General features: G+C 55.6%; 2 protein-coding genes and 1 long non-coding RNA gene across 23 annotated transcripts; 1 reads left to right on the top strand and 2 right to left on the bottom strand.

The window, feature by feature from the left end:
- Positions 1-5,570: 5,570 nt before the first annotated feature.
- Positions 5,571-106,287, top strand: CRTC1 (CREB regulated transcription coactivator 1). 21 transcript variants are annotated; one of them, XM_045380582.3, is made up of 15 exons: positions 5,571-5,755; positions 65,729-65,845; positions 66,930-66,977; positions 68,635-68,772; positions 69,877-69,938; positions 72,890-72,984; positions 76,131-76,216; positions 83,068-83,108; positions 83,522-83,742; positions 89,214-89,338; positions 92,663-92,971; positions 95,433-95,537; positions 98,897-98,983; positions 99,638-99,818; positions 101,171-106,287. In XM_045380582.3, the coding sequence occupies exons 1-15, from the start codon at positions 5,630-5,632 to the stop codon at positions 101,380-101,382; spliced, it is 1,953 nt and encodes a 650-aa protein (XP_045236517.1). In that variant the 5' UTR covers positions 5,571-5,629; the 3' UTR covers positions 101,383-106,287. The 21 variants fall into 21 exon arrangements, with proteins under 21 accessions (XP_045236517.1, XP_045236519.1, XP_045236520.1 ...); XM_045380588.2 differs by lacking the exon at positions 5,571-5,755 and adding an exon at positions 32,963-33,115; XM_045380584.3 differs by lacking the exon at positions 98,897-98,983.
- On the bottom strand, positions 60,764-64,777 carry LOC135968450 (uncharacterized). Its single transcript, XR_010583255.2, has 2 exons — positions 64,584-64,777; positions 60,764-63,111 (listed from the first exon to the last, which is right to left on the bottom strand). It is a non-coding gene; the product is annotated as an uncharacterized lncRNA (long non-coding RNA).
- Positions 106,288-106,694: 407 nt separating the features above from the next.
- Positions 106,695-115,824, bottom strand: COMP (cartilage oligomeric matrix protein). The gene is made up of 19 exons (XM_005588480.4): positions 115,710-115,824; positions 115,363-115,448; positions 115,075-115,126; positions 114,463-114,635; positions 113,657-113,794; positions 113,318-113,392; positions 113,075-113,233; positions 112,893-112,997; positions 112,695-112,802; positions 112,031-112,190; positions 111,079-111,197; positions 110,787-110,839; positions 110,510-110,691; positions 110,218-110,396; positions 110,043-110,091; positions 109,443-109,639; positions 108,434-108,606; positions 106,979-107,118; positions 106,695-106,886 (listed from the first exon to the last, which is right to left on the bottom strand). Exons 1-19 carry the CDS (start codon positions 115,786-115,788, stop codon positions 106,840-106,842), a joined length of 2,274 nt encoding a protein of 757 aa, XP_005588537.3. The 5' UTR covers positions 115,789-115,824; the 3' UTR covers positions 106,695-106,839.
- Between the last annotated feature and the right edge of the window lie 23,683 nt (positions 115,825-139,507).

Here is a 139,507-nt window from a genome sequence, read left to right on the forward strand (position 1 = left end):
ATTCTCCTGCCTCAGCCTCCCGAGTAGCTGGGATTACAGACACCCGCCATCATGCCCAGCTAATTTTTGTATTTTTTTTTTTTTTTTTTAGAGACGGGGTTTCACCATGTTGGTCAGATTGGTCTTGAACTCCTGACCTCAGGTGATCTACCACCTCTGCCTCCCAATGTGCTGGGATTACAGGCATGAGCCACTGTGCCAAGCCATGGGAGTGTGGTATCTGCCTTGCTTTGCAAAGCCCGCAGGGCTGCTGTGAGGAGCAGTGTTGGACCACACTGGGTGGCAGCAAGTTCCTTTGATGAAGGAAGAAAGTGAAAACCTCAGGGTTGGATTCTGCCCGGGTCACTGGACACTGATGCCTCGCCCTTCTCAGGGCTGGGGGGTCAATGGAGCAAGAAGGGGGGCTTGGGCTGCTGTCTGGCCATTGCACAATGAGCGGGCTGGCTGCTTCCTCTGACTCATCACCAGGGTTTAGGATGGATCAAGTTTCACGCCAGGCAGGCGCGGGGTGAATGGGGGTGAGTAGGAAGAGCAGCAGACTTACTTCTGCACATGCCCAGGATGGCTCCTTGCTGTAACCCCTGCTAGCCCCCGAATTCTTTTCTCCTCCATCTTCCTGTGTCTGGAAACTGGCTTAGTGCAGATATATGTAAGTGATCAGGGTAAGTGGCATTTATGGAGCACCTCTTGGGAGCGAGACACATATTAACATGTTAACATACTAACATATTAACATATGTTGACACATATTAATTTCATTTAAAGTCTATAGGGCCAGGAGCGGTGGCTCATGCCTGTAATCCCAGCACTTCGCGAAGCTGAGCCAGGAGGATCACTTGAGGTCAGGAGTTCGAAATCAACCTGGCCAGCATGGCGAAATCCCGTCTCTACTAAAAAAATAAAAATTAGCCAGGTGTGGTGGCCTACACCTGTAGTCACAGCTACTTAGGAGGCTGAGGCAGGAAAATCACTTGAGCCTAGAAGGTGGAGGCTGCAGTAAGCCGAGATCTCGCCACTGCACTCCAGCCTGAGCAACAGAGTGAAACTCCATCTCAAAAAAAAAAAAAAAAAAAAAAAAGAAAAAATTAGCTAGGCGTCGTGGTAACACCTGTAATCTCAGCTACTGGGGAGGCTGAAGTAGGAGGAGAATTGCTTGAACCTGGGAGGTGGAGGTTGCAGTGAGCCGAGATTGCAACACTGCACTCCAGCTTGGGTAACAGAGCGAAACTGTGTCTCAAAAAAGAAAAAAAAAAAAAGATATATATAATTGATCAGGGTAAGTGGCATCAATTACGGAGCACTTCTTAGGAGTAAGGCAGTTGATGCTTATTAACTTCATTTAAAGCCCACAAAACTCAGTTTGTGGAAGCAGCTGAGGTCGGCTGTGAGGCATGAATTTTGGTGCATAAGTTCCTAGGGCAGCTGCTGTCCCTGCTCTTTGTCTTTGTTTCTTCTCTGACCTCACAGGATGCTGTCAAGAACTAGAAGCCAGTCAGGCGTGGTGGCTCACGCCTATAATCCCAGCACTTTGGGATGCCAAAGCAGGAGGATCATCTGAGGTCAGGAGTTCGAGACCAGCCTGGCCAACAAGGTGAAACCCCATCTCTACTAAAAATACAAAAATTAGCTGGGCTTGGTGACGCATGCTTGTAGTCCCAGCTATTCTGGAGGCTGACGCAGAAGAATTGCTTCAACCTGGGAGGCAGAGGTTGCAGTGAGCCGATATCGTACCACTGCACTCCAGCCTGGGAGACCTAGTAAGACTGTTTCAAAAAAAAAAAAAACCTTGAAGCCACATATGTAGCAGGCCCAGTCTTGCATCGGACTCACAGAAGCTGCAGTCTCAGTCAGAACCAGGAACAGAAAAAGGACTTGAAATAGATTTCGGCAGGCCAGGCGTGGTGGTGCACACCTGTAATCTCAGCACTTTGGGAGGCTGAGGGGAGTGGATCACTTGAGCCCAGGAGTTTGAGACCAGCCTGGGCAATAGGGTGAATCCCTGTCTCTACAAAAACCACAAGACATTAGCCACGCATGATGGTGCACACCTGTCACAGCTACCTGGAAGGCTGAGGTGGGGGGATCACCTAAGCCTAAGGGTTGGGGCTTCAGTGAGCATGATCATGCCACTGCACTTCAGCCTGGGCGACAAAGTGAGACCCTGTCTGAAAAAACAAGCAAACAAACAAACAAACAAGAAAACAAATAGACAAGCACAAAAGGGAATAAATTTTTGGCTCACGTAACTGAAAAGGCAGGTGAGTCTAGCTTCAGGAATGGCTGGATCCAGAAGCTCAGGCTGGAGTACAGTAGTGCGATCTCGGCTCACTGCGACCTCTGCCTCCTGTGTTCCAGCCGTTCTCCTGCCTCAGCCTCCCAAGTAGCTTGGATTACAGGCATGTGCCACCATGCCTGGCTAATTTTGTATTAGAGATGGGGTTTCACTATGTTGGTCAGGCTGGTCTCAAGCTCCTGAGCTCAAGTGATCCACCCACCTTGGCCTCCCAAAGTGCTGGGATTATAGTTGTGAGCCACCATGTCGGCCTGGCTCTGTTTTCCTTTGTGTGGGTCCACTCTTTTGGCCCAGCTGAACTAATCTTTTGTGTTTATTTTGAGACAGTCTCCCTCTGTTGCCCAGGCTAGAGTGAAATGGCGCTATCTTGGCTCACTGCAACCTCCATTTCCCGGGTTCAAGTGATTTTCCTCCCTCAGCCTCCCCAGTAGCTGGGATTACAGATGTGTGCCACTATACCTGGCTAACTTTTTTTGTATTTTTAGTCGAGACGGGGTTTCACCATGTTGGCCAGGCTGGTCTCAAACTCCTGACCTCAGATGATCTGCCCGCCTCTGCTTCTGAAACTGTAGGGATTACAGTCATGAGCCAGCACCCAGCATTTTTTTTTTTTTTTTTTGAGACAGGGTCTTGCTCTGTCACCCAGGCTGGAGTGCAGTGGCATTATCATAGCTCACTGAAGCCTCCATCTATCAGGCTCAAGCAATCCTCCTGCCTCAGTCTCCTGAGTAGGTAGGATTATAAGCAGGCACCACCACGCCCAGGTAATTTTTAAATTTTTGGTAGAGATTAAATCTCACTATGTTGCCCAGGCTGGTCTCAAGCTCCTAGACTCAAATGATCCTCCTGCCTTGGCCTCCCAAGTGCTGGAATTACAGGCATGAGCCACAACACCCAGCCTGGTCTGAACCAATCTTGATGGCCAGCGCAATGGGCTATGCTGATTGACCAAGACTTCCACCTTAGGGAGGGGTGTTTGTGTAGTGGGAGAGTGGTGAGACCAGGCCATTCACATCTCACAGACTGAAAGTCAGAACCAGTGTTCCCCAAATGCAGGTTGTTGACACTAAAAAGTTGAGGGAGTGGGGTGGTGGAAGGAATATGCTTGTTAGGCAAAAAGTATAGGAGGTTACCAAAGTGCGCAAAATCATATCAAGAAGCAAGATGGCTGGGCACGGTGGCTCACGTCTGTAATCCCAGCACTTTGGGAGTCCAAGGCAGGCAGATCACCTGAGGTCAGAAGTTCAAGACCAGCCTGGCCAACATGGTGAAACCCTGTCTCTACTAAAAATACAAAAATTAGCCGGGTGTGGTGGCAGGTGCCTGTAATTCCAGCTACTTGGGAGGCTGAGGCAGGAGAATCACTTGAACCCCGGAGGCAGAGGTTGCAGTGAGCTGAATCCGTGCCACTGTACTCCAGCCTGGGCCACAGAGACTCCGTCTCAAAAAAAAAAACAACAAAAAAACAAAAAAACCCTAAAAATTAGCTGGGCATCGTGGTGCATGCCTGTAATCCCAGCTACTCAGGAGGCTGAGGTAGGAGAATCGCTTGAACCTGAGAGGCGGAGATTGCAGTGAGCCAAGGTCGCGCCACTGCACTCCAGCCTGGGCGACAGAGTGAGACTCTGTGTCAAAACAAAGATAAAGTAGGGCAGTGGCAATGTCCAAGGCATTCCAAATGAAAATTGATGTATATATCTATATATCTATCTATATCTATATATTTAACATGGGCATTTTATTACCTGTTGTAAAGCGTGAATCAAATAATGTTTGGAAAATGTCAGCATCCCCTCCAGCCATCCTCAGTCCAATAAAATGTGTGCTTGTTGTGCAGTTAGAGCTACCGTGAATTCCCCCAGCTGACCTTCCTAGCTTCCACCCAGCGCGGAGCTCTGAAATCCCTGCAGCCTCCTGAATATAAACTTTCAATATTGGTGGCTGGGGGTCCCTCTCTTGAGGGAGGGAGGGTCAGAGTCCCTCCTGCTCCCCTGGCTCACCACTCTGCCATCAGGGAGTCTCTGCTCATTCTTTCACTGCTGAGTCTTGACGGGATTTATGGACCCTTCTGTTAGCACCTTTTTGCAAAATAGAGATCCTTGAATAAGACTGGACTGGAGAAGTACGCAGAGGGAAGGCTGAAGCTCTGTAACTCCCGTTCTTTGGGCTCAGGTATCCAGAGAACAGCAACATGCCCATTGCAAGGGAATGGGAAAAGACCGTCGTTGGCTGGGCGTGGTGGCTCACTCCTGTAATCCCAGCACTTAGGGAGGGCGAGGCGGGTGGATCACCTAAGATCAGGAGTTAAAGACTAGCCTGGCCAACATGGTCGTTAGTCTCTACTAAAAATACAAAAATTCGCTGGGCGTGGTGGCGCATGCCCGTAATCCTAGCTACTGGAGAGGCTGAGGCAGGAGAATGGCTTGAACCTGGGAGGAGGAGGTTGCAGTGAGCCGAGATTGAGCCCCTGCACTCCAGTCTGGGCGACAAGGGCAAAACTCGGTCTCGAGAAAAAAAAAAAAAAAGAAAGTCGTTAAGGACAACCGCTAGGTTTATGGACTGAGGGGGCCGATTGCAGGGTTCAGGTCTTAGCTAAGATAACTTCCTGCCTCCCTGTCTGTGGTGGCTGCAGGAGCCCCCCTCCCGAATGTTCTGTGGCTGGCCACTGGTGTTATTTACCGCATCACATTTATCTCCATCTGAAAAGTTCTTGGTTATTTGTGTGCTATGTCTGCCCCCTCTCTGACTGTACACTCCATAAGGGCAGGATCACCTCTGCTTGTTCACGCCTGTACCCCAGTTTGCCTGGCACATAGTAGGTGCTCAGTAAATATTCCTTGAATGAATGAATGCATGAGTGACCAACGCCCTAGTCTGTTTTCAGAGCTCTTAGTCCAAACCCAGGTTCAACCTTGGGGTGCTACCAATCCTTGGGGGGGTGCCTGGCCCCACCCTTGTGAATTGGGAGGATCTGGGTCAGGCCGTCTCCCTTTTGGGGGCTCCAGTGCCCCAGCCGGTTCGCCGTCCTTGTCCAACAGCCAGGCGGCCGCTGTCCAGCGGGCCAGGCGGCGGATCACTGCGCCGGCGCTGAAATTTCCACTCGCGCCCCACTGTACTTCCCGCGGGCCCCGAGCGCGCCGCCGGGGCGCGCGCATGCGCCTTCGCCCCCGCGCCGCGCGCCGCTCCCGTGCGCCTGCGCCGCGCTCACGACCGCCGGCGCGCCTGCGCACAGCTCGCCGCCCGTGGGCCCAGCCGGCGCTTGCGCGGTGGCACGGGCGAGTGGGGGGGCGAGGAGGTGGAGGAGGAGGAGGAGGAGGAGGAGGCGGCGGCGAGAAGATGGCGACTTCGAACAATCCGCGGAAATTCAGCGAGAAGATCGCGCTGCACAATCAGAAGCAGGCGGAGGAGACGGCGGCCTTCGAGGAGGTCATGAAGGACCTGAGCCTGACGCGGGCCGCGCGGGTAAGGGGGCTGCCCGCGCCGACCCTTCAGGGCCGGCGGAGGGAGGGAGGGGGCGCGTGTCCGGCGCGTGCACGGGGCGGGGGGGGGCGCGGCGGGGGCGGGGCGCGCGCGACGGGGGCGGGGCTTGGCACGGCCCAAGGGGGACAGGTGTCCCCACGCCCCGGGCGTCGTGGGCGGGACAGGTGACCCCACATCATCCATACCTGATGGGGTACAGGTGCCCCCACATCACTGCTCCCCGGAGGAGATAGGGGCCTCTACATCATTACTACTAGGAGGGAACAGGTGCCAGTACCTTGTCGTTACCTGACAGGGGACAGGTGTCCCTACATCATTGTTACCCGAGGGGGACAGGTGCCCCACATTATTACTACCTGGAAGGGACAGGTGCCCCCGCATCATTGCTACCTGGGGGGCAAGATGACACAGGTGTATGAGCTGGGTGCTGCTTGCAAGCACCATTGGTAGCTGGGGGTGAGGGTGCAAGTGCCCCCGCATCCTTGCTACCTGGGAGGGACAGATGCCCTTCCATCCTTGCTACCTGAGGGGGACCGGTGTCTCTACGTCATTGTTACCTGTGCCTTTACTCCCTGGGTGTTGGAGGAGGAACAAATGTCCCCACTTGCAGAGCTGAGGTGGGACAGGGATCTCTCCCTCTTGGACAGCTGAGGGAATGGTCAGATCCTGTCCCCCAGGGGATCCAGAGGGGGGCCAAGAAAGCAGATTGTGCTCGGTCCTGGAACTTGGAGTAGAGACAGCTGCCCCTTCTCCATGTAGCCCATATGGTGGGGACCAGGTGATGTTCCTCCTAGTGGAACAGGGGACGCCGACCACGGATGGCCCCTGCCCTCTCAGGACCAGGGCAGAGGGCCAGGTCTGCCTCAGGTGGCTGGGTGCATTTGGTGTGCAGGAAAAGGCCAGGTTCTGCCAGGCTGGCAGAGCAGATACCCTGCAAATCTCACCTGGGAAGTTGTTGTGGGCCGGGAGTAGGGGCTTGATTGGGGCTGGTGTCTGAGCACGGCAAGACACCTGAGTTCCTCAGGCCTCAGTTTCTTCCCTTGTCAGGCATTCTGGCAAGACCTTCCTCCTGGGCCAGGGCGGTGAGCACACTTTGCAAAGGTGATGCTGAATCTCCACTTTGTTCTTGCAGTGTGGTGAGACCTCTCTCCTGCATCCTGGGGCCTTGGGGAGGGTTTGGGTGGGGGCTTTGCAGATGCTCATATCCCTGGTTTCTGGATTCGGCCACTGATGTGACTGGCTCAGGTGGACTTAACCTCAGTCTCCCATTCCTTAGGTAGCACTTTCAGGTTGTGTTACTTTGTAACTAGTTGTTTGTTTCTCTGAGAGATTGTGACCTTATAGACCTTATAGGATTTGTGTCTTCATTTCCGTGTTAGTAATGATTGGGAGCTTGCTGTCAGCCAGGTACTGCTTTAGGCATGCTAGGTGAGCGTGCCACATCTGTCCCTCCAGCTCCAAGCAGCTACATTCTTGCTCAGGATGTAGAGAAAGAGATGGCTGGTGAATGAATGAATGAATGGAAAAAAAAAAAAAGATGGCCAGGCGCAGTGGTTCACGCCTGTAATCCCAGCACTTTGGAAGGCTGAGGCGGCAGATCACCTGAGGTCAGGAGTTCGAGACCAGCCTGGCCAACGTGGTGAAACCCCATGTCTACTAAAAATATAAAAATTAGCCGGGCGTGGTGGTAGGCACCTGTAATCCCAGCTACTCAGGAGGTTGAGGCAGGAGAATCACTTGAACCTGTGAGGTGGAGGTTTCTGTGAGCTGAGATCACGCCACTGCACTCCAGCTTGGGTGACAAGAGTGAAACTCCATGTCAAAATAAATAAATAAATAAATAAATAAGAAGAAAGTGTGCGACTTGAGCATCCTTCCACATGAGTGTTCCCCACATATCAGGGCTTCTGAGGTAGGAGTGGCCACTTCTTATCTCTAGCACATGGTGTGTGCTGGTATTCAGTTGGTGTCAAATGTTTGCAGTGTGACCAGAAGAAAGGGGTCACAGTAGGTTCATGGGTGTCATTCTGATTAGAAGTCCAGTTTCTGCGTGGGATTGGAAATAGATCATTGTTGTTGAAAACATCTCTTTAAAATAATAGCTTTATTGAGATAGGATTCACGCATCATACAATTTACTTGTTTAAAGTGTACAGTTTGGTGGTTTTTAGTATATTCACAGAGTTGTGCAACCACCGCTATTTTGTAATTCCAGAACATTTTTTTATCCACCCAGAAAGAAACCCCATCCTCATTAACAGTCACTCCCCATTCCCCCTCCCCCAGCACCTGGCAAGCACTAAGCTGTCTTCTGTCTCTGTGGGTTTGCCTATTCTGGGCATTTTATATAAACGGAATCACACAACACGTGGCCTTTTGTGACTGGCATCTTTCACTCAGCATCATGTTTTCAAGGTTCATCTTTGTAGTATCATGGATCAGTGCTTTGTTCCTTTTTACGGTCAAGTAATATTCCATTGTATGGATATGTTGTATTTGTTTATCCATTCATTGATCAATGAATTTGGAAAAATTCTGAGGCCGGGTGCAGTGGCTCACACCTGTAATCGCAGCACTTTGAGAGGCTGAGGTGAGTGGATGACCTGAGGTCAGGAGTTTGAGACCAGCCTGACCAACATGGTGAAACCCATCTCTACTAAAAATACAAAAATTAGTTGGACATGGTGGCACGTGCCTGTAATCCCAGCTACTCAGGAGGCTGAGGCAGAAGAATCCCTTGAACCTGGGAGGTGGAGGTTGCCGTGAGCTGAGATTGTGCCACTGTACTCCAGCCTGGGCAACAGAGTGAGACTCTGTCTCAAAAAAAAAAAAAAAGAAAGAAAAGATTCTGAACATATGCAGGTAGCAGTTCTTTCAGCTCTGGAAATCATTTCCCATCTTCTTCACCACGTGGGGTCAGAGGAGTGTGGGGTCTGGGCAGAGGTGAGCTTGTACTAGGTTTTTAAACACAAAGCATTGTTCTCTTTCTGGGGCAGGGGATGATTCTGCCCTCCAGGGGACACTTGGTGATGTCTGGAGACATTTTGGGTCATCATGATTAGGGGGTGCTCCTAGCATCTGGTGGGTGGAGGCTGGGGATGCTGCCCAACCCCGTATAGTACACAGGATGGCACCATCGTGTGGTATAATCAGGCCCCAGATGTTAGCAGTGCCAAGGCTGAGAAACTTTTTTTTTTTTTTGAGACAGACTCTTGCTCTGTTGCCCAGGCTGGAGTGCGGTGGTGCAATCTTGGCTCACTGCAACCTCCGCCTCCCGGGTTCAAGTGATTCTCCTGCCTCAGCCTCCTGAGTAGCTGGGATTACAGGCACCTGCCACTATGCCCGGCTAATTTTTGTATTTGTAGTAGAGACCATGTTGGCCAGGCTGGTCTTGAACTCCTGATCTTAGGTGATTCGGCCACCTCGGCCTCCCAAATTGCTGGGATTACAGGTGTGATCCACTGCGCCCAGCCAAGACTGAGAAACTTTTGATTAGAGGTGTAACAGTGAGGTGGGCCTGGGTGTGAACTTTGCACCTGGTCAGGTAGAGTTCCATCCTTTGCACCCACCTGTATGGCTGTGCCATCTCTGGCAGGCTGCAACCAGGGTGGGCAAGCTTATACCCAGATTGACTGGCCACTGCACAGTCCAAGTGGCATGTCCACAGTGCCCGGAGCAGGTGACTGAACCTATATGATGCGGGCTTCCCTCCTGCAGCCGTGGCGTGCTGCCTCCCATACTGTAGACAGCAGGGGTTTGGCCATTCCTGCAGCCAGGTGAGGCGTGGTCCAGTCATCACCTGCTTCTCTCCTGTGAATTCCAAAGGACAGCAGTCACTCATGCGTGTCTGTTCACAGTTGCCGGTGGTGATGGCACCTGAGGTGTCTTGCTGCCGTGGAAGGCCAGTCAGCAGATGTTTGGCTGGAAGAAGACAGGGACCTCACCAGGGCACAAGCACCGAAGGGCTGCGTCAGGTAGGGGGACAGGGCGTAAAGTTGGGAGACTGTTTGCAGGTCTTAGGGCGGAGGGGTGGGTGTGCGGGCGTTCCCTCCCATTCTTAGGCTTGGGTCAGCGTGACAGGCAGGGAAAACTATGGCACTCTGCTGTGTGACATTAGGCGGGTTTCTCAACCCCTCTAGGCCGTAGAATCCTGACTTGTAAAGTTGGGGCAGCACGTTCATTCCATCAAGCGACAATTTTCATTGTCTGGCAGGTCTCAGGAGACCGTGGGGTGCGGGGGATCCTGCAATGTACAGGACATACTGGGGCTGTGTTCTTGGGGAGCCAGCATGGTTTTAGGGGGGACAGGAGAGCATCGCTGCACCCAAATGAAGCAGACGCCCTCAGAAGGTGGCACATGCTGGGAGAGAAGTGGCACAGCCATGTGCTAGGAGTGGCTAGGACAGGGGTGACATGGCGTCCCCAGAGAGCAGGGAAGAGCATTTCAGATCAGGGACAGGCACAGTCAGAGCGCTTTGGTGGGAAGGACTTGGCGAGTTTGAGAATGGGTGCAAAGCAGGGAGGAGGGCAGGTGAGGCTGCAGGAGCTTGCATCTCCCTTGAGGCAGGGGCCTGGGAAGCTTCCCTGCTTATTTGTTTGTTTGTTTTTTGAGAAGGAGTCTCGCCCTGTCGCCCAGGCTGGAGTGCAGTGGCGTGATCTTTGCTCACTGCAACCTCCACCTCCTGGGTTCAAGTGATTCTCCTGCCTCAGCCTCCCAAGTAGCTAGGATTACAGACATGCACCACCACATCTGAGTAAATTTGTATTTTTAGTAGAGACGGGGTTTATCCATGTTGGTCAGGCTGGTCTCGAACTCCCGACCTCAGGTGATCCTCCAGCCTCGGCTTACCAGAATGCTGGGATTATAGACATGAGCCACCACGCCTAGCCCTGCTTGTTTTTGTAACAGCTTTATTGGGATGTCATTTCCATGGCATTCCACCACTCAGTGGCTTTTAGTATATTCACATTTGCACAGCCAACACCAGTCAACTTGAGAACATTTCGTACCCCCAGAAGGAGACCCTGCCCTCGTCAGCAGTTACTTCCGACTCCCCCTTGCCCAGCCCCTGGCAGCCACGAATCTGCTTTGCTTTCTTTGTTTCTTTTTCTTTTTTTTTGGAGACAGAGTCTCAACTCTGTCACCCAGTCTGGAGTGCAGTGGCACGAACTCAGCTTACTGCAACCTCTGCCTCCCGGGTTCAAGAGATTCTCCTGCCTCAGCCTCCTGAGTAGCTGGGATTATAAACAGGTGCCACCACACCCAACTAATTTTTATATTTTTTAGTAGAGACAGGGTTTTGCCATGTTGGGCATGCTGGTCTCGAACTCCTGACCTCAAGTGATTCACCTGCCTCAGCCTCCCAAAGTGCTGCGATTGCAGGCACGAGCCACCGCACCTGGTCTACTAATCTGCTCTCTGTCTCTATGGATTTGCTTGTTCTGGACATTTCATATCAATAGAATCCTACACTGTGAGGTGAATCCTACACCACGAAGCCTTTTGTGTCTGTCTTCTTTTACTTAGCATAATATCTTCAAGCCTCCAACTTGGATCAGTGCTTCATTTCTTTCTTTCTTTCTTTTCTTTTTTTTTTTTTTTTTGAGACAGAGTCTTGCTGTGTCTCCCAGGCTGGAGCGTAGTAGCACAATGATGGCTCACTGCAACCTCTGCCTCCCGAATTCAAGTGATCTTCTGCCTCGGGCTCCTGAGGGATCAAAGGCACCCACCACCACACCCTGCTAATTTTTGTATTTTTAGTAGAGACGGGGTTTCTCCATGTTGGCCAGGCTGATCTTGAACTCCTGACCTCAGGTGATCTGCCTGCCTCGGCCTGCCAAAATGCTGAGATTACAGGCGTGAACCACTGAACCTGGCCTTCATTTATTTCTTAAAATTGGTGGCATGGACAGACGCAGTGGCTCATGCCTATAACCCCAGCACTTTGGAGGCCAAGGAGGTGGGCAAATCACCTGAGGATGGGAGTTCGAGACCATCCTGGCCAACATAGTGAAACCCCGTCTCTACCAAAAATACAAAAATTAGCTGGGCACGGTGGCGCACACCTGTAATCCCAGCTACTTAGGAGGCTGAGACAGGAGAAATGCTTGATCCCAGGAGGCAGAGGTTGCAGTGAGCCAAGATTATGCCACTGCACTCCAGCCTGGGCGACAGAGTGAGACTCTGTCTCAAAAAAAAAAAAAAAAACTGATGGCAATATATGTATGTAACATAACATTTACTATTCCGACCTTTTTTAAGCATAAAATTCAGTGTCGTTGAGTTTATTCCTAGTGTTGTGCACCATCACCGGCATGGCTAAGTAATAGTTCATGTCATACACCATGGTGCGGATCTACCCCATTTTGTCCATTCATCCGGCCATGAACACGGGTTTCCACCTTTGGCTGTCGTGAATCATGCTGCTGTGGGCATCTGTGTCCATGTTTTTGGGTGGATGTATGTCTTCATTTCTTTTTCTTTTTTTTTTTTTTTGAGACAGAGTCTCGCTCTGTCGCCCAGGCTGGAGTGCAGTGGCCGGATCTCAGCTCACTGCAAGCTCCGCCTCCCGGCTTCCCACCATTCTCCTGCCTCAGCCTCCCGAGTAGCTGGGACTACAGGCGCCCGCCACCACGCCCGGCTAATTTTTTGTATTTTTAGTAGAGACGGGGTTTCACCGTGTTAGCCAGGATGGTCTCGATCTCCTGACCTCGTGATCCACCCGTCTCGGCCTCCCAAAGTGCTGGGATTACAGGCTTGAGCCACCGCGCCCGGCCGTATGTCTTCATTTCTCAGAGCATGTGCTGGGGTGGAGTTGCCAGGTCTTCTGGTAACTCTCCATTTATCCATTTGAGAACACCGTGTGGTTTAGGAGGATGGCTGTGGCTGTGAGTGGGCTGGGTGTGGTGTGAGCAGCTGCTGCAGATGTCCAGATCAGGGGGAGTGATGGCTGGAGCAAGGGGGTGACCGGGAGCGGTGGATTTGGTGGCATTTCTGCGGCAGAGCCACCCAGATGTGCTGGAGTATTGGTTGTTGGGGATGAGGGGAAGGGAGGAGGGGCGTGTCGTCTGCTTGTCAGGGGCTCAGGACATTGGGGATTCCTCCTATGACTGATCACTGAGGACCTCAGGCAGAAGCACCTGGGCCAGAAAAAGTAACCAGGCAAAACAGTCATGGTGGCACGGACGGGGCTGAAGGAGGGCACTCTCCTGCTCTTACCTACCCTGTGAAGCTGGTGGCTTTGCAGAGGCTGGAGTAAAACGGGCCCCTGGGCTGCAGACACAGCGCAGCGGTGGCTCAGTTAGCTGAGTGTGGAGCCCGCCCTCCAGTCCTGGCTTTGGCGCCGTTTGTTTCTGTGCCGGCTGCTTCAGCTGTCTGCTGCCATCCACAGCCTCCGTATACAGGCAGGACTCCCTGAGCTGCTCCCCGAGCAGCAGGTGGGGTGAGCTGCCCTCATCTTCATCACTCCCCTGGCCCCTCCAAAAAGCCCAGCTGTCTCAGTACTCCCCAGGTTGTGAGCTGCATGCCCTGCAGCAGGCTGAATGGTGGCCCCTAAAAAACATCTGCTCACCTCCTAGCCCTGTAACCTGTGAATTGGGCCTTAATTGGAAAAAAACGTCTCTGTAGATATCATTAAGGTAAGGATCTAGAGACGAGATCATCCTGGGGGGTGGCCCTGAATCCAGTGACTCGTGTCCTTATGAAGAGTGGGCCATGGCCGGGCGCAGTGGCTCACGCCTATAATCCCAGCACTTTGGGAGGCTGAGGCGGGCGGATCACGAGGTCAGGAGATCGAGACCATCCTGGCTAACATGGTGAAACCCCGTCTCTACTAAAAATACGAAAAAATTAGCCGGGCATGGTGGCAAGCACCTGTAGTCCCAGCTACTCCGGAGGCTGAGGCAGGAGAATGGCGTGAACCCGGGAGGCGGAGCTTGCAGTGAGCCAAGATCACGCCACTGCACTCGAGCCTGGGTGACAGAGTGAGACTCCGTCTCAAAAAAAAAAAAAAAAAAAACAAAAAAAAACTGAAGAGTGGACTGGGAGTGGTGGTGCATTCCTCTAATCCTAGAGTTTTCGGAGGCCGAGGCAGGAGGATTGTTTGATCCCAGGAATTTGAGGTTACAGTAAATTATGATCACATCACTGCACTCCAGCCTGGGTGACAAAGTGAGATCCTGTCTCAAAAAAAAAGAAAAGAAAAAGTTGGAGGGGGACCGGGCACAGCGGCTCACGCCTGTAATCTCAACATTTTGAGAGGCTGAGATGGGATGATAACTTGAAGCCAGGAGTTTGAGACCAGCCTGGGCCACAAAGTGAGAACTCATCTCTATGAAAAAAAATTTTTTTAATTAACGAGGTGTGGTGGCGTGCACCTGTAGTCCTAGCCACTTGGGAGGGTGAAGCGGGAGTATCACTTGAGCCCAAGAGTTAAGGCTGTGGTGAGCCATGATTGTACCACTGCACTCCAGCTGGGGCGAAAGAGTGAGACCCTTTTCTCCAAAAAAAAAAAAAAGACAAGAAAGGACACAGAGACACAGGGGAGAGGACCATGTGACAACGGAGGCAAAGATTGGAGCGATGTGGTCACAAGCCAAGAAACGCCCGGAGCCCCCAGAAGCTGGAAAGGATAGGAAGGGTCTTCCCCTAGAGTCTCTGGAGGAAGCATAGCCCTGCCAGTGCCTTTTTTTGTTTGTTTGTTTTTGAGATAGAGTCTTACTCTGTTGCCCAGGTTGGAGTGCAGTGGCGTGATCTCGGCTCACTGCAACCTCCTCCTCCCGTGTTCAGGCGATCCTGCCTCAGCCTCCCAAGTAACTGGGATTATAGGCTCCTGCCACCACACCTGGGTAATTTTTCTTTTTTTTTTTTTTTTTTTTTTTTTTTTTTTTTGAGACGGAGTCTCGCTGTGTCTCCCAGGCTGGAGTGCAGTGGCGTGATCTCGGCTCACTGCAAGCTCCGCCTCCCGTGTTCAGGCGATCCTGCCTCAGCCTCCCGAGTAACTGGGATTATAGGCTCCTGCCACCACACCTGGGTAATTTTTCTTTTTTTTTTTTTTTTTTGAGACGGAGTCTCGCTGTGTCTCCCAGGCTGGAGTGCAGTGGCGTGATCTCGGCTCACTGCAAGCTCCGCCTCCCGTGTTCAGGCGATCCTGCCTCAGCCTCCCGAGTAACTGGGATTATAGGCTCCTGCCACCACACCTGGGTAATTTTTCTTTTTTTTTTTTTTTTTTGAGACGGAGTCTCGCTGTGTCTCCCAGGCTGGAGTGCAGTGGCGTGATCTCGGCTCACTGCAAGCTCCGCCTCCCGTGTTCAGGCGATCCTGCCTCAGCCTCCCGAGTAACTGGGATTATAGGCTCCTGCCACCACACCTGGGTAATTTTTCTTTTTTTTTTTTTTTTTTGAGACGGAGTCTCGCTGTGTCTCCCAGGCTGGAGTGCAGTGGCGTGATCTCGGCTCACTGCAAGCTCCGCCTCCCGTGTTCAGGCGATCCTGCCTCAGCCTCCCGAGTAACTGGGATTATAGGCTCCTGCCACCACACCTGGGTAATTTTTCTTTTTTTTTTTTTTTTTTGAGACGGAGTCTCGCTGTGTCTCCCAGGCTGGAGTGCAGTGGCGTGATCTCGGCTCACTGCAAGCTCCGCCTCCCGGGTTCACGCCATTCTCCCGCCTCAGCCTCCCAAGTAGCTGAGACTACAGGCGCCCGCCACCACGCCCGGCTAGTTTTTTGTATTTTTAGTAGAGACGGGGTTTCACCATGTTAGCCAGGATAGTCTCGATCTCCTGACCTCGTGATCCACCCGCCTTGGCCTCCCAAAGTGCTGGGATTACAGGCTTGAGCCACCGCGCCCGGCCAATTTTTCTATTTTCAGTCGAGATGGGTTTCACCCTGTTGGCCAGGCTGGCCTCAAATGATCCACCTGCCTCGGCCTCCCAATGTGCTGGGATTACAGGTGTGAACCACCGTGCCCGGCCCATTCCCTTGACTTCTGGCCTGCTGAATGGTGAGGGAATTAATTTCTGTTTTTCATGCCCCCCACTTTGTGGTCATTTGTGACTTCAGCCAGTGGCAAGGACCCCCAGGCCTGACAGAGCCTGCAGCACCAGGTAACCTTGTGGACTTCGCATCAGGACAGGGCTGCGGCCGATTGCAGATGCGTAAGTCCAGCCGGCTCCAGCAGGCTCCACAGGTTCTGTGTGGGGTTTCCACCGAGGCCCAGGGTGACCCCTACCTTCAGCCCTTTTTAGGAGCAGGGGCCCTTGCTCTACACTGGATGAGACAGAGGGAGACAGCAGGAGCAGGGCCTGGGGTGGAGGATCAGGACCACAGGGTCGGGGTTGGAGTTCAGGAGCTCAGTGTTTGGGTTTGGATTGTGTCCTAAGAGTGGGGGCGGGGAAGGCTGGGCGTGGTGGCTGCCACCTGTAATCCCAGCACTTTGGGAGGCCGAGGCAGGTGGATCACCTGAGGTCAGGAGTTCGAGACCAGCCTGACCAATATGATGAAACCCCATCTCTACTAAAAATACAAAAATTAGCTGGGCGTGGTGGCATGTGCCTGTAATCCCAGCTACTCGAGAGGCTGAGACAGGAGAATCGCTTGAACTCGGGAGATGGAGGTTGCTGTGAACCGAGATCGTGCCATTGCATTCCAGCCTGGGCAACAAGAGTGAAACTCTGTCTAAAACAAAAAAAGAAGTGGTTAGGGTGTGCAGCAACCAGGCCCATCTGCTCTGGGGAATCTGGGAAGGCTTCCTCGACCCTCAGGGTGTGTGAAGCCAGGGGCTGCAGGTCTGGGTGAGGGGCAGGTGTCCCTGGCTCAGGGACAGGCATGGCACTTGTGGCTCTGCAGTTAGAAATTCATTTTTCTGGTCTGGGCACAGTGGCTCACGCCTGTAATCCCAGCACTTTGGGAGGCTGACTCTGGCGGATTGCAAAGTCAGGAGATCAAGACCATCCTGGCTGACATGGTGAAATCCTGTCTCTACTAAAAATACAAAAAATTAGCCGGGCATGGTGGCACATGCCTGTAGTCCCAGCTACTCGGGAGGCTGAGAAAAGAGAATCCCTTGAACCTGGGAGGTGGAGGTTTCAGTGAGCCAAGATTGTGCTGCTGCACTCCAGCCTGGGCGACTGAGTGAGACTCTGTCTCAAAAAAAAAAAAAAAAGAACTTCACTTTTTGGCCGGGCACTGTGGCTCATGCCTGAAATCCTACTACTTTGGGAGGCCGAGGTGGGCGGATCATGAGGTCAAGAGATCGAGACCACCCTGGGCAACATAGTGAAACCCCGTCTTTATTAAAAATACAAAAATTAGCCAGGTGTAGTGGTATGCGCCTGTAGTCCCAGCTACTTGGGAGGCTGAGGCAGGAGAATCGCTTGAACCGGGGTGGCGGAGGTTGTAGTGAGCCGAGATCGCGCCACTGCACTCCAGCCTGGGTGACAGAGTGAGACTCTGTCTTGGAAAAAAAATAAAAAAAAGAAATTCATTTTCATGGCTTGCCAGCACCTACCACCAAATGTGCAATCAAGACGGGTTTTACCAAGGAGGTTAACTCTTACTGTTTGCAGGCACACTGATGTACTCTGTTTTGTTCTAATAAGAGAATTAGCCTGGGCCGGGTGGGCATAGTGGCTCACACCTGTCATCCCAGCGCTTCAGGAGGCCAAGGCAGGCAGACCACCTGAGGTCAGGAGTTCAAGACCAGCCTGGCCAACATGGTAAAACCCCATCTCTACTAAAATACAAAAATTAGCTGGGCATGGTGGTGGGCACCTGTAACCCCAGCTGTTCTGGAGGCTGAGGCAGGAAAATCGCTTGAACCTGAAAAGCGGAGTTTGCAGTGAGGTGAGATTGCACCACTGCACTTCCCAGCCTGGGCTCCGTCTCAGAAAAAAAAAAAAATTAGCCTGGCATGGTGGCTTATGTCTGTGGTCCCAGCTGCTTGGGAGGCTGAGGCGAGAGGTTCTCTTGAGCCTAGGAGCTTGCGGCTGCAGTGAACTATGATCGCACCACTGCACTCCAGCCTGGCCGACGGAGAGACTCTATCTCAAAAAAAAAAAAAAAAGTAGAAGAAACAAAGAAGAAAAAATTAAAAAGTGCCAGTTGGGACCCACTGAACTGATAATTTACTAATCCAGAGCTCTGTAAACTACGTCTCTTTATTTTATTAGAGCAGGGGCACAACCATTTATTCGTTTTCTGTGGCTGCTTTTGTGGGACAACAGCATAGTCCCACACAACAGAGATCATGCGGTCCACTGTGGCTTTGACCTCCTGGGCTCTAGTGATCCTCCCACCTCAGTCCCCTGAGTAGCTGGTACCACAGGTGTGAGCCCCCATGCCCGGCTAATTTTTTTATTTTTGGTAGAGAGATGGTCTTCTCACTGTGTTGTCCAGGCTGGTCTCAAACTCCTGTGCTCAAGCAGTTCTCCCATCTTGGCCTCCCAGAGTGCCGGGATTACAGGTGTGAGTCGCTGCGCCGGGCGCATCTGGCCCTTCACAGAAGGGATTGGCCGACCTCTGGGACTCCCACACCGTTTAAGGCCCGCTGACCTCAAGTGTTATAGGGGCTGGGGGTGGTCAGCAAGGAGAGTGAGGTTGCCGGCAGTTCTCCCACTTTCAGGGACTTCTTTTCTTTCTTTTTTTTTTTTTTTTTTGAGAGAGGGAGTATAGCTCTGTCGCCCAGGCTGGAGTGCAGTGGCAAGATCTTGGCTCACTACAACCTCTGCCTCCTGGGTTCAAGCGATTCTCCTGCCTCAGCCTCCCAAGTAGCTGGGATTATAGGCACCCGCCACCACACCCTGCTAATTTTTGTATTTTTAGTAGAGACGGGGTTTCTCCATGTTGGCCAGGCTGCTCTTCAACTCCTGACATCAAGTGATCCGCCTGCCTCGGCCTCCTAAAGTGCTGGGATCACAGGTATGAGCCATCGCGCCCAGCTAATTTTTGTATTTTTGGTGGAGACGGGGGTTTCACCATGTTTGGCACACTGGTCTCGAACTCCTGGTCTCGAGATCCACCCGCCTCGGCCTCCCAAAGTGCTGGGATTACAGATGTGAGCCACTGCGCCCAGCCTGGGGATTTCTTTTTTTAAATGGGACTCTGTAAAATGCCATATGGACAGCACGAGTGGGGTCTTCCCTGGGGAGAGTAGAGACACTGGCCTGAACCCAGGGTCAGAGAAACATCAAAATCCACAGGTTATTCCGTGCAGAGTGGAGGGCTCACCTGGGTCCGATTCTGCCCCTGGGGGCATTTGGCAACTTTTGGGGACATTTGTGGTTGTCACGACGGGGGATGGGGGTGCTACTGGCATCCAGTGGGCAGAGACTGAGGATACTGCTCAACACTACAGTACGTAGGACAGCCCCACCGTGGGGAATTATCCAACCCTAAGTGTCAGCAGTGTCACAATCCAGAAGCCCTGGTGTCAGGCCCTGTGTGTGCCGGGAGCGTGCAGGTTCAGAGGGATGGGCAGAGGCTGCTGGCTACATGAGATGCAAACCTGGATCCTGCAGTACGTGACTGCCCCAGGCAGCCAGTGGCATCCTCCTGAGTTTACAGAGGGAGAGGCAGGCCTGGAGAGGGAATGTCACAGAGCGCTGGAGTGGAGAGGCTGCCATCTGGCCCAGGTCAGACTAACCCCGCAGCCTGTGTGTTTCTGCCGGGTCACGGAGTTCTGGGTGTTAGCCGGCTGGTCAGGGTGGGGCAGGGCGGTTCAGGCTGCTGGAAGTCTGTGTGCCGAGGAAGTGGCCCTCAGAGGAGGTATGACAGTGGCTGGAGGGCCCGGAGCCAGGCCCTGCCACGTGGAGCCATGGAAGGTTCTAGTGGGATAGCAATGTGAGTGACAGTGGCAGGAACTGGTCTTGCTAGAATCCATGTATTTGTGCACAGTGGATTGTTGCAGTAACTCATGAGAAAGGGCCTGTTGCCTGCCCCCATGGCACAGATGAGAAATTGAGGCACAGGAGGTCACATGGCTGACGGTGGGAGAAGGAGCTGGGATTGAACCCGTGTCTGACTCCAAGGCCCTTGTGGAGGACCTTGTTGTACGCTGAGCCTCAGTTCATATTCATCTGTTGAGAAGTATAGAGGTCGTCCCTGGTTTTTTTCAACCTAAACATTCCTTGTGTTTGTCCCAGTGCGTGTACTGGGGGAGTGGGGGCCTCTCCAAGGTGCCTGCCTGGGAATGGCCCCACCTGTGTGTCCCTGAGCCCCCTGCAGTAGGGAGGAGGGTGAGCAGCTGGAAGTGTGCCACTCACGGAGGAAGACTTGGCATTTGGGAGGTGATGGTGACAGGGATTATTGGGAGAGTGGGTGGGGGACTCCCAGGCTGCAGTGTGGGAACCAGAATCACAGGGGAGGGGTGGGGGGTAAGAGAGTCCTGCTTTGCCTTTGAGCTCATGGGATGGAACAAACCCCCACTTTATTTCTGGTTGGGGCATGTCTCTGACCTTCAACAGGTCCTGCGTGGCCCCTGGGTGGAGGTGGGTGCTCTGTTCTTCTGAGTGTGGCTGTGGTGCCAGCAACTGGATGGGGGTCCAGGTGTGTAAATAAGGAAGTGCCACATGCGTTGAGGGCCAGGGATGCCTGAGAGCCAATGTTTATTATTTGCCAACTAGAAACGAAGCGTGGCCGGGGCCTCCTCCTTGGGGTTCTTGCACGGAGGGATTCAGAAGCACTTGGCACCGGGGGAAGCAGCCCCATCGGTGCCCAGCCAGGGCCACACAGTCAGCCTCAGCCCCCACCTCACTTCCTTCTGGGCGAGTTTAGACCTGGGAAGCTTTTTTTTTTTTTTTTTTTTTTGGAGTGCTGTGGTGCTCACTGCACCCTCTGCCTCTCGTGTTCAAGCAATTCTCCTGCCTCAGCCTCCTGAATAGCTGGGATTGCAAGCGTGCACCACCACACCTGGCTAATTTTTGCATTTTTGATAGAGATGGGGTTTCACCATGTTGGTCAGGCTGGTCTCCAACTCCAGACCTCAAGTAATTTTCCCTCCTTGGCCTCCCAAAATGCTGGGATTATAGGCATGAGCCAATGCACTTAGCCCAACCCGGGAGGCCCTGCTGTCTTTGGTGAAGTAGGGGTCACAGTGGTCTCTGCCTCATTGGATCATGGTGAGACGTGAATGCCTATGTGGTGTATCTGGAATGGGGCCTGGCATAGATACTCACTAGGTGCTCACTACTGCTGAGATGCTGGAGGTGTGGCCACTGTGGACACATGGTGTACCCAGTTGGCACTAGGCAGGCATTTGGCAGGCATCCAGCAGGTGCTTGACGGGGCACAGCAGGCCTGCAAGAGGCACTTGGTGCCCACACAAGGAAATGTTTAGCAGATGTTCAGTAGGTGCTCACTAGATGCTCAGCAGGCACACAGTGTGTACTCAGCTGGTGTTCAACAGGCTAATGGTATGTATTCAGCTGGTACTCAGCAGGCGCACAGTGTGTGTTCTGCAGGCGCTCAGCAGGCCCATGGTGTGTTCTGCAGTGTGTACTCAGCAGGTGCTCAGCAGGTGCACAGTTTGTGTTCTGCAGGAGCTCAGCAGGCGCAGTGTGTACTCAGCAGGCACTCAGCAGGCACACAATGTATACTCAGCAAGTGCTTAGCAGGTGTAGTGTGTACGCAGCTCATCAGGCACATTGTGTACTCAGCAGGTGCTCAGCAGGCAGTGTGTACTCAGCAGGCGCTCAGCAGGTGCAGTGTGTACTCATCAGGTGCTCAGCAGATGCGCAGTGTGTACTCATCAGGTGCTCAGCACATGCACAGTGTGTGCTAAGCAGGTGCTCAGCAGGTGCAGTGTGTACTTAGCAGGCACTTGGCAGGCACACAGTGTGTATTCTGCAGGTGTACAATGTGTATACGGGTGCTCAGCAGGCACACAGTGTTCAGCAGGTGTGCACAGCGTATATTCAGCAGGTGCACAGTGTGTATTCAGGTGCTCAGCAGGTGCACACTGTGTACTCAGCAGGCGCAGTGTGTGCTCTCTTGGCACTCCGTGGGTACACAGTGTGTATTTAGCAGGCACTCAGCAGGTGCATAGTGTGTATTTAGCAGGTACTCAGCAGGCATACCATGTGTGCTCTGCAGGCGCTAAGCAGGTGCACAGTGTGTGTTCTGCAGGTGCTCAGCAGGCCCATGGTGTGTTCTGCAGTGTGTACTCAGCAGGTGCTCAGCAGGTGCACGGTTTGTGTTCTGCAGGAGCTCAGCAGGCGCAGTGTGTACTCAGCAGGCACACAGTGTATACTCAGCAAGTGCTTAGCAGGTGCACAGTGTGTACTCATCAGGTGCACAATGTGTACTCAGCAGGTGCTCAGCAGGCACAGTGTGTACTCAGCAGGCGCTCAGCAGGCACAGTGTGTACTCAGCAAGCGCTCAGCAGGTGCAGTGTGTACTCATCAGGTGCTCAGCAGATGCGCAGTGTGTACTCAGGTGCTCAGCAGATGCGCAGTGTGTACTCATCAGGTGCTCAGCAGATGCGCAGTGTGCACTCATCAGGTGCTCAGCACATGCACAGTGTGTGCTAAGCAGGTGCTCAGCAGGTGCAGTGTGTACTTAGCAGGCACTTGGCAGGCACACAGTGTGTATTCTGCAGGTGCACAATGTGTATACAGGTGCTCAGCAGGCGCACAGTGTTCAGCAGGTGTGCACAGCGTATATTCAGCAGGTGCACAGTGTGTATTCAGGTGCTCAGCAGGTGCACACTGTGTACTCAGCAGGCACAGTGTGTGCTCTCTTGGCAGTCCGTGGGTACACAGTGTGTATTTAGCAGGCGCTCAGCAGGTGCACAGTGTGTATTTAGCAGGCGCTCAGCAGGCGTACCATGTGTGCTCTGCAGGCGCTCAGCAGGTGCACAGTGTGTATTTAGCAGGCACTCAGCTGGCACACAGTGTGTGTTTAGCAGGCGCTCAGCAGGTGCACAGTGTGTATGTAGCAGGTACTCAGCAGGCGTACCATGTGTGCTCTGCAGGCGCTCAGCAGGTGCACAGTGTGTATGTAGCAGGCACTCAGCCGGCACACAGTGTGTGTTTAGCAGGTGCTCAGCAGGTGCAGTGTGAACTCAGCAGGTGCTCAGCTGGTATCAGCAGGCTCTGGAATCTGACCTCCCTGTGGGCAGGCCTGTCTCCAGTTCATTCTGGAATCTCCTAGAAGCAGGTGCTCTCTAAGAGGGCCAGTACCTCACCACATGGTCCAACGTCCCCCCTTCAGTCCTGGGAGGGCTGTGTGGGGTCTTCTTCTCAATCCCTCCATCCAGGAACACGTACCAGCTGTTGAGGGGCCCTGAAGTGGGAGAGTAGTTTGTGGTCTTCCTGGAGCTCAGATTTTTCTAAGCAAATCCCAAGCCTGTATACCTGTACGGAACACAGTGTGTTCCAGGGTCAAATCCTTGGGGTGCGATGGCCCTGAGGCTGCATGGTGATGCCCACCCAGCCCTCTGAGTGCCTGAATAAGAAGCACCAGGGTGGCCCGGCGAGTTCTCCCCACAGCAGTGCGGGTTTGGACAGGAAAGTCCATTCCTCGAGTCAGTTTGTATTTCCTGAGCATCTCCTGTGAGCTGGCCCTGGGGACGCCTTGGAGAGCAGGTCAGCTGGAGACCCTGCCCTAGGGAGTGACAGGAAGCCACACCTGTGCCAGCTGGCCCTGGCCCTGAGGTTGTGGCTCTGAGCCAAGGCGAAGAGCCTGGCCTGGCCTGGCTCTGGGGGTGATGCCTCGTGGGCCGGGCTGAGGGGTTGAGATCTGGTCCTCGGGTCGGAGGGTTTTGAGCAAGGATCCCATTGGCTGCCACGTGGGGACAGGCCTGGGAGGAACGAGGAGGGAGCAGCAGGAGGCTTAGGAGGGGCCAGGGCAGGTGTCCTTGGAGATAGTGGGTGCTGGGGCTCCATGATGACCTGGGGCTTGGCAAAGGCGGGCTTGTGGCAGACTTGAACCTCACCTCTGCAGCTCTCACACCTACGGACCCTGAGCCTGATTCCCCAGGAGGGTTGGCGACAGAAGGGTTATGTTAAGTGGCTGTGTCTTCCATCTCAGGGAGCCCCATACTGGAGAAAGTCACCACTATAGCAGCTGAGAGGCTTCAGGTCCTCATTTACTACATAAAATTCTCCCTTCTCTGTACTTGGGTCCTGACACCTCTGCTGGTCCCAGGAGTTTCACCCCGTGGGGTGGGGTTGAAGGTTGGGGTGAGGCCCAGAGGGGCTGAGTCTACTTGGAAGGGTGGGCCTTCTCCCACTGAGTGTGCTAATACCCTGTGCCCATATCCTGGCCACCCTGTCCATTATCCGTACACCCCACTCTGGTATTTGAACAGCCCAGAGACCACCACAATGCTCGAGGGGTCCCGGCAAGGGGGCGAAGCCTCCCTGAGAACTTCTGCAGGCTTCCCTTCTCTTCCCTTTCCTGCCAGGGTTCTTGCTGCCAGAAGCTGTCTGCCACACTTTTTTTTTTTTGTAATAAAAAAAATGAAAATAAAGAAATCATTTATGTTTCAAAACTTCGATTAAAATTGAAAACAGAAACACCACAGCACTTCCCGTTTCCTCTGCATCTGGCACCACTCACCTGGGTGCAGAGGGTGGGTGGGTGCATGCCAGCTGGTCATTCGCCCGGAAATCTCTGGGAGGAAGTATCAGCACAGCCAGGCAGGGCGCCCGGGACTGGCTCTGTGGGGCTGGCCGTCCCTCTGGCTGGGGACTCGGGGAGGCCGAGCGTGTCCTCAAAGACACGCGAGCTGTCCGCCTCCCTGGGCTGCAGGGACCTGCGGAATCTCGGAACCTCGGAGGGGCTCTGTGTCTGCTTCAGCGTCTCTTTCTCAAGTGACTGAAGGCAGAGGCTCCCTGCTGCGTTACACCATTGAGTCCTTTCGCATCTGTGCGCATCCCGCTTCCGTCGCTGCGGGGATCCCCTCTGTCCTTCCAGGCAGGTGGGATTGGTGGCTGTAGTTAGGACAGGAGTGGCTCATTAAATCATCACGGAATAAATGCACAGACCCCGGGGATGATTTATGGTCCCAACAGCCTATCTTTGCGCCCAGGCGGCCTTGGCCTCTGTTCGGCAAGGAGCCTGCTAATCTCTTCACTGCCGGCTCAGCCAGGGCAGAGGGAGGAGCCTGAAGGTCCACCGTGGGGTGGAGGCTGCCTGCTGGGGGGCTCCCCGGCACTGAGTCCCAGAGCTCATCACGCTGCTCTGTGCACCTCTGTTGGCTCCTGCCAAACAGTCCGTCCCTTCTGTGCCTGAGTTTCCTGGCTATAAAAAGGGGGTGCTCACAGAGCCCCCTTGAGGAGTCGTCACATGGATTTTAGATGATGCATCCACGCGAAGTGCCTGGCCCCGTGCCCGGCAGTGGTGGGTGCACACCTTGAAAGATGCCTGCTTGGCCGAGACCAGCTGTTGAGCTGCTACTCGGGGCAACAGTGAGAGCAGGATTGCACCTTGTTCACCTCCGTGCCTTGGCCCAGAGTGTGACAGCTGCCACTCTGTGGCTTACGGGTCATCTGTTTAGTTTCACCTGGGGGAGTATTCATTGCTGTTAACTGTTTCTTATGAGATAGGATTTTTTGGTTTTTGTTTTTGAGACAGAGTCTCACTCTGTCACCCAGGCTGGAGTGCAATGGCACCATCTTGGCTCACTGCAACCTCTACCTCCTGGGTTCAATCGATTCTCCTGCCTCAGCCTCCTGAGTAGCTGAGATTACAGGTGTGCACCACCACGCCCGGCTAATTTTTTTTTGTTTGTTTTGTATTTTTAGTAGAGATGGGGTTTCACCATTTTGGTCAGGCAGGTCTCCAACTCCTGATCTCAAATGATCCACCAGCCTTGGCCTCCCAAAATGCTGGGATTATAGGCGTAAGCCACCGCGCCCGGTGGTTTTGTTTTTTTGTTTTTTGTTTTTTTTTTTTTGAGACAGAGTTTCACTCTTGTTACCCAGGCTGGAATACAGTGGCGTGATCTTGCCTCACCACAACCTCCTCCTCCAGGATTCAAGGAATTCTCCTGCCTCAGCCTCCCGAGTAGCTGGGATTACAGGCATGTGCCACCACGCCCAGTTAATTTTGTATTGTTAGTAGAGATGGAGTTTCTGCATGTTGGTCAGGCTGGTCTTGAACTCCCGACCTCAGGTGATCTGCCCGCCTCAGCCTCCCAAGGTGCTGGGATTACAGGCATGAGCCACCCTGCCCGGCCTTTTTTTTTTGAGACAAGATCTGGCTCTGTCGCCCAGGCTGGACTACAGTGGTGCGATCTCGGCTCACTGTAGCCTCAACTTCCTGGGCTCAGGCAGTCCTCTTGCCTCAGCCTCCTGAGTAGCTGAGACCACAGGCATGTACCACCACATCTGGCTAATTTTTAATATTTTTTTTTTGTAGAGACAGGAGTCTCCTTGTGTTGGCCACGCTGGTCTCAAACTCCTGGGCTCAAGTGATTCTCCTCCTGCCTGGGCCTTCCAAAGTGCTGGCTTGAGCCACCATACCCGGCCTCTTAGGAGATAGTCTTTTTTTTTTTTTTAGATGGATTTTCACTGTTGCTGCTCAGGCTGGAGTGCAATGGTGCAATCTCGCCTCACCACAACCTCCGCCTCCTGGGTTCAAGCGATTCTCCTGCCTCAGCCTCCCGAGTAGCTGGGATTACAGGCATGCACCACCACACTTAGCTAATTTTGTATTTTTAGTAGAGATGGGGTTTCGCCATGTTGACCAGGCTGGTCTTGAACTCCTGACCTCAGGTGATTCGCTTGCCTTGGCCTCCCAAAGTGCTGGGATTACAGGCTTGAGCTACAGTGCCTGGCTAATTTTTGCATTTTTAGTAGAGATGAGGTTTTCCTATGTTGGCCAGGGTGGTCTCGAACTCCTGACCCCAGGTAATCTGCCTACCTCAGCCTCCTGAAATGCTGGGATTGCAGGCGTGAGCCACCGCGCCTGGTGATGTGTTGCGTTTAGTCAAAGCATCTCCTTTGACCCCTCCAATCTGTGACGGTTCCTCAGTGTCTCCTCATCATCCATGACCTTCACCCTCTTGAGGAGAGCTGGTCAGGTGTTTTGTGGAATGTCCTTATTGTGGTCTTGTGGAGATTTTCTGGCAATTGGACTGAGGTTGTGGGATTTTGGTGGGGATCCCACAGAAGTGAAGTGCTCGTTTTCTTTTTGTATTTTTTCTTTTTTTATATTTAAGATAGGGTTCTCCCTCTGTTGCGCAGGTTGGAGTGCAGTGCTCACTGCAGCCAGGAATTCCTGGGCTCAAGCAATCCTTCCACCTCAATCTCCCAAGTAGCTGGGACTACAGGCACACACCATCACGCCTGGCTAAATTTTAAAATTTTTTTGTAGAGACGGGGGTCTTGCGATGTTGCCCAGGCTCCAGTGATCCACCCTCCTCGGTCTCCCAAAGTACTAGGATTATAGGCGTGAGTCACCACGCCCAGCCGTTTTCTTTTTTTGAAATTTAGTAAAATACACATAACACATGGCCCGATGTGGTAGCTCATGCCTGTAAGCCCAGCACTTTGGGAGGCCGAAGCAGGTGGATCACCTGAGGTGCAAGGAGTTTGAGACCAGCCTGGTCAACATGTTGAAACCCCGTCTCTACTAAAAATACAAAAATAGCCGGGTGTGGTGGTGGGTGCCTGTAATCCCAGCTACTCGGGATGCTGAGGCAGGAGAATTGCTTGAACCCTGGAGGCAGAGGTTGTAGTGAGCCGAGATCGCGCCACTGCACTGCAGCCTGGGCAGCAGAACAAGACGCTGTCTCAAAAACAAACCAAAAACAAAACAAATACATATAACGTGTAAGTTACTATCTTAACCTTGTTAAGTGTGCAGTTTAGTGGCGTTTAGTAAGTACCCTCACATTGTTTTGCAGTCATCACCACCATTTGTGTTCAGAGCTTTTGCATCTTCCCACACTGAAACTGTCCCCATTAAACACCCACCCATCCCCCACCCACCACCCACCCTCCATCCCCTCCCAGCTCCTGGCAACCACCATCCTACTTTCCACCTCTATGAGTTTGACAACTCTAGGGACCTCATGTAAGTGGAATCATCCAGGATCTGTCCTTTTGTGTCTGGCTTATTTCACTGAGCATAATATTCTCAAGGTTCATCCACATTGTAACATGTGTCAGAACGTCCTTCTCCTCTAAGGCTGTTATTCCACTGTATGGATGGGACACATTTTGTTTATCCATTTATCTGTTGACGGACACTTGGCTGGTTTCCACCATTTGGCTGTTGTGCATAGTGCTGCTGTGAACATTGGTGTACATCTCTTTGAGTCCCTACTCAGAATTTGTTTGGGTATATTCCCAGACGTGGCATTGCTGGATCATGTGTAATTGTATGTGTAATTTTTTTTTGAGACGTAGTTTTGCTCTACCGCCCATGCTGGAGTGCAGTGGTGCGATCTCGGCTCACTGCATCCTCCGCCTCCCGGGTTCAATCAATTCTGCCTCAGCCTCCTGAGTGGCTGGGATTACAGGCGCGCGCCACCACACTTGGCTAACCTTTGTGTTTTTAATGAAGATGGGGTTTCACCGTGTTCAGCAGGATGGTCTCGAACTCCTGACCTCAGGTGATCTGCCTGCCTTGGCCTCCCAAAGTGCTGAGATTACAGGCATGAGCCACCACGCCCAGCCAGCATGTTTAATTTTTTGTGGAACTGCCACGCTGTTCTCTGTAGTAGCTATTCCATTTTAGGTTCCTACCAATGGTGCATAAGGATTTTAATTTCTCCGTATCCTCAACAGCACTTGTTATTTTCTGACTTTTCGATAGTAGCCCATCCTAATGTCTACTAATATCTACTAATCCTAATACCATTTTTTTTCCTGCAAAAAATGATATTTTGATAGGGATTGTGGTTTTGGTTTGCATTTCCCTAATGATTAGTGATGCTGAGCATCTTTTCATGTGCTTCTTGGCCATTTGTCTGTCTTTGGAGAAATGTGTATTCAAATCCTGTGCCCTTTTCCTGCTCCTCTCTCTTTTTTTTTTTTTTTTGGTGCTTTTTAGTATATTCATACTTTATCTATTTTTAAATTAGGTTGTTTTTCTTTTTGCACGTGGAGATCTTGTTTTCCCAGAGCTATTTGTTGAAAAGACCATCCTTTCCCCATTGAATAGTTTAACACTCTTCTTGAAAATCACTTGACCATATATGTGACAGTTTATTTCTGGGCTTTCTATTCTATTCCATTGGTGTTTTTTTTTTTTTTTTTGAGACAGAGTCTTGTTCTGTCTCCCAGGCTGGGGTACAGTAGTGCTGGGATTACAGGTGCCTATCACCACACCCAGCTGATTTTTGTATTTTTAGTAGAGACGGGGTTTCACCATGTTGACCAGGCTGGTCTCGAACTCCTGACCTCAGAGTATCCCCACGCCTTGGCCTCCCAAAGTGCTGGGATTATAGGCATGAGCCACTGTGTCTGGCCCCATTGGTCTTTATGTTTCTCTTTATGCCGGGATCACACTCTTTTGATTACTGTAACTTTGTAGTTAAGTTTTTTTTTTGTTTTTGTTTTTTGTTTTTTTTTGTTTTTTTTTTTTGAGACGGAGTCTCGCTGTGTCGCCCAGGCTGGAGTGCAGTGGCGCGATCTCTGCTCACTTGCAAGCTCCGCCTCCCGGGTTTATGCCATTCTCCTGCCTCAGCCTCCCGAGGAGCTGGGACTACAGGCGCCCGCCACCTCGCCCGGCTAGTTTTTTGTATTTTTAGTAGAGATGGGGTTTCACCATGTTAGCCAGGATGGTCTCGATCTCCTGACCTCGCGATCCGCCCGTCTCGGCCTCCCAAAGTGCTGGGATTACAGGCTTGAGCCACCGCACCCGGCCTGTAGTTAAGTTTTGAAATCAAGAAGTGTGAGTCTTCCAATTTCATTATTCTTTTTCAATATTGTCTTGGCTATTTGAGGTTTTTTGAGATTCCGTATCGATTTTAGGGTGGATTTTTTTCTATTTCTGCAAAAAAGGATATTTTGATAGGGATTGTGGTTTTGGTTTGCATTTCCCTAATGATTAGTGCTGTTGAGCATCTTTTTATGTGCTTATTGGCCATTTGTGTGTCTTTGGAGAAATGTTTATTCAAGTCCTTTGCCATTGTTTTTTAGGGCTTTTTAGTATATTCACATTTTGACTATTTTTAAATTGGGTCGTTTTTCTTTTTGTTGGTGGGTTGTAAGAGTTCTTTATATAGTTTAGATATTGATCTCTTATCAACTATATGATTCGCAAATATTTTCTCTCGTTCCGTGGGAATGAGGCCTTTCATTCTGTTGATTACGTCCTTTGATGCACAAGTGTTTTTAATTTTGGCAGCATCCAATTTATGTATTTTTTCTTTTGTTGCTTGTGCTTTTGGTGTCAGATCCAAGAAATTATTGCCAAATCCAGTGTTATGAAGCTTTTCCTCTGTTTTCTTCCAAGAGTTTTATAGTTTTAGCATATATAGTTTTAGCTTTTATGGTTTTAGTTATAGAGTTACAGTTTTAGTTTTTTACTTTTATAGTTTTAGCTTTAGATCTTTGATCCGTCTTAAGTTAATTTTTGTATATGGTGTTAGGTCAGGGCACAGCTTCATTCTTTCGCATGTGGAGATCTTGTTTTCCCAGAGCCGTTTTGTTGAAAAGACCGTCCCTTGCCCGTTGAATGGTTTGGCACCCTTGTTGAAAATCACTTGACCATATATGTAAGGGTTTATTTCTGGGCTTTCTATTCTATTCCATTGGTCTTGATGTCTGTCTTTATGTCAGTACCACACTGTTTTGAATACTGTAGCTTTGTAGTTAAGTTTTGAAGTCATGAAGTATGAGTCCTCCAATTTGGTTCTTTTTCAAGATTGTCTTGTCTTTTTCACATTCCTTGAGATTCCATGTGGATTTTAGGGTGGATTTTTTTCGATTTCTTCAAAAAATGGTATTTTGGTAGGGATTCCATTGAATCTAGACTGCTTTGGGTAGTATTACCACCTCTAAAATATTAAGTTGTGGCCAGGCGCAGTGGTTCATGCCTGTAATCCCACCACTCCTGGGAGGCCAAGGCAGGAGGATCACTTGAGCCCAGGAGTTCAAGACCAGCCCGGGCAACGTAGTCAGATCTGTCTCTATTTAAAACAACAGCAACAAAAAGAAGTCACGCTCTCCTCCTCCCAGCGATGTGACCCCGGGCAAGCCCATAGTTGGCCCATGCCTCAGTTTCCCTGTCTGTAAGATGTGCCGTGAAGGGGGTTAACTCTGTCAATGCATGAACAGTCCTCAGGACTGTAGCTCACACAGATAGTGCTCCGTGAAGGGAGCCATGTTTGCTGAGAGGGCTGCCTGGAGGAGGAGAGCTCTGTAGTGGGACATTAGGGGTTTCTGGCTTCTACATCAGCATCAGGAAGATCGTAGCTCTGTCTGCCAGGGCCAGGTGCATTGGGCACATGGGATGGGGGAATTGGGGCCACGACGAGCCTGGCAAGGGGCTGCTGGGCTGGAGGAGTCTCCTGGGGCATCTCAGGGAATATTCTGGAAGCAGGGCTGGGGTGGCACTTGGGAGTTAGTTGACAATAAGGAGTGACGTGAGAAGCACAGAGGCCGAATCCTCTGGGAGCCAAGTTTGAGGGGCAGACAGAGCGTGGGGACTGAAGTCAGGGCTCCTGCGGCGCCGGCCCTTCCTGTCCCACCGCTGTTCGGGACCCTGTGGTATCTTCCATGGATGCTGGCCCTGCCCCCAGCTGAGCGGTGCCCAGAAGCAGGAGAACCCTGGTTTCCCGCCCCTACTTGGCCACCCTGCCCTCATACCAGCGTCCCACACCGTGGCAAGCCCAGAGCTGTGCTCAGTTCAGGCAGCCATGTGGCCACCCTGGCAACTCCTCCCTTCTGATCCCTGCTGCCCTGTCCTCCATGGGGTGCTGTCTCTAGGCCCGGGAGGAAGGCCGAGGGGAAGGCGTCATGGGTGCAGTGGGTAAATGTCCGCCCAGTACCTCCTTTGAGCCCGCATGGCGCCCGGAGGTGCAGGGTCCCGGGGCTGTTCCTGGAGCAGCAGGTGCCAGGCATGGCATGGGAGGAGCCCCGTGGAGCCCAGAGACACAGGTGCACCTGGCAGTGGGCACAGCAACTGCAGAGGCTTGGTCTTGGCAGGGTGCACATGAGGAGGTGGTAGCCGAGGGGACAGGGCCTCCCAGTCTGGTGCTCACAGCCTCCCTCACACAGGGACCACCTTTCCCCTCACCTGGCCCCTCATCCTCTGTCCTGATGTCCCCTCATGTGCCTTTTTATGCACACCTTGCCCCCACACCTAACCCTCAGGCAGCGGGAGAAGGGCTGCAGCAGTGGGGTGTGGCTCCTGGCGCAAGGAACAGGCCAGGTGGCAGGAGCCAGGACAGCTTCAGTGGGAGAAGCCTCCAGGCCCAAGTTGGGGCCTGAACAGAAAGGAGGGAGACAGCAGGGTAAGAAGGGCAGTATCTGCCTGGGGCTGAGAGGGAGCAGAGAGGGCGTCTGAGGGTGGCTGGGGGCTGTGTCTGAGCAAGGCCTTGGGTGGGAGTTGGGATGAGCCTCTGCACCTGCGGACACCGCTCCTGAGGTCCTCTGGGAAGCTGGCAGTGCACCTAGGACTCCACCTGGGGGAGATGGGTCCCGTCTGCCCTGGGCGGGCTTCCTCATGCTGGGACCCCCAGCCTGGAATGCAGCCAGGATCAGGAGCCCTGAAGTTAGGACCTGAGGGCTCCCAGGGCCGAGGCCTGGGACAGGCCTGGGACAGGCCTGGGACAGGCCTGGGACGTCCCCCGCCATGGATGGGCTGCTGCTCCTATGTTGCCTGCCCTGCCCTGGCCCCTTGGTCCTGCCTCCTCCAGCAGCAGTGACTCTGCCGCAGGGAGGGCAGCTCAGGTCACTCCTGGTTAAATCCTTCCGGTGGCTTCTTGTCCCACCCAGGGTGGGGTCCCACAAGGCTCAGCTCTCTTGAGGCTCTGAGCCCGCCAGGCCCCACCCCAACTTCTTTGCCCACCCTGGCTTCCTTGGCAGGCCCCTGTCATGGTCACTGTGTGACACCAGGGCCTTTGTGCTCACGGGGCCTCCTGCCTGGAGTGCTCTTCCCAGGTCCAGCGTCACCTCCTTGGCCACCTTCCCGCCACTCCATTTCCGGCTTGCTTTCTGCATAGCCCCACTCACTCGGAAATCCCCCACTTCCTTCCTCCATCTACCCACCCAGCTGCCCGGCCCATGCCTATCTGAGCCAGCACAGCTTGTCCTGGACCATCAAGGACTTGTGGCTTCCCCTGCTATGGACTCCCTGTGCCTCGACATCCCTCCCTGGCCTCTCGTCCTACTGCCTGGGGGCACTGCCTGGCCAGCAGATCCTTCTTGAAAGGGACCATCCCTCCGGGTGAGCTGGACTTGCAGGGTTTTCTGGGGCTGCTGGAGGGGGTGGGAGCCAGGAGCCAGTGTGAGTGGGCGGCTGGCTGGGCTCCTGGCCGTGTTTAGCTGTTCGCTCCCATGGGGGCTTTGGGTCAGAGGGTAGAGAGGGTCACACCCTCAAGCACCCTGGACTGTTTATTTTTTACATTTATTTTTATTTTTTATTTTTATTTTTTTGAGACAGTCTCACTCTGTCGCCCAAGCTGGAGTGTAGTGGCTCGATCTTGGCTCACTGCAACCTCCGCCTTCAGGGTTCAAGTGATTCTCCTACCTCAGCCACCCCAGTAGCTGGGATTACAGGCACCCACCACTGTGCCCAGCTAATTTTTGTATTTTACTAGAGACGGGATTTGAGTTTCGCCGTGTTGCCCAGGCTGGTCTCGAACTCCTGACCTCAGGCGATCCACTGCCTTGGCCTCCCAGAGTGCTGGGATTGCAGGTGTGAGCCACCGTACCTGGCCTCATCCTTGACTGTTTAGAAAGCCCATGCCCAGGCTTGGCCAGTCACCCCTCTTTCTTCTCCCTGTCCCACGCCATAGTGCCCCCTCCCCAGGGCTTTGTAGGCCTCCAGCTGATGGGGAGTCCACTGTGGCCAGGGCTGCTAACAGTTAACTGCTGGATGAGCTGCAGTGAATTTCCTTGGGGTTTTGGCTCAGGGTGAGACCCGCATTCCCAGCTTTGCTTGGCCACATGCGGCATCCTAGCGCTGAACCTTCCCGTCCCAGGTGGCCCACTTCTCAGGGAGGGGCTTGGGAGGACTTCTTGTTTGGGGGCTGGTGGGGGTGTCCTTCCCTCCAGGCCTTGGGTCAGCCCACGCAGCTGCCGACCCGAGTGAGGGGCAGTGGGACGTGTTGGCCTTGGCGGCCCCAGGGCCGCCTTGGAGGGGAGCATGAGGGCACCGATCCTGCGCCTCCATGCCTGGGCTGGGCGGGAGCTGGGGATGCATCCATCGCCTGCCAGGAATCCGGGCCCTGAGTTGTCGGCACTTCCAGTGTTTCAGGAGAAGCCAAGCAATTCTGATGTTTAAGTTAACTTAAAAAAAAAAGTAACAGTTGGCCACCAGTTTGCATTTTTATAAAAATGCTTCTCAGACCTCAGGAAGGCCACAGCTGCGGCCGGCCACGCTCCTGCTCCTGCCTGCCAGGTTACAGGCTCTGACGTGGGCCCAAGAGCCTCTGGGCTGTAGTGGGTGGGGCAGCCGCGCTGGTCCTGGGGTGGGTGCCGGGCAGTTCTGCCCATTCCCGGCTGCCTTGGGAGGGGGTGAATGATGGCTGAGAAGCTTATGGCCAAGGGTCTTGGATCAGCAGCTGACGTCCTCTTCCTTAAACACATGTGGGGCCGGGGTGGCTTCCTGGTTAGAAGGCACTAGGGTGGTCTACTTTGGGCCCCTCCACCCACCCCCACACTGCCAGAACCTTGGGTATACTTTTTATTTCTCCTTTATACTTTTTTCACTGATATAAAATACATATAACATAAAAATTAGCCTTTATTTAATTTTTTGAGACAGGGTTTTGCTCTGTTGCCCAGGCTGGAGTACAGTAGTTCTATCCCAGCACCCTCGATATCCAGACTGAAGTGATCCTGTCACCTCAGCCTCCCAAGTAGCTGGGATTACAGGAGTGTACCACCATGGCCAGCTAATTTTTAAAAGTTTTTGTGGAGATGGGTCTCACTATATTGCCCAGGCTGGTCTGAAACTCCTTCCTGGGCTCAAGCCATCCTCCTGCCTCAGCCTCCCAAAGTGCTGGAATTACAAGCATGAGCCACTGTGCCTGGCCCCGTTAGACGTCTGTTTGGTTGTTTGTTTTTGAGACAGGAGCTCACTCTGTCGCCCAGGCTGGAGTTCAGTGGCGTGATATTGGTTCACTGCAGCCTTTGCCTCCCAGGTTTAAGTGATTCTCCCACCTCAGCCTTCCTGGTAGGGAGATTACAGGCACCCACCACCACACCCAGCTAATTTTTTTTGTATTTTTAATAGAGATAGGGTTTCACCATGTTGGGCAGGCTGATCTAGAACTCCTGACCTCAGGTGATCTGCCTGCCTTGGCCTCCCAAAGTGCTGGGATTGTAGGCATAAGCCACCATGCCCAGCCCTGATTAGCCATGTTAAAGTATGCAATTTAGTGGCATTTAGTACCTTCTCAATATTGTGCAGTGATCACCTCTACCCAGCTCCAGAACATTTCATCCCCCCAAAAAGAGACCCGTCTTAGCTGGACGCAGTTGCTCATTCCTGTAATCCCAGCACTTTGGGAGGCCAAGGCGAGCAGATCGCTTGAGGTCAGGAGTTTGAGACCAGCCTGGCCAACATGGCAAAACTCTGTCTCTACTAAAAATACAAAAATTAGCCTGGCGTGGTGGCATATGCCTGTAATCCCAGCTACCTGGGAGGCTGAGGCAGGAGAATGGCTTGTACCTGGGAGGTGGAGGCTGCAGTGAGCCGAGATCGTGCCACTGCATTCCAGGCTGCGTGATGGAGCAAGACTCTGTCTCAAAAAAAAAAAAAAAAAGACAAAAAAAAAAACCACTATCTATCAGCAGTTACTCCCCGTTCCCCTCCCCCGCCCCGGCAGCCAGCAGTCTGCTTCCTGTCTCTATGGATTTGCCTGTTCTGGACATTTCAGATCAATGGACTCTGACACTGTGTGGAGTTTTGTGTCTGGCCTCTCTCAGTCAGCATCGTATCTTCAGGCTTCTTCCACGTCGTAGCGTGCATGAGATGAGTGCTTCATTCCTCTCCATGGCGGAATAGCATTCTGCTGTATGGATGGAGCACATCTGGCTGAAGCGCATTCTGCTGTATGGATGGAACGCGTTCTGTTCATCCACTTGTCTGTTGATGGGCATTTGGCCTGTTTCCACATTTTGGCTGTTACGAACAGAGCTGCGTGGACATGTGTGTTGCAGGGTTTGTGTGGACGCTATCTTCAGTTCTCTTGGGTCTATACTGAGGACTGGAATTGCGGGATCATGCAGAGACTCTGGGTTTAACTGTTTGAGTAGTGGCCGGGCTGTCTTCCCGGAGTAGACCGGTTTTGTAGGCTCGTCTTCCATGTTCTCTGCTGTGACCCTTCTGTGGGAGCTGAGGCCCTGCACTCTTAGGCATCCTCCTCATGCCCCTCCTCCCTCCAATGTTACTGGGCCTGTTGTTGGGGTTTGTGGTGTTTCTGTACAGATCTGCAGAGGCCAGGCTCACCGCCGGTTGGCCTTAGCTCAGGATACGGGTTCGTGTTGGCTGGGATTCCTGCCCAGGTCCATTTGGAATATTCCACTTGTGCGTGAAGCAAAGGCCCAAGGATATTAAGTGGCGTGTCCAGGCACAGAGCCCCTTTCTGCACACCCAGCTGCACATGAGGGGAGGAGCTGACATCCCGAAAGGCCGCGCAGAGGTGGGAGCTTGAGGACACAGCCCTGCAGTGTCTGCTGGGGTGAGCCCTGCACCACTGGCAGCCCTCTCCCCAGCCTGGTGGGTAGAGCTGTGTTGGGAGGGCCTGCAAGTGTGGAAACCTACGCTAAAAATAGCAGCCACATGCCTCCTGTGGGCGGCCCACGCTCACCTCTCCTGGCACCCTAGTTTGCCCGGAAGCAGCAGGGTGGGAGGGCACGCTGGGCCCCACGCAAGCCCATACTGTCCTTTCACGTATGCATGAGGCTGGGTGAGCCACGCACACCCAAGGCCACCCTCCACAGCACTGTATCCCAAGCTAGGGTTTGGGGTGCCCCAGAAATCAGCAGGAATCAGAATAGCTCCGTTTGCAGGAAGACATGATAGTGCACATTGCAGCCGTGACACGGTATCCCCAGTGGGTCCTGGGAGGTGCACTCCATCCTCCTGCTATTCGCTTTGCAACAAAACTAACACTCTTTTTTTTTTTTTTAAAAGACGGAGTCCTGCTCTGTCACCTAGGCTGAAGTACAGTGGCATGATCTTCGCTCACTGCAACCTCTGCCTTCTGGGTTCAAGCAATTCTCCTGCCTCAGCCTCCTGAGTAGCTGGGATTATAGGCATGTGCCACAACGCCCAGCTAATTTTTGTATTTTTAGTAGAGAGGGGGTTTCACCATGTTGGCCAGACTGGTCTCCAACTCCTGACCTCGTGATCCGCCCGCCTTGGCCTCCCAAAGTGCTGGGATTACAGGTGTGAGCCACCGCACTCGGCCTAAAACTAATGCTCATTAAACAGACAAGAGCAGCTTCCCGTCCACCGGTCAGATGTGGCTACTGGCCAGCTTGTGCTCTGATTGCCAGAACGCTCTCTCCAGAACGTTCTCATTTCAGCATGGCAGCATTCAGGATTGAGGTGTCATTCTCACCCCCAAATGTTGATGACCCCCAGGGAACCTCCAACCTCCTGGCCACATCCTGTTGTCTGCACCCTGAGTATTGGGGCCTGTATACTCCCTTGCCCTCCCTCAGCCCTTTGAGGGGCCTCTCCTGCCCGCACTGGGCTCTGGGGCCTGCAGCTCCCAGCCTGGGCTTCGGGAAGGGTTTGTGTGCCTGTTCAGGGGCCTTTCAAGCACAGTTTTTGTTGGTGTCCTGGGGCTGCCGCTACAAATGACCACAAAATCTGGTGGCTTAAGAAACAGAAATGTACACTCCCCTAGTTCTGGAGGCCAGAAGTCCAAGATCAAGGTGTGGGCAAGGTTGACTCTATCTGTAGAAGGCTCTAGGGGCGGATCCCTCCTGCCTCTGGGGGCTCCAGGCGCTCCTTGGCTTGTGGCCGCATCACTCCAGTCTCTGACTCTGTCTTCACTTGGCCTGTGTGTCTATGTCTCTTTCCCCTTCTCCTCTCTCTCTCTCTTTTTTTTTTTTTTCTTTTTTTGAGGCAGAGACTCGCTCTGCCACCCAGGCTGGGGTGCAATGGTGCGATCTTGTCTGACTGCAACCTCCAACTTCCGGGTTCAGGCAGTTCTGCTGCCTTAGTCTCCCGAGTAGCTGGGATTACAGGTGCACGCCACCACGCCCGGCTAATACCCCTTCTCCTTTCTTTTTTTTTTTTTTTTTTTTTGAGACGGAGTCTCACGCTGTCGCCCAGGCTGGAGTGCAGTGGCGCGATCTCGGCTCACTGCAAGCTCCGCCTCCCGGGTTCCCGCCATTCTCCTGCCTCAGCCTCCTGAGTAGCTGGGACTACAGGCGCCCGCCACCGCGCCCGGCTAATTTTTTGTATTTTTAGTAGAGACGGGGTTTCACTGTGGTCTCGATCTCCTGAACTTGTGATCCGCCCGCCTCGGCCTCCCAAAGTGCTGGGATTACAGGCTTGAGCCACCGCGCCCGGCCCCTTCTCCTTTCTTGTAAAGACCCTTGCCATTGGATTAGGGCCCACCCTACTCCAACATGACCTTAACTCAAGTATAGCTGCGAACACCTTATTTCCAAGTAAGTTCCCATTCCAGGTGCCGGGAGTCAGGACTTGGACATACCTTTCTAGGAGTACGTCCCACAACAGAAAGTAAGTACTGTGGTGCAGGCCCCATGCCCAGCAGGGAGCTGCAGCCTCCCTTCAGCCGCCTGTGGCCCCAGGGACCGGCCTGTCCTCCCCTCTTCCTCTGCTTCTCAGTGTGTGGACATCATGATGCTTTTGCTTTCATCATTTGTGTGATCACGTCTTGGAACCAAGTGCTATTTGCATGTGCAGGTGGGCTCCCAGGCCCGGGGTCTCTCTGAGTTGGCCTGTTTGGAGGTTTGTCCCAGCCAAGGGGCCCGTCTGGCTGAACCTACCCTTCTCAGGGCCGCATCCCATTTCCCTGTTGACTTTGCTGCAGTCCATGCTCCTTCCTGCCGCTGCTTGCGGTTGGCTGCTGTTTGGAGCTGCCTCCAGCATTCCTGCACCCAAAGCCTGGGACAGGTGTACGTTTATGTGCTGGCAACTGGGGGGTGGAGGGTGTCGCCAAAGAACGGGGGTGCTGAGAATGGGCCCCATGCTGGGCTGCAGGTGGGGAGGGATGCCTCCAGGACTCCCAGAGTCACTGGTGGCATGTACTCCCTGCTGCCCAGTGCCCCGCTGTGGGGACCCCGTAGTGAGTGCAGCAGCCACAGCCCATCCGTGGTGGGGGGTGTGGTCTTAGGATGGGGACATGAGCCTGAGGTTCACTGTTGGAGGTGGGGCAAGAATGTGGCTCCCGCATGACTTCTTTTTTTTGAGATGGAGTCTTGCTCTGTCGCCCAGGCTGGAGTGCAGTGGCACGATCTCAGCTCACTGCAATCTCTGCCTCCCAGGTTCAAGCAGTTCTCTGCCTCAGCCTCCCGAGTAGCTGGGATTACAGGCGTCTGCCACCACGCCTGGCTAATTTTTGGAATTTTAGTAGATACGGGGTTTCACCATGTTGGCCAGGCTGGTCTCAAACTCCTGACCTCATGATCCACCCACCTTGGCCTCCCAAAGTGCTGGGATTACAGGTGTGAGCAACTGCGCCTGGCCGGCTCCCACATGACTCTTAGCCCAGGCGTAGCCCAGCAGGCATTAGTGTGTGGAGAGGGCGCGGCCAGGATAGGGGCCGGCGAGTAGAGTGTGCTGTGGGGTCTTTCCTTTAGAGCTGGAGTGACCTGCTCAGGTGGGAAGTTTGGAGAGACTCCAGCTGAGTGGTTTGGGGGCCACAGGGTTAATTTGAGACCCCAGTAGGAGGCTTCTGTATTTGTCCAGGCAAGAGACGATGTGGCTTGGGCCAGAGTGAGGACAGAAGAGGTGAGAGGGCAGAAGAGGCGCTGGGGCACGGGGGAGCCAGGTGGGGCATGGGGGGTTCCTAAGAAAGGGCCAGGTTTGGGCAGGTGTGAATGTGCTCGTGTGCACGCAAGTGAGTGGGAGGTGGCACACACATTATGTGTGAGCGTGCATGGACGTGTGTATGGTGTGGTGTGCATGCACACATATAAACAGGCATGCAGGCGGGACAGGATCGTGAGCCTGTGTGTGTGCATGTGAGCATGTGTGCATGCACATGCATGAATGTGTTGATAGATACAATGTGACTACGTGTATGGCTGTGAATGTGCACACATGTGACTGGGTGCATGTGTGTGAACACCTGTGATGTCTGTATAGCCTCCCTCGGAGGGTGACTGGCGCTGGGCTGGAGACATGAGTTCGGGGAGCCTTGATTGAGGGGTGATGGTGGCACTCCCAGGGTGGGGCTGAGAGGGGGTTGCTGGGCTTGGGAGTGGAGGGCCCAGGAGAAGGCTTTCCCCCAGCCCCCTCTCCCAGGGTCTTCAGGCTGTGTGAGAGCCAGGACTGGGTCTGTCTCCTTGTGGCCTCTGTCCCTGGTGCAGTAATGACCACTGGGTGATGGCCCTTGGGGTCCAGGGCAGCCCTGGAGCCCTTGCCATAGATGCTGAGCTGGAGCGGGGCTGCCACGTCATACTGTTCAGGGGCCAGTCCCTCCCCTCCGGAGCCAATTGCCTCAAACACTGTGCCCACAGAAGGGTCGTAGTGCTCACAGGAGCCTGTGTTTCTGCCTGTGTGTGGGGCACTGAGGCCCAGAGAGGTGGCCACCAGCTTGGATGCAGGACCCCTGGGCTCAAACACTGCCCTCCAGCCTCAGCCTACAGTAAGTGGGGGCAGGACTGGAGGATGCAGCTCAGAGAGGAGGGTGCAGGGTTCCGGGGTGGGCTGAATGCCAGGCGGGAGCAGAGCAGGGCCTCTCGCAGGACGGTTTCTCTTGCCAGCCCTGGTCAAGGCAGCAGTGGTTTCCAGACACGGGGCTGTGTGTGTGAGGCAGGAACAGCATAGGCAGGGGCCCCCTGGGGAGAGGGCCTTGGACAGCAGGAAGAAGACCTGGCAGTGGGGACAGGAGTGAGGGAGAAGAAAAAGACAGCAGGGCCTGGGCAGCCCTGTCATGGGGCCGGCTTTGAATCTTACTTATCTATTGTTGAGGTGAACGCCACGTAAGATCCACCATCTGAAAGTGAACAGTTCCGTGGCGTTCAGCGCATTCACAGTATTGTGCAGGCATCACAGCTATCTAGTTCCAGAACATTCTCACCATCAAAAGGAGACCTTGTCCCCATTAGCAGTCCCTCCCCTCCTCTCCTCCCCAGTCCCTGGCAGTTACTAATCTGCTTCCTGTCTCTGTGGATTTGCCTGTTCTGAGCATTTCAGATCAATGGAATCTCATACTCTGTGGCCGTCTGTACTTGGCTTCTCTCACTCAGCGTTGCGTGTTCAGGTTTATCCACGTTGTAGCATGGGTCAGTGCTTCTTTCCTTTTTTGTTGTTCCTCTTGAGACAGGGTCTCACTCTGTTACCCAGGCTGGAGTGCAGTGGTGCGATCACAGCTCATTGCAGCCTCCACCTCCTGGGCTCTATCCAACCTCACACCTCAGCCTCCCGAATAGCTGAGATTATAGGTGTGCACCACCATGTATGCCTGGCTAATTTTTTTTCTTTTTTTTTTTTAGAAATGGGGTTTTGCCATGTTGGCCAGGCCGCTCTCAAACTCCTGGCCTCAAGTGATCTTCCCGCCTCCACCTCCCAAAGCGCTGGGATTACAAGCATGAGCCACTGTGCCCAGCCTTCATTCCTTTTCATGGCTGAATCCTATTGCATTGTATGGACAGACCACAGTCTTATTCATTCATCCCTTGGCACACACTTGGATTTTCCCACCTTTTGGCTATTGTCCATTGTGCTGGTACACACACTCACATATGATTGTCTTCATTTCATGGGGGCGTCTGCCCAGGAGCGGGATTGCTTGGTCAGACAGCAGCTCAGCATGTCACTTGTTGAGGAACCGCTACACGGATTGGGGGTTTATTTTAAATAGGATGAAAGCCTACTGGTGTATTTAAAACAGGAGCATGACACGATTTGAACTGAATTAATAAAGAGAAGAAAATGAAGGAGTCTCGGCGGCCACTTGCAGAGGGAGCAGGGAGGCCGGGGAGGAAGTCACACAGGTGTCTGGGTGCGAGATGACACGGGCTATTTCTAGGGAGGGGACTGACGACAGGCCCTGGAGGTCTAGCTGCTGGGAAGTGATCGTGGGAGTGACGAGGCAGGCAGAGGAAAGGGACACCTCCATCGTCTGTCCCTGCTTCCTCTACCCTGGTGGGTGCAGCCCCCAACTAGTAACCCCTCCTCTGGGCCTGGTCCTTCCCTGCATCATTGCACCCTCGGGGCAGTCCGAGTTGGTACCTGGCCCCGCTGGCCCAGAATGTGGCCTGAAGATGGTGAGACAGGCAAGGGCCGACCCCACCGGGTCCCTAGGGCCTACAGCAGGTGCCACTTGGGACCCGACTAGGAGTTCGGGGGCCTGGGTGAAGCCTTTGGGACAGGGCCGTGAGGGCACTCGAGGGGTACCAGGTGGGCGCTGGCAGGCCCAGGATCTGGCCTCCCAAATCACAAAATGACTTTTGGTGTTATGTAACTCCATAGTCAAGCTATGTCTAAAAAATGGAGCATAAAAACTATTTTGGGCCCATGGTAATGAGGGCATGTCGCCTTTGTCTTAGCCGTCCTGGGGGGAGGCAGCGTCGAAAGAGCTGCTCAGAGAGGCGGGTTCAGCCCAGACCCCAAGCAAGCCCTGTGTCAGCAGGCAGACGCCGTTTTCAAAAATCATTTGTTCCGCCTCGACCGGAGGTGGCTCCTGGCAGATCGCCCTGCAGTGCTCAGAATCCCAGAGGCCTGCGGGCGGCTGACCCTGGGCGAGCAGGGCCGGGCCTCCTCCGCCGCATCTGGGATCTGACTTCCCTGAGGTTAGGTCCGGCACCTGTCAGAAACCAGGCCTGACATTTTCAAGACGGGCACAGGCCGGCTCCGGGGAGGCCCTAGGCACGTCCATGTGGGCGGCGTCGGCGTCGGGCTTCTTGCCCGGGACTGAGGGGCCGCTCCCAGGGAGGGAGACCCTGTTTCAAGCGGCCAGAATCCCCCGCCAGTGGTTTGTGTTATTCAGTTGGTGATAAGGTTTTAAATTAAACTGCAAAGGATCTGTTCCCCCAGCTACAAATAGAGATGTGTGCTCGCACATTCCAGAAGCCAAGTGTGCACCGAGACGTGTGTTTTGAGTCAAGGTGGAGAAAAAGTGAGTTGGTTTTTTTTTGGTTTTGTTTTGTTTTTGAGATGGAGTCTCATTCTGTCTCCCAGGCTAATGTGTAGTGCCGCGATCTCGGCTCACTGCAGCCTCTGCCTCCCGGGTTCAAGCAGTTATCCTGCCTCAGCCTCCCGAGTAGCTGGGATTACAGATGTGTGCCACCACCCCCGGCTAACTTTTGTATTTTCAGTAGAGACAGGGTTTCACCATGTTGGCCAGGCTGGTCTCGAACTCCTGACCTCAAGACATCCACCTACCTTGGCCTCCCAAAGTGCTGGGATTGCAGGTGTGAGCCACCGCGCCCGGCCAAGTTTTGGAATTCCATTTCTCTCTCTGCTCATGTACACTATGTGCACGCATGCATGGGGCGGTCTCTCTCTAATTATATATGCTACATGCACGCATGCATGGGGCCCTTTCTCTCTGCCCATGTACACTGCGTAGACACATGCATGGGGCCTCAGTCCTTCCTTTCTTGTTGGCTGCTGTGACAAATGACCACAAACTGGGTGTCTTAAAACAATAGAAATGTATTCAGTGCAGGTGTCAGCAGGGTTGGTGCCTGCAGGAGGCTCTAGAGGAGGATCCTTCCTGCCTCCTCCAGCTTCAGTGGCTCCAGGCCCTCTTTACATCACTCCAGTCTCTGCCTTCATTGTCGTGTGGACACCTCCTTCCTCTCCCTGTGCCTGTCTTTGTGGCTTTTCTGAGGATACTAGTCGTTGGATTTAGGGCGTATCCTACTTCAGTTCAACCTCATTTTTTTTTTTTTTTTCTTGAGATGGAGTCTTGCACTGTTGCCCAGGCTGGAGTGCAGTGGCGTGATCTCGACTCACTGCAAGCTCTGCCTCCTGGGTTCACGCCATTCTCCTGCCTCAACCTCCTGAGTAGCTGGGACTACAGGTACCCGCCACCATGCCCGGCTAATTTTTTGTGCTTTTAGTAGAGATGGGGTTTCACTGTGTTAGCCAGGATGGTCTCGATCTCCTGACCTTGTGATCTGCCCACCTTGGCCTCCCAAAGTGCTGGGATTACAGGTGTGAGCCACTGCACCCGGCCTTTTTTTTTTCTTTTTAAGACAAGGTCTCACTCTGTTGCCCAGGCTGGAGTGCAGTGGCACAATCAGCTCATTGCAACCTCTGCCTCCTGCAGTCCACCTGCCTTGGACTCCCAAAGTGCTGGGATTACAGGTGTGAGCCACTGCACCTGGCCTCGACCTCATCTTAACTGATGACATCTGCAAAGACCCTCTCTCCAAATATGGTCATATTCACAGATCGGGGGGTTAGGACATGGCTATGTGTTTCCAGGGTACCCAGCAACCACAGCAGACATTCTGCCATGTCCATAGTCACTGGCCCTTACTGAGGTCCCCCAGCCTCTTCTGGTCTGCCCAGGAGGTGCCGTGACGTACTCCACCCCATGATCCAGCACATGGGAGTACCCGGGTCACCGTGCAGCCGGGGTCTCAGCAGTGGCCAGAGTCTGCCGTGATTCGTCAGGGGCTGTGGGTTTTGGGGACATGCACCGGAGATCCCCACACCTATGCATCCGCTGACTAAGTCCCAGACGAGATTCATCCCAGCCCTGCTGCCATCCTACCAGGGAGAGCTTGCAACCCTGAGTGTGAGACGAGAAAACGCGCCAAGCAGTTACCAAGGTGTCCGGGGCCCCTTGGCCGGGGAGAGGACACCTGGGGTGTGGACACAGGCCATAGGCATGCCAGGTGCCTCCCAGCCAGCTTCAGAGATGCTGGTGGAGTGGATTGGAGAGTGTCCCCCAGACATACGCGCCCATGTCCTAAGTCCTGGAACTTGTGACTGTGGCCTTCTGTGGAAAAAATATCTTTGGGGGTGTGATGAAGTGAAAGACCTTGAGATGAGATCATCTTGGATTTAGGATCGGCCCCGAATCCCATGACCGGTGTCCTTATTTAAAGAGAAGAAGACACAGGCATACAGCCAGAAGGCCACGTAATGAAGGAGGCAGAGGCCAGAGTGATGCAGCCACAAGCCAAGGAGGCCAAGGACAGCCACCAGTGTTTGAATGGACGTGACGTTCACGTAACATAAAATTAATCATTTTAGAGTATGCTGTGGTGGCATGTAGCACAGTCCCAGTGCTGTGCAGCTTTCACTTCTGTCTGCGCCCAGAACATTTCCATCGCCCTGCAGGCAGTCACTCCCCATTTCCACCCCCAGCCCCTGGCAACCACTAATCTGTCTCTGTGACTGCCTGTTCTCGACATTTCGTATCAATGGAAATCTCACACTATGTGGACTTTTGTGTCTGGCCTCTGTCACTCAGCATCATGTCTTCGAGGTTTGTCCACGCTGTAGGATGAATCAATACTACAATCTTTTTTTTTTTTTTTTTTTTTGAGACAGGGTTTGCTCTGTTGCCCAGGCTGGAATGCAGAGGCACGATCTCAGCTCACTGCATCCTCTGCCTCCCGGGTTCAAGCGATTCTCCTGCCTCAACCTCCCAAGTAGCTGGGATTACAGGCATGGGGTACCACTCCTGGCTAATTTTTGTATTTTTGGTAGAGATGGGGTTTCACCATGTTGGCCAGGCTGGTCTCGAACTCCTGACCTCAGGTGATCCACCTGCCACAGCCTCCCAAAGTGCTGGGATGACAGGCCTGAGCCACTGTAATTACCCGGCCTACACTCATATTTTGTTGTATGGATGGGCCACATTTTGTTTATCCATTTATTTGGTGGGTTTTGTCTTTTGGGTGTTGTTAACCGTCTACCTGCAGTGTGTAAGTCTGTTGACATCTCATCTCCAATCTCCCCATGGGGAGAGACAGAGACCTGTCTTCCCGTCTGCCTTAGCATCCTTGCTTCTGAAGACAGCTCTCAGGAAGTAGCAGGGCGTGAGGAAGGGATGAAGGGTGGGTGTCTGTGTCGCCACGGCCCAGAGGTGCGGAGCCACGTGGCATCTCCATGCTGTGGCTTAAAGCATTGGAAGTTTGTGGCCAAGGCTGGTTCACGGGGGACCCCAGGTCCATGACGGGTTTCCTCATGGTGGGCTTGCATCACATTAGATAAAGGACCTCAGAGAGAACTCTGGAGGGTGAGAGGGCATCTGGTTGGTATTTCTGCCTAGTTGCCATTTGTTTGGGGGCTGGAGAGGGAGCCTTAGCTGTGTGTTTCGATGTGGTCACATGGCCTGTGGACAACAGGGCAGTGGCCCTGCAGGGATACTGGTCCTAGATGGAGTGAGACAGCTCCTGCATCGACCCACCTTGCCCGTGCCAGGCCCATAGCAGCCTCATCAGTGTAGGGCACATTGCACACATCACCGTCCTCTCAGTTGTCCCCGTGCTCCAGGAGCCCCCAGGAGGGAGGATGCATGTTGGTGTGTTAATGGTGATGGCATTCCACCATCACCCCAGGCAGAAGCAGACACCGTGTGCTGCACTTATGAGACGTGTGAAACCTCCCCGCACAGAACAGAGCATCCCACGTATGTGGTCATGGGAGTCGAGAGAGCGACACCGTGTCCCGAGGGCATCCCCTGGGCTCCAGGTGGGAACCGGTGGGGCAGATGGGCTCCTTGGCAGCATCGACACGGCTCCCTCGTCCCCTCTGTAGATGGCGAGGTCCCAGGAGGGAGCAGTGACAGCTGATCAGTCTGTGGGGTGGGATGTGTGGGTGCGTGGGGTGTTGTTCTCTGCACTCACTAGGAGTCAATTTCATTTTCATTTTAAAAGAAAGAGAGGTAACGGGTTGTTGCTGTGCGTGGGGGGATTCCGTGATGAGCCGGCTCTAGGATCGAGGGACCTGGGGTTTTCGGGTTCTCAGCCCTGCCCTAGAAGGGGAGACAGCAGCACCTATTGGGACTGGGGGGCCATGTGTGTTTCTGGTGGCTGCTGTAACATATTAAAGTACTACACCTGGGCTGCTTAGAACAAGAATGTCTTCTCTTGTGGTTCTAGAGCCCGGAAGTCTAAAATCCAGGTGTCGGCAGGGCTGAGCTTCCTCTGGAGACTCTGGGGAGGAATCTTTCCTGCCTCTTCCAGCTTTCAGTGGCTCCAGCCGTTCCTTGGCTTGTGGCCGCATCGCCCCAATCCCGGCTGTCCCGCTCTGCATCTGTGTCTCATCTTTTGTCTCTTAAAAGGACAGAGCAGCCACCCGATGTAGGGTCATCCCGGCTAATCCAGGATGATTTCTTCATCCCACGATCCTTCCCTTCATTATGTCTGAAAAGACTCTTTTTTCAAATAAGGTGATACTCTCAGGTTCCAGGGATGAGGAGGTGGATATGACCTTTTGGGGACACCAGGAACTCACTCCCCAGTACCTGAACTGACCCGCATCAAGCGCTTGGGATCTGTCTCTCACGCTCTTGCTTGCCTTGGCGGTTCCCTAAGGCCTCTGACCCTGTCACCCCCTTCCCACCTTCCCTCAGCACACTGGCCCCACCTGGGAGCACTCCTGCTGGTCCGTCCTTTGGACCCGCCTGGAGCTGGGGAGTGTCCCCTTTGTCCTGAGTACGCCCAGGAGAACCCTGTATGCTTCACCCTGGGGAGCTCAGTGTCTTTTCTTCCTAGTGCTCTAGGCCATTGTCCCTGTGTGAGACCCCCCTTGCTACCTAGTGCCCCCGCCTGTCCCCTCGTGGCAATGCTGAGGGGGAGGCCTCCTGTGACCTCTGACCTCTGCAGGCCTCTGCACCTCTCGCCGCTTCTCTCCCCCAGCTCGGGCCTGAGGCTTAGGCGGCTTGATCCATCTTGGTTGACCCTCCCTGTGGCCTCCAGGGGGCCCCCGTCCAGCTCCCAGAATCCTTGCTCTCTGTCACTGCTGGGTTTCTGGGTTCCTGCCTGTCTCTATCCTGGAGAGGAGGAGCGGGAGTCTTTAGTCCCCACCCAGAGCCTAGGAGGCCTCGGGCACCCTTCTGGAGCAGAGGTCAGGGCAGCCTGGCCAGCCGTCCGCACACACGGGCCCCTGGGTCAGCGTTGGAGAAGACATCAGTGCCAGACCTGTGGCTATGCGTGCTCACAGGGGCACCGGGCTGCCGGCTGGACCCATCTTGGCCACTTGCATCCCTGGGGAGGCCTGGCCATCCTTGGCACCAGCCCCTCCTCCCTCTTCCTGAGCCTTCCACCTCTCTGGCCTGGGTCAGGGGCTTCTCCTTGCTCTCCTGGGTCTAATTCTCTCTCTCTCTCACGTGGCTCAGGTGTTCCGCCACCTTCCCCCAACACAGCCTGGCTTACGGGATCTGCCTCTGCCCTCCCGTGTTCTGGAGAATTCCTCTCTCCCCGTGTGTGGAGCTTCCAGGGCTGCTGGTCACCCTGGCCGCTCCTGCTGCCCAGACCCCCTTGGGGACATCCCAGGGACGGGGGCCACCCGGCCTCAGCCCAGGTCTGCCTGTGCCCGTGCAGATCTGCAGTAAAGATGTTCTAGAAAGTACTTCCTCCCGACTCATGTACCACGCCCTCTATCTTCTCTGGAGTTGAGTCTGGGCCCTGGAACAGGCTCCAGCTCCTTGCTCTCCCAGCTGGTGACGCAGGAACATCTTCGCGCATAAATCTGCGTTCTGGACGATTTCCCTCAGGAGAGCTTCCCAGAAGTGGGATTACCGGGTCAGAGGGCAGGAACGTTTCTCAGGCACTTGGTGGACGCTGCCAAATGACTCGGCCGGCACTCCCAGCCACCTGCCTCTCAGAGCCCCACGCATTTCCAGCACCGCTGACGTGTGCCGGCCTCGCTTCACCCCTCGGTCCCCGGGGGACAGCAGAGGAGGCCCAGGCCCAGGAGGGGAGCTGGCTGCCCCAGAGGAGCCCTCAGGTGGCCGGCTACAGGGATGAGGTGAGAGCCATGTCATCTGCTTCCCTGGGATGGTTCTTAGTGTGGGCTGGAGGTGACATGGGGTTTAGTGAGTGTAGAGGGTTGAACAGTGTCCCCTCAAAAGTTCACGTTCATCCAGAACCTGTGAGTGAGCTCATTTGGAAATAGGGATTTTACAGATGGAATTAAGTCATGATGAGGTCATTATGGAATAGGGTGGGCCCTAAATCCAGTGACTGGTGTCCTTATAAAGAAGGCAGAGGCCGGGCGCGGTGTCTCACTCCTGTAATCCCTGTACTTTGGGAGATCGAGGCGGGCGGATCTTGAGGTCAGGAGTTTGAGACCAGCCTGGCCAACATGGTAAAACCCCGTCTTTACTAAAAATACAAAAATCAACCGGGTGTGGTGGTGGGTGCCTGTAATCCCAGCTTCTTGGGAGGCTAAGGCAGGAGAATTGCTTGAATCCAGGAGGCAGCGTTTGTAGCGAGCCGAGATTGTGCCACTGCATTCCAGCCTAGGTGACAGAGCGAGATTCCATCTTGGAAAAAGGAAAAAGAGGCCGGGCGCGGTGGCTCAAGCCTGTAATCCCAGCACTTTGGGAGGCCGAGACGGGCGGATCACGAGGTCAGGAGATCGAGACCATCCTGGCTAACCCGGTGAAACCCCGTCTCTACTAAAAAAATACAAAAAAATAGCCGGGCGAGGTGGCGAGCGTCTGTAGTCCCAGCTACTCGGGAGGCTGAGGCAGGAGAATGGCGTAAACCCGGGAGGCGGAGCTTGCAGTGAGCCGAGATCCGGCCACTGCACTCCAGGCTGGGCGACAGAGCGAGACTCCGTCTCAAAAAAAAAAAAAAAAAAAAAAAAAAAGGAAAAAGAGAAAAGAAGGCAAAACAGGCCAGGCACAGTGGCTGAGGCCTGTAATCCCAGCACTTTAGGAGGCCAAGGTGGGAGGAGTCCAGGTGTAGCCTGGACAACATAGCCAGACCCCATCTCTGCAAAAAATTAAAAAATAATTGGCCAGGCATGGTGGCGTGCGCCTGTAGTCCCAACTACTCAGGAGGCTGAGGCAAGAGAATCGCTTGAGCCCAGGAGTTCGAGGCTATGAGCTATGATTCTGAGCTATGATTCTGCCACTGCACTCCGGTCTGGGTGACAGATTGGGACCCTGTCTCAAACAAACAAACAAGGCAAAACAGAGGCACAGGGACAGAAAGGGAAAAGGACAAGGCCAGGCGCAGTGGCTCACGCCTGTAATCCCCAGCACTCTGGTAGGCTGAGGCAGGCGGGTCATGAGGTCAGGATATCGAGACCATCCTGGCTAACACGGTGAAACTCTGTCTGTACTAAAAATAAAAAAACTTAGTCGAGTGTGGTGGCACGCATCCGTAGTCCCAGCTATGTGGGAGGCTGAGGCAGGAGAATCGCTTGAACCTGGAGGCAGAGGTTGCAGTGAGCTGAGATCATGCAACTGCACTCCAGCCTAAAAAAGAAGACAGGGAAAGGACACAAGCAGGAAGAAGCAAAGAGTGAGGCGATCCATCTACAAGCCAAGAAGCGCTGAGGACAGCCAGCAGCCACCACAGCTGGGAGAGAGGCCACCTTGCTTTTATTTTATTTTATTTTTTTTGAGATAGAGTCTCACTCTGTTGCCCAGGTGAAGTGCAGTGGCGCGATCTCGGCTCGCTGCAACCGCTGCCTCCTGGATTCAAGCAATTCTCCTGTCTCAGCCTCCCAAGTAGCTGGGATTACAGGCGCCTGTCACCATGCCTGGATAATTTTCTTTTGTAATTTTAGTAGAGATGGGGTTTCACCATGTTGGCGAGGCTGAACTCAAACTCATGACTTCAGGTGATCCACCCACCTCAGCCTTCCAAAGTGTTGGGATTACAGGCATGAGCCACCGTGCCTGGCCTCCACCTTACTTTGAGATCCTGCAGAGCTGTGTGGGGACACGTCTCTGTTGTGTCAGCCACTTGGTTTGTGCTCATTTCTTACTGCAGCCCCAGGAGACGATCATGCCCAAGAGTTGGGGATGGACCAAGGGGAACTCTGGGGTCAGGACAAGTGCCCCCTCCCCTGGTGTCCTGGCCCTCCCCGTGAGGTTGCCCAGAGGTTGGGGGAGTGTCCCATCCTGGCCCATCTCTGCCTCTCCACCCCCCTTTGTTACTAGGTGAAGAACTGTACGTTAGCCTCATTTGAAACTTTATTCCCAGGCCTCTTCGGCTTCAATCGCTGCCCGGGATGCATTGCGGGTAAGCAAAACCAGGACAATGGGCTTGGGCTTAAAAGTATCAGAGATCCCGATTTCATTCATTCCTGACACCAAGTCACTTGAAAAAGCAGTCGTAACATCACAGAGCAGCTCCGGGGAACTTCTCCGTGCCTTATCTTCTTCTTCCTTTTTTTTTTTTTTTTCCGAGACGGAGTTTCTCTCTTGTGGCCCAGGCTGGAGTGCAATAGTGCGATCTTGGCTCACTGCAACCTCCGCCTCCTGGTTTCAAGTGATTCTCCCACTTCCGCCTCCTGAGTAGCTGGGATTACAGGCATGTGCCACCACACCTGACTAATTTTGTATTTTTAGTGGAGATGGAGTTTCACTATGTTGGCCAGGCTGGTCTCAAACTCCTGACCTCAAGTGATCTGCCCACCTTGACCTCCCAAAGACCTCCCAAAGTTCTGGGATTACAGGTGTGAGCCACCTCGCCTGGCCTTTTTTTTTTTTTTTTTTGAGACAGAGTCTTGCTCTGTCACCCAGGCTGGAGTGCAGTAGCACGATCTCAGCTTACTGCAACCTCCGCCTCCTGAGTTCAAGCAATTCTCCTGCCTCAGCCTCCCAAGTACCTGCATTACAGGTGCCTGCCATCATGTCTGGCTAATTTTTGTATTTTTAGTAGAGATGGGGTTCCACCATGTTGGCCAGCTGGTCTCGAACTCCTGACGTCAGATGATCCACCTCCCTTGGCCTCCCAAAGTGCTGGGATTATAGGCGTGAGCCACCGCACCTGCCTGCCTTATTTTCTTTCTTTTTTTTTTTTTTTTTGAGACAGAGTCTCACTCTGTCGCCCGGGCTGGAGTACAGTGGCTGGATCTCAGCTCACTGCAAGCTCCGCCTCCCGGGTTCACGCCATTCTCCTGCCTCAGCCTCCCGAGTAGCTGGGACTACAGGCGCCCGCCACCTCGCCCGGCTAGTTTTTTGTATTTTTTTAGTAGAGACGGGGTTTCACCGCGTTAGCCAGGATGGTCTCGATCTCCTGGCCTCGTGATCCGCCCGTCTCGGCCTCCCAAAGTGCTGGGATTACAGGCTTGAGCCACCGCGCCCGGCCTATTTTCTTTAGAAGTTGGTTCAGGCTGGGTGTGGTAGCTCACACCTGTAATCCTAGCACTGTGGGAGGCCGAGGCAGGAGGATTGTTGGAGCTCAGGAGTTTGAGACCAGCCTGAGGAGACCACATCTCTACTAAAAATAAACTAGCTAAGCGTGTTGGCCTGCAGCTGTAGTCCCAGCTACTGGGGAGGTTGAGGTGGGAAGATTGCTTGAGCCTGGAAGGTTGAGGCTGCAGTGAGCCATGATTGCACCACTGCACTCCAGCCTGGGTGACAGAGCAAGACCCCATCTTTAAAAGAATAATAATAAGAAGAAGAATATGCTGGTTCTGTTTCATTTGCTTGGAAGCCTCTTCAGTTCCCAGCCCTGCAGCCCTGTGGCCTTCCCCAGAGGTGGTATCCACACTCCTTATCCTTCTGCTTGGCCCCGCTGGAGCCTGTGGCAGATTCCTGTGGCTGCAGGTGAAACCAGGTGCTGTGACTCCTACCTGGCCCTCAGTGATTATGATGGGGTCACGTACTGGGTGCCAGGGTCTGCCACACTCCGCCCAGGGGCCACTGCCCAGCAGCAAGTGTGCTTAACCATGCAGCTCCCCACACAGATTGAGGTGGGACGGTGCTCCATCCTGTGCCTATATCCTGTCCGGGGCTGGCCACGGCCTTTGCTGGCTCACTCTGGGAAGGTGGCCTGCATCTCCAGCTGGTCCTGCTGGTGGCGTTGGTGGGGATGGGCTCTCCCGGGGGCCTCAGCAGCCCTTAAACAATGTAAGGGCTTTTTGCCGTGTGTGGACCCAACGAAGCACATTGCCAGCTCCTCACTCGGGGTCCCTCTTGCCTCCCCTGGATCTGCTGGGGCATGTCCCAGTCAGGGGGTGCCTAGTGAACACTGAGCCCGCCTGCTTCACGCGCTACCTGGTACAGCCCCTGGACTTTGGGGTGGAGTCGGGGTCACACCCACAGGGCCTTCCGGGGAGTCGTGTATTCGGGAGGGGCGCTTCTCCCAGTGTACTGGGGCCCCCCTACTCCCCACAGGCCTGCCATAGAGTCACTGGCTGGGCATTCGCCACCCCTTGTGCTATCCTGGTTTGAACTTCATCTACACCCTCCCCGTCCCTCTGCAGTGACCACCATGAGTGCTGGCCTGGCCTGATCTCTGCTTCCTGTGTCCAGCCTCCACTCCTACCCCGGCAGTTCCTGCCGCCCGACCCGCTGCCTACCTCATCCTTCACCCTGGATGGTTCCTGTAACCACCCCTCCCTACTCCCTAGTCTCAGGATTCCTGCCCCCTCTGGGCCCTTATTGACCCTACTCTGCAGCCAGTGGTGCCCCCCTTGGTCCCCCTACTCTTGGGGACCAGCCCAGAGGCCGCCAGTGGTCCCCGTGGCCGTCTCCTCCTAATGTGCCCCCAGTTGTGGCCTTAGTTGAGTACCGTGTCCAGAGGGAGCTTGGAGAGGAAAGGGTTTGTCCCAGGCCCTCCACAGTTCAGGGGCTGGGTTTGCTTCCTTCTTTCCTCCTTCCTTTCCTCTCTCTCTCCTTCTTTCTTCCTTCCTTTTATTTTGAAGAGACAGTGTCTCGCTCTGTTGCCCAGGTTGGAGTGCAGTGGTACAATCTTGGCTTACGGTAGCCTCCACCTCCTGGACTCAAGCAGTCCTGCCTCTGCCTCCCGTGTTGCTGGCACTGCAGGTGTGTGCCAGTGTGCTCAGCCTGGGCTAATTTTCTTAGGCTGCTGTAGCGAGGCACCATGAATCAGGTGGCTTAAGACAATAGAAATGTATTGTCGCTCATCTCCGGAGGCCAGAAGTCTAAGATCAAGGAGTCAGCATGGTTGGTTCCTCCTGAGGCCATGAGGGAGAGCCAGTCTCAGGCCTCTTTCCAGCTCCTGGTGGCCCCAGCAATCCTCGGCAGGTCCTTGGCTTGTAGACGCAGCACCCCGATCTCTGCCTCTGTTGGTGCTTGGCCCACTTTCCTCAGTGTCTCTGTCCTCCCCTCTCATGGGGGCACCAGTCATTGGATGCAGGGACCTCCTTAATTCCAGGATGATCTCATTTCAAGATCCCACACTAATTACATCTGCAGAAACTCTCTATTTTCAAATAAGGTCACATTCCGAGGTTCTGGTGGACATGAGTTTCGGGGGGGCCGTGAGTCCATCTAGCACAGGACCCTATTCATCCCGGGCTGCCTGGCCTTGAACTCTGGGCCGCTCCTGCTACCTTGTGCTGCCTCCAAGTGGTCGGCAGGCCCCCTGCCAGCCCCCATGCGTCCCCAGCCCGTAAACCCCACCGAGTAGGCACATTGCTTATCTTTGGGAGACTCGTTCCCGAAACACCGCCCACAGCTTCCTGCTTGTCACATCTCAGCTGCCTGGCTGCCCTGGGGGGTGGGGGGCAGGCACTGCTGGTCACCCTTGTATCACAGACACTTGGCCCTTCAGGGCTAGGGCACACTGGAGCCCGGCCCAGAAACCCCCTCTCCTCACCCACCCTGCGCCCCACGGGCTCCTGCAGAGAGAATCCGGGGCTCCCTGGGCTTCGCCTGGGTTTGGCTGCCTGTGGTTGCCCCCTGATGACTTGGGATGTGGGGCGGTTCTGAGCTGCCCAGTTGCAGATACACCTGTTTATGGACAGTGCCTGGGGCTGGTGCCGGGCCCCGGGGCAGGGCATGTTGGCCTGCGGAAAGACACGGGAGGCTTATTTGTGAGCAGGTGCCGCAGACTGAGTTCTGTCTCCCCCAAACTCACATGTTGACGCCTTCACCCCCAGCGGGGCTGTCTTTGGAGGTGGGCTGTTAGGAGGTAGTTAAAGTTAAATCAGGCCATAAGGGGGTTCCTGATCTCTAGGATTGGAGGCCTCGTAAGAAGAGGAAGGGAGATCTCTAAGCACACACAGCTGGGAGAGGCCATGCGAGGACTCAGAAGGCGGCCCCCTCCTGGGCCAGGAAAGGCGCTATACCTGGAACCTGGTCTGGGTACTGCTGGGCCCTGATCTTGTACTTCCAGCCGCCAGAAGGAAGGCATTCTGTCCAGAGGAAGACATTTCTGTCATTTAAGCTGCTTGGTCTTTGGTATTTTCTTGTGGCAGCCTGGGCTGCTAAGACAGAGGGTTATTTTGGATGCAGGGGCTAGGGGTCCGGCAGGGCTTGCTGGGGAGGTAGTGCTTGAACTGAGTCCCAGATGATGAATGGGAACTGTTGTGGAAGGTTCCAGACAAGGGCTTGGTGGGTACAGGGCCCAGAGGCAAAAGGCGGGGGGTGGGGGAAGGCCCTGAGTGCCGCCAGTGGGGAGTTGGGGTTTGCCTCTGGGGGAAGGAAAAGAGAGCTTTAAGCCTGGGGATACTCCAGAGGCCCTTCAGAATAACAACAGGAAGCCGGGTGTGGTGGCTCACGCCTGTAATTCCAGCACTTTGGGAAACCAGGTGGGAGGATCACTTGAGGCCAGGAGTTCAAGACCAGCCTGGGCAACACAGGAAAACCCCATCTCTGAAAATAAAAAACTTAGCTGAGTGTGGTGGCGTGCACCTATAGTCCCAACTACTTGGGAGGCTGAGGCAGTAGGATCATTTGAACCCAGAAGGTCAAGGCTACAGTGAGTCGTGTTCACTCCACTGCACTCCAGCCTGGGCAATAGGGCAAGACTCTTAAAAAAAACAAACAACAAAAAAATGATGACAAGAGACAGCCCTCCCAGCTGGGGAAAGAGCCTGGATTGTAACTGAGGCCCCTCCTGTAGTCCCTTAGTGCCTCAGTTTACCAGCTTGCAAAATAAGGGTACAGCTGTGTCTCCCCCCTCTTAGGACTGCTGCAAGGCCCACCCAGGGTGGGCGCTTGGCCAGCTGGCAGGGCTGGAGTCTCCTTTGTGGGGAGGGAGGCCCCTGTGAGCCAGCTGTGTGTACTCAGCCCCCAAGGGAACCTTCACACATCCCAGCCACCACCTACAAGAGAAACAAAACGTGCTCACGGCGGACCCTCTGTTCAGCTGGGTCTGGAAATTTGGCAGCAGCAACCATGCCTGATAAAAGGCATTCCGAGGCAGCCCTGGTGTTTGTGTATGTGGTTCTGTATTTACACGATTGGAGGGAGGGAGGAGGCAGCAGGGAAGTGTCTCCAGGGCCCAGGAGACTCGGCCTGGAATCCACGTGCCCGTGATGCTCTCATCATCATTCCTTATCGCTTCCCAAGCTCAGCAGATGTTTACTGAGGAACTCTGGTGGACCAGGCATGCAGCGAGGGGTCAGCTCGGCTCTTCTCACTGGGCCCTCAGTGAACGTGGGTGGGGATCCACAGCGTGGAGGGACTGAGGCAAAAACAAAGTTGACAGCCAGAATGAACTCAGAATGGACCAAAGACCTAAATGCAAGAACTAGAAGTGTAAAACTCCTGTAAGAAAACAGAGGGGCTGGCCAAGCATGGTGGCTCCTGCCTATAATCCCAGCACTTTGGGAGGCCTAGGTGAGCAGATCACTTGAGGTCAGGAGTTCAAGACCAACCTGGCCAACATGGTGAAACCCATCTCTACTAAAAATACAAAAATCCACCAGGCTTGGTGGCGCGCGCCTGTAATCCCAGCTACTCAGGTGGCTGAGGCAGGAGAATCTCTTGACCCCAGGAGGTGGAGGTTACAGTGAGTCAAGATTGCGCCACTGCACTCCAGCCTGGGCAACAAGAGCGAGACTCCATCTCAAAAAAAAAGTCAGGAACAGATAAATCCACAGAGACAGGAAGCGGATTAGTGGCTGCTAGGGGCTGGGGGATGGGGAATGGGGAGTGACTGCTGATGCGTACGGGGTTTCTTTAGGGAGTGATTGAAATATTCCAGAACCAGACAGAGGTGATGGTTGACAGTGTACTAAACGCCTCTGAATCATTCACTTTCAAACAAGATCATGGTAAATTTTTTATGTGGATTTTATTGCAGCTTTTTTGAAAGCATATTTTTCACGTAAAAGATTTTTAAAAAATAAAAAGGAACAGGCCACAAAGAGAAACCAATGGTGGGCCGGGCGCAGTGACTTACACTTGTCATCATCCCAGCACTTTGGGGGCCAACGTGGGAGGATTGCTTGAGGCCAGCCTGGACAACCTAGGGTTTTGTCTCAACAGACAAAAAAAAAAAAAGAAAAAAAAAAAAATAGCCATGGTGGTGTACACCACTACTCCCAGCTACTTAGGAGGCTGAGGTGGGAGGATTGTTTGAGCCTGGGAGGTTGAGGCTTCAGTGAGCCCTGATCGTGCTGCTGCACTCCGGCCTGGGGCCATAGACCACAACCCTGTCGCAAATAAAAAGAGAGAGAAAGAAAACAGACGCGGGACATCACAGGCTGTGGCCTTGCCGCTGTGAGCTGTGTTCCCACACACACAGTCTCCAGAGGTGGGCAGTGGCAGCTCCCTGGGGAGCATCTGTCAGGGCTGGCAGCTCCTGCTACACAGCTGGGGATCCCCTCAGTCACCAGCCTGTTCGCCTGGGACCCAGCGCCTGGAGGTGGGCAGCAGCTTCCACATTCCCTGTGTACCCGGCAGCCATTACCCAACCCTGGCCTCTGGGAGAATGAATCGATCAGGGGATGCCGGGCATGCATCCCTTACCCCTACAGCGAGGTGTCCGGGCAGAAGATCCTCCCCCACAACACGCACAGGCGATTGGCGATGGGCATCCGAGCAAAATGCGTGAGATCTGGGGCTCTTTGCTGGGCCCTTGGAGGAGCGCAGGAGGAGGCTTGAGGGTCAGACATGGGAAGTTCTGTGTCCACAAGTCAGAGACAGAAGGCTTTGCTGCAGCCTCCGACATCACTCGGAGCTTTGGGGGTGCCTGTCAGAGACTTGGACGCCCCAGGGCAGGGCAGAGGCCCGAGGGCTTTCGTCCTTGTCTCCCTTCTCACACTGGCATTGGCCCCTCCTGGCATTGGGGATGCCGTCCCTGCTAGTGCGTCTGGTTAAAAGCCGGCCCGGAGGGTGTTCACCTCCTTGGTTTTGCTTGATTCAGGGCAGTGACAAGGGGAACCCCTGGGGAGCGGGGGATCCTGAGTGTGGCGCTGGATCAAGGCGCATGCCAGCTCCTGCAGGCCTCATTTTGAAGCCGAGGTCTCAACTGCAGGGAGCAGATGGCATGTCCCCCGGGAGTGCTGGGGCGGGGGCGGTGACAGGGCTGTGGGGCTGGCTCCTTCACCATGAGCCTGGGCAGCAGGCAGGTGAGGCCTCACGGTGGAGGCCTGGAGCCTTTAAGAGAAGAGTCCTGCTCTGTCTGTTGATGCTGAATGGCTTCAGAAGCTTCTGTTCCGTCGGTGACCGTATTTCACCCCTGGTGGCCCATCTCAGACCCTATGAGCTCCCAGTCCTGGGCCTCTGCATCTGCTGTTCCTCCTCCCCTTCAAGACTCCCCCATGCTGTGTCTCTGCCAGGCCACCACCGCACAGTGGCTCAGGCTGAAGCTCCAGCATTCACCACTTGCCTGGAGATCTAATGCTTGCTGCCTGCTCTGGGCTACGGGCTTGTGTGAGCAGTGCCCGTCTGGCTGGCTGGCAGCCACGTCCACTGAACCTAGAACCATGCCCAGTGCTGGGCAGACTCTCGCCTTGAGTCTGGGAGGGGAGGTGGGGACGCTGCTGTGGTGGGGCGGGAGCCGGACTGGCTGAGCGGGTGGGTGCCTGAGCCTCAGTTGGTTCTCAGCTATTGGCCCAGCTGGGCTTCGTGCCAGCAGCAGAGGTACCAGCCAGCGTGGACATGGGAGGATGAAGGCTCCTGCCCTGTGGGGGTGTCCTTCAAGTCACCACACATCCCTGCCTGTGGCTGCTGGGACGCTTGGAGAGCCCTCCAAGGCCCAGGCCTCCTTCCCCATTCCAGGGTCCCTCTGCCCTCATCAGCCTTCCCAGAACTCTGTTTTGGAAAGCCCTGAGTTATGGGGCTGCAGGGTCAAGGGGTGCGAATCCCCGGGGTCCTGGTCAGCTCCCAGGATCCAGGATCCAGGTGCGTCCTGTGCATTCACTGGGCTGAAGAAAGTGTTTGCTCCCCCCCTTCCTCTTGTAGGGCCACGCCCTAGGCTGAGGTGCATGCTGCCTCTGCACTCAGGCAGTCCCTGTGCTTTCTTGAGCCTCAGTTTCCCCATCTGGACTGTCGGGGAGGGGCCATGCAGAGGGTGGCCCCTTGGGGGAGGCTTAGTGCTGGGCAGCGGTGGGCCCAGGGGGAAGAGCCTTCTGGTGCAGGCAGCGCCAGTGCAAAGGCCCAGAGGTAGCGACTGGTGGCTCCGGGAGGAAGCATGTGAGCTGGAGCTTAGTGGTCAGGGAGAGTGGAGACTAGACCTTGAAGCCTAGAGGTGGGGAGGGGGGGAAACTGAGGACTGCTTGGCACAGACAGCGCCTCCCTCTCTGGCCCCCCACAGGGAGGACCTGGCCTGCCACGGCTTTGCAGGGCCAAGCTCAGCCATCAGCCCGTCTGCTTCCCTCAATCTCATTAGAAGGTTGGCCAGTTGCCATGGCAATTGCTTCTGGGCCTGACCAAGGCTGGCCCCGTCTGCAGAGCGAGCCCCAGGGAGGGCCAGCAGGTTGGGGTGTCTCTGTGTCCCGTGCAGGGTTCTCGGGAGACTGGGTGCTGCCCGAACATCTCTCCACGTCCTGGAGAAGTAGCCACAGCCGTATTACACCGGGGCCACCCCAGGGCCACCCGGCCCCCATTCCCCCACCTCACAGCCCCTGCTCCATCCAGCCCTGTGGATGCCGCCTGGACAGGGCAGGGGATGTAGACTCAGCAGGATCGTGGACGTGGGCACAGACAGAGGCAGAGGTGGGCGTTCTCCAGGGCGAGGGTCCTGTCAGCAAGGGGCGAGGGTCAGCGGAGGCCTGAGAAGCCACCTTTACACAGGGCTCTGTAGAGGGGTCAGGTGCGGAGGTAGGACTTTGTGTGAGGGAGTCCCGGTGCAGGCTGTATCAGGAGCAGGGGTCCCTGCGGTAAGCTTGTAGCATCAGAGCTGGGCCCACATCTGCCTCCCACGTGCCTCCATTGATGCTGGCGAGTTCTCATCTGAGATCAGGTGGCTTCAGTAACACTTGTCCCAGGAGGGGCCATGTGACTTCAGTCATGCTGGTCATGCAGGGGTTAAGTTCCAGGTGTGTGGGGGCCTCAGTTTTCCCATCTGGAGAGTGGCAGGTACTGATAGCCCCTCAAAAGCCCTGTAGAGGGGTGAATCATGTCCCACAAAAAGGTAGTCCACACCCCTACTCCTGGAACCTGGGAAGGTGGCCTTACAGTTGACTCTTGGATCAGTGGTTTTGAGCCACACATATCTACTCATACGTGGATTCTCTCCTGCCTCATGCGTGAGACAGCAAGACCAAGCTGCCGCCCTCCTCCTGCTGCTGCTGTTCCTCCTCCTCCTTTTCCTCCTCTTCCTCCTCAACCAGCTCTGCATGAAGGACAGTGAGGAGTGAGGACAAAGACCTTTGGGATAATCCCCTTCCACTTCACAAATAGCAAACATTTTCTCTTCCTTAATGATTTTCTTTAGCTTTATTGTAATACAGTAAGTAATACACAGAACATACCAAATCTGTGTTAATTGACCATATTATCAGTGAGGCTTCTAGTCAACAGTAAGCTATTAGTTAAGTGTTGGAGGAGTCAGAAGTTATACTGGCGTGGGGCACGGTGGCTCATGCCTCTAATCTCAGCACTTTGGGAAGCTGAGGTGGGAGGACTGCTTGAAGCCAGGAGTTGGAGACCAGCTGGTCAACATAGTGAGACTCCATCTCTACAAAAAATTAAAAATTAGCCAGGCACGGTGGTTCGTGCCTGTGGCTCCAGATACTCAGGAGGCCAAAGCGGGAGGATCACCTGATCCTGGGAGGCCAAGGCCGCAGTGAGGTGTGACTGTGCCACTGCCCTCCAGCCTGGGCGACAGAGTGAGAGCCTGTCTCAAAAAAAAGAAATGAAGAAATAAATAGAAGTAAAAAGTATAAAAAGAAAAAAAATTATACTTGGATTTTTGACTGCATGAGGGTGGGCTCCCCAATCCCTGTGTTGTCTCAGGGTCAACTGTAGTTGGAAATAGGGGCTCCAGATGAGACCGTCCTGGATTAGGGTGGGCCTTTCTCTTTAATTGTAAGAGAAAGGAGAGCTGAGCCAGGCCCAGTGGCTCACTCCTGTAATCCCAGCGCTTTGGGAGGCTAAGGTAGGCGGATCACCTGAGGTCAGGGGTTTGAGACTAGCCTGGCCAACATGACAAAACCCCGTCTCTACTAAAACTACAAAAATTGGCCGAGTGTGGTGGTGTGCCTGCAATTCCAGCTACTCAGGAGCCTGAGGCAGGAGAATCGCTTGAACCCAGGAGGCGGAGGTTGCAGTGAGCCGAGATCACTCCATTGCACTCCAGCCTGGGCACCAAGAGCGAGACTCCATCTCAAAACAACAACAACAAAGCCAGAGTCTGCTGCGATTGTGACTTGGGGGGCTGCTTCTTGGGCAGGGGTGTTGGAGATGCCCCTCTAAGTTAAAGCAGGGGCTGTCAGGCCCTGCATGGGGGTCAGCGGGGAAAGGACAAGCTGGGGGCACTTTGAGGCTTGGGCAGCTGGAGGGAGTGAGGCTGGGGAGGCTGGAGGCAAAGCGTGGTTAGCGGGGCACCCACCCGTCCTCAGCAGGGCCCTCCAAATCGCCAGTGGGGTCTACTATCACAGCTGGGGAGCTGGGACCAGATACCCATCTATCTGGCCCACAGGCCACGAATGAGGGGTGCTCTGGGAGCTGCAGCTTTCCCGACTCCTATGAGATGCCTTCTCCAGGCCTCAGCTGTTTCACCTGTGGCCCCGCTTGTTGACAGCCATGGGGATGGTGTGGAGACAGGACACCTGAGTCCCAGGTCAGCCCCGAGCCTCTGTGTAGGGCAGGCTGGAGCTGCTGTGGCATCCTAGCCGCTGGCTCCAAGTGAGGGTTACACCTTGAGGTGGCTTGTGTTGCCTGGGCCAGCTGTGGAAGGGCGTGGCCAAGCTGCCGCCTGAGGCCTCCTGGGTTCTAATCTTAAGTGCTTGTACAGTCTCCAGACGGGCCTGTCACCTGGCTTGTGAAGTCAGCTGTGGAGGGGGCGCAGCAGCGTTTGTTCATTCATTCACCCCCTCACATCTTTGTTTACTTGTGGATTCCGCCGGCAGGCGCTGCTGAGCAGCGGGCCCTGGGCTGGCTGCTGGGTTCATGGAGCTCATCCTCAGGGTCTCAGTGGTTTGGGGAGCACAACGGGAGGGGGAGGGCAGGGGACTGTGATGTGGCAGTGAGAAAAGCTGTGATGTTGCCTGCAGTGCCGTGACATCTGGCAGTTCTTCCATCTGAGGCCAGAGGTCCGTGGGGGCAGAGCCCAGGCTGGCGTCCCACCACCCTGGGACCCCAGAGAAAGGAGGACCCTGCTCCCAGGGGTTCCAGCTAGGTCGGGGAGGACAGTCAGCTCCTGCAGACTCAGGAGTCCCTGTGCCCACCCTCTGGCTAGAAAATTCACTGGAGGGACTCCCCAGAAGCCGTTTTGTTCATGCTTACGGTTTATTTGCAGCGAAAGGACACATTAAAATTACCCAAGGGAGGCTGGGTGTGGTGGCTAACACCTGTAATCCCAGCATTTTGGGAGGCTGAGGTGGGCGAATTTCTTGGGGTCAGGGGTTCAAGACCAGCCTGGCCAACGTGGTGAAACTCCATCTCTACTAAAAATACAAAAATTAGCTGGGTGTGGTGTTGCACATCTGTAATCCCAGCTACTCAGGAAGCTGAGGTGAGAGAATTACTTGAACCCTGGAAGCAGAGGTTGCAGTGAGCCGAGATGGCGCCACTGCACTCCAGCCTGGATGACAGAGCTAGACTCCATCTAAAAAAAAAAAAAAAAATTCATCCAAGGGAAGAGGCAGATGTGAACACTGCACAATTCTCCCAGCATGGAGCACTGCCAGCTGCAGAAGCTCCCCTGGCCTGCATGTCCAGGGTCTGTACTGGGGGCTGGTCCTATAGATGTGGCTGAGCACCCTCATGGCCAACCTGTCTCTAGTCCCTCCAGATGTCAAGCTGATGTGCCCAAACCCCCACCCTAAAACCACAGTGTGAACAGACTCTGCCATAGCCCAAGGCGTCAGGCACACAATGACACTCTTATCAGGCACGATATTCTCCTGCAGGTCACCTACCAGGAGCTGGGGACAAATGCCAGACCTCTCTTTGGGCCAGGTTAACCCTTTACTCTACAACTCATGCAAAACCAAGAATGAGCATGGGCTTCCCCAAAAGAAGAGCAGAGGCCAGGCATGATGGCTCACTCCTGTAATCCCAATACTTTGGGAGGCCGAGGCGGGTGGATCACTTGAAGTCAGGAGTTCAAGACCAGCCTGAGCAACATGGTGAAAAACCCCGTCTCTATTAGAAAAAAAAAAAAAAAAATTAGCCAGGCATAGTAACTTGTGCCTGTAATCCCAGCTACTTGGGAGGCTGAGGCAGGAGAATCATTTGAGCCTGGGAGGTGGAGATTGTAGTGAGCCAAGATGGCACCACTGCACTCCAGCCTGGGCAACAGAGTGAAAACTACATCTCAAAACACAAAAACAAACAGCGTCAACAAAAAAAGAAGAGCAGAGTCCCTGCTCAGTGTCCACTCCTGGCCCGGGGGCTATGCTCCGAAGTCTGAGTGCCTACAGCAAAGTGGGCAGGAGCTGGATATTGTGGGCAAGGTTTGGACAGAGATAGGGCTTGGGAACCATGAGAGTTCTGTGTGTCCCCAGTCCTGTAGATTGTCCCTGCATCGCAGGTTTCCTGTGGCCCGGGGACATAGTGCAAATAAAGCTGCTTCAGGGAGTTCTTGCCCCTGATGTCTGGCCTCCTGGGAGCTGGCGGCTCAGCCCGTGTAGAAAACGCATGTGGCATGAGTACCTGCTGTGTCACACATCGTGTGTCCCTCTCACACCCGCCTGTAGCACTCACTCTAGGTGGGGAACACAGGTACAGGAGGGGTCACGCCTCTGGGGCCATGCAGTCAGTGAGAGGTGAACGTAGCACAGGTTTCTGTCATGCTACTTGGACACAGAAGAGGGTGGAGAAGGTCACGGGAGGCCACAGGCGACCTATGCCCAGGTAGGCGTGGGGTGGGAGCTGAGGGACCCCTACCCTGCACCCCATCCCCTTGCTGCAGCCTGGAGCTGGCCTGTTTCATCTGGTGTGACTGCTGGGAAGGACACTTTGGGTGTTCGTCGTGTATGTGTCCGGCCACCGGCCACCAAGGGTTCCCAGCACAGACCTTGGGCCGGACCCCCAGACCCTCGAGAGCCACCCAATAACACACAAGGTTAATCTTACCATCGGCTCCACTGCAGCTCACAGGAAACAGCTGTTTACCTGGGCGAGGTGCTCAGCCGGGCAGGTGGCCAGTTCCCGGGCTTTACTTCCGCCTCCGGTGTCCAGGGCCCCCCAGGAAGTTGGGGCGGTGGGGCGGCCAGCTCTCCACACACTGCCAGGAGCTGTTTGTAAGGAACGAGTCGGCCTTGTTGTGTACACAGTATCCACCCTAGCAACCGCCCCTGCTGGGCCAGAGTGGACAACCACCCCTCCCTCCTGCCTACCCAGTCCCCGCCTCTCCTCACGGTGGCTGCCTCCCCTGGTTGCATGGCAGGCATCATGGACCAGCATCCCCAAGGGCCTCGGGTCATGCCACGTGGGTCAGGGGCCTCTGTTACTGGCAAATCAGCGTCAGCCACATGAGGGGGAGGAGGCCAGATTCCAGCCCTGCTCAGAGTCAGCGTGACCAGTCAGGGAGCTCCTGGCCCCTGGTTCTGTGCCCCGATGCAATCAGGGAGTGGGAAGCAGGGATGCAGCCGAGATGAAGGCACTCAGCAGGGCCCAGTCCCCAAGAGGCTGGGAGGTACCATGAGGAAGGAACATGGAGCTCAGGACCCCCTAGAACTCAAGCTGGGTCTGGGGGACTGACTTGGCTGCCCTGGCCCTGTGCGGGCTGCCATCAGGATCACAAGTCCCACCCTTTGAAGGCCATCACCACACTTCTGAGACAGCTCCCTCTGATTGAGGCCAGTGGAAAGCCGCCTGGCCTGCCAAGTCACAGCCTCTGGCCGTGATAAGAAATGGCTCCCCTGGGCTGGTGAGGGGCCTTCTTGGCAAGCTGCAGGCCCGCCAGTGCCTCTCTTGCTCATTCATTGATTGGCCAAGTCAGCAGCAAGGCAGCCAGCTCCCTAGGTTCGCAGCCATGGGTTTCCGCACGGTGCATTGCCCTGCCTGGGGAGCCGTTCCGGCACCTCGGGTTTCCGATTCTGCCATTTTTGGTGGAGGGACACCTGGTTTCCTTAAGCATCTGGGTCATGAGGTCCTGCAAACTTCTGCACTTATGCTGTCAATCCTACCACTTGGGTCTTTTTGTGCCTTTGGGGCTGGCACTCCGGGGTGAGCCTGGGAGGTGACGCCCCCTGCAGCTGCTGGCTTCTGTCTCGCAGCTCCAGCTCCAGAAATCCCAGTACCTGCAACTGGGCCCCAGCCGCGGCCAGTACTACGGCGGGTCCCTGCCCAACGTGAACCAGATTGGGAGTGGTACCATGGACCTGCCCTTCCAGGTGAGTGCCCCACCCCCTGGCCCTGCCCCCATGGTGGGGAGCTTCCCCCAGCTTCCCACCAGGGGCCAGACATTGAGGACAGCTGGGGTCACCAGACAGTTGCTGGAGCCCACCCAACCCCTGCCTTCTCCTTGTCTGCCCTGGGAACCGGAGGAAGCAGAGTGGCCCCGCAAGGGTGCACCAGGATCCCCCCCAACCCACTCCCCATCAGCAGACCCCGAGGCGAGCCCTCCATCTGGCTTCCAGCATTTCGGCAGCCGCTACACCTGTTGGCCGGCTGTGCGGCAGCGGGAACCGCTCGGGGCCGCTGGGGCTTGGCTCTGTCCTGCCTCACTAATCCACAAGCCCAGCAATTCTCAGAAGGAGGCCCGGCGGCCTGACCCCACTTGTCTGCAAACGTTTCTTGGCAGAGGCCCACACAGCGCGGCTCCCGCAGGCCGCACAGCCGCCGTGCACAGCCTTATCGTAAACAGGAGATAAGGCCCACAGCGGCCCTCTTCCCTGTCCCTGGTCTGCAGGTGGAAATGGGGATGGGGTGGGGCTGAGGGAGCTGGCTTGTGAATCAGGGCCACCCCTAGGATGGTGTATGGGCTCTGCATGGACAGGTCCCCCTGGGGGTCACACCTACTCTGTGGCTGAGAAAACCACCTCGGACACAGCCATGGCCACTGACAGGCCAGATGGAGCCGGGGCCCCTCCCGAGTCACCCAGCAGCTCCACCCCCACCTGCACCGCTGCTGGACAGGGCAGGGATCCTTGGGCTGACCCCACGGTGCACTTCCCCTGGCACACTGAGTGCGGGCCGTCACTGATGCTGGGCCTGTTCGTTGTCACAGCCCTTCCTGGCTGGGTTTTCTCCCCTCTTGCCCGTCTCTCCCCTTCCTGTTTCTCCTGTCCCCTCTTCCCTGGAAGACAGTCTCTCTCTGGGCACCTCCCAAGCTCAGCCTGAGTGGGGCCGAGGGGCACAGGACCCTGTTGGGTGTTTGTTGCCCGAGGCCCACAGCCTAGGGGGGTCCCACGCATCCCGCCTTCGGGGCCAGGCAAGGCAGCAGCGTCTCAAAGTCTCGGTTCTTTGCATTTTCAGCCCAGCGGATTTCTGGGGGAGGCCCTGGCAGCGGCTCCTGTCTCTCTGGTAAATGAGCCCCCAGGCTGAGGCCGCGGCGTCCCCGGCGCCAGCCTGCAAGACCCCGACCCGTGTGCGGGCGCTGGGGATCCCTGAGCTCCCCAAGCGGCCGCCCCCGCGGCTCCCAGGGAGGTGGAGGTGTCCCGTCCGCCAAATGGAAACGGATCCACTCCGCACCCCCATCTCGGGAAGTGCGTATGGTCGCGTCGAGAGGCCCTGGGGACTCTTGGGGTCCATCTGGGGCAGATGCCACAGCCGCGTATCCCCATCTGGGGTCCAGCAGAGCAGAATCCAAGCATGTGCCCCAAAGCTGCATGGTCTGTCCGTGTATACATACACAAATACAAACACAAACACACACACAGACGTGTGCACGCATTTCCCAAACCAGGCCAGCAGGCGGGACGTGGCGAGCCAGGGCGTGGCCAGCCCCCGCTTCATTATGCCTCTGACTCTGCTTCGGCTGCCTCAGTTTCCCCTCTGGGTTTCAAGGCATCTCTGGAAGGAGATGAATGGCCCCTGTCCTCGGGAGCCTGTGCACTGGACGGCATAGTTCCCACCCTCATCGTCACAGGCCCACGTCTCCCATGCCCATAGCCTTTTGGGGGCAAGAGCCACAGAAAGACCCAAACCAGCAAAGTTCATGCTGGATCAAAGACAAACTTGGGGGTCCCCAGGGCTAGGGACAGCAGTCAGCCCTGAACTCTGGCCGAGACTGGGACAAAGCAGCGATCCCAGCCATGGACAGGCTTCTGGAGGGGAGACTCACTTTAGTATCAGAGTCTCATTTTGCCTGGCTGCCCAGAGAAGGCATAAGGGCTCAGGGGCCAGATGGCCGGACCGGGGGATTGGCTGCATCCAGAGCTGGCAGGGCCTGCTGATCTCACCCCGGTCAGATGGCAAGTGGGGAACACAGGGTCAGGGCGGGCTCCTGGCAGCCCCGGGGGCATGAGGCCGGGCATGTAGCAGGGCCTGGGGAGGGCCGGTCCGGTGCCAGCCCCAGGTGCTGGGAGAAAGCCCCGTCCAGTCAAGCAGTGGGCCATGGCTCCGGAAAGTGCCTGTACTTGGCTCCGGTGGTGCCTGGAGTGCCTGGAGAAGGCTGCAGGGGAGGGCGTGTGGGGGCCGTGTCTCAATCAAGAGCAGCCCTGGGCTCCACAAGGAAGCCTCCCGGGAACTCGCGCTTGGCCAGGTGGGCCCCGAAACAGTGCTGGGCTGGAAGCCCCTGGGCCGTCTCTTGGCAGGCCCCTCCAGGGATGACGTAGGTGGGGGTAGGAGGCCGGCCAGGCCCGGAGAGAGAGGGTGGAGGCCTGTCTGCACCTGGTGAGGCTGGGGAGGAGGGCTGCCCAGGCCGGCTACACCCCTGGCACCCGGCGGGCGCTGGCCCCGAGCTTGTGCCGCTCTGCCTGGCCTGTGCATGCCAGCTGCACTGCACGCCCCTGCCACCCTGGCTCCCGGGACCCCGGCTCACACCCCCTCCCTGCCCCCCAGTGCTTGGAGAGCCGGGGAGCTGGGGCTGAAGGAAGAAGGCCATCCCAGACTGTGGAGCGCTGGCCGAGGGTGCTCCGGAGTGGGGGGCCCTGCGATCAGACTCTGGGGCCAGCGCTGGGGCCACAGCTGGTAACCATTGTTTGGGTTTCTCTCTCTCTGTTTCCATCTCCTCCCCCAGACCCCCTTCCAATCCTCGGGCCTGGACACCAGCCGGACCACCCGGCACCATGGGCTGGTGGACAGGGTGTACCGGGAGCGCGGCCGGCTCGGCTCCCCGCACCGCCGGCCCCTGTCAGTGGACAAACACGGACGGCAGATATCCTTTTCCCCAGAGGATGAGGGTGGGGGGCCAGGCCCTGTCGGTGCTGGCAGGACCCCAAGTTTACCCAGCAGGTTCTGACAGGGCTGCCTGCTTCCAGCTCTGGCGACAGAATCAGGGCAGCACCAACTGGGAGGCTTGATCTCAGGGCAGCCTGGGGGACTTCCTGGAGGAGGCTGTGCCACAAGCCCTAGAGCCTTTGGCCAGACTTGGGGGCTCAGGGGGCACAGAGAACAGCTCCCAAGGCAGGAGTTGAGGAAGGTGATACCTGACCACAGAGGGCTTAGACACCTGGCGGTGCAGTGGGGCCAGGAAGGCCGTGAGCAGGGAGCCCACAGTCAGAGCTGTGAGCTGATGAGACCTCTCCCGTGCGCTGCACGGAGGGCAGCCCAGCCAAGGCAGTGGGGCTGAGGGGGTTTGTGTGAGATCTGGACGCATCCAAGGGAGGCTCCATCTCTATAAGACAGGAGTAAAATTTGCCTCTGCAACTCGGTCAAGCAGAGATCAGCCAGAGTCCCCCTCCCCCCACAACTCAGCCGCCCCTTGGTGCTCAGCCAGCCGGGCCCCGCAACACCAGAGTCTGAGCGGCCTCGGGTTGCTCCCGGGATCCCCCGGCTCTCCAGAAGAGAGAAGCTTGTTCTCCGGTTCTCATTTCCGTGGGCTGGGGGAGCTCGACCAGCTGGGCCCCAGACCGAGCCCTTGGGCCTCGGGAGCCACCCCGTCAGCCCAGGATGGAGAGTCCAGACCGGGGTCAGCTGAACTCAGACTCCCCAGCGCCCCCACGGGCCCCACTTTCATGGCCCAGAATCCCCTCCCTTGGAAGGGGTGCAGCCCGCACGTGTGCTCACGGAGCAGAGTGCTGAGTGCTAGGTGGACAGGGCCATACCCCTGGGGAGCCCCTGGAACGGGGGCTGCTTGTAGCCAGGCAGGAAAGGCCGCAGGAAACGCCCCCCGCCCCCCTCCCCGCCCTACTGGTCCCAGCTGTTTGCAGGCTCCAGGCTGAGCCCAACCAGCCAGCCCGGGGCAGGAAGCCCTGGCTGAGAGTGTGTTGATGGAGGCGGGGTCTCAGCCAGCGGCACTGCCCCCTTAACTCACGCTCACGCCGACAGCTGCCCCTACGGCACTGTGTACCTCTCGCCACCCGCGGACACCAGCTGGAGAAGGTCAGTGGCTGGAGCCCCCCCCGCCCCCTTCTCATTGGAAACAAAACCAAACTGTCATCATGGTTACACGTGGAAAAGCAGGACAGTCACTTATAAAAATGACCAAACTAAGATGCATCCGGAAGTTCTAGAAATTAGCCCTCACCCTGAAAGACAGGAGTTCCAGCTTTGGGAGGGTCTTCTAACATTTCCCTTCCCCCCATTTAGACTTTAAAAAATAACAAAAGTAGGACCGGGCGTGGTGGCTCAGGCCTGTAATCCCAGCACTTTGGGAGGCCGAGGCAGGCGGATCACTTGAGGTCAGGAGTTCAAGCCCAGCCTGGCCAACATGGTGAAACCCCATCTCTAATAAAAATACAAAAATTCGCCAGCGTGGTGGCGTGTGCCTGTAATCTCAGCCACTCAGGAGGCTGAGGCAGGACAATCGCTTAAACCCGGGAGGTGGAGGTTGTACTGAGCTGAGATCGAGCCACTGCACTCCAGCCTGGGTGACAGAGTGAGACTCCATCGCAAGAAAAAAAGTGGGACGATACCACATATTCAGCACTGTAGCTTGCTCTTTCCTACTTAATGCTGTATTCAGAGAAGGTACCCATGTTACTCAACAGCCGCTGAAAATGTGATGTAAATTTTTTTTTTTTTTTTTTTTTGAGATAGGGTCTCACTCTGTACCCCAGGCTGGAGTGCAGTGGCGGGATCTCGGCTCATTGCAAGCTCCACCTCCCGGGTTCATGCCATTCTCCCACCTCAGCCTCCTGAGTAGCTGGGACTACAAGCGCCCACCACCACGCCTGGCTAATTTTGTTTTTGTATTTTTAGTAGAGACGAGGTTTTACCGTGTTAGCCAGGATGGTCTCGATCTCCTGACCTCGTGATCCGCCCACCTCGGCCTCCCAAAATGCTGGGATTATAGGCGTAAGCCACCGCGCCAGGCCGATAAAATTATATTAATACATTTAGGATGGAAGATTAGGAAAATACAGGCCAGGCACAGTGGCTGACATGTGCCTGTAATCCCAGCACTTTTGGAGACCAACGCAGGAGTCACTTGAGCCCACAAGTTCAAGACCAGCCTGATTCCATCTCTACGAAAAATGAGAGAATTAGCCAGATGTATGTGTGCCTGTATTCCCAGCTACTTGGGAGGCTGAGGTGGGAGAATCGCTTGAGCTCAGGAGGTCAAGGCTGCAGTGAGCTGTGATCATGCCACTGCAGTCCAGCCTGGGCCACAGAGCGAGACCCTGTCTCAAAAGCCTAAAATAACAATAATATAGTTAATATAAAAACATACAATAATATAGATTATGGTTGCACATGAATTTACTTAATGTCACAGAACTGTACACTCAAAAACAGTTAAAACTATACATATATACACACATATACATACGTACACAAACGTGTGTGTGTGTATGTATATATAATTTTTTTTTGAGACATAGTCACACTCTATTACTGAGGCTGGAGTGCAATGACGTGATCACAGCTGAGCGCATCCTTGACTTCCCAGACTCAATCATCCCACCGCTGCTTCTAGCTAATTTTTTTTTTTTTGCAGAGACAAGGTCACGCCACATTACCCAGGCTGGTCTCAAACTCGTGGGCCCAAGTGATCCACCCACCTCGGCCTCCCAAAGTGCTGGGATTACAGGACATGAGCCACTGTGCCTGGCTGTTATATATATTTTACTACAATAGAAAAAATATAGAGCCAGGCACAGTGGCTCATGCCTGTAATGCCAGCACTTTGGGAGGCCGAGGCGGGTGGATCACTAGAGCTCGGGAGGTTGAGGCTGCAGTGAGCCATGATGGTGCCACTGTCCTCCAGCCTGGGGGGCAGAGTGAGACCCTGTCTCAAAAAAAAAAACCATATACATACATACACACACGCGCACACCACACATACACACACATACATACGCAGGTTAAGTAACAGAAGAAAAGTAAGCAAGCTGTTCAAAATATATATGTATATATATACAATATATAATATACAATATTAAATTCTCACCAAGCCCGTATCGTAAGTCAGGCCCTGTTCCCACCATCACATTCATTAACTTTATAAAACGAATGGAGCTTTATGGAATAGGCACTGTGTTCATCTCCATCTTAGACATGAGGAACTTCAGCACAGAGAGGTCAGAACACTTGTTCAGAGACACACAGCTGCTGGTGGCTGTACCCACATTTTGCTGGGCAGCCAAAGAGGCTTTCTGGGGACCCACTGTTGAGGCACCTGCAGCCAGGAGCAGATTGGGTTGCCTTGTGCCTTCTCTCCATCAGTTCCCAGAGGGAAATGGGGTCCCTGGAGGCAGAGGGAAAAGCATCTCCTGGGCTGGTTGAAGGAAGACCTCCTTCCTGCCTCAGGTTGGCTTCCCAATCACGGGGGCCTCTAAGTGGCTTCATTCCTTCTGGGGCCTTCTCCAAGCCTCTTACACCTGTCACACTGTGTGTGTGTGACACTGAGCATCCCAGAGGGCAGTCACCCGATTGTGTTTGTCACCAAGAGGGGACCTGGTAACAGGTCTCCAGCCCAGCCTCATACCCCAAGGCTGGGCACCTGTGGGGCTCCTTCTTTGGGAGGTTTCAGCAGGAGGGCACCATTCTTTCCCCAAAGCCAAGAAGCCTCGCTTTATTGTCCAGGCTGGTCTTGAATTCCTGGGCTCAAGTGATCCTCTCACCTCCGCCTCCTGAGTCGCTGGGACCACAGGCGTGCGCCACCTCGTCCGACTCCTTTTTGTTTTTCATGGGCTTTGCAGATGAACACCACAGTCACTCTGGTGCCTCTTTTTAGAATGAGGTCCTGAGAGCTTTGCTCAGGTGCAGCAGCTCACAGAAATGACCCACAGCTGCCGCCCTGTTCATCCAACATGTCCCGGCTGGGATCAGGACTGTCGCATTGTCTGCCTTGGGCTCGGGCTCATTGTCTCTTCCTCCCTCCCTGCCAGGACCAATTCTGACTCCGCCCTGCACCAGAGCACAATGACGCCCACGCAGCCAGAATCCTTTACCAGTGGGTCCCAGGATGTGCACCAGAAAAGAGGTATGGACAGGGGACTCGGGTGTCTCTGCTGGGGTGAAGCAAGTCCAGCAGGTAACCCCTGTTCTCCAGGAGGTCACAAGCTTGTGGGCAGATGGCCCTTCAAAGGAAGACTCAGACCGTGCTGAGGGATCGGGGGAGGGGATCGGAAACTTTCAGAGGTGGTGCTACCTAAGTTGGGTTTTGAAGAGTGCATAGGAGTTTTCTAGGCACAGAAAACAACCCTGCAGGCGAACGTTGGGTCCCATTCCTGGATTGAGGATGTGGCCATGACGTCTGGGTGCTGCACAGCTGCTTCTTTCACATGTAGCGGCAGCAAGCCCATGCAAAAGGAGCATTTGTCTGCTCACGGTAGAGCAGGCCAGGGGTCGACCTTCAGCCGCAGGTTCAGCTCCTTCCATGGCTTCCAGCTGGACTGTTTCCTGGCTCTGCTGCTGAGAACTCTCCTCACCTGCAGCCCCTGGGCCCGTCCTAGCTATAGCGCGTGAGGAAGAGGCCATCTCTTCCCATCTCTTGGCTAGAGTGTCGCCTCCAGCCGAGCCATGCACACCCCTGTGGCGGGGGCAGATCTGTACCCAGGTCCTTGGCTCCGATTTGAAGCCGGGAGTGGAGGCGGCACCCTGGGAACGTTCAAGGAGGGCATATGCTGTCTTCAAAACTGGGGCGGTGCCATCAGGGGAGGGAGCGTGGAGGCTGTGAGGCCAGCCCCAGGGAACCTGCTGCGGCCCAAGGCGCTGAAGCCAGGGAGTTGCACATGCTTAGGGCTCACATACCTATGCTTGTATCGCTGTGATTCACTGAGTGGGTGGTTAACACGCAAGGGAGATTCTGCTGATAGGAGGAGGAGGAGGAGGAGGACTGTTGGCCAGAACCTCACTCTGGGGTTCCGGCTCAGCGTGCAGCAGAGATGGGAGGGAGAAGAGAATGTCTCCATAATGAAAACGAGGCTTCTGGAATACCCGGGGTACTGAGGACGGAATAGTGCCTGGGGCTTCCCTGCTGTTCCTAATAAGCGGGCTGTTCTGAGGCTGCTGCCTGTCCTACTAGGTCCCCGCAAACACAGGACATCCGAGGGGTGGGCACTAGGATGTTACCATCCCCTGGGACACTGTAACCCGGGAAAGGAGCTGTGACGTGGGACCCCTGGTGGCCTTGGAGCGGGGGCTTGGCGGGGACACATTGTCTATCCCCACTCTCCCAGGAGGGCCTGAGGTGGTGACAGGGCTGGGGTTGGCCTGGCTGCCTCCTCGCAGCCTGGCTTTCAACAAGGAAGGGTTGGTCTATCTGGCTGTGCTCATCATTGGTCTCCCAGTTACAAGTAAAAAAAATGAAATGTGCAACAGGCATAAAGAAAATGGGGAAATGGGCTGGGTGTGGTGGCTCACGCCTGTAATCCCAGCACTTTGGGAGGCCGAGGCGGGTGGATCACAAGGTCAGGAGATCGAGACCATCCTGGCTAACACGGTGAAACCCCGTCTCTACTAAAAATACAAAAAATTAACCAGGCGTGGTGGCGGGTACCTGTAGTCCCAGCTACTCTGGAGGTTGAGGCAGAAGAATGGTGTGAACCCGGAAGGTGAAGCTTGCAGTGAGCTGAGATCGCGCCACCGCACTCCAACCTGGGCAACAGAGCGGGACTCCATCTCAAAACAAAACAAAATTAGCTAGGCGTGGTGGCACACGCCTTTAATCTGAGGCTGGGGCAGGAGAATCTCTTGAACCCAGTAGGGGCAGGTTGCAGTGAGCCAAGGTGCCACTGCACTCCAGCCTGGGTGGGAGAGCAAGACTGTCTCAAAAAAACAAAAAAAAAAAAGAAAGAAAAATATACACACAAGCTAGGCAGCTGCTCTTGGGAGAGAGTCTTGGCTGTTCTCTGCAGCCTGAGGCCTCTGAGGCCCATGTTGGTTCAGCGTCCTCTGTGGGAAGCAGAATCCACACATCCTCAGGCTCCAGAGCTGTTGTTTTATATTATTTTATTTTAGAGACAAGGTCTCGCTCTGTCACACAGGGTGGAGCGCCATGGCACGATCACAGCTCACTGCAGCCTCCACCTCTCAGGCTCAAGCAATCTCTCCACCTCAGCCTCTCTCGTAGCTGGGACTACAGGCGCGCACCACCACACCCGGCCAACTTTCTTATTTTTTGTTGAGATGAGGTCTCACCATGTTGCCCAGGGCGGCCTCAAACTCCTGAGTTCAAGTAATCTGCCTGCCTCGGCCTCCCAAAGTACTGTAATTACAGGTGTGAGCCACTGTGTGCCCAGCCTTGTTTCTCTTTGTCTTTCTTTCTTTTTTTTTTTTATTTTGAAATAGAGTTTCACTCTGTCACCCAGGCTGGAGTACAATGGCATGATCTCAGCTCACTGCAACCTGTGTCTCCCTGGTTCGAGCGATTCTCCTGCCTCAGCTTCCCGAGTAGCTGGGATTACGAGTCACCACCACCACGCTCAGCTAATTTTTGTATTTTTAGTAGAGAGGGATTTCGCCAAGTTGGCCAGGCTGGTCTTGAACTCCTGATGCCGGGCGATCTGCCCACCTCAGCCTCCCAAAGTGCTGGGATTGCAGGTGTGAGCCACCTCGCCCGATCTATTTTTTCTTAAGTCACAGATTCTCTGACTTATTTAAAGTTGATTGGCCGGGCGCGGTGGCTCACGCCTATAATTGCAGCACTTTGGGAGGCCAAGGCGGGCACATCACGAGGTCAGGAGATCGAGACCATCCTGGCTAATGGATGAAACCCTGGTGAAACCCCATCTCTACAAAAAATACAAAAAAAAAATAGCCCGGCGTGGGAGTGGGCGCCTGTAGTCCCAGCTAGTCGGGAGGCTGAGGCAGGAGAATGGCGTGAACCCAGGAGATGGAGCGTACAGTGAGCTGAGATTGCGCCACTGCACTCCAGCCTGGGCGACAAAGTGAGACTTTGTCTCAAAAAATAAATTAATTAAATAAATAAATAAATAAAGTTGTTGATGTTTGTCCTGAAGCCCTTTTTTGTGGTTTTAGTACAGTCCACAGAAGTTCCTGTTAGGACAGTTGCAGTCTTACCGTGGCCGTGACTCTGTGTGTCAGGGACGTGTCCTCCTGGTGCCACCATGCGGCTGCAAAGAAATTTCTTCTCTGATTCTCCTTCTCCCCCTCCTACCTCCCCAGTCTTACTGTTAACAGTCCCAGGAATGGAAGAGACCACATCAGAGGCAGACAAAAACCTTTCCAAGCAAGCATGGGACACCAAGAAGGTAAGAGCCTGTGAGCTTTCAAAAACTTTTTTTCTTCTTTCTCTTCTCAAGCATCACCCGGGCAAAGGTGACAAAATGGCAGGTTTGGGTGGCTTCACCTTCCCGAGATAGGGAACCTCACTCCGATTTTTCCATCTTCAAATTCAGAGAATCTGTTAGATCTGTTGATCACTAACAGCAGGCCTTATCCAACAGGCTGGAACTGCACGAAGAATTACAGCCCAGGCCGGGCGTGGTGGCTCACACCTGTAATCCCAGTACTTTGGGAGGCCGAGGCAGGAGGATTGCCTGAGGTCAGGAGTTCGAGACCAGCCTGGCCAACGTGGTGAAACCCTGTCTCTACTAAAAATACAAAAAATTATGGCCAGACATGGTGGCTCATGCCTGTAATCCCAGCACTTTGGGAGGCTGAGGCAGGCGGATCATGAGGTCAGGAGATCGAGACCATCCTAGCAAACATGGTGAAACCCCATCTCTACTAAAAATACAAAAACATTAGCCAAGCGTGGTGGCGGGCGCCTGTAGTCCCAGCTACTCGGGAGGCTGAGGCAGGAGAATGGCTTGAACCCGGGAGGCGGAGCTTGCAGTGAGCTGAGATGGCGCCACTGGACTCCAGCCTGGGCAACAGAGCGAGATTGCGTCTCAAAAAAAAAAAGAAAAACTTAGCTGGGTGTGGTAGTGCACGCCTGTAATCCCAGCTACTTGGAAGACTGAGGTGGGAGAATCGCTTGAACCCAGGAGGCAGAGGTTGCACTGAGCCGAGATCGTGCCATTGCACTCCAGCCTGGGCAACAGAGTGAGACTCCGTCTCAAAAAAAAAAAAAAAAAGAAAACCCGTTGCTGGTCAAGTTGCAGCGAAAGGGACAGCAATGCAAATTACTCCTCCCCTGTGGGAAAGTGATGGACCAACCTGTGCCAAAATCCTTTCAAAAGGGTTTGCTCTAGGCTGGGCATGGCTCACACCTGTCATCCCAGCACTTTGGGTGGCCGAGGTGGGAGGATTACTTGAGCTCAGGAGTTCGGGAGCAACCTGGTCAACAAAGTGAGACCTTGCCTCTACAAAAAATGAGCCAGGTGTGGTGATGTGCACCTGTACTCTGAGCTACTTGGGAGGCTGAGGTGGGAGTATCGATTGAGCTCAGGAGATCAAGGCTGCAGTAAGCTATGACTGTACCATTGCACTCCACCATGGACAATAGAGCAAGACCCCTTCTGTCCGGGAGAAAAAAAGAAGTATTTGCTCCAACAATTTCTACTTCAGGAATTCAGTAATTGAGAGCTGAGGAACAAGTAAGGAGCGACGTGTTTAAAGGTATTTTCCAGAGCTTTTGCAATAAACTAGAAACAGCCTGCACATTTCAGGAATGAGGGATTTATTGAGGAAATTGTCTTCAGTCCCTCGAGGAGATGGGATTTTGAAGAAATTTTAAAATCATGAGAGACACTCCTGATACTATTGTCATGTGGACAGAATAGGATAAGAATATTGGAAAAGGCATAAAACACGCAGAGATGCAGCTGCACAGATACCGGCAGGCAGACCTGACTGAGGGGCGTCTCACAAGGGTTGTGCGTCCTCTGTCCTGGTGAGTGTGGGTGGTGCTGTCAGCCCTTTATATCCATCTGTGTATTTCTTTTTCTTTTCTTTTTCTTTTTAAATTTTGTTATATTTATTTTAATTAATTATTTTTATTTATTTATTTTTTGAGAAAGAGTCTTGCTCTGTCACCCAGGCTGGAGTGCAATGGTGTGATCTCGGCTCACTGCAACCTCCGCCTCCCGGGTTCAAGCGATTCTCCTGCCTCACCCTCCCAAATAGCTGGGCTCACAGGCGTGCACCACCATGCCTGGCTAATTTTTGTATTTTTGGTAGAGACAGGGTTTCACCATGTTGGCCAGGCTGGTCTCAAACTCCTGACCTCAAGTGATCTGCCTGCCTCAGCCTCCCAAAGTGCTGGCATGACAGGCTCTTTTTCTTTTTTTAGAAATAGGGTCTCTCTTATACCTAGGCAAGAGTGCAGTGGTGCCAGCCTAGCTCACTGCAGCCTTGGAGTCCTGGGTTCAAACAGTCCTCTGCCTCAGCTTCCAGAGTAGCTGGGACTGCAGGCGCATGCTACCATGCCTGACAAATTTTTGTATTCTTTGTTTTTTTGAGGCAGGATCTTGCTCTGTTGCCCAGGCTGGAGTGCAGTGGTGGGAACATGGCTCACTGCAACCTCAACCTCCTGGGCTCCAACGGTCCTCCTGCCTCAGCCTCCTGTGATGCTGGGACTACCGGAGTGTGCCACCAAACCTAGCTTTTTTTTTTTTTTTTTTAAGATGGAGTTTCACTCTTTTGCCCAGTCTGGAATGCCATGGCACAATCTGGGCTCACTGCAGCCTCCGCCCCCCAGGTTCAAGTGATTCTTCTGCCTCAGCCTTCCGAGTAGCTGGGGTTACAGGTGTGAGCTACCATGCCTGGCCAATTTTTAAATCATTTATAGAGACGGGCTCACTTCATTGTGTAGGCTGGTCTCGAACTCCTGGGCTCAAGCAGTCGTCCGCCTCAGCCTCTCAAAGTGCTGGAATTACAGGCATGAGCCACCTCGCCTGGCCTATTTTTAAATTTTTGTTAAAGACTGGGGTCTCACTGTGTTGCCCAGGCTAGTCTCAAACTCCTGGGCTCTGTCTCTGTGTTTCAGTTTGGCACAAAGAGTCACTCACTGGGATTTCCACACTTGTGGGAAAAAAACTTTAAAAAAGAACTCTTGGCCGGGTGTGGTGGTCACGCCTGTAATCCCAGCACTTTGGGAGGCCGAGACGGGTGGATCACAAGGTCAGGAGATCGAGACCATCCTGGCTAACATGGTGAAACCCCGTCTCTACTAAAAATACGAAAAAAAATTAGCTGGGTGTGGTGGCGGGCGCCTGTAGACCCAGCTACTTGGGAGGCTGAGGCAGGAGAATGGCATGAACCCGGGAGACAGAGCTTGCATTGAGCTGGGATCTCACCACTGCACTCCAGTCTAGGCGACAGAACGAGACTCGGTCTCAAAAAAAAAAAGAAAAAAAGAATTCTAGGCCAGGCGCAGTGGCTTACACCTGTAATCCCAGCACTTTGGGAGGCCGAGGCGGGTAGATCACCTGAGGTCAGGAGTTTGACACCAGCCTGGACAATGTGGTGAAGTCCCGTCTCTATTAAATACAAAAAATTACCCGGGCGTAGTGGCTACATGCCTGTAATCCCAGCTACTTGGGAGGTTAGGGCAGGAGAATCGCTTGCACCCAGGAGGTGGAGGTTGCAGTGAGCCAAGACTGCGCCACTGCACTCCAGCCTGGGTACCAAGAGCAAAAACTCCATCTCAAAAAAAAAAAAAAAAAAAGAACTCTAGGCTAGACACCGTGGCTCAATCCTGTAATCCCAGCACTTCGGGAGGCTGAGGTGGGAGGATTGCTTGAGCCCAAGAGTTTGAGACCAGCCAGGGCAATATACTGAGACCTGGTCTCTACAAAACATTTTAAAGCAGTTAGCTAGTGTGATGTGTGTGTGTGCCTGCAACTTAGAAGGCAGGAGGATCACTTGAGCCCAGGAACCCAGGAGTTCGAGTCCAGGCTGGGCAACAGAGCAAGACCCTGTTTCTAAAAAAAAAAAAAAAAAATTCTAACAGCAAACAAAACTAGAAAACAAATGTCCAGCAGCAGAGAGGTGGGTAAGTAGGCCATGGTCCATCCACACAGCTGGATGTTCTGCCGTTACTCAGGAGAAGGAAGATGGCGACAGTCACCTTGCAGAGGGGAGACACACCCCTGATGGTGGAGTGGGGTGGTGGGTGAATTTTTGATACTGCTCGGAAACCCATTCATGTCTCCATAATGTTGGTGGAATGCTTTTCAAAGTATTCTTGAGAACGTGATCGCCAGTGTGCTTTGCAGAAATCCGGTAATGAAGCGAATGTTTACTCTCAGAATGAAGGAGGCTCTGGCCAAGTAGAAACCCGTTCAGCCGGCGTTCCCCGCAGAGGCTTAAGGCCCGCCGGTGGCACGCCACCCCTCGGGCGCCCCAGTGGCTGCGGGTTGGGCATTGCCCCCTCATGGTGTGTGCACTTTGAGGCCAGCTCCACCCTCTGCCAGCGCGTTCGCCTTTTTCATCTGATAATCCTGAAAGAACTCAGCCAGAAGTGTTTGCCCCAGGGCCCCAGGGGCGGAAACGTGTCACACTGGGAGGCCTCATCCATGGCCAGGGTTCTGTCTGGTCATGCCTGCCGAGAGCAGAAGACGGTCCTGCCTTTGTCCTTGAACAGGAGTCTCGGGGGCCCCTACCTGGAGCCTGTAGTTCCCCAGGGGCTGCAGTGATCCCATTGTCTTGGCTGGTGTTAGCACCCCCAACTCACACGGGAGGAAACACTGGTTCCCAGAAAGGTTTTCCTGGGCACCCCCTGCACAGGACCCACTCACCGGTTTCTGTCCGTGAGCGGTGGGGGTTCGGAGGCTGCCCTGCTACCCTACTGTGTCCTCACAGCCAGAGCCGGACCCCACCCTGCCTCAGAAGCCCTCGGAGGTACCTGGCAGATCTTTCTGCTGGGATTATGATTTTCTTTCCCGTTGCTGTGGAAGTCCACACCTCAGGCCGGGTGCCGTGGCTCATGCCTGTAATCCCAGCACTTTGGGAGGCCAAGGCAGGAGGATCGCTGGAGCCCAGGAGTTTGAGGCCAGCCTGGGCAACAGTGAGACCTCATCTCTAAAAAAAAATTAAAAAATAAAAATTAGTCTGGGCACGGTGGCTCACACCTGTAATTCCAGCACTTTGGGAGACCAAGGCAGGCAGATCATGAGGTCAGGAAACCGAGACCATCCTGGCTAACAGTGAAACCCGTCTCTACTAAAAATGCAAAAAAATTAGCCAGGCGTGGTGGTGCGCATCTGTAGTCCCAGCTACTTGGCAGGCTGAAGCAGGAGAATGGTGTGAACCTGGGAGGTGGAGCTTGCAGTGAGCTGAGATTGTGCCACTGCACTGCAGCCTGGATGACAGAGCATGACCCCGTCTCAAAAAAAATTAAAAATTAAAATTAAAATTAAACATTTTTTAAAAAGGCAGAGGAGGCTGGGCATGGTGGCTTATGCCTGTAATCCCAGCATTCCAGGAGGCTGAGGCGGGCAGATCACGAGGTCAGGAGATCAAGACCATCCTGGCTAACACAGTGAAACCCCATCTCTACTAAAAATACAAAAATTAGCCGGGCGTGGTGGCAGGCGCCTGTAGTCCCAGCTACGCGGGAGGCTGAGGCAGGAGAATGGCGTGAACCCGGGAGGCGGAGCTTGCAATGAGCCGAGATCCCGCCACTGCACTCCAGCCTGGGCGACAGAGTCAGGTTCCATCTCTGAAAAAAAAAAAATGGGGAGGAGCCCTTCCCAAGACTCTGAACTTCAAAGGCTCTGTGGGCCACAGTCCAAGAAGAGCCCATTGTGGGCCCTTTCCATATACCACATCCCAAAAGTGTCCTGACAGTGCTCCACAGCCAAGCAGAAAAACCAGTGTCGTGCTGAGGACTACCCAAGCCCTAGTCACTGGGGATGAGTGTGACTGCCCGCAGAGCAGAGGGACGTCTCGGGACTCTCAGGAAGTAGCAGACCCTAAGGGTCCCCGGGGAAGTCATGTGTCTAGGTCTCGCTGCAAAGCTGGTCAGCCCCAACACAGGGGCAGTGACCTCTGAACTGAGTTTAGGGCATCAGGTCCAAGCCTCCTGGGGCTCCCCTGACTCAGTTCTTCCCTCCTTTGGGCCTTGGGCTTGATTCACTCCCTGGAGACTAGTGGCTGATCATAAACTCGCCCAGTGGGCACTGGACAGAGGGAATTCCTGCCCCTGGCACCCCTGCCACCATGATCTGGGAACGGCATGGGTGATTCGGGATGGCTCTAGGGACACTTAGCCTCGGGTACCAGGGCTTATGGCGGCCAGCTCAGCAGAGGCCCCTCTGCTGAGCTGGCCACTGACTGCTGTGGTACAGCCTTGGGAGCGTCAAGAGGCGCTTTACACAAAATTTAAAAAGCAGCCGGGCGCAGTGCAGTGATGTGTGCCTATGGTCCCAGCCACTCGGGAGGCTGAGGCAGGAAGATCACTTGAGCTCGGGAGGTTGAGGCTGCGGTGAGCTGTGATCACACCACTGCACTCTAGCCTGGGTGACAAAGTGAGATCCTGTCTCTAAGAAATAAAATAGGCCGGGCGCGGTGGCTCAAGCCTGTAATCCCAGCACTTTGGGAGGCCGAGACGGGCGGATCACGAGGTCAGGAGATGGAGACCATCCTGGCTAACACGGTGAAACCCCGTCTCTACTAAAAAATACAAAAAACTAGCCGGGCGCGGTGGCGGGCGCCTATAGTCCCAGCTACTTGGGAGGCTGAGGCAGGAGAATGGCGTGAACCCGGGAGGCGGAGCTTGCAGTGAGCTGAGATCCGGCCACTGCACTCCAGCCTGGACGACAGAGTGAGACTCCGTCTCAAAAAAAAAAAAAAATAAATAAAAAAAATAAATAAAATAAAGATTAACAAAGATCCACATACCATGTTCTCCCCCGGCTCCTTCTCTGAAAAGAGACTGCCCACTGAGGGCAGGAGCAGGGGGAGGGAACCCATAGGGAAACCCTGTCTGTGCAACTCTTGGCTTCACCCTGGGCATGTCTGGGGCCCGCCCCTCCACCCTGGGGAGTGCCCCTGTCCTCCATCTGCAGGTCTCTGTGGCCCCAACAAGCCTGGTTCCCATGGTGCATCTCTGGGGTTTGTGGGAATATCAGCCGTTTCAAGGAGGCCCAGTGCCCAAGAGGAGGGCCCCACAGGGCGTGCCCCAGGGCTCAGGCTCTGCTGTCTTCTCTTTCAGACGGGGTCCAGGCCCAAGTCCTGTGAGGTCCCCGGAATCAAGTAAGTCTCCACAGGGCCCCCCACCGCACACCGCAGCTGCTGTGCTGCTCCGTCCACCCTGGGGCATTCCGTCCACTCTCTTGAGGTTGCAAGTCCCTGCAAGAGGGACACCATGTGACCGGAGGCCAGTGACAGAGCCCCCACATGCCCACCCCTCAGGCACATCATTTCCAGGGATGATACCCTCTCCTGGGTTCAGGGAAGTTGTTGCCCCCGGGCCCCCACTGTCCCCACCGGGTGATAGGCTGCTTTCCAAGGTCCCAGCCAGGTGCTAGCCGACAGTGGTTTCCCAAGCACACAGCACCTGATGGGGAGTGCCCTTTTGCACTGCTGATTTTCTCCCACCAGCCCCCTGCCCCCCGACCAGCCCTGCCGCACGAGCTCATTCCTGCCTCCCTCTGGCCTTTCCCCAGCATCTTCCCATCCGCCGACCAGGAAAACACTACAGCCCTGATCCCTGCCACCCACAACACAGGGGGCTCCCTGCCCGACCTGACCAACATCCACTTCCCTTCCCCGCTCCCGACCCCGCTGGACCCCGAGGAGCCCACCTTCCCCGCACTGAGCAGCTCCAGCAGCACCGGCAACCTCGCAGCCAACCTGACGCACCTGGGCATCGGCGGCACCGGCCAGGGTAAGGCAGGAACACTCTGCCCTCAGACAGAGCACCAGCTCGTGCAGACAACACGGGCATCTGCAGGATGACTTGGCAGGGTCCTGTCCCAAACACCAGGGCATGGGGGAGAGGGCTGGGGGGTGGCCAACAGGCTGACCCAGCGGGCACAGGCATCCCAGGTAGGGGTGGGGCCTGAGTGCAGGCCTGGTAGAAAGGAGCGTGTGGTGCCCCCAGACACCAGACAGTGGGTTTGAGGGTGTGTGATGGTGCTTTCGGGAGTCCAGGAGGGGAGCCCTGGGGGTTTTAACCCAGCTGGGGTGGGCTACGCCTTCCCTCCGCCCCTCCTTGCCCCCAGCCCCTCATTGGGGGGCGGGATCAGGCCTGACCTGCTTCCTCCACCCGACATCTGACAGCGACCACCTGCTTGTCACACCCCAGTCTCCCCACTCCCACCCCTGTCTCCAGCTCCACACTCCTTTCTTCCTCAGCCACATCCACAGGGACGTCGCACAGGCCCCTCGCCCGTCCCAGTAGCTCCTGGCACTGCTGCTGCCCTGCTTCCCCCGGGACCCCCCTTCTGTGGCTACACTGATTGCAGAGGTGTCCCCCCAACTCCTCTGTCCTTTTCCAGACCTGGACCTGGCCCATTGTCAGCGTATCCTGTCGGTTCCGCCCTCAGGACCTGGCCTAACCTGGCCCCTCTCCCCAGGCCCCCAACCCCCTCTCCACCCAGAACAGCCACCAGCCATGGCTTCCTCTGCTTGGGACATTGCACAGCCCCTAGCTCCCTTTCAGTGAAAGCCTGAGGCCTCCAGGGCCTGGGATGTCCACCCTGGCCCACCCTCCACCCTCTGACCTTAGCCCCAGCCCCACCTCAGGGCCTCTCTGCACATGTAGTTCTTCCCCTCCAGGCGGCCGCAGGCCTCCCTCCCTCCCCTGCCCTGCCCCGTTCAGAGCTAGTCCGTTTGGCAAGGCCATTCCAGCCCTGGCCTCTCCTGCCACATTGCTTTCCTGTACCCCTGCCCTGGCCCACGTTGCTGCTCCATCCTTAGCTGTTGCCTGTGTCCCCCGTTGGCTGTGCAGTGTGTGACCTGCATCCCGGGGGTGGCAGGCACCTGGCTTCCAAGGAGGAGAAATGGCGTGGCTCCAACTAGCCCCAGGGGGTGGGACAGGCAGGGGGATGCACTAGGGGTGGGGGTAACACACGCCACCTCGCTGTGCTCTGTCCTGCCCCAGAGCTGCAGAATGAACCGGCCCCGGCCCAGTCCACAGCCCATCCTGCCTCTGCCGCAGGCTGGGAAGGCAGCACCAGGCAGGACTTTCCATGAGACAATCACATGCTTACATTTGTAACTGGCAGAATCCCCCTGGCTGCCCTGGAAGAAGGAGCTGTTGGGAGGGGTGGCCGCTGGAGCAGGACAGCACCCCAATCGGGGGCTCTGCTGGGAGACTCCAGGGTGAAATTGGCCAGCCTGCGAGCCGGGTTGGTGCAGGGAGTGAAGGAGAGGGAGGAGCCTGGAGGCACTCTTGGCTTTGGTGCCAGCAGGGCCAGGGGCAGGCAAGGGGTGTGGAGGGTGCCGTGAATGTTCCTGGGTATTTTGGAGGAGGGCATGGGGACCAGAACAGTGAAGAGGGGACAGGGCCCCAGCCCGAGCGCATCAAGGCTGTGTTCTGACTCCCACACCTGGGCCCTGGGCCCGAGGGGCTCTGCCACTGGACAGAGGGCACCAGAGAAGGCCCAGAAAACACAGCCGATTCGGAGGAGCCCTGTTCATTGTCTCCAGATAGACAGGGCCAGGCAGGCAGCATCCAAACGCACTTGCGCGGAACCAGAAAGCCAAAGGCCAGCGCTGGGGCTGCAGGTACCTCTGCCCTCCATAGAAGCCGCCATCTCCCAACCCCTGCTTTTCTCCTCACATCTCCTCACGGCCACCAGAGCACATAGCCCCCTTCCCGCTGGAGGGTCCTTGGCAAGTCCCCAGCGCCCGCCCAGGAGCCGCGCATCTCCAGCCGGCGCCCAGTCTAAACAAGTGCAAGGAAACACACAACACATGTGGAAGGCGGAGCCGGTGCTGGCCGGAGCGGCCCGGTAATGCCTGACATGTGTTGGGTTGTTTGTGAACCTGCCGCCCAAGCAGCTCGCCTGGCAGGGGCTTTGCTTTCTGGGCGCCTTTTAAATCAAGCCGAGCTGCCGGCCCCTGGCACACACGAAGGTGGCCCCCTCCCTTCCCCGAAGCCCACCCGCCAGTCGGAACGTGAGCTCCTCGGAAAGGAAGAGGCCTTTGTGGCTGGGGAGACAGTACCCCCCTTGGCTCCATCTACATTTCCCGTATCCCTGGCTGCTTCCCAGAGTGCAGGAGGAGGGCAGGCCCTGGCTTCTCCTTCCTGGCCCAGCTTTGAGTCCAGGCGGGCCCTGCCACCTGGCCCGCCCTCCCCTGGCAGCTCTCCCTGCCCGCCCCAGACTTCCCCTCCAGCTGGCTCTGCGCCTGTTCCCAAAGGTGAGCCAGGTTGCCAACAGGAATTCAACAGCAAGGCGCCCGTCCGCCATCCTGGGCCAACTGGCCTCTCTAGGGGTGGTCGAGAGCTCACTTTGTAGCCAGTGGAAGATTAAAAACCCCCTTGTATTCAGGGCAGACGTTAGAGACTGGCAGCCCAACGGCCCAATCCACCCCATAATATGTTTCTTGTAGGCCCGCAGTTGTGCATCTGTGATATGGCCACAGGCCACATCTCGACGTTTCAGACAACAGCAAACCACATATTCAGCAGTGGCCCCATCAGAGTATAATGCCATGTCTTACTGCTCCTTTTCTAGGCTTAGACACACAAGACACACAAGTCCTTACCATTGTGCTACAGTCGCCTACGGTTTGTTTGTTTTTTTTTTTTGGAGACAAAATCTCACTCTGTTACCCAGGCTGGATTGCAGTGATGTGATCTCGGCTCACTGCAGCCTTCGCTTCCCGGGTCCAAGCAATTCTCCTGCCTCAGCCTCCCGAGTAGCTGGGAGTACAGGTGCCCGCCACCGTGCCTGGCTAATTTTTGTATTTTTAATAGAGATGGGGTTTCACCACATTGGCCAGGCCGATCTCAAACTCCTGCCCTCAGCCTGCCCCGGCCTCCCAAAGTGTTGGGATTACAGGCGTGAGCCACTGCGCCTGGCCAACGGTATTCAGGACACTCACCCTGTACAGGTTTGTAGCCTGGGAACAAGGGCCCTACCATCTGGCTGAGGTGTGCAGAGGCTCTGCCATCCAGGTTTGTGTAAGTTGCTCTGTGATCCTCATGCACAGCCATGAAATTGCTGGACAATGCATTTCTCAGAAGTCACCCCCATTGTTAAGTGATGCGTGACTGTACTTAGAATCAACATTAAAAAACCAGGGGAGTGGCCGGGCGCGGTGGCTCACGCCTGTAATCCCAGCACTTTGGGAGGCCGAGGCGGGCGGATCACAAGGTCAGGACATCGAGACCATCCTGGCTAACACAGTGAAACCCCGTCTCTACTAAAGAATACAAAAAATTAGCCGGGCGTAGTGGCGAGCGCCTATAGTCCCAGCTGCTCGGGAGGCTGAGGCAGGAGAATGGCGTGAACCCAGGAGGTGGAGGTTGCAGTGAGCCGAGATTGTGCCACTGCACCCCAGCCTGGGCGACAGACCAAGACTCTGTCTCAAAAAAAAAAAAAAAAAAAAAAAACCAGGGGAGTGCCAGTAGAACACCAAATTTCTGGCTGCTCTTGAAGAATCAGAGAGCCCAGTGACCATGAACAATGTCCTGCACCTCAAGATGGGCCACAGTGCTCCAGTTTGCCTCAGGCCCCACCCGCCCCTATCGTCCCACATCCATACCCTCACACACTCCTGACATCTGCCCCTACTTTTGTACCGAGCCCGACCTCTGCTTCTGACCTGGGCACTGAGCATCTCTTGGCCTGCTGGATGCACGAAGTGGTGGATACTCAGGAGAAGATGAGGGAGTGGCCCAGGGTCATGACTCTGAGTGTGCTCTGAGCAGGCTTCCCCCAGATCCTCTCGCCCAGGCATCTGTTGATGCCTCCCTGGACGCCAGGGTCTGCAAAGGGCGCTTGCTGCCTGGGGAGCAGTCGACAGCACCAAGCTTCCTCCCACACGCGCAGCCAAGCAGAGCTGCCAGGGCGTCCGAGGGGAAGTGCAGGCGTGACCAAGCTCGCCCCGGTGAGCAGCTGCCCTAGGCACGGACAAGGCTGTCTGTCATCTCCCCTCGGCGCTTGTCGGGTGTGTTCCGTGGGCCCACTCACCCGCCGTCTCATCTGCCGGAACAAGGTTAATCTGGTGCTCAGATCTACCGGGGTGAGTCAGGCGGCTTCACCCCCGCCTTGACTGCAGGCCAGACGCTCTTCAGAGCCTGCTCCTGACCTCACCAGGGCCTCACTTTGAACCAGAGAGGGCGGCGGTTATCGTCGCCATCTCACCAGCCAGGAAACCGAGTCTCCAGGATGGATGGGGGTCAGGCCAGGCCCCCAGGGCTCCTCCTGTCATTGAGGGACCTGTTGCCTATCTGGCATGGTGCCCACGATAACCCAACCAGCCCCAGCTACTGCCACGTTGAACTTGTCCTCACCCAGCTCCATCACTGCAGCAGAATCCAAGGATTTGGTTGCTCAGGGCAAGGGCCTCTGGGGCCGGGGTGAGGGAAGGGGTGATGAGGCAGCCCCTGGCAGGACTTCCAGCAGGAATGAATGTGTCAGACCCTAGGGCAGAGAGGGGGAAGGATGTTGAGGAGTGACGTTCTTTAGTTCAGGCAGCCTGACGGGTGGCACTGCAGCTCGGGGAATGCGCCAGGTCGGGGGAGGAGAAAGGAGATGTGGGACATGGGGGACAGCAGGTGCTCAGGTCTGGGGGCCAAGAGAAGCAGCTACAGGAATGGACACATTCACCAAAGGAGGGCAAGATCCATGAGGCAGTGGACAAAACCACAGCATTGGGCAGGACTTGCTGGCTTGAAGCTAACCACAGCCCAAGCCATTTTCAACCAAAAGAAAAAAAAGACATTTATTGTCTCCTAAAAGTGGGAAGCAAGCTCAGATGCTGCCTCTCCCCCATAGCCCTTCAGCTAGCTCCTCCCCTCGCCACAGGATGCCCCACGCACGGCTTCAGACAGCCCTTCCTGGAATTCCATCCAAAGTCCCTGGGAAGACTCTCATTGGGCCAGCCTGGTCACATGTCCATCTGGGGGCCAATTGTATGCTCCAGAGATGGGGACGTGCTGGTTGGCTGGCTGTGAGACACCCGCTTCGTGGAAGGAAGAACAGACTATGCAGGACTGTGGGACCCCTGGGTTAGGGATCAGGGCCTTCAGGGGGTGCCCAGGTTTGGCAGTTGGGACATGCCCACGGGCTTCTGTCTGAGCAGTTAAGCTATTCCCATGCAGTGTGACTGTGGGTGTGTAAGCAGCCCTTTCTCAGTCATCAGTCTCACACCCACTCTCCCTCCCTCCCACTTCCTTTCCAGGGATGAGCACACCTGGCTCCTCTCCACAGCACCGCCCAGCTGGTGTCAGCCCCCTTTCCCTGAGCACAGAGGCGAGGCGTCAGCAGGCATCGCCCACCCTGTCCCCGTTGTCACCCATCACTCAGGTGCGAGGGCAAGTGGGAGGGGGAAAGGGAAAGGTGGACCCCTGGGTCTACCTCTTGGCAGGCCTCCTGCTCCTTCCAGGAGGCCCTGAAACCTTGAGAATGCTCCCAACACTTCTAATTGTTATCATATTTTCAGGCCGGGCGCCATGGCTCACGCCTGTAATCCCAGCACTTTGGGAGGCTGAGGTGGGTGGATCACTTGAGGTCAGGAGTTCAAGCCCAGCCTGGCCAACATGGTGAAACCCTATCTCTACAAAAATACAAAAAATTAGCCGGGCATGGTGGTGTGTGCCTGTGTTCCCAGCTACTAGGGAGGCTAAGATGAGAGGATCACTTGAACCCAGGAGGTGGAGGCTGCAGTGAGCCATGATCACACCACTGCATTCTACCCTGGGAGACAGAGTGAGACCCTATTTCAAAAAAAAAAAAGACTCAAGAGCTTAGCTTTTGATTTTTCAATTTGCTGTATTTGCTTATCTACTTTTCTGGGTAGTTTGTATGTGTCTCGGAATTTGTCCATTTCGTCTTTGCTATCCAACTTGATGGCAGAAAATTGTTCATAATACTCTTTTGCAATCCCTTTTTTTTTTTTTTTTTGAGACAAAGTCTTGCTCTGTAGCCCAGGCTGGAGTTCTGTGGCACGATCTCAGCTCACTGCAGCCTTGCCTCCTGGGCTCAAACCATTCACCTGCTTCACCCTCCCAGGTAGCTGGGACTACAGGCACCACGCCCGGCTAATTTTTTTTTTTTTTTTAATTTTTAGTAGAGATGGGGTTTCACCATGCCAGCCAGGCTGGTCTCGAACTCCTGACCCCAAGTGATCCGCCTGCCTTGGCCTCCAAAAGTGCTGGGATTGCAGATGTAAGCCACTGCACCTGGCTGTAATCCCTTTTTTAAAAAAGTTTTGAGACAGAGTCTTGCTCTGTCACCCAGGGTGGAGTGCAGTGGCGTGATCTTGGTTCATTGCAACCACCGCCTCCCAAGTTCAAGCAATTCTTGTGCCTCAGCCACCTGTGTAGCTGGGATTACGGGCGCCCATCACCACGCCCAGCTAATTTAAAAAAATAAATAGGCCGGGCACAGTGGCTCAAGCCTGTAATCCCAGCACTTTGGGAGGCCGAGATGGGCGGATCACGAGGTCGGGAGATCGAGACCATCCTGTCTAACACGGTGAAACCCCATCTCTACTAAAAATACAAAAAACTAGCCGGGTGTAGTGGCGGGCGCCTGTAGTCCCAGCTACTTGGGAGGCTGAGGCAGGAGAATGGCGAGAACCCGGGAGGCGGAGCTTGCAGTGAGCCGAGATCGCGCCACCGCACTCCAGCCTGGGTGACTGAGCAAGACTCCGTCTCAAAAATAAATAAATAAATAAATAAATAATAGAGATGGGGTTTGCCATGTTGGCAAGGCTGGTCTCGAACTCTTGGCCTCATGCAATCTGCCCACCTCGGCCTCCCAAAGTGCTGGGACTATAGGCGTGAGCCACCACACCTGGCCTTGTAATCCTTTTTATTCACATAAAATTGGTAGCAAAGTTCCCATTTTCATTTTCTGATTTTAGTAATTTGAGTCTTCCTTCTTTTTTACCTAATCAGTGCAGCTTCATAGAATGAGTTAGGAATGTTCACTTCTCTTCTATTTTTTGGAAGCATTTTTAATTCCTCTTTAAATGTTTGGTAAAATTGGGCTTGTGTAATGGTAAATTCCTGTAGTCCCAGGTACTTGGGAGGCTGAAGTAGGGATTGCTTGAGCCCAGGAGTTTGAGTCCAGCCTGGGGAACATAGTGAGATCCCATGTCTTAAAAAAGAAAAAAAAAAAAAAGGGTTTAGTAAAATTCAGCAGTGCAGCCCCCTGTGTCTTAGCTCAAATCTGTTGGGAAGTTTCCAATCTCATCTCCTTGTTATAAGGCTATTCAGGTTTTCTGTTTTTTCTTGAGTAAGTTTTGGTCATTTGTGCATTTCTAGAAATTTATCCATTTTGTCTTTTTAAAAACAAAACAAAAAAACCCTAACAGAACTTTGACATTTAAAAATTTTTTTTTATTTTTTTATTTTAATTTAATTTTATTTTTTTGAGACAGAGTCTCACTCTGTCGCCCAAATTGGAGTGCAGTAGCGTGCTCTTGGCTCTCCTATAGCCTCTGCCTCCCAGGTTCAAGCAATTTTTGTGCCAGCCTCCCAAGTAGCTGGGATTACAGGCATGTGCCTACCACGCCCAGCTAATTTTTGTATTTTCAGTAGAGACAGAGTTTCACCATGTTGACCAGGCTGGTCTCAAACCCCCGACTTCAAGTGATCACCCCACCTCAGCTTCCCGAAGTGCTGGGATTGCAGGTGTGAGCCACCGCACCTGCTGCTTGTTTGTTTTTAACGTAACCACAGTGGCATTGTTCACCTACAACCAAGTTAATGGTAGTTCCTTGGTACCTGGCAATGCCCGGCCCGAACTCCATTTCTCCCCGCCCCTCGGCCCTCATGTCCCCTGTCTGCTTACAAAGTTGTCTTATTCAGATCGAGATCCAGACAGAGCTGTGGGCGCTGGCTCCTGGCAGCTGTGTCTTCAGCCACTTTATGAGCTAGGCTGTCTTAATCTGACACCTGCCCCTTCCCTCTATCTGGAAACTCTTTTCCCTTCACAAATGACCCACTGGTCCTCAGAGGCCGGGCATCCTGCTAAGCGGTTTTTGTCCCATAGCTCCTGAGCACACTCAGCCTTTCTTAGAGGGCAGGGACCCTACCTTCCCCAAGGACTGTCAGCTTGGTAGCACCTGGCTGTGAGTTTCCACCCAGACAGCCAGCGTCACACACTTCCCTCTCATTGATTTTCCTCTTTCCAGCTCTGTGAAGGCCTGAGCCAGCCCTTGGTGAGGGGCCATGCTGGTATCTCCAGCAACCCCATCCTCTCCAGCATCCCCAGGGTGGGCAAGGCTTTGGGAGGCCGAGGCAGGTAGATCACTTGAGGTTCCCCCGCGGCACCCACAGGGGCTGGGAGCTGGCTGCTCACTGAGCCACCAGGGATGGCCATCCTGGGCTTGCCCTGCAGCTGGTGGAGCGGCCTGAGCTGCACGGCATGTAGTATGGGTGCAGGCGCAACAAGCTGGAGGAGGTCAGGTCCTGCACAGCTCCAGCTGACCCCTGGGGCCCTGGGTGAGGCCCACCCTCTCTAGCCTGGGCTTCCTCATCGTGAGGAGCACTGAGCCCAGTGGCTGTCCATGATCACAGGCACTTCCACCCCACCTGCTGAGCATGCCAGGCTGTGGGGGCCTGAGGGGACCAGGCACTGACAACCAGGACCCGCCCTGCTTGACGCTCTCCTCTCCTGCAGGCCGTAGCCATGGACGCCCTGTCTCTGGAGCAGCAGCTGCCCTACGCCTTCTTCACCCAGGCGGGCTCCCAGCAGCCACCGCCACAGCCCCAGCCCCCGCCGCCTCCTCCGCCCGCGTCCCAGCAGCCACCACCCCCGCCACCCCCACAGGCGCCTGTCCGCCTGCCCCCTGGTGGCCCCCTGTTGCCCAGCGCCAGCCTGACTCGTGGGCCACAGCCGCCCCCACTTGCGGTCACGGTACCGTCCTCTCTCCCCCAGTCCCCCCCAGAGAACCCTGGCCAGCCGTCGATGGGGATCGACATCGCCTCGGTAAGCCCAGGGTGGGGGCCCTCGGGGCCTGGCTGGGGGTCTTGTGAGGACAGCCCGGGGGCTGCAGAACAGTCAGGTTACCTGCTGCATGGGCCAGGGGTCAGGACCCCAGTGAACGCTGCCCGGGCCCAGCCCTCCACGGGGCTACCCTTGGAATCAAACTGAGACTGTCACTCCCTGTAGAGATGGAGAAACTGAGTCATGAGCAGGTGGCTGGCCCCAGACTCCACCCAAGGTGGGCCACCCCATGTTTAACTGCCGAGCACCCCCTCTTGGCCTGTCTGACCTCTCCCATCCAAAGCCAGGCTTCCTTGGAGGCAAGAAGAGTACAGCATTCTCAGGGCCGGGGCGCAGGCTGGGGGCCAGGGGTGACGTAAGCTCATCAGGGAAGGAAAGGCGAGGCCAGTCTGAGAGGCGGCAGCCCACTGGGCACAGAGCCTGGGGCCCAGGGCTGGGGGCTACAGCTCAGACCATTGGACTTTCTGCTCAGGGCCAGCTCAGGCAGACAGGGCTGGGCTTTGACCCCATACCCACAAATCTTCCTGACTCTGCAGACCACCTGCTTGCTCCAGTGGTGCGGGCTGGATGGGAAACAGCTGCATGGGGCCACATCCAGAGAAACAGGGACCTGTGTTTGGGGCACGAGTCCTCCCACTTGACCCGGCTGCCAGCCGCAGGCTAAATGTCCTCCAAAAATTTGTGTGCTCTGCAAAGAACAGCCCCCTGAGCGGGGTGGGGCAGGCGGGTGAGCCTACAGGTAGAGCTGCTCTGACCTCTCGGAGGGTACCACCCAGGGACCCCGGATGGGAAAGTGCCCAAGTCTTTCCTTTGGTGGAAACACAGCAGGTCCTGGGGGAGGCTCCCAAGGTGGGGCCTCACCTTGGAGCTGGGTGGTGTTGGAGGCACAGGGTGTCTGGGCCAGGTGCAGGGACGACCCTCTAGGGCTCTTAGGTCAGGTTGTCTATGCCCAGCACCCCCCACAAGAAAGACGGCTTCCTGCCCCCACTTCAAGTCAGTCATCCCTAAGTAACAGTGCTGGCACTTGTCACCCACACAGGAGAGCTCACTGCCACCCACCGCCCTGCCCCACCCCACCCCACCTGGACTCAAGCCCTACCCCACACTGCCCAGAAAGTGCCACCAAGGACATGGGGGAGACAGCAGTTATAGGCCCTGGACTGGTCAGGCTGGGCCTCATTCAGTGACCAGCTCAGACAGGTCAGGCAAATTGTCTGCAGGCACACAGCATGGCTGGGCCGTGCCAGGACCAGAGTATGGTCTGAATCCAGGGCCTGGCCTGGCCCAGCCTGCCTCTCTGAAAGGTCTGGGTCATAGCAGTGAGATGCCCGGGCCTTTGGTCCCTCGAGCAGGTGGAGGAAGTGGCTGCCCCTTGCAGGTCTCAGACGGCATAACCCAGGTTATGCAGTAGGGCAGGGATAGTGACTTGGCTGCCCCGTGCTGGGAGCCTGGGCTGCTAGCAAGATGGCCTTCACTCAGTCCCCACCCTTAGAGACGGGCCAGACCGATGGGCTGCAGACTTGGGGGCTTAGAGAGGCAGAGGACCTGCCCAGGGCACACAGTGAGGGAGAGCCGGGAATAGGAGGCAGCACCCACCTGCCCAGCCTTGGATTTTCCCTGCCCGTGAGGCTGTGTGTGTGTGGGTTGTGGGTGTGCACAAGTGGGTGGGTGCAAGTGTATGTGGTGTGCACCTGCATGGGTGTGCATGCATGTGGATGTGTGTGCATGTGTGCATGCGTGGGTATGTACATTTGTGGGTGTGTGGACATTTGTGGATGTATGGACATTTGTGTGTGGGTATGTGTGCATGTGTGGTGTGTACATTTGTGCGGATGTGTGCATGTGTGCATTTGTGGGTATGTACATTTGTGTGTGGATGTATGCACGTGTGTGCATTTGTAGGTGTGGGTAGACGTGTGTGCATGTGTGGGTGTGCATGCGTGGGTATGTACATTCATGTGTGGATATGTGTACGTATGTGGGGGTGTCCATATGTGCGTGGATGTGTGTGCATGTGTCTGTGTGGGTGTGCATGCGTGGGTATATATATTCTAGTGCGGATATGTGTGCACGTGGGTGTGTCTCTGTGTCGGTGTGCATGCATGAGAGTGCACGCGTTGCTATCTGGGTCTGAGCCTGCTGAGTCAGGGCCAACCCTCTGATCACCCTCCTGTAGCTCTAGGAAGGAGGGCAGTTCTCCACCCTCCACACCGTTCCTTCCTCGGAAGCTGGGTTTGGGGGCGGCTCCCCCGAGGTCTCAGGGACCCACCTTTCCTGCAGGTGCCCAGGCTCCTCTGCCTACCAGTGGGGTGGCGACATCACCAAGGTGTGAGGGGTGGGGGGACCTGCCTGGGGGCTGATCAGGCTGCTCCCAGGAAGTAGGGACTGGAGCCCGGGCTTGGGGCAGCTGGGCTGCGGCGTGCTGACCTGTCTGTCATCGCAGGCGCCGGCTCTACAGCAGTACCGCACTAGCGCCGGCTCCCCGGCCAACCAGTCTCCCACCTCGCCAGTCTCCAATCAAGGCTTCTCCCCGGGGAGCTCCCCGCAAGTAAGGGGCGTCGCCTCCCCCTTGGCCTGCGGGCACCAACGCTCGTCTTGTTCATGCCCCGTGTGTTCCCTGCCCGCTGTCTGTCCTCATGCATGTCCTCATGCATCTCATCCCGTCCACGCCATCAGACCTGAGCTGTGCACCCACCAGGCTGCACCAGGGCAGGAACCCCACAGGCCCCTTCCCAGGAGCCACCAGGGCCTGCCTCTGCTGAATACTACTAGGTGGGGGTGACAAGGGTGCCTCATGTACATTAGTGACATTAGCGATGGCTGTGGCCCTGCCTGGATGTCCGCATTGAGTGGCCCAGGGGCGATGCCCTCCACACCCAGTGTGCCACCCGGAGAGTGAGCTGGAGCTTTGGGGGCTCCCCCGATTTGGGGGCGCAACTGAGATGGCTGGCCGGCCCGCAGGGAAGGCGCTGACTCTTCGGCCCTGCTTTCCCCTTCACCCCATAGGCAGCTGTGTTTCTCCAGAACCACTGGCCCAGGAGGTTTCTCTGAGCCACTCTGCAGTGTCTCAGGGCCCTTGTCCCCATTCCACAGACGGGAGACTGAGGCCGGCCTCAGACCTCACCCATCAGCCCTGGGTTTTCCTGCTGCGCCCAGCACCATAGGACCGTGGCTCGCGGATGCCCCAGCCCCTCCCAGGTTCAGGTTCCTCGGAATGCCCCTCCGTTCTGCCTGGCCGGTGGGAGCGGCCAGCCTGGTTCCCCACTCAGCCTGCTCGTGTTGTGCTTAGACATCAGGTGTGGCCAGTAGACCCCACATTCCATCTAGAACATGTGTCCAGGAAAAGGGGTATCCACAAGGCCAACATCCAGCCCCCAGCTTTTTTTACCCTGGTAGCAGAGCCTCCCCAGAACTCCACTATCTTGGGACCATCTCATCCCCACAATTTCACCGAGCTGAGAAGCCCCTAGCAGCCACTGCTGTGCCCCGGGTGCTGAAGCCATCCCTGTCCCTGGTAGAGGGGATGCTCTCGTCCTACTTCCCAGCTAGATAGAAGAGTCGCCCCTCCAGGGCTGAGGTTGGGCTCCCTTGTCCCAGGGCAAACTGTGAGTGCCACAGACAAGGACAGCGAAGCCCCTCTGCCCCCATCTCCAGCTCTCACACGTGTGTAGGGACATCTGCCCCATCAGGCAAGGGCTGTCTGGGATCACTGCGTGTAGCCCTGTGTTCTGGAGGCGAAGTGGGGGGCAGCAGTGGTCTCGGGGAGGCATGGGGGTCAGCCTGGTGTCTGCGCACGCTCAGTCTGTCCACACTGGCTCTCTGAGCTCTCGGGCTCTGGCAGCGTGTCTGGTCTCGTCGTGTGGTGCTGTTGGGGATGGCGCTGGGGGCGCTGGAGAAGCGGCAGGTGGGGCCTGTCGCAGGTGGGCAGCCCAACGGGGGCTGGTTCCTGAGTGAGGTCCCTCTTGCGTGTGAGACAGGACAGGAATTAGGGGTGAAGCCAGTTTCTCTCAGGAGAGAGTCACCAGTACGTCTGGTGAATTTTTGGGCCCCAAGCCAAAGCGGGTTAGTTTGCCAGGCAGCGAGCAGGTGGCGGTGTTGTCGAGCCCACGTCTGTGTGTCTGGTGTCCGTCGTGCGCTGGTGCGGGAGGCAGGCGGCTCTTGGAGGTGTGGGGACATCAGGATGGGGCTCTCAGGAGCAGATCGTTCTAGGTGGAGGCCAGACCTGCCTTCCCTCTGCACTGTGTCTCCAAGGACTCACCCATCGATCCCACAGGCCCAGACCACCCCACACCTGCTGTGCCCTGCCTCGAGTAGGCACTGTGTGCACCCCAGCAAGGCCCTGGGCCGCAGGCAGCTACCATTTGGTCCGGTTTGTGGCTTTCTCCCAACTTCAAGCTCACCTTTCTGGCAAGCCCTCATGGCAGCCTCACAGGGAAGCCTCAGCCTGTGTTCCCCCGCATATGCCAGGTCTTTTTGAGCCCAAGCCCACAGGGACAGGATCAGGTGCTGTCCCGGAAGCCAGGGCCCACCCTACACCCTGAGCCCCAGGACAGACCCAGCTTTGGACCAGCTCTACAGCAGCCAGGACATTACCTATTGCCTGCCTCCCTCGCCTTGGGCAAACCAAGCCACAAGCTTGCAGTCCTTGTTTCCAAAACCCAAAACCGTTGATTTTTAGGGCCAAGATAGCATTTTTGCCACGTGGGTTGGCCTTCCCTTCCTTGGCTTACCTTTTTACCTCTTCCCTGGCGTTTGAGTGGGATGTCCAACCTCACAAGCCCTCTTGCCCCAGGATGAGCATGTTTGTCTCTGCTGTCTGCCCACTGACCACCAGGAGCAGCCGGTGGGTTTATGGCCGGCCCCTCTCTGGGATTGAGGCCAGAAGCTAAGGCGTTGGGATCTTCCTGGAACAAAGGAGATCGCTCTAGAGCAAAGCTCAGATGGGGAGTTCCAGGGGAGAGGGCCAGGGCCTTGGGTCTATAGAGACATTCACCTGGATGCCTTGAAGGGCACATGCCTTATGCTGTAGCTCTGAGAATGGCTGGGGGACAGTGGCTTCCTGGGGATACCAGCCAGAGCTCCCAGCCCCTGGGATGCTGCCAGGCCTCCTGCAGCCGCAAGGTCACACTGCAGCTGCGGCTCCCGAGGCCTCGTCCACAGCCACCATCTCCTCGCCTCCACACCCCACCCAGGCCTCATCCCACCATCTCTTGGGCAGGGGCTCCGGGTGCCTCCTTTCTAGCGTCTCCACCACCTGTAAGTTCCGCTAGCCCCCTGCTCCTGTCACAGGGACAGCCCCTGTCCCCCTGCCTCTGAGAGCCCTGCTGGCCTTGGATAGCAGGAGTAGGGCTCCAGGTCCTGCAGGCCGGCAGCCCTGGGCAGGGGCTCTCCCTGTGCCTGTCCTGTGCTCTCTCAGCTGGTGGCTGGCTCTGCACGCCCATCCTGTCCATGTACGTGGCCTGCATCCTGTCCTTTGTCTCCTGTCAGGAGTCACCAAGTGCACTTTTGGTCCTGAATGTAACGTCTGGGCACTTCCTGCCTTGGCCCTGGTGACAGGTTCTCCTCTGGGGCCTGTTGGGTGGGAGTTCCTCATCCCTGTGGCCCCCAACTTCCCTATGATGGAAATGGAGGCTCCCTTAGCCCGGCTTGAGGAGAGGAGATGGGGATGGGGCCTTGGGAAGGGGGTTTCGGGGTGCAGAGGCCTCCCAGGATCAGGTGGTGGAAAAAAGTCATCCAGGATTGGGGGGGTACTTCTGGAACCCTAAAATAAGCATCATAGCCTTCTGCCATCCCAGGCACCATCTGGGAGGTTCCAGAGGCCTCTTGTCTTCCAGCTGGGCTTGGGAGGTGCCGACTTCCTGCCTGGCCTTGGGCCGTGACCACAGCAGGCCTCTCTTCTGTCTGCAGCACACTTCCACACTGGGCAGCGTGTTTGGGGACGCGTACTATGAGCAGCAGATGGCAGCCAGGCAGGCCAATGCTCTGTCCCACCAGGTGAGCGGGCGCCCAGGCCGCCAGTCGGCTGGTGCCCAGGACAGATGCTCGCTGGGACCCTTGCTGGGACCTGGGCCTTGCGAGTCAGAGCTGCGCATGCTCGGGGGGCCCCTGCCTGCCCCACAGCTTTGCCCCTTGGTCCCCACCCTGTCCCATCTGCAGGCTACAGAGGCTGAGTCCCCGGCAGGGGTGGCCTAGCGCTGCCTCCCCTGGCATCTGTGCCTGCCCACAGAGTGGAGGCCAAGGGCAGAGGGTGAGGAGGGGCAGGCAGCGAACGCCGGGCCAGACAGGGATGGGACCGTGGCTATGGACGCGGCGCCTAGGCATGGACTGTGCACGCGGGTTTGCCGGGAGGTTTTGCTGGCTTTTCGTGGAGGCCAGGATCGGGGACATCCAGGGGGCTTGGTGGCAGCCTGGAGCTGCTCACTCACTTGCTCATCCATTCATCCATTCATCCAGCCAGCCTCCAGGGTGGCGGGGAGGCCCCAGGTGGCGGGCGGAGCGGGGCTCGTGCTTGGCAGCCTGGGTGCCGGGCATCCTGCAGGGACATCGTCCCCAGCTGTGGGCAGGCCAGCCACAGCAGCCAGGGGCCTGGGGTGGCCAACCGGGCAGGCCCGTGGTGGCCCTCACAGCCTGGTGTGCCTCCCTTCCCAGCTGGAGCAGTTCAACATGATGGAGAACGCCATCAGCTCCAGCAGCCTGTACAGCCCCGGCTCCACACTCAACTACTCGCAGGCGGCCATGATGGGCCTCACGGGCAGCCACGGGAGCCTGCCGGACTCGCAGCAGCTGGGATACGCCAGCCACAGTGGCATCCCCAACATCATCCTCACAGGTGAGGCCAGGCCGGGGGCAGGTGTGCGGCGCCCCGAGGGGCCTCAGCCCATGCGGAGACAGCCAGAGACTGCTGCCCCGCAGCATGAGGGTTGATAGGACCAGGGCTATGACCCAAGCTTGGTGGGGGCCCGAGGAGGCCACATTCCCTCTCCCCCAAATTTGACTCATTCCTGGGCTTCGGGCCAGGCCAGGGAGACACCCCTGGACCAGATGTCCCGTGCATAGGACAGAGATGGTCACTCTCGCCTCTCGGCAGCCTCCTGTGTGGCCGCGCAGCCCGGGTAAAGGTCAAGCAGTCGGGTACACAATGTCCACTGCCCAGGCCCCGGACCTGAATGTGCACCAGGGTCAGGGACGGCCGTGGGGTGGGCCCTGCCTGGTGAGCCCAGCCCGGGCAGCCAGCTAACAGGTCAGGGCCGTGATGCACCGTGACAACCGCACCCAAGCAGTCTGAGCCGGCGCCTGGGCTCCTGGGGACGAGCCAGCCCCATCCTGCATGGCACATGTCAGGAAGACCCGACTCCATCTAGCACAGAACCCAGACCTTCCTATGGCCACCCAGAGCTGGTCTCCCTGCTAAAGAAGGTGATTCCCTTATGAGCCAGGGCTGCTGGATTGAGGGTGATGCCTCCCAACCCCCCGAGCAGTCCTCACTGGCCTCTTCCAAACCGGAAGTGTCCGTATTTAGTGCCACCCACTGTGGCCTGGGCTCTGAGTGCAGAATCCAGCACCTCGTTCCCACCCCGTGGGTGTAGGAAGCCGTTGGCAAGAAATTCAAGGGTGGACGTGCCAGCCTCGGACTCAGGAGAAGAATCTGAGAATCTCACCCCCGCAATGGCCTCAACAGCCCAGAAAGACAGGGCCTTTCAGACCCATTTCTCAGACCTGGAAACTGAGTACAGGTGGAAGCCTAGGTTTGAACCCGGGTCTTTGTGGGGAACCGAGAATTCCCTCCAGCCCTAGCAGCAGCTGGGTCCACTCAGTCACCCCAGCCTACTTCTCAGTGACTCATGCCGAGGAGACCTCATGGCAGAGCCAGGGAGGTCCCTGTCCCCACCAGGTCACACTGATGTGTGTCAGTGACACAGCCCTTGGCCCGAGGCTTCTCCTTGGTGCTCCTGACATCTGGGGCCAGACTGGTGTCTGGGGTCCAGGCACTGTAGGGTGCTGAGCAGCATCTCGTGTGCCAGTAGCGTCCCCTTCCCCAGTCATGACAGCCAGAATGTCCCCAGACATTGCCAGCATACCCAGGGGACAGAGTTGCCCAGCAGGCATGCCTGGTCCAACCCACGGATGCGAGCGATGGAGCCAAGGCTAAGCAGTGCCTTTTGTCCCCACCCCACCCCCCAGTGACAGGAGAGTCCCCCCCCAGCCTCTCTAAAGAACTGACCAGCTCTCTGGCCGGGGTCGGCGACGTCAGCTTTGACTCCGACAGCCAGTTTCCCCTGGACGAACTCAAGATCGACCCCCTGACCCTCGACGGACTGCACATGCTCAACGACCCCGACATGGTTCTGGCCGACCCAGCCACCGAGGACACCTTCCGGATGGACCGCCTGTGAGCGGGCACGCCGGCACCCTGCCGCTCAGCCGTCCCGACGGCGCCTCCCCAGCCCGGGGACGGCCACGCTCCGTCCCTCGCCAACGGCCGAGCTTGTGATTCTGAGCTTGCAATGCCGCCAAGCGCCCCCCGCCAGCCCGCCCCCGGTTGTCCACCTCCCGCGAAGCCCAATCGCGAGGCCGCGAGCTGGGCCATCCACCCACCTGCCTGCCCGGGGCTGGGCTGGGATCGGAGGCTGTGAGCCCCCCACCCCTGCAGACCCTCCCTGCACTGGCTCCCTCGCCCCCAGCCCTGGGGCCTGAGCCGTCCCCTGTAAGATGCGGGAAGTGTCAGCTCCCGGCGTGGCAGGCAGGCTCAGGGGAGGGGCACGCATGGTCCACCAGGGCTGTGGGCCGTGGCGCATTTTCCGACTGTTTGTCCAGCTCTCACTGCCTTCCTCAGTTCCTGGTCCCCCGACCCATCCGCCATCCCCAGCCCGTGGTCAGGTAGAGAGTGAGCCCCACGCCGCCCCAGGGAGGAGGCGCCAGAGCGCGGGGCAGACGCAAAGTGAAATAAACACTATTTTGACGGCTGTCTTTTATATTTCTGAGCACACACAGAGCCCTGGTGTCCACCAGGGCAGGCGCAAAGTGGACAGAGCATGCAGGGCGGCGGACCCCGCACGACCCTCCTCGCCCTGTCTCCATCCCCTCCAAGCCCTGCCTCACCCCAGGCAGGCCCACTGGTGGCCACCTTTGCCGGGAAGTGACCGGAAGGCCCCGTGAGGGGTCGCACGCCGAGACAGGGGTTACCTCTTGGGGCTTTACAACCCGTGGCCCCTCCTGTCCCGCACTGTGGTCACCGGTCCTGTCATAGATGCTGTTAATTTAAGGTACAGGGAGAGGTGGCCAGGGGAGTTTCATTGTGTGTTTTGTTTTCCTTTTAGTTTCTATTTACATTTTGGTTGTAGATGAGTGGCTTAACTTTTTAAGCCAACACTTGCCTGAGAGCATGTTTTTATTTCAGAAATCCAACTTTACCTATTTTTTAAGCTAACTGGAAATGGAGGCCACGCGCCCCAAAGCAGCCCGTCACCCGCCTGAGTCTAAGCAGTGTGTCCAGCTTTTGGGTTTCACCCCAAGTTATCTCAAAACGAAAGGGCTGGTTGGCGGGCAGGGACTTGTCAGGAGCTCATGGTAGGCAGAGGTGCCTCTGCCAGGGCCACATAACAGACTTCCGGGAAGGGGCCTCACCTTTTATTGATGGTCTCTCGAAGACCCAGCCCTGCTGGCCTCTCCCAGAGGTGCCTGCTAGTCCTTAGAGTGTGTGTGTGAAGACGCCACGACCAGTGGCAGCTGAGACCTCTCTGCTCCAAGAGTGTGGGGGACTGGCAGGGAGCGAGGGTCCCCGAGATGAGGAGCACGGTCCTCCCTGAGAACCTGGGTGGAGCTGGCATTTCATCCCCTCCCCACCCGACCCTCTGGCTCCCAGCCCATGCCCCCTCTTTTGGGCAGTGTGGTCTGCCGGCCACCCCTTCTTGGCAGCTCAGGGTCATGTCAGGTGGACTTGGAGACACACAGCAGTGTGCGTTTTAGTTTCAGGAGCACCTCCAAGACCAGGGTGACAGGGTCCTTGGGAGCCGTCCTGAACCCTCCATACCACGGGCCCTGTGAAGGAGGCATCGGGGTTAGCTTTGTTTTCTGCTGTTCTCCTTGGAATAGGAACCGCTGTTCTGATCCCCCCAAAACTGCATTGCAGCTCTCGCTCGCTCCTGCCTGCCAGGCCAGCGCCTTCTGTTGAGTCCGTTTATTTGTGGTGTTATGGCCGCCGCTTTCACTGGGGTCCTGGGCACCCTGGCTTCTGTCCTCGAGAGCTGGGTTTGATCCTAGCGACTATCCCTCCCTCTCTTTCCCCGGCAACGCCTTTGGCATGTGTCTGAGCAGCCAAGTGGCCACTCATAGGAGAAGGCTCCCTGGTCATGTTGCTCCTGCTGCCGTCTTGTTCCAAGGTATGGCGGGGGCAGAGTGTCGGTCTGTCCAGGTCAAGGTCACTTTCTCTTACCATGACGGAGGCCGGGGGCAGACAGCGGGGACTTTTTTTTTTTTTTTTAAGAAAAACTACATGTACATAGGGGAGTTTGATTACCATTAAACTTGTATGTGGGACTTTTTAAAAAATGGCCTTAATAAAATTACAAGCAACCCGCCTGGATGCGGTTTTCAAAACAAGGCCTTGAGGACCACGCTAGGAAACCTCATCAGCCCTCATTCCCCGTCTGTCCAGCCTCCGGTGGGCACCGCTACTTGTCCCCTGGTCTTTGGTGTAGACAGATAGGAGAGGAGGGATGCCCACCTCGGAGCATCCCAGGCCCGTGGCCCATTTCCAGCATCGTGAAGCCAGATTCACAGTGACATTGTGTTAACGTGACAACCTTGGTCCGTTATGGAGTTCTTTTTCCAATGAGAACCTGGTGGACCAAGGTCCAAGCTTGCCAGGGAAAGTGGGGCCCATTCAGGTCCCCAGGGCCCAGCCAGGAGCCAGCAGCCAGGCATCCCCGCGTTCCAAAAGGGTTCATGCCCCTCCTGGACCTGGGCGGGCCTCCCATGGCCTTTTGTGTGTGTGTACGTGTGTGTTTTTTTTTTTAAATATCACTACTACATATTCTTGAATTGCCAAGACTTTCTGAAAAAAGACAGCTTAAGGAAATCAACCTTTTGCTTTGTGATGTGAAAATACTGTGATTTGATGAGCCACTTCCTGAGGGGCAGGCCCATGTGGGGGGCTGCGGCATGTACATTGACCTGCCGCCTGTGTGCTTGGTCTACGCTGAGTCAGAGGCTGCTCTCCCCACCCACCCGTGTGCTCATGGCTTCCGCAGACCCTCCACTGGGCACACCAGTCCCCTACGGTGAAGTTTGGCCAGGGCTCTCCCTCCTGAGAGCATGGCATCCCCACCTGCCTGTTTCGCTGACGTCACTCCCCAGGGTGGCGAGTCTGGCAGGCAGAGGGTGTAGCCCGAGCTCAGCCTCTCTCTGTGTCCTCCAGAGAAGAGGGTTCTTTGCCCCCGTCAGGGCCCTGCTTGTGCGTTTTCGGCTCTGGGTAGGAGAGTGTTGGCATTGGTGTATTTGGCCTGATTTCTTCAGGGGGCCGAGCTCACAGGAGGACCCTTAGCCAGGAGGGCCTCCCATGTCCATCCATCCCTCCTGCTGGGGCTTGGATGTCAAGCTTGGGGGCTGTGAGCTGGGACCTTGCCTGAGCCCAGTCAGGTGGGACAGGCCCATGGGGGGCAAGGCAGGGTGGCTTCTATTTTATTTTTTTAGAGATGGGGTCTTGCTGTGTTGCCCAGGCTGGTCTTGGACTCCTGGGCTCAAGCAATCCTCCCTCCTCGACCTCCCAAAGTTCTGGGGCTACAGGTGTGAGCCTCTTCTGCCCAGCATCCCAGGCCTGATCAGGCTCAGCGGGACCTGTCCCTAGAGGGGGCTCTGGTGCCCCTGTTAGGTGGGCCTTGAGCTGTTTTTTAACCAAACATCCTTCCAAACTCAGGCTGCGATCTGCTTCCTGAGTTTTCTGTATTTCCAAGGAGCCCTCCAACCAGGGATAGACTGGCAGAGTGAGGTCCAGCAGTATTCAGGGGTCCTCTGTCGCCTCGCCCTGAAAACAGCAGCTCCCGTCACCTTCACTGGGTCCTGATGGAGCCGTCTCAGAGGCCGAGGGGCCCTCCCTGTGGGGGTGGGACGCAAGGGCTCTCAGAACAAGGGCCACAAAGCCGATGGCACAGATGTGCCCCTGGGCCTGGCCCGTCACCTGCGTGTGGTGCTCTGGGTCAGGGTGTGCGGGCGCCAGAGCCTTCCCTACACAGCCTAAGAGCAGGGGCAAGACTCGGCCCCTCACCCTGGGAGGCCTGCCTGGGCTACATGGACACCTGGGTCTCTCTCTATCCCCATTCGCCATGGACCAGGGGCCTCCATTTCCTGGGGGGTCTTGCGGCGTGTGATTTGGTCCCTGGGATGTTCCGCAGCCAGCTCCACCTGAGTGTCCTGTTCCCTGTGGCCCTTGGCCTTCCAGGGTCCTGACCAGGCAGGGGTCAGGCACCCCATACCCTTCCGTGTGGCACAGGTGTCCACCCACCCCCACTGGCCACAGACACTGTTCTCCCCTGGGAGCAGGAGGTGGAGTAAGTTGTACCCCCAGGCCTGGGTGCTGGGGAGCTCCAAAGGGCATGGGTGGGGCAGGAACGAGTGCCTCGTGACCCGAGCCTCAGTTTCTCTCCTGTCACTTTCTCAGACCTGCAGGTCTCAGGGCCCTGGCTCCTCCTGGGCAGGATGGGGGGCAGGGGCTGGGCCTTGGGGTGCTGGCTTTGATGATTCCAGAGGCTCTGTCCACCTTCTGGGCTCCTGGCCAGCACCCCATCCCCAGAAGCCAGGGACAGGTGGCATGTGTTGGGGTCCAGGGGTGGCCCCCATCTTGAAGTGTTCTGGAATTTGGGGGCAACCCTTGCCCAGCCCAGCCATCAAGCACTTCTGACCTCCTGCCCATCAGGGACAAGGGGACTTAGCCATGGCCTTGGCCAGCAGGCCTGGGGAAGGAGGGCTTTGGCAGCCAAAGTCCACTGGCCCTGCCATGCCCCTGAGTAGGAAACTGCCCCCGAGGGGCTGGGCGGCCCCACTGATATATGCAAACCCGCCAGTCCGAGCCCTGTTCCCGCCTGTGCCCCTCTGTGCCCAGGCTGGCTCTCCCCCAACCCCAGCATGTATACTCTGCCACGGACATCCCGTGGGCCATGATTGTGGGCAGCCACAGCGGGCGGGGGCAGGCGGCTCAGGGCACACTCGGCCGTCCCTGCCCCATCCTCTGGCGTGGCCGCTTTTGTCTTTGTACCTTTGCATCCTTTGTAATGAAACGTAATAAAAATCCAACGTTTTCGTCACTGGCTCTTCCTCTTTTATCTGAGCCCCTCCCTCCTCCCTCAGGGATGACACATGGGCGTGGCAGGTGCACCTGGCAGGTGCCTCGGCCCTTCCGAACACACACACACCCCAGACCAAGCAAGGGAAGGGGTCCCCAAAGCTGGGGTGACTGCAAACCTGCCCCCTAGAATCCTGGGGCGGACACCGTATCAGGGGTCTCAGCTCTTCCATGGCTGGCATCCAGGCCTGTGACCATGAGGTGGTGGGTCGTCCCCAAACCCCAAATCACAGTTGGACAGTCCCTGGCAGGCCACTGGCACTCAGCAGCAGCTGCAGCACTGAGGCCTGGGTTTGGGGTCCCCTGGCCTGACCCTCCCTCAGAGGCCCATCCCTACCGTCTCGCCGCAGCAAAAACCACAGCCGCCACTCCCCACACGCACACTTTATTTTGTCCTCTCTGAGCCCTTCTCGCTTCCCCCTCAGGACGGCCACCCCTTGGGGATGGGTGCAGAGCCCCCATCCAGCCACAGTGAGGGTTGCTGTCATCTGGCGGTGGGTCCCCACCCTGGTCCCTAGGCTCGCCGCAGCTGATGGGTCTCATAGTCCTCTGGAATGGTGTCTGCAGGGAAAGAGCAAGCGGATGAGGGCTGAGAAGGCCAGCAGGGCCTGTGTGCAGACTCCCCGCCTGCGCCCCGCCGGCCCTCGGCTCACCATTGCAGCGGTAACGCAGGTTGGCCCAGATGATGTTCTCCTGGGAGAAACAGAAGACCCCCAGGCGGCCACCCCGCATGGTTGTGTCCAAGACCACGTTGCTGTCGGCCACCAGCTCAGGACCCTCATAGAATCGCACCCTGAGGGTCAGACATGGTGAGGGGTGGGGAACCTGGGCTAGGCCCTTCCCTCTCAGAGCTTCAGTGGCCAGCCCTGGAAGATGGGTACCCCTGACTGGGCTGCACTGGGAGCAGGTGAGGCCTCTGCCCTGGGCCTCAGTTTCCTGGACATAGTTGGTGCTAAACACCATCAAGGGCCCTGGACATCGTTGGTGCTAAACAGAGCACCTGGGCTTGCTAGCAGCATGGAACAGAGACTGAGAAACGGACTGGGTGAGGCCCCATTTCTAGCTGGATACACACCGTGTGCTGTGTCCTTGCCAGGATTTCGCTGTCACTCAGGCTGGAGTGCAGTGGTGCAATTACTGCCACCTTAACTCCTAGACTCAAGTGACCTCAGCCTCCCTAGTAGCTGGGGCCATGGGCACGTGCAAGCATACCTGGCTGCTTTTTTTTTTTTTTTTTTTTGAGACAGAGTCTCACTCTTGTCACCCATGCTGGAGTGCAATGGCACGATCTTGGCCCACTGCAACTTCCGCCTCCCAGGTTCAAGCAATTCTCCTGCCTCAGCCTCCTGAGTAGCTGGGATGACAGGCCCCCACCACCACGCCTAGCTAATTTTTGTATTTTTAGTAGAGACGGGGTTTCAACATGTTGGCCAGGCTGGTCTCAAACTCCTGACCTCAGGTGATCCACCCGCCTCGGCCTCCCAAAGTGCTGAGATTACAGGCATGAGCCACTGCACCTGCCCTAAATTTTTTCTTTTTTGTAGGGACAGGTTACCCAGGCTGGCCTCGAACTCCTGGGCTCAAGCAATCCTCCCACCTTGGCTTTCCAAAGTGATGGGGTTACAGGTGTGAGCCACCACGCCTGGACCAGCATAGGTTCATTCTTTTTTTTTTTTTTTTTTTGAGACGGAGTCTCGCTCTATCGCCCAGGCTGGAGTGCAATGGCCGGATCTCAGCTCACTGCAAGCTCCGCCTCCCGGGTTTAGACCATTCTCCTGCCTCAGCCTCTCGAGTAGCTGGGACTACAGGCACCCGCCACCGCGCCCGGCTAGTTTTTTGTATTTTTTAGTAGAGACGGGGTTTCACAGTTTTAGCCAGGATGGTCTCGATCTCCTGACCTCATGATCCGCCCGTCTCGGCCTCCCAAAGTGCTGGAATTACAGGCTTGAGCCACCGCGCCTGGCCTATAGGTTCATTCTAACTGCACTGTATCTTTCCTATTGTACAGATAAGGGGACCAGGGTTGCACAGGTCCTGCCTGGCCAGGGGACTCCCACCTGGGCCTACGTGTCCCCGGCCCAGCCCACCGCAGGGCGTGGAGTCCCCACCTGATGTAGCCCACTTGGGGCCGGTGCTGCAGGAACCAACGATAGGACTTCTTGTCCTTCCAACCCACATTTCGCGGGTCCTTCCACAGCAGCCGCACCTGGGAGTCTGTGTCTCCTGTATGCCACAGTGCGTTCCGCAGCTGTTCCCCAGGGCCCGTGGAAGATTTCACAGCCTGCCAGTACCCAGGAAAGGTGGTTAGAGACCTCACGGGCCACCGGAGCCCCCCTAGACACCTTCCTGGAGAGACAGTGGGGAGCAGCAGGTGGTGGGCGGCCAGGAGGGTTCCGGATAAGAGACCCACAAGGAAGCCTTCTTGAGGGGCCAAATGGCAGCTTATGGATAGGTCACAGGGGGCAGCAGTGGCCTGCAGGTTCGTGAGAGGATATGGGAGTCTGTAGACAGGTTCAGGGTCTGGGAGGACTGGGGGGCTCTGCAGAAGGACTTGGAAACTAAGGAAAAGTTTAGGGCTCTGCGAGAGGGTTTTTTTTTTTTTTTTTTTTTTTGAGACGGAGTCTCACGCTGTTGCCCAGGCTGGAGTGCAGTGGCGCGATCTCGGCTCACTGCAAGCTCCGCCTCCCGGGTTCCCGCCATTCTCCTGCCTCAGCCTCCTGAGTAGCTGGGACTACAGGCGCCCGCCACCGCGCCCGGCTAATTTTTTGTATTTTTAGTAGAGACGGGGTTTCACTGTGGTCTCGATCTCCTGACCTTGTGATCCGCCCGCCTCGGCCTCCCAAAGTGCTGGGATTACAGGCTTGAGCCACCGCGCCCGGCCTGCGAGAGGGTTTAGGGTCCATAGGAAGACTGGGGGACCTTGAGAATGTTGGAGGGCTTGTGCAAGGAACTGGGAGGATTTGGGGACTGCGGGAGCCCAGAGGAGGACTGGGACAGCTCTGAGGTCCATAGTATGAGGCCGGGAGGCTGGAGGGCTCTAAGGGCTGTAAAGGGTTGTAGAGAGGGGCATGGGAGGGCATGAGAACCACAGAGGTCAGGCACGGACCGCCCTGGCACCTTGAGTTGGATGCCGGGTTCGGCCACCGCACGGAAGGGGTTCGCCTGCCAGTACGTTTGCTCCATCTGCTTCCACATGACCACGTAGAAGCTGGAGCTGTCTTGGTAGCCAAAGATGAAACCCGCATAGTCGTCATCCGTGACCGTGTTCACATGGAACGTGCCCTCGAAGTCTACGCCATTGAAGGCAGTGTAACCTAGGGATGGAGAGAGAGCAGTGGCCTTTCCGAAAGCCAGCCCCAGCCCCCGGAACCTGGCACCCAGAGTTCAAACCTGCCCCCTGGGTCCCTATCTCCCTGCAGACCCGCCCCATCCCCGCTCGCGGAGCCCAGACTCAGCCACGCCCTCATCTACCATTGGCCACGCCCCACCAGAGTCCAGCTCCACTCGGCCCCGCCCTTCCCGAGGCCGCCCCTCCTCTGGCCCCGCCCCTCCTTTGCCCGGACCCGCCCCCATAACCCCGCCCCACCTGGCCCCGCCCTTCCTCAGTCCGGGCCCGCCCCCCTCTGACCCCGCCCATCCTCAGCCCCGGCCCCCCCCTTCTCTGGCCCCTCTCCCTGAGCCCGCTCGTGCAGGGTTGCGCTGCTCGCCGCTTCTCACCCACAGCCAGGCCTGGGTCGCTGTTCATTGTCTGCACGATCTCCCTTCCCTGATGGGGTCAAAGAAAGGAGGGCCTCAGGCTGGCGGTGACAGCCCTAGGCACCCCGTCCTCAGCATAGGCCTCACTATGGGGGTTCTAGGGTCCCATCACCTCCCACTTGGATCCCGCTCCCACCTGGTTGAGCACCACCCAGTTGGGGTCAATCTGCGCGTCACCCTCCGGGTCCAGCACGACTGTCTGGAAGGCCCGGAAGTCGGTGAGGGTGACTTCAGCGTTCTCCGGACACACGTCGATCTTGTCTACCACCTTGTCTGCATCAAAGTCGCCCTGGCACACGTCGCCCACGCCGTCCCCTGAGAGGTGGGAGACTCCCTCGGTGGGCTCAGGTCAGGCCTCTCCCACCCTAGATCCCGCCCCAGGAGCCCCACTGGCCCCGCCCCTACCGCAGGCCCCGCCCCCGCCGTACTGTCTGCGTCCTCCTGGCCAGGGTTGGGCACCAGCCGGCAGTTGTCCCGACTGTCAGGGACTCCGTCATTGTCGTCGTCGTTGTCGCAGGCATCACCCTGGCCGTCGTGGTCTGAGTCCTGCTGGGCACTGTTAGGCACCGTGGGACAGTTGTCCCGAGAGTCCTGATGTCCATCTCCGTCCCTAGAGTGGATAGGTGGGATCCAGAGACAATGAGCTCTCCAGAGCGTTTTGTCAAGGGCTACCCGGACACCCACCCCAGGTGGTGGCCTCCTTACTGGTCTTGATCGCTGTCACAAGCATCTCCCACAAAGTCGTGGTCCACATCCCCCTGCGGGGACAGCATACGGGGGTCCACAATCAGACAGAGGAAATCAGAAAGCCTCCCACCCAACCCAGCCGCATAGCCAAAGTCCTCCTGACCCCAAGGAAACCCCCGCCCCAAACTGCTCGGACCGGGAGGTCATTTCTCTGGCAGTGTGAAATGCTCTAAGCTGGGCTGTGGGCTGGGTAATCCAACTTGCAGCTCACCCAGAGGGCTTACCCAGCTGGAGTCTGGCCTGCCCTCACCTGATCCGGGTTGCTCTTCTGGGGACAGTTGTCACAGGCATCCCCTATACCATCGCCATCACTGTCCTTCTGGTCTGAGTTGGGTATCCTGGGGCAGTTGTCGGCCTGGTTGCGGATCCCTGCGGGAATCCACGGGACCAGAGTCCCAAGATTGGGACCAGGCCAGGATGACTTCATTAGGATGAGGCCAGGCCTGAGGCTGGCCTGGAACAGAGCCCCAGCTTCATGGGATCTTTTTTTTTTTTTTTTTTTTGAGACAGTCTCACTGTGTCACTCAGGTTGGAGTGTGCAGTGGCGCGATCTCAGATCAGCACAACCTCCACCTCGCGGGTTCAAGTGATTCTCCTGCCTCAGCCTCCCTAGTAGCTGGGATTACAGTTGTGCACCACCACGCCCAGCTACTTTTTGTATTTTTAGTAGAGACGGTGTTTCACCATGTTGGTCAGGCTGGTCTCGAACTCCTGACCTCGTGATCCACCCGCCTCAGCCTCCCAAAGTGCTGGTATTACAGGCTTGAGCCACCGCATCCACCCACGGGAACTTTAAGAATGGATGGTCCCATCCAAGGAAAGGCCAGAGAGGGGGACTGGCTCTCACTCCCGGGGTGACTCAGCTGGGTGCCTGTGTATGCCACCCTGAGCCCCTATGTCCCCATCTGTAAAGTTGTCACCTCCCAGGTCCTAAACCCCAGGCTCGAATCTCTGTACTCTTAATTCCTGCCTGCGGCATTTGATGCAGGGACCACCTTCCCTTCCAAATACTCCTGCCTTTTTCCCAGCCTCCCAGCCCAGCTTGCATTTTTCTGTCGCGCCACCATGGTCTTTGGTCCAGGGCGCCCTAGTCCAGCTCACCCCATGCGGCTTCCAAAACCGACCAAGTCCGGTCCCGAAGCCGAATCCCGCCCTTCGGTGCCCGCCGCCTCTCCTCGCCCCCCAGCCCCCATCGAGCTCACGGTCGCCGTCGATGTCGTCGTCGCACGCATCGCCCCGGCCGTCCTGGTCTGTGTCCTTTTGGTCGTCGTTCTTCTGGGTCCGGCAGTTGTCGCACGCATCGCCCCACTTGTCCTCGTCCGTGTTGCGCTGGTCTGGGTTCCGCACCAGCGGGCAGTTGTCCTGTGTGACAGGGTGGGATCAGGTCGGGAAGGGCAAAGGTCACACTCCTCAGATTCCCAAATCTCCGAGGTCGGGTCTCCTCTGCAGGGAACCTTTCGCCCCTCCTAGACCACGGAGACCACGCCCCTCATCCAAGCCACGCCCCATCCCACTTCCCTAGGCCCCGCTCACAGCTCTGCCTTTTCTTTTTTTCTTTTCTTTCCTTTTTTTAAAGACAGAGTCTCGCTCCGTCACTAGGCTGGAGTGCAGTAGTGCGATCTCGGCTCAGTGTAACCTCTGCCTCCCGGGTTCAAGCGATTCTCCTGCCTCAGCCTCCCGAGTAGCTGGGATTATAGGCGTGCGCCACCACGCCCAGCTAATTTTTGTATTTTTAGTAGAGACGGGGTTTCACCATGTTGGCCAGGCTGGTCTCGATCTCTTGACCTCGTGATCTGCCCGTCTCGACCTCCCAAAGTGCTGGGATTACAGGCGTGAGCCACCCACCGCGCCAAGCCGTAGATCTACCTTTTCATTGGGGACCCCATCCCCGTCGGCATCCGGGTCGCAGGCGTCTCCGATGCCATCGCGGTCCACATCCTCCTGCCCTGAGTTGGGCACAGTTACGCAGTTGTCCTGGGGGCGGGCACAGCAGGTGTGAGGGGCGTGGTCATGAAGTCCCGCCCTCCCTCCTGCCCGGCCCAGTCCCGCTCCGCCCCTACCCACCTTACGGCACTGGCGCTCTGGGCAACGCAACTTCTCGTCCGGGAAGCCGTCTAGGTCAGTGTCGCGGCCACAGAGGATCCCGTTGCCTGCCCAGCCGACGGCACACTGCGGGAGAGAGTAAGTGGGAGTCCCGGCGTGGCCGCCTCCCAACCCCGCCTCACGCCCAGCCCGCCCGCACTCACCACGCACGACCGCGAGCCATCGCGCTCCAGAACGCAGTCCGCATGCTCGTGGCACTCGCTGGGCGAGCCGTCGGGGCAGAAGCGCTGTGCGCGCCGCTGGCAGCCGGACTCCTGGTCGCCCACGAAGCCGGGCTGACACGGGCCGCACTGGAAGGAACCCTGCGCCCGAGCGGCCGGAGGTCAGCGCAGGCCGCTGGCCGCTCGCCCCACCTCTCGCTATCCTTTCTTCCCAGTGGGCCTTACCCGGGTGTTGATGCACACGGAGTTGGGGACGCAGTTATGTTGCCCGGTCTCACACTCGTTGATGTCCGTGCAAACCTAGGGGAGGGGAACTCAGAGGTCACCACCCCACGCAGACACCCCCGGACCTCCCGCCTCGTCCACGCTTCCTCCGCATCCTGCCTCTCGCCTCCATCCTGCCCCAAACCGATCAGCCCTGGCGCACAGGACCCCTCCTCTCCCCACCCCTCCCGCTGGAAGGAGGCTGGAAAAAGAGCAAGAGGTTGGAAGAGGAGTTTACTGGTAAACAAAATGGACGCCCCCTTCCCTTCGCTGCAAGAATGGGACCCCCACACCCCTCACCTGCTTGTTGGCCTTGGCGAAAGCCAGCCCCACGCCCTCGTGGGTGGGGCCGCTGTACCCCGGCGGGCAAGCCTCGCAGCGGAACCCCGGGCTGGTGTTGATACAGCGGACTCGCGGGAAGCAGGGGTGGGCGTTGCACTGGGGAAGGAGGGGCCACAGAGGGTCAGAGGGCTTCGAGCTGGGCCCTGGGAGCCGCACTTCGGAGTGTCTCGGATGATGGAAAGTTCAAGGGCCATAAGCCAGTGCTTGGAGCTGTTCGCCACGTGAGGTGGAAGCAATTGTCGCAGGGGTCAGACACGACTTTGCCTTGATGACGGCAAGGGCGCAAACGGGAGAGGAGAGGAGAGCGCCTCCAGGGGGCTGTTCCCTCATGGGCGAGGGGAGGAAGGATGAGGGCGGGCATCCCCAGCAGAGGGGGGCAGGGGTCGTCGGGGCGTGCGTGCCCGGCGGTGGCGGGGTCGTCCGGACGTGCGTTCCCTGGCTGTGGAAGGGTCGTTGGGACTGGCGATCCCCTGCGGCGAGGAGGGTAGCTGGGGCGGACCACCCCCGGCGGTGAGGGAGTCGTCGGGGCGGGCGTCACTAGCTATGGAGGGGGTTGTGGGAGCGGGCGTCCGGGGTGGTGACGGGGATGGTCCTAGGGGTGGGCGTCCCCCTGCGGTAGGGAGGTGGTCTGGCCGTGCGCCCCCGGAGGTGAGAGGCTCGTCGGGGCGAGCACCCCCAGTGGAGGACGGGGTCTCCGGGGCGGCGAGAGATTGGGGGTCGGTAGAGGGGGTCGTCAGGGCGGTGGAGTGGCGGGGCCGGCGCACCTCGTTGACGTCGGTGCAGTGCGAGCCGTTGCCCGTGAAGCCCGCGGGGCAGGGGCCGCAGCGCGCGCCGCTCTCCGTCTGGATGCAGGCCACGCCAGGGAAGCAGAAGCCGGGCGCGCAGTGGAGCAGGGGCCGCACGCTGGGTAGGCCGGTGCGCACTGACTGCTGCATCCCTGCCGGGGGAGAGGGGACGGGGGCGGGGCTGACCGGGGGCTCGCCTGGGGGGCGGAGCCTATCATGGCCACGCCCCGGGCCCGGAAGCTTCCCCTCCCCCCCGACCCCCCGCCCCAGGCGGCCCGAAGTCCTGCGCTCTCCGCGATCCCGCCCCAGAGGCTGCGCGCTCTGCCCGCAGCGTCTCCCTGGTCTCTCCCTGAGTCTCTGTCCCGCTTTTCTGCCCCGTGGCGTCTCTCACTTCCCCAAAACTCTCGCACCGCCTCTGTCTCTTTTTGTCTCTGTTTCTACCCCCTCATTCCCGTTCGTCTCTCCACCTCTCCGACAGCCTCCATCTCCTTCCATCTCTTTTCCTCCCCAGCTTTCCCTCGCTCTCTGTCTTTGTCTCTGCGTCTCTGTCTCCCGTCTCTTCTCTCTCCGGCCCGCCCCGGCCGCGCTCACCGCACGCGTCACACTCCATCACTGTGTTTTTCAGGAACGTGATCTCCCTGACCTGCAGGGGTGGGGTGGAATCAGCGGGGTCCCAACCTCTCCTCGTCCCTCGAGTCTCCCCCCTCTGTACCCCGGCCTCCCTTTCCACAGCCTCTTTTCGCCGGAGACTCCCTACCTGCCGATCCCCTTCCCTTCCCAGCTCCTCTCCACCTTCTCGGGCACCTCCTCTCTCCTTGCTGGGAACGGAGACCCCCTTCCGCTCCCTGGTACTCCCTGCCCCGCACCCGGGCCCCGCACCTGCTGCCGCAGCAGCTCCCGCACATCCTGCAGCGCCGCATTGGTTTCCTGCAGTTCCCGAAGCATCTGCGGGCCCAAGTCTGAGCCTGCGGCGAAGGGGACCTGGTGAGGGTCATGGGGCGGGGAACCCCACCACCAACTCCCACCGTCTCAGCGAACCCGGACCTCCGAAGCCCCACTGCGCTCCTCTAGTCTCGGTCCCGCCACCTGCTTTCTGCGCCCGGCACGTCCCCTAACAGGGGACGCTCACGTCCGTGAGCCCCAAACAGCCTGGACCCCGGGCCTCTCACGGGTCCCACAGTCCGTTTTGGCGCCGCGGGCACGGCGCGGGTGGTAATGCGGCTTACCCGACGGGATCTGGCTCTGTCCGGACGCGCCGAGGGCAGCCAGGGTGAGCAAAAGAACGCAGGCGGTGTCGGGGGCCATGGCGGTGGCGGGGAGCTGGGTGTCTGCTCGCTTTCTACCGCCCACGAGACCCGCGGGGCCTATTTATCCCCAAGGCACGGCCGGCCCCAGGGACGGCCCACCACAGCCCTGCCCAGCGTCCAGCCTCAAGGTAAACAGATGGCGCTGGCCCCTGCTTTCAAGTCCCCGCCCGGAATGCCCCACTAAGTCTCCTGCAGCTGAATCCAACATGGAGGGGAAACTGAGTCCCAGGGTCTGTGGAGAGAGCTGGTGAGGCAGGGAGTCAGGGGGTACTGCCTCCACTTTCATTCACTCTGTGTGTGTGTGTGTGTATGTGTATGTGTATGTGTATGTGTATGTGTATGTGTATGTATGTGTGTATGCATGTGTGTGATGGGGTGTGGCTATATCGCATCCTCTTGCTTCCGTCTCCCAAGTAGCTGGGACTACAGGCCTGCACCACCAAGCCCAGCTAATTTATTTTTATTATTTTTTTAATTTTTAGAGACCAGGTCTGGCTATGTAGAGCGGGCTAGTAGTCTCAAACTCCCCGCCTCAAGCGATACTCCCCATATAACTGGGATTACAGGCTCTAGCCATAGCATTCAGCTCATTCATTTATTGATTGATTGAGTGCTTGCTGTATGCCAAACCCAGGTTCCAGTGCCAAACAAGGCAGGCTCCATGCCCTCAGCTCACACTTGGGGAAACAGAGTCACCAGTGTCTGAAAAAATAGGCCCACCCACTATGGATCAGACTGGCCCTCCATTCCTTCTGATGTGCTTCAAAACTGGGTAAATTGCCGGGGGGAGTGGCTCACACCTGTAATCCCAGCACTTTGGGAGGCCAAGGCAGGCAGATCACCTGAGGTCAGGAGTTTGAGACCAGCCTGGCTAACATGGTGAAACCCCGTCTCTACTAAAAATACAAAAATTACCCGGGCATGGTGGCGAGTGCCTATAATCCCAGCTACTCGGGAGGCTAAGACGCTTAGAATCTGGGAGGTGGAGGTTGCAGTGAACAGAGATTGTGCCACTGCACTCCAGCCTGCGTGACGAAGCCAGACTCTGTCTCAAAAAAAAAAAAAAAAAAAAAACCTCGGTAAATTATGCCTGTGCCTCAGTTTCCTCCTTGCACAATAGAGGTAATAAGTTAACAATTATTAATTAATGATTAATAACAATGATGATCATGATGATGAATGGAAAACAGGGGAGGGGCAGGTGAGACCGGGGACTCTCAATTTTCCTGCCTCTGTCCAAGGAGGCCGGCTTCTGGCCCCAACACTGGAGGGCTGCAAATGGCTCCCCCCAACCCAACTCATTGCCGGTGTTCCCTCCCCTCCTCGTGGTCCCTCAGCTGGTGGAGGAGGGGACAGCGTTCAAGATCTTGCCCCGCCTCCTGTCCAAGGGGACAGGCCCACTTGGTTTTCCAATTCGTGCAATGGGGTGTGAGGCTCCTATCTGGAGGGGAGTAAGTTAAAGGGCTCTAGCAAGGGGAGGTCCGAGGGTGGCGGCCGGGGCTTGTGTTTGTCCAGGCTGTGCCATACCTTCCAAACTGTACTCCAGCTGCTGTGGGAACAGCCTGTAATAAAAATAAAAGTGACCGCTAACTGGCCAGCTACAAAACCCCTTGGCCTCCTGGTGTCAGTTAACCCTCTCCACTCCCACCTTCCAGTACTCACAGCCTCTATTCTATAGACAGGGAAATGGAAGTCCAGAGAGGAGAAGCGACTGGCCTAAGGCCACTGCCCGAGGGCAGGAGTGAAGCTAGACTCAGAGCCAGATCTGTTCTCTGGGGAGCCTCCAGAGAAGTCACTGAGGGCTTCCTGGAGGTGGTGGCAAGGAAACAGACATAAAAGAAAAGGAGGACTTGGATCAGCAGAGGGAAAAGATGAGGGCAGTTTTGGTGGAGAGAAGCATGTGAAGCTTGGAGGCAGGGAAATTTCCAGACATATTAATTATTCCACAAACATCAAGCACTATTGTGTGGCATGTCCTGTGCTGGGCAATGGGCACACAGGGTAAAGAAGCCAGACCCAGTCTCTCCTTCAAATGGGGAACCCACGGGGCCCATGGCTGTGATGGGGACACACAGACAATGGTAGAAGCCCCCAGGAGATTGATCTATTTGAAAGGGGATGGGTTAGGGAGGGCTTCTGGAGAAGGAGGGACCACCAAGCTGAGGACTGCAAGATGAGGAGGACACAGCCAGGCAGAGGGAGCAGAAAGGCATTCCGGGTAGAGGAAACAGCATAGGCAAAGGCCCTGAGGCAGGAACAAACCTGGCCCGTTGGACGGACTGACCTCAAGGTGACAAGCTCTTGGGGCTCAGTGAGAAGCAGGAAATGAGGCTGTGAAAGGGCAGTGCTGGTGGTGTGGGGCTCCAGCAGTCTCCTGAGGGTAATGGGGAGCCACAGAGGGTGAGTGAGGAGAGACAGGCCTAGAAGTGGAGGGTGGGTGGGAGCAGCCGGTCGCAGCCAGAACATTTCCAGTGAAACCTGTCCCTCAATAGCGCCTGCCCTGCCTGCTGCCTGCGTTGGGGCCATGAGCTCACCTCCTGTTTTCCTTGGCCCTCAGCACACCTGGGGGCCGCTCCCGGCAGTGCTAGAATTCTCAGGAAAACCGCGGCTCCAGCGGGGCCTGTGGGCTGGCATATGCTGCACGCAGCTAGGACAGGAGCACATGGAAGCCAGGCCCCTGCCACAGGCCGGTCTCAGTGCTGGGGCTTGGACGCACGTGGCCTTATCCATGCCTGGGCCATGGGGAGTTGCAGGGAAGGGCATTCCAGGCGGAGGGAATTATAAAGGCGGAGCTCCTGAGGGTGTCCCCAGATCGGACAACAGAGGCCCGGAGAGGGGCTGTCTAGGGTCACACTCCGGCCTCCTGGATCTCGCCAGCCCTGAAATCCCCCTTCTAGGCGGCAGTCCCCTCCTCCTGTGCACACCACACTTGTCTCACATTACAGAATAACTCACTCTAGGTGTTCTTCTGGGCCTTTGTACCTGCTGTTCCCACCACCTCGTACAACCTCCTCCATCCTTCAAGGTCCAGCTATAATGCCCCCTCCTCCAGGAAGCCTTCCCTGCTGATATTCTCTGGATAACCCTCCAGCCTAGCCCTGATCCTGGGGACTGTGAGTGTCTGCGGTTTGCTCTGTCCCTCCGAGCCTGAGGGGCTCCCACCCAGGGGCCTGGACTGGTGTAGAAAGGTTAGGTTGGAGGGTTTGGTGAGCTGGGACAGCATCCCTATGATTGGTGTTCGTTACTATTCTTTTTTTTTTTTTTTGAGACAGAGTCTCACTTTTGTTGCCCAGCTGGAGTATGATGGTGCAATCTCGGCTCACTGCGACCTCCACCTCCTGAGTTCAAGTGATTCCTCTGCTTCAGCCTCCCGAGTAGCTGGGATTACAGGGGCCTGCCACCACGCCCAGCTAATTTTTTTTGTATTTTTAGTAGAGACAGGTTTCACCATGTTGGCCAGCTGGTCTCGAACTCCTGACCTCAGGTGATCCACCTGCCTTGGCCTCCCAAAGTGCTGGGATTACAGGGGTGAGCCACCGTGCCCGGCCATTACTATTCTTCATAATTAATGTAATGTCATTACTTTTTTTTTCTTTTTTAAAATAGAGATGGGGGTCTTACTATGTTGCCCAGGCTGGTCTCGAACTCCTGGGCTCAACGGATCCTCCTTCCTCGGCCTCTCAAAGCCCTGGGATTACAGCCACTGCACCCAGCCAACATTATTATATTAATCCTAGTAACCCCTGCCACCTCTGTACTTGATACGGCAGGGAAGGGGGCCACACAGCCTGGGTTCAAATATTGGTGAGCATGGCCTTACTGTGTGACCTAGGACAAGTCACTTAACCTCTCTGTGCTTCAGTTTTCTCACCCATAGAATGGGGATGATCACCATTGAGAGGATTGAATGGGCTGACCCATGGGAAATCCTTCAGCCCAGCAGCCGGCTCCAGCACTACTAGCGTGCTTATTCCATATGAAATTTAGACACCGTGGGCCAGGCTGGTGGATCACACCTATAATCCCAGTACTTTGGGAGGCCAAGGCGGGCAGATCAACTGAGGCAAGCAGTTTGAGAAACCAGCCCGGCCAACGTGGTGAAACCCCATCTCTGCTAAAAATACAAAAATTAGCTGGACGTGGTGGCGCGTGCCTGTAATCCCAGCTAATCGGGAGGCTGAGGCAGGAGAATCGCCTGAACCCGGGAGGCAGAGGTTGCAGTGAGCCGAGATCACGTCACTGCACTCCAGCCTGGGTGACAGAGCGAGACCTTGTCTCAAAAACAAAAAAACTTACACCCTATGCCTGTCGCTTACACCTCGGATCATTCTTATTTCTATGTTACTCAGAGAGGAGAGGAGACAGTCTGAGGTCACACAGCCAGAATTAGAACTGAGGCATGCAAGACCCTCAAGTCATTCACACCCGCCCTCTCTGTCCTTGCCACAGAAACAGAATCCAGCATTCGCTGGCCCGAGCCCCTCATTAGCTGAGATGCCTTCTCAGCCCAGGACCTCCTGGCCGGAGCCTCTGGCCGGCGCCCCAGCCAGCCCCACACCAGGCCCCGTGGTTCCAGGAGCCTGGCCAGGCTGGGGAAGAGGGACGGGTGCCTGCATGATGGGGCCCCGGGGCCCTTCCTGGCAGACGCCTGCTCAGCCAGGAGACGTGTGGGCGCCCCGGCTCCCTGCCTCCCGCCCCCGTTGCCTGCCTTTGTGAATGCAGAAGGAAAGTATGTTGTGAAGGCAGCCGCCCTGCCTTGGGCGTGCCCGGCTGTAGGCCCCCAGTCTGCGGAATTCATCAGGGCAGCAGGGGAGGGCAGCTTGGCCACCTCTGCATCCTCAGCCTGCCTTGAACTGGGAGAGACGTACTGGAGGCATCTCTCTAGAAGGAACAAAAGGCAGGGGTGGGATGGGGGGCTCTGAGCATTGAAGTCCAGGAGACGCCCCCCGACTGGCCGTGTGATCTTTGGCAGGTGCCACCTCCTCTCCCATTCTCCTTTTTTTTTTTTTTTTTTTTGAAACAGGGTCTTGCTCTGTTGCCCAACCTGGAGTACAGTGACAGTTATAGCTCACTCATTGCAGCCTCCAACTTCTGGGCTCAAGTGATCCTCCCACCTCGGCCTCCCAAAGTGCTGGGATCACGGATGTGCACCACTGCACCCAGCCCCATTTTCCTTTTACTCTGTCCATAACCCCATTACATCCCAGGTTCTACTGGATGGCGATAAAGGAAGAAGACAACAATAAATATAGTGGCTACAATTTTCTTGAGCAAGTGCCAAATGCTTGAAACCTTGCCACTCAGCCTTTGTGGGTTTTCTCTTTCTGTCATCCCTGAAGTCCCAGAAGGCAGGAACTTGTCATCATGGGAGACAGTGGGGCACAGTGATGAAGGTCTCAGTCTCTGGCATCAGAGCCTGAGTTTCATATCCCAGCTCTGCTGTGGGACCTGAAGCAAGTTGCTTAACTTCTCTGTGCCTCAGTTTCTTCTTTTTTTCCTTTATTTCTTCTTTTTTTCTGCCACCTTCAAAAGTTTCTTATAATGTAAAATTTTCCTTCTCAGGTTACTATACTGAAGAGTTGCTTCAGGAGAGAAAGAATTTCACTAGAGGCCGGGCGTGATGGGTCACGCCTGTAATCTCAGCACTTTGGGAGGCTGAGGCAGGCAGATCACCTGAGGTCAGGAGTTCAAGACCAACCTGGCCAACATGGTGAAACCCTGTCTCTACAAAAATACAAAAATTAGCCAGGCATGATGGTGGGTGTCTGTAATCCCAGCTACTTACTCAGGAGGTGGAGGTGGGAGAATTGCTTGAACTCAAGAGGCGGAGGTTGCAGTGACCCGAGATCATGCCATTGCACTCCAGCCTGGGCGACAGAGTACAACTCTGTCTAAAAAAAAAAAAGAATTTCCTAGGAACAGATAGGAATTTCACAATATTTAATAGATACTGGTTTCTTTCTTTTTTTTCTCCTTCCTTCCTTCCTGCCTCCCTCCCTCCCACCCTCTCTCCCTCCCTCCCACCCTCTCTCCCTCCCTCTCATCTTTCCTCCCTTCCTTCTTTCCGCCCTTCCTTCTTTCCTCCCTTCCTTCCTTCCTCCCTTCCTTCCTTCCTCCCTTCCTTCTTCCCTCCTCCCTGTCTCTCTCTCTCCCTCTCTCTCTATTTCTTTCTTGTTTTTGAGATAGGTTCCTACTCTGTCACTCCAGCTGGAGTGCAGTGGCACAAACACAGCTCATTGCAGCTCAAACTCTTGGACTCAAGCTGTCCTCACACCTCAGCCTCCTGATTAGCTGGGGCCAAAGTCATGTGCCACCACACCTGGCTAATTTTTTTTATTTTGTAGAGACAGGGTCTTGCTATGTTGCCCAGGCTGGTCTCTAACTCCTGGGCTCATGCGACCCTTCCATCTTAGCCTCCAGGGTAGCTGGAATTACAGGCATAACACCCATATTTAATGAGGGTTTTGTGCAATCAAATGAACTAGTATCTGTATTCTGAGGGGAGGAGAGTGCCTTCAGGGCTAACTGTAGAAGCTTTGTTCTCTCCTTCAGTCTCTCTGTCTAATGAAGTAAAAAATGGAAATGTGTAAAGTTTTATGCAAGGTAACTCTAGCAGTAAAAACCAAGGTGAAAGTAAGTATGAGAAGAATCCTCACCTCTTAGGGTCAGTGTAAGAACTGAATGAATTAGTGACCAGAAAGTGCACAGCCCTTACTCGGGAGGCAGAAGTGGGAGGATCACTTGAACCTAGGAGTTCAAAACCAGCCTGGGCAATATAGCAAGACCCTGCCTCTAAAAAAAAAAAAAAAAAAATTTAAAAATTAGCCAGGCATGGTGGTATGTGCCTATAGTCCAGCTACTCAGGAGGCTAAGGTGGGAGGATGGCTTGAACCCAGGAGTTTGAAGCTATAAAGAGCTATGATTCTACCACTGTACGCCAGCCTGGGGACCCTGTCTCAAAAAAAAAGAAAGGCCCGGGTGTGGTGGCTCACGTCTGTCATCCCAGCACTTTGGGAGGCCGAGGTGGGTGGATCACTTGAGGTCAGGAGTTAGAGACCAGCCTAAGCCACATGGTGAAACCCCATCTCTACTGAAAATACAAAAATTAGCCAGGCATGGTGTTGCATGCCTATAATCCCAGCTATTTAGGAGGCTGAGGCACGAGAGTTGCCTGAGCCCAGGAGGCAGAGGCTGCACTGAGCTGATGTTGTGCCACTGCACTCCAGCCTGGGGTGACGGAGTGAGACCGTCTCAAAAAAAAAAAGAAAAAAAAAAAAAAAAAAAGAAAGCACTGAGCCCTCAATCAATGTCAGCTATTAACATCCCCATTTTACAGGTTGGCAAACTGAGGCTCAGCAAGTCTGTCCTGTCTCCTCAATTTGGTCACTGGATGCTCAGAAAGAGGAGTCACCTCCTACACCTGCCTAAGGCTCCTGGAGAGGGTCTCCCAACCAGGCTTCTGCAGTTCCCGCTGGAGAAGGTGGGGTGGGCTGTCAGCGGAGAAAGCGGAGAGTGCAGGGACCAGAGCGCTGCGTAGTTCCTCAGTACCCCTCGTGCCCCTCCCAGCCCCTACCTGGGCTCATTAACAGGAGGCCCTTGTTCGGGGAGTGATGGATGGCGTGGGAGGCAGAGGGCGGGGTGTGTTTACCCACCGGCGGCTGCAGACAGGAGCCCAGGCCAGGGCCAGGCCAGTGGGGGAGGGAGGCTCCTAGGTAGGGAGGAGCCCAGCCCCAATACTGCTGCACGGAAAGGGGCCAGCTGGGCCCCTTCTGGAAACAGAGGCCAAGGGTCAGGGAGGCCACTCTGCTGAGGGCAAACAGGTGCTGGCAGAGCAAAGCCCCAGGCAGAGGGCACAGCAGGGGCAAAGGCCCAGAGGTGGGTACGGCTTGATGTGTTGGAGGTTCCGCAAGGTGATAGTAGTGGCTGCTGCAGGCGGGGAGGGGAAATGGAGGAAATCTGCCAGCTGTGAGCCATGTTTAGGCTCCATGGGCATGTCCATTCCCACATTTTACTGCACGCCAGGCCCTTACCTGGGCTGTGACTGCTCCCTGGTGCCCTGTCTCCTTTTCACATGGCTCACTCCTCGCCCCAGCTGGGTTAGAGGCTCCTACTGGCCTTCACAGGCCCTTGGTGTGCCCCATCAGAGCTGTGACCATGCTGTATGGGCACTGCCAGGTTACACGGGTTATGGGGCTGCCTCCTCCGTCAGACTGAGCTCCACCATCTTGTTCCCCACTGTGTTCCCTGCGTATACACATGATGGAATACTGCAATGATGGATGGATGGATGGATGGATGGATGATGGATGGATGGATGGATGGATGGATGGATGATGGATGGATGGATGAGTGGATGGATAAATGAATGGATGGATCGAAAGTGGTTTGATGGATGGATGGCTGAGTGGATGGATAGATGGATGGATGGGTAAGTGGATGGATGGATGGATGGATGGATTGGCAAATGGATAAATAACTGAATGGATTGATTAATGAATGGATGATGTATAAGTGGATGGATAGATGGATGGATAAGTGGATAGATGGGTAGAAGGATGGATAGGTGGATGGGTGGATAGATAAGTGAATGAATTGATGAATAGATGGATGAATGGATGGATAAGTGGATGGATGGAAAAATGAATGGATAACGAGATATATTGTATGGATGAATGAGTAAGTGGATGAAAATGAATAAATGTATAAATGGATAAACAGGTGAATGGATGCATAAGTGGATGGATGGACAAATGAATGAATGAATGGGTGGATGGATAGATAAGTGGGGAGATAGATGAATAAGTGGATGGATGGACGAATAGGTGGATGAATGGATGGATGGATAGGTGGATAGACAGCTGAATGGATAGATGATGTAGAAGTGGGTGGAGGGATGGATGGAGAGATGATGGATTAAAGAAAAGCCACAAGACCACAAAACAAGGATCCACAGGACTAAGGAATGACAGAATCATGACATCACTGGTTAATGGAGCCACTGAACTGTCCTCTATGACCACAGAGTTAGAGATCCACACAGCCCAGTCAACAGAAGCACAGAACCAAAGGGTAGTTGGAAGCTACAGGACCCCAGTGGGGGCAGAGACAAGCCATTGGGGCATCCCACATCCACGGTGCTACCAGGATAGAGTCTCAGAGTTAACCCCAACAGAACCATCCTCTGGCCACACCCTCACCTCTCAGCTCTCCAAGGAGCCTCCCAGGGGCCACGGAAGCCACAGGGTGCTTTTCCCCCCAATCTGTGGAGCAGCCTTGTGGGACAGGACCATGCCGTCACCAATGCCTGCAGCCAGCCAGCCTCCAAACACTCAGTGAGTCCTGGCACCAGGGCCAAGTGAGGCTGTCCAAGTACCAGGAAACACTGCCAGCCTCCGGCCAGGCTCCCCCGGACGCCGAGTGCTCTGCAGCCAGGGGCAAAGGAATCAATGGGTAACGTTTACATCCGTGTCCTTTCCAAAGCCAGCAGCAACATAGCATGGAAGAGAGGCCTTGCCCCAGCTGTGGCCCCTCTGGGCCACGGTGCGCTGACAAGCTGCCCGCTCCATCGCCAGGAGTCACAGCTCGGCTCGAATTTCTTGACACATCCATGTATGAATGAGCTCTCCAGAGACAGCACCCGTTTGCCCAGCAGAACTTGCACCCAATGCCCAGAACGACCAGTCCATTTGAGATGGGGGAAACTGAGGCCCCCATCTCAGAGGTGAGCCCAGGAACACAGCGGGCTGGAGCTGAGTCTCAACCCCAAGCCTGCAGGATGCTAAACCTGAACTTACCATCACCCAGCTGGGTTGCCTCTCAGGCCCCAGCCCCTTGTCCTGGGACCCCCCAGATATTTGCTTCCAAACGTGGTGCATTGCAGAATGCCAAAAGCATGGGCTGCAACAGTTTCTTGCCTTCCATGGGCTCAGAATGCCTAGCTCACAGGACTGTGGTGGGGAAAAACTGCGGTCATAGCACAGAAAGGGGACCTGATTGCTGGCCTGATAGGAGCCTTGCCCACACCGTTTCCCCCTTCCTTCTTCTTCTTTTTTTTTTTTTTCGAGATGGAGTCTCTCTCTGTCACATAGGCTCCAGTGCAGTGGCATGATCTCTGCTCACTGCAACCTCTGCCTCCTAGGTTCAAGAGATTCTCCTGCAGGCCGGGCGCGGTGGCTCACCCCTGTAATCCCAGCACTTTGGGAGGCCAAGGCGGGCAGATCACGAGGTCAGGAGATCGAGACCATTCTGGCTAACATGGTGAAACTCCATCTCTACTAAAAATACAAAAAAAAATATTAGCCGGGCATGGTGGCGGGCGCCTGTAGTCCCAGCTACTCAGGAGGCTGAGGCAGGAGAATGGCGTGAACCCAGGAGGCAGAGGTTGCAGTGAGCCAAGATCGCACCATTGCACTCCAGCCTGGGTGACAGAGCGAGACTTTGTCTAAAAAAAAAAAAAAAAAAAAAAGAGATTCTCTTGCCTCAGACTCCCAAGTAGCTGGGACTACTGGCATACACCACCACAGCCAACTAATTTGTGTATTTTTAGTAGAGACACGGTTTTGCCATGTTGGCCAGGCTGGTCTCGAACTCCTGGTCTCAGAGAATCCGCCCACCTCAACCTCCCAAAGTGGTGGGATTACAGGCCTGAGCCACCGCCCCAGCACTTTTTTTTTTTTGGCTAGGTTCCGTTTGTTTGATTACCTCATTCCATCTTACATATGAGAAAGCAGAAGGCAAGAGAATGAGGTTCTAATCCTCCCAATACCCACCCTGGCAGCTTCAGGGAGGGCGTCTCTCATCTGCAGTGTAGTAAAAACATGGGCATTGCTGGGCACCGTGGCTCACGCCTGCAATCCCAGCACTTTGGGAGGCTGAGGCGGGAGGATCGCTTGAGCCCAGCAGTTCCAGACTGGCCTGGGCAACATATTGAGACCTCATCTCTACAAAAAAAAAAAAGAGGCTGGAGTGCAGTGGTACAATCTCAGCTCACTGCAACCTCCACCTCCCGGTTCAAGTGATTCACTTGCCTCAGCCTCCCTTGTAGCTGGGATTACAGGTTCTTGCCACCACAACAGGCTAATTTCTGTATTTTTAGTAGAGATGGGGTTTTACCACGTTGCCCAGGCTGGTCTTGATCTTCCGACCTCAGGTGATCCTCCCGCCTCGGCCTCCCAAAGTGCTCGGATTCCAGGCATGAGCTACCGTGCCCAGTCTGCCTGCCTTTTCTGAATAGCAAGGAGGGACCCCTGAAATGCCAGGCTGAAATTCCTCCAGCTCACTGAGTCAGGAAACACCCTCTCCCCGACTAACTCAGCAAAGATCTCAGGGCTGACTCTCACAGGCTCAGCCCTGAACCAATCACTGTAGTCGGTGGGTGGAGGGCTTTGATTGGCCGGGCCAGGAGCCTGAGTCCCCTCTGGGGGTTGCAGGGGCAGGGGCCAAAGGAGGATGGTGTCAGTAACTCGTGGTGCAGGCGAACTTGATGGAAACTGAATCCCCATCTAGACTCTTGCCTTAGTGGGTCTCTAACACCACAGGCTACTCTGAGTGACTTTTTTTGGGGTTGCGGGGGGCAGGGGGACAGAATCTCACTCTGTCGCCCAGGCTGGAGTGCAGTGGCGCAATCTCAGCTTACTGCAACCTTGACCTCATGGGTTCAGGCATTCTCCTGCCTCAGCCTCCCAAGTAGTTGGGATTACAAGCACCCGCCACCGCACCCTAATTTTTGTATTTTTAGTAGAGACGGGGTTTCAATATGTTGGCCAGACTGGTCTTGTACTCCTGACTTCAGGTGATCCGCCCTCCTTGGCCTCCCAAAGTGCTGGGATTACCGGCATGAGCCACCATGCCCACCCTGGGGAGTCGGAGGTTGCAGTGAACTATGATCGTGCCACTGTACTCCAGCCTGGGTAGCACAGCGAGATCCTGTCTCCAAAGAAAGAAAAAAAAAAAAAAATTAAGGAAGGGCACTTCAGGCAGAGAGGTGGGTTTGTGCAAAGGCCCTGGAAGTAATTTTCTTTTTTTTTTTTTTTTTTTTTTTTTGAGACGGAGTCTCGCTCTGTCGCCCAGGCTGGAGTGCAGTGGCCGGATCTCAGCTCACTGCAAGCTCCGCCTCCCGGGTTCACGCCATTCTCCTGCCTCAGCCTCCCGAGTAGCTGGGACTACAGGCGCCCACCACCTCGCCCGGCTAGTTTTTTGTATTTTTTTTAGTAGAGACGGGGTTTCACCGTGTTAGCCAGGATGGTCTCGATCTCCCGACCTCGTGATCCGCCCGTCTCGGCCTCCCAAAGTGCTGGGATTACAGGCTTGAGCCACCGCGCCCGGCCGGAAGTAATTTTCTTGTTGGAGGAGGTGAGGAGGCCGATGTAACTGGAGCAGAGTGAGGGAGGAGCGGGGAGATGGGTTAGAGAGATGGGCCAAGCTGAGATCACATGGGGGACTTGCAAGCTGCTGCAAGGAGGTGGCTTTTATTCTGAGAGCAATAGGGAGCCACGGAGAGTGTGTGAGCAGGGGAGGAACATGATTTACGATTTTGAGACATCTCCTGTGGCTGCAATGGGGAAGAGGCCAGGCAATATCAAGGCAAGAGCTGGTCGGGTCAGGGCCAGGGCAGGGCCACAGGGTGGGGAGGAGTGGTTGGATTTGTTTGTTTTGAAGCCTGAGAGGACTAGAGCTGCCGATGAGCTTGTGGAGGAAGGGAGGGAGGAGTCTCAGACGCTGCCCGGATCTTGAACGCATCACAGGGTGGTTGGTAGAGCTGTTGCCCGACACAGGAAGACTTGAAGAGATGTTGGCGGAAAACCATGAATCCCACCTTGGCCATGTTGTTGCTGAGGTGTCTGGTCTGGGCTGGCCGGGTTCCAGATGGAACCGTGGACCTTGTGGGCAAAGAGTGGCCTGTGACTTCCAGGCCTGGGCTGTGTCCATTGCAAGGAGGTGGCCAGGGGGCTCTGGCTGAGCTCTTGACCCCCATCCTTTGTGCAAACAAGCGGGGTGGGGTGGGGGGACCCCATGTTTTCCCCATCCCAGGTCCTTTTGTTCCAGTTGGAAACCACGACCAATTTGAAAAGTCCAGATGAGGAGTTGGACCCAGCGCTGGGACCGTGCGGTCTGGGGAGGCCAGTGGCCCAGCATCCAACAGGTCAGGCCTCCATGTGGCCTCGCTGGCTGTGGCCCGGCTGGGGCTGGGGGGCAGAACGGCTTTGGTTTCGAGTGTCTGGCTGAAACTGCAAAGGTTAAAAAAATAATCACCAGCACCAAGGCGTTGTCCCTCCAAGACGTCAATCCCAGCACCAGGCGGAAAAAACAGGCCCTGGGGCCCCTGCCAGCCCACAGGCCTGAGACCTGCGGAGTGGCCGGATCAGAAGTCCACAGAGCAGGGTCCCCGCATCTCTCCGGGCACAAGAGGAGACTCAGTTTCCCATCTGGAACACAGGACATTGCTGTACAATCGCATCCACATTCAAGGTCAAGTGCAGCATCTACCTGCATGACAAGCCCTGGCCCAAGCGGTGGGGTCCCGTGAGGCGAGTCAAGGTTGGCCCCACCCTGTAGGGCTCCCAGGCCAGAGACGGGGTTTCCCCATGCTGGTTAGGCTGGTCTTGAACTCCTGACCTCAAGCGATCCGCCCACCTCAGCCTCCCAAAGTGCTGGGATTATGGGTGTAAGCCATCGCGCCCAGCCCCTTCCTTCATATTTACATAATACCCTTCTGTGACCCAGGACTTGGCTTAAATGTCAACATCTCAGAAGCTCTTTCCCAACCCATGGGCAAAAATACCTACATCCAGGTATTTCTTTCAAAAACTCACTCTCGGAAATTATCTTCTCGGCTACATTTTCAAGAGGTTGGGAACGTAGTTTATCCCCAGTTCATGACACTGTGCCTGGCATATACTAGGTGAGATTGTCTCCTTGGGGACAAAGGAGGATGCTGGCCATCACAACAAAGTTTCACAAACATATACCCTCTGAGAGCCCCAGACCTCCCCCAGCAATGCCCCAGGATTTACAACCAGAACTTTATGTATGTATGTATGTATTTTTGAGACGGAGTCTCGTTCTGTCGCGCAGGCTGAAGTGCAGTGGTGCAATCCCGGCTCACTGCAGCCTCAACACCCTGGGCTTGGGTGTTCCTCAGCCTCTCGAGTAGCTGGGACCACATTACCCTGGTAGACATTACCCTGTCCAGCTAATTTTTGTATTTTTGGAGAGACAAGGTCTTGCTATGTTGCCCAGGCTGGTCTCAAACTCCTGGGCTCAAGTGATCCAACCACCTTGGCCTCTCTGTAAGTGCTAGGATTACAGGTGTGAGGCACCACACCCGGCCTACAACCCAGAACTTCGCCCTCAATAAATGGCAGGGTACCGAGCCAGGGTACCGAGAGCCTCCCTCCCAGACCTGGGAACTCCATGGACTCAACATGCGTGGTAGACACATCTCAAAGCAGTTTTATGTGAATTCCTGAGGAGAGCTGTCTCCAGCAGGCCAGGCCACCCGCTGTCCTCACCACCACGGGGCTGGGGAGGTCCATCCGTCCACAGGAGCCTCCCAGACCCAGATAATGTGCTGACAGCTGCCTGGCCCTGCCTGGGCCTCGAGGCCTCCCCACAGCATAGCCTGGTCACAGTGGCACACTGGTCACAGTGGCACACATCTGTAGTCCCAGCACTTTGGGAGGCCATGGTGGGAGGATCTCTTAAGACTAGAAGTTCAAGACCAGCCTGGGCAACATGGTGAAACCCCGTCTCTACTAAAATACAAAAGAAATTAGCCAGGTATGGCAGCGTGTGCCTGTAGTCCCAGCTACTTGGGAAGCTGAGGCAGGAGAATTGCTTGAACCCGGGAGGCAAAGATTACAGTGAGCTGAGATTGTGCCACTGCATGCCAGCCTGGGTGACAGAGCGAGACTCCTCTAAAAAAAAAAAAAAAAAATTAGTTAGTCAGGTTGGTCTCGAATTCCTGACCTCGTGATCTGCCTGCCTCGGCCTCCCAAAGTGCTGGGATTACAGGTGTGAGCCATGGCACCTCATCTCTTAAAAAAAATTAGGCCAGGTGTGGTAGCTTATGCTTGTAATCCCAGCACTTTGGAAGGCTGAGGTGGGGCTGAGGTCAGGAGTTCGAGACCAGCCTGGCCAATATGGCAAAACCCTTTTTTGGCTGGGCGCGGTGACTCATGCCTGTAATCCCAGCACTTTGGGAGACCAAGGTGGGTGGATCACAAGTTCAGGAGATTGAGACCATCCTGCCCAACATGGTGAAACCCAGTCTCTACTAAAAATGCAAAAATTAGCTGGGTGTGGTGGTGCGTGCCTGTAATCCCTGACACTTGGGAGGTTGAGGCACGAGAATTGCTTGAACCCAGCAGGCGGAGGTTGCAGTGAGCCGAGGTCACACCACTGCACTCCAGCCTTGTGACAGAGCGAGAGTCCGTCTGAAAAAAAAAAGAAACACCATTTCTACTAAGACTACAAAAAGTAGCTGGATATAGTGGCAGGTGCCTGTAATCCCAGCTACTTGGAAGGCTGAGGTAGGAGAATTACTTGAACTCAGGAGGCAGAGGTTGCAGTGAGCTGAGATCACACCATTGCACTACAGCCTGGGTGACAGAGCCAGCCTCCGTCTCAAAAATAAATAAACACAATAAAAAACAATAATAAATAAAATAAACAAATGTTAGAATGGTTTGAGTCATGATGGAGGCGCACAGGCAGCTATGGAGGGTCAGCAGGAGGGACTGCTATGCTGCGACTGAAGGAGAGATGAGAATTGGCCTGGTAAGAGGCCTCAGAGGGTGCTCGGGTGGGGGACCAGCGTGTGTAAAAGCTTGGAGGTGACAGAGAACAATGGAGCGTTTCTGGAACTGTGCGTAGAGGGGCCCAACTCACACAGGGTGAGGGGAGAAAGGGCCATACTGCTGGAAAGGCCCACAAGCCCTGGGACAACGGGACTTGGACTCCATCCCCGGGCAATGGGGAGCCATGGGAGGTGTGTGAGCAGAAGGCACATCAGACCTGCACCCCGTCGTCCTGCGCCAGGTACCGAGAGCCTCCCTCCCAGACCTGGGAACTCCATGGACTCAACATGCGTGGTAGACACATCTCAAAGCAGTTTTATGTGAATTCCTGAGGAGAGCTGTCTCCAGCAGGCCAGGCCACCCGCTGTCCTCACCACCACGGGGCTGGGGAGGTCCATCCGTCCACAGGAGCCTCCCAGACCCAGATAATGCGCTGACAGCTGCCTGGCCCTGCCTGGGCCTCGAGGCCTCCCCGCAGCATAGCCGGGTTCCCCCGAGGCCTGGGTCTGACCACCCCTTCCCGGCCTGACCACCCCTTCCTGGCCCTCGGTGGATGCTGAAGACATTTCTTCTTATTCCGCTGGAATTTTCCTCGTGGGCCCTGCCAGCGCCTCCAGAAACACATGAAAGGAAAATGTTTCCAGTCCGAGCAGGGCTGTTTTATGGCTCTCCGGGCCGGGAGTCTGACCACAGAGTGGAAAGGGTTTGTCATACCCCTGTTCCTCTTGCTGAATGGCTTGGACCCGGCCCGCCCGCCCATGCCCTCCTTGGAGGTCCAGGTTCTGCAGGGTTTTTCTTTTTTCTTTTTTTTTTTTTTTTTTTTTTTGAGAGAGGGTCTTGCTCTGTCACCCAGGCTGGACAGGCTGGAGTGCGGTGGTGCGATCTCAGCTCACTGCAGTCTCCACCTCCTGGGCTCAAGTGACCCTCCTGCCTCAGCCTCCTAAGTAGCAGGGACTACAGTCTCTTGCCTCCGTGCCCGGCTAACTTTTCAAAACTTGTTATAGAGATGGGATCTCCCTATGTTGCCCAGTTTGGTCTTGGACTCCTGGGCTCATGTGATCCTCCTGCCTCAGCCTCCCAAAGTGCTAGGATGACAGGCATGAGACATCGCTCCCGGCCTCTGCAGGGTTTTTCCAGCTAAGGAAAGTTTCCCCTTCCCTCGTCCCCCTGACCAGAGAGCAACTCCCTCAAAAAGTAGAAGTTGGGGGCCGGGCACATTGGCTCATGCCTGTAATCCCAGCACTTTGGGAGGCTGAGGCGAATGGATCACCTAAGGTCAGGAGTTCAAGACCAGGCTGGCCAACATGATGAAACCCCATCTCTACTAAAAACACAAAAATTAGCCTGATGTGCTGGCACCTGCCTATAATCCCAGCTACTCAGGAGGCTGAGGCACAAGAATCTCTTGAACCTGGGAGGCAGAGGTTACAGTGAGCCGAGATCGCACCACAGCACTCTAGCCTGGGTGACACAGTAAGACTCTGCCTCAGAAAAGGAGAGGAGAGGAGAGGGGAGGGGAGAAGAGGGGAGGGGAGGGAAGGGGAGGGAAAAATAGAGGTTGGCAGCTCAACCTTGGAAGTGATGCATTTTTCCATTGTTTATTCATTCAACAATCTACTCTTTTCCCACAATGTGCCCATTTCTGCCTCGGGTGCTGGGGCACAAATGGGAACAAGGAGGATCTGTCACTGTTCTTTGGGAGCTCGTGGAAAGGTGGAAGGGGGGCTTCATGTGACCCCACATCCCAGAGCTGAACATGGAGGCTTGGGGGGCAGCGGTTTGCCTGAGATTGTGCAAAGGAATAAGTGATAGGGTCAGAACCCAGCACACAGAGGGGCTCCAAAACCGGTTTTCTGGTGTGGTGGCCCATGCCTGTAATCCCAGCCACTCAGGAGGCGGAGGCAGGAGAAGTGCTTGAACCCAGGAGCTTGAACCCAGGAGGCTGTACTCTAGCCTGGGCAACAGAGTGAGACTCAGTCTCAAAAAAATAAAATAAAATAAAGTGCAAAATTCCATGGTATTCAGTACACACACCATGTTGTGCAATCACTACCTCGATCTACTTCCAGACTATTTCGTCACCCCGTACAGACGCTCCGTTCCCATCAGCGGTCACTCCCCCTTCCCCTCCCCAGGCCCTGGCAACCACAAATCTGCTTTCCGTCTCTATGGATTTGCCTGTTCTGGCCGTTTCCTACAAATGGAATCACACGCTATGTGACATTTCGTGTCTGGCATCTTCCACTTGGCACATGTTTTTGGGGTTCGTCCACGCTGTAGCAGGGAGCAGTGCATTCTTCCTCTTTTGTTTTGTTTTGTTTTTGTTTTTGTTTTGTGCTTCATTCCTTTTTGTGGCTGAATCACATTCCATTGCATAGATGGACCACATTTTGTTTATCCATTCATCTGTTGAGGACATTTGGATCATTTCTACTTTTTGGTTATTTAATTTCCTTTTATTTATTTTATTTTATTTTTGAGACGGTGTCTCACTCTGTCGCCCAGGCTGGAGTGCAGTGGCGCGATCTCGGCTCACTGCAACCTCCCCCTCCCGGGTTTAAGAGATTCTCCTGCCTCAGCCTCCCAAGTAGCTGGGACTACAGGTGCATGCCAGCACACCCCAGTAATTTTTGTATTGTTTTGTTTTGTTTTTCCTTTTTGAGACAGAGTCTCTCTCTGTCGCCCAGGCTGGAGTACAGTGGCACGATCTCGGCTCACTGCAACCTCCACCTCCCAGGTTCCAGTGATTCTCCTGCCTCAGCCTCCTGAGTAGCTGGGACTACAGGTGCATGCCACCACGCCCGGTTAATTTTTGTATTTTTTAATAGAGACGGGGTTTCACCCTATTGGCCAGGCTGGTCTCGAACTCCTGACCTCAAGTGATCTGCCAACCTTGGTCTTCCAAAGTGCTGGGATTACAGGCGTGAGCCACCGAGCCCAGCCTTTTTAGGGGGGCAGCTGGGTAACTCTCTGGCACCCAGACTAGAGTGCAGTGGCGCGATCATGCCACTGCATGGCAGCTTCGACATCCCGAGCTCAAATGATCCTCCTGCCTCGGCCCCCTGAGTATTTGGGACTACAGGTGCACGCCACTATGCCTGGCTTATTTTTTATTTTTATTTTTATTATTTTTCTATTTTTTTGAGATGGGAGTTTTGCTCTGTCACCCAGGCTGCAACGCAATGGCGCGATCTTGGCTCACCACAACCTCCGCCTCCCAGGTTCAAGTGATTCTCCTGCCTCAGTCTCCCAAGTAGCTGGGATTGCAGGCGTGTGCCACCACACCCAGCTAATTTTGTATTTTTAGTAGAGACGGGGTTTCTCCATGTTGGTCAGGCTGGTCTCAAACTCCCAACCTCAGGTGATCTGCCTGCCTCAGCCTCCCAAAGTGCTGGGATTATAGGCATGAGCCACCGCGCCTGCTTCCATTTTCAGTATTTTAAACAGTGCCGTTATTGGCCTGGCACTGTGGCTCACGCCTGTAATCTCAGCACTTTGGGAGGCTGAGGTGGGTGGATCTCTTTGAGCTCAGGAGTTTAAGAGCAGCCTGGGCAATATGGTGAAACCCTGTTTCTACAAAACATAACAAACAACAAACAAAATTAGCCCAGCTTGGTGGCTCATGCCTGTAGTACCAGCTACTCAGGAGGCTGAGGCTGGAGAATTGCTTGAGTCCGGGAAGCAGAGATTGCCATGAGCCAAGATCGTGCCACTGCACTCCAGCCTGGGTGACAGAGTCCTTGTCTCAAAACAAACAAACAAACAAACAGTCCTGCTATGTTTTGTTTTTGTTTTTATTTTTAAGATGGAGTCTTGGTCTGTTGCCAAGGTTGGAGTGCAGTGGCACAACCTCGGCTCAGTGTAACTTCAACCTCCCGGGTTCAAGCGATTCTCCTGCCTCAGCCTCCTGAATAGCTGGGACTATAGGCACCCACCATCCCGCTGGGCTAATTTTTGTGTTTTTAGTAGAGGAGGGGTTTCACCATGTTGGCCAGGCCGGTCTCGAATTCCTGACCTCAAGTGATCCACCTGCTTTGGCCTCCCAAAGTGCTGGGATTACAGGTGGGAGGCACCGTGCCCAGCCTGGAACAAAGCTGGGTTCATTGCAATGAGTTTGGCCAATGGGATACACGGCCCCTCTTTGGACAGCTTGGACAGTAGAAGCTGCGTGGTACCAAGCCCAGGAAATCAGCTGATGTGCTCAGGTGTGTCTGAGGAAATTGCCTTCACCCTGAGCAGAGATTCCTGCCGAAACCGTGGTGGCACAGGCAGGTTTCAGGCTTTGGTGGTCACCAACCTCTCCCACTGACGGGTCTGGGTCCCCCGGGGTCAGTTCAATGTGAGGCCTAGAACAAGACCCCAGCTTGTCTCCCATCTAGACACCTCCAGGGACACCATGGGGGTGCCTTCTACATGTGGTTGCTCCTGCAGAGGGCGCTTGGACCTGTGGTTTGCTCATTCGCATCCCCTCCCATGAAGGATTCACTCTTATTTATTTATTTATATTTTTTGAGACAGAGTCTCACTCTGTTGCCCAGGCTGGAGTGTAATGGCACGATCTCGGCTCACTGCAACCTCTGCCTCCCAGATTTAAGCAAATCTCCTGTCCAAGTAGCTGGGACTACAGGCGCCCACCACCACGCACGGCTAATTTTGGTATTTTTAGTAGAGACGGGGTTTCACCATGTTGGGCAGGGTGGTCTGGAACTCCTGACCTCAGATGATCCACCTGCCTCGGCCTCCCAAAGTGCTAGGATTACAGGCATGAGCCACCGCACCAGGCCTCATTGTTGTTCTTCTTGAGACAGAGTCTCACTCTGTCACCCCAGCTGGAGTGCAGTGGCACAATCTCGGCTCACCGCAACTTTCACCTCTCGAATTCAAGCGATTCTCCCGCCTCAGCCACCTGAGTAGCTGAGATTACAGGTACGCACCACCACATCCCACTAACTTTTGCTTTTTTTGTAGAGATGGGTTTTTGCCATGTTGCCTAGGCAGGTCTTGACCTCCTGGGCTCAAGTGATCCTCCTGCTTCAACTTTGCGAAGAGTTGGGATTACAGGTGAGAGCCCGAACATCTCTCGTTTGATCTTATCGCTTTGTAACACGTGACACCAGTTTCTTATGCCTGATGGCTTTGCCTATTGTCCTTCTCTCTACTAGAATGTCGGCTACATGAGGCCACATGGTCTGTGAATTGGGGACAGTGACACCCACCTCGATGTGTATAGAGGGTGGGGGTCCACAGCGCCCACAGGAAAGTGCATTTGGTTTCCCGCCATCACACCTTCCAAAACAGCCTCAGTAGCCAGATGTGGTGGCTCATGCCTGTAATCCCAGCACTTTGGGAGACTGAGGCAGGAGGATTATTTGAGGCCAGAAGTTTGAGACCAGCCTGAACAACATAACAAGACCCCTGTCTCTACAAAAAATTTAAAACATTAGCTCGGTGTGGTGACCCATGCCTGTAGTCCCATCTACTCAGAGGCTGAGGTGGGACTTCCTTTAGCCTAGGAAGTCGAGGCTGCAGTGAGCTATGATCACGTAACTGCACTCCAGCCTGAGTGACAGAGCGAGACCCTGTCTCAAACAAGAAAACCAACAATAAAAAAACAGCTACAGTGAACTTCCATCCAAAATATATCCCAGGCTGGGCACGGTGGCTCATGCCTGTAATCCCAGCACTTTGGGAGGCCAAGGTGGGCGGATCACTTGAGGCCAGGAGTTTGAGGCCAGCCTGGCCAACATGGTAAAACCCCATCTCTACTAAAAATACAAAAAATTAGCTGGGCATAGTGGTGCACGCCTGTAATCCCTGCTACTAGGGGGGCTGGGGCAGAAGAATCGCTTGAACCCTGGATGTGGAGGTTGCAGTGAGCTGAGACCATGCCACTACACTCCAGACTGGGAGATAAAGCAAAACTCTGTCTCAAAACAAAAACAAAAACAAAAACATAAAACAAAATACATCCCAGCCTGAAGCCTGGCTCGGGAATTTCAAGGGGTCCCCAGGGGCTACCTTCCTCCCTAGACACTGTCAGCATCCTTTACCACCCTCAGTAGCAGCCTTGAGTCTGTGCGGAAACCGAAGCATTGAGGCCAAGCCAAAACCCACCTCCCCAACACGCTAGCACATCCTCAAAAAAGCAACCTGTGATCGTAGAATCGAGGTGGCTGCCGGCTTGCCCTCCGCCACCTGAGGTTTACACACACCCACCATCCCCTTCAAAGACACTGTTCAAAGCAAGGAGAGCTCTAACACAGACACACACACACCTATTTTTCTGTTCACTACCAGCATGGCTGGGTGTGCCTGAGGCTTGGCTATGTATCCAGATCCCACAAGGGGCTCCTTTGAAACAGGAATGGGGCCACAGAGGAGGGGCCCACAGGAACTCACAAACGCCCACTGTTCCTGGGGAGGAGTGCCCCACACAGAGGGCCCCGGGTCCACCCGAACTGGCCACACCTCTGCAAGGGCAGTCACCGCAAGGGCCACATCTGTGGAAGCTGGGAGCTCAACAAAAAGGGTTCCTTTTTTTTTTTTTCTTTTTTTGAGATGGAGTCTCGCTCTGTCACCCAGCCTGGAGTGCCGTGGCATGATCTCGGCTCACAGCAACCTCCATCTCCCTGGTTCAAGTGATTCTCCTGCCTCAGCCTCCCAAGTAGCTGGGATTACAGGTGCCCACCACCATGCCCGGCTAATTTTTGTATTTTTTAGTAGAGACGGGATTTCACCATGTTGCCCAGACTGGTCTCGAACCCCTGACCTTCAAGTGATCTGCCCACCTCAGCCTCCCAAAGTGCTGGGATTATAGGCATGAACCACTGTGCCCTGCCAACAAAGTGGATTTCAAAGAGACCCGAGCCTGGGCTGGGAGAAGCAGCCGCAAGATCCTAAATATCCTTTTCCCAAAGCTATGGAATTTCTCTGCAGCGGCCAGGGCCAACGCTTACCCTCGAGGGACCTCTCTTGGTACAAAGGAAAAATTCCATTTTCCTGGACCTGGGGAAGCTGATGTGGAACTCAAGGAGGGGCCAGGCTACGTTGAGAGCAGACACAGCGTAGGTTATAAATTTAGGACTCCAGGCTCAGGGGCGTGACCAGGCTGATTTAGGTCTCCAAGCAGACAGTGCTAGGGCTGGCCTCATTCAATTTTTTTTTCTTTTCTTTTTTTTTCTGAGTGGAGTCTTGCTCTGTTGCCCAGGCTGGAGTGCAGTGGCGTGATCTTGGCTCCCTGCAACCTCTACCTCCCGGGTTCAAGCGATTATCCTGCCTCAGCCTTCCAAGTAGCTGGGACTACAGGAGAGCACCACCAGGTCTGGCTAATTTTTTGTATTTTTAGTAGAGACAGGGTTTCGCCAGGTTGGCCAGGCTGGTCTTGAACTCCTGACCTCAAGTGATCCACCCACCTGGGCCTCCCAAAATGCTAGGATTACAGGCATGAGCCACAGTGCCCAGATTCTTTTAATTTTTTTTTTGTTTTTTGCGATAGGATCTTGCTATGTTGCCCAGGCTGATCTAGAGTTCCTGGGCTCAAGGGATCCTTTTGCCTCAGCCTCCTGAGTAGCTGGGACTATAATTGCGTGCCACCATGCCTGGCAAGGTTGGCCTCACTCTATCTGGAACCCGGCCTAGACTGGGAGAGAGAGACAGAGACTTCAGTGTTGTCTGAAACTTTAAAAAAGTTTCAATAATGAGCCAGGTGCAGTGGCTTACGCCTGTAATCCCAGCACTTTGGGAGGCCAAGGCAGGAGGATCACTTGAGCCCAGGAGTTTGAGACCAGCCTGGACAACATGATGAGGCTCTGTCTCTACAAAAAAGTAAAAAATTGGCCAGTCATGGTGGCTCATACCTATACTCCCAGCACTTTGGGAGGCTGAGATGGGTGGATTACCTGAGGTTGGGAGTTCGAGACC

This window comes from Macaca fascicularis, chromosome 19 (genome assembly GCF_037993035.2).
Source record: "Macaca fascicularis isolate 582-1 chromosome 19, T2T-MFA8v1.1".
NCBI lineage: Eukaryota > Metazoa > Chordata > Mammalia > Primates > Cercopithecidae > Macaca > Macaca fascicularis.

Bases quoted from the DNA above. Each gene is read 5' to 3' on its own strand.
- CRTC1 (XM_045380582.3), top strand. From the start codon at position 5,630: ATGGCGACTTCGAACAATCCGCGGAAATTCAGCGAGAAGATCGCGCTG. The intron at 92,972-95,432 runs GTAAGCCCAGGG...CTGTCATCGCAG, and splicing joins TGGGGATCGACATCGCCTCG to GCGCCGGCTCTACAGCAGTA. The intron at 95,538-98,896 runs GTAAGGGGCGTC...TTCTGTCTGCAG, and splicing joins CCCCGGGGAGCTCCCCGCAA to CACACTTCCACACTGGGCAG.
- COMP (XM_005588480.4), bottom strand. From the start codon at position 115,788: ATGGCCCCCGACACCGCCTGCGTTCTTTTGCTCACCCTGGCTGCCCTC. The intron at 112,998-113,074 runs GTGAGTGCGGGC...TCTCTCCCGCAG, and splicing joins ATGGCTCGCGGTCGTGCGTG to TGTGCCGTCGGCTGGGCAGG. The intron at 109,640-110,042 runs GTGAGAAGCGGC...CTCCATCCCTAG, and splicing joins CGACCCAGGCCTGGCTGTGG to GTTACACTGCCTTCAATGGC.